General features: G+C 31.2%; 3 protein-coding genes across 4 annotated transcripts; 2 read left to right on the plus strand and 1 right to left on the minus strand.

The window, feature by feature from the left end:
• The first annotated feature begins 2128 nt into the window (after positions 1 to 2128).
• LOC139502061 (uncharacterized) lies at positions 2129 to 21685 on the plus strand. Its single transcript, XM_071291384.1, has 10 exons — positions 2129 to 2268; positions 5127 to 5318; positions 7146 to 7791; positions 8836 to 8886; positions 9804 to 10060; positions 11375 to 11551; positions 15406 to 15625; positions 18056 to 18166; positions 19152 to 19261; positions 20846 to 21685. The coding sequence occupies exons 2-10, from the start codon at positions 5184 to 5186 to the stop codon at positions 20978 to 20980; spliced, it is 1842 nt and encodes a 613-aa protein (XP_071147485.1). The 5' UTR covers positions 2129 to 2268; positions 5127 to 5183; the 3' UTR covers positions 20981 to 21685.
• A 23426-nt stretch (positions 21686 to 45111) lies between these two features.
• On the minus strand, positions 45112 to 74318 carry LOC139501551 (guanine nucleotide-binding protein subunit beta). Of its 2 annotated transcripts, none has more exons than XM_071290666.1 (9): positions 74126 to 74318; positions 71008 to 71095; positions 63424 to 63569; positions 57109 to 57172; positions 55679 to 55908; positions 54713 to 54842; positions 52041 to 52112; positions 48794 to 49010; positions 45112 to 48196 (listed from the first exon to the last, which is right to left on the minus strand). In XM_071290666.1, the coding sequence occupies exons 2-9, from the start codon at positions 71065 to 71067 to the stop codon at positions 48090 to 48092; spliced, it is 1026 nt and encodes a 341-aa protein (XP_071146767.1). In that variant the 5' UTR covers positions 71068 to 71095; positions 74126 to 74318; the 3' UTR covers positions 45112 to 48089. The 2 variants fall into 2 exon arrangements, with proteins under 2 accessions (XP_071146767.1, XP_071146768.1); XM_071290667.1 differs by having other exon boundaries at positions 74169 to 74315.
• Positions 74319 to 83124: 8806 nt separating this feature from the next.
• On the plus strand, positions 83125 to 94507 carry LOC139502020 (2-phosphoxylose phosphatase 1-like). The gene is made up of 4 exons (XM_071291338.1): positions 83125 to 83468; positions 84046 to 84231; positions 88996 to 91811; positions 92081 to 94507. Exons 1-3 carry the CDS (start codon positions 83273 to 83275, stop codon positions 90147 to 90149), a joined length of 1536 nt encoding a protein of 511 aa, XP_071147439.1. The 5' UTR covers positions 83125 to 83272; the 3' UTR covers positions 90150 to 91811; positions 92081 to 94507.
• The last annotated feature ends 49672 nt before the right edge of the window (positions 94508 to 144179 follow it).

The raw sequence follows: 144179 nt of genomic DNA on the forward strand, positions 1-144179 counted from the left end.
TGTACACAGCCGTGTATAACCATAACTGCTGGTGATCCGATGGATAAATCTGTTGTAGAGTTGTCACTAGCTCAGACGTACTTATAAATATAATTATCCCGGCGAGGGAAGAACAAAAATTTGCGAAAGCAAATTTACAGATCTAACATTGTTGGGTTGATGTTTAGACAAGTTGTATATATATATATATATATATATATATATAAATAAGTACGTCTGACTCAGTGACAACTCTACAACAGATTTATCCATCGGATCACCAGCAATGATGGTGATATATAAACGAGTCTAAATTGAAAACTACGTTTAAACCTATGATTGCGTTGGATAAAAACCGCAATTTTTATACGTGTGCATGTAAAACAAATTTTGTTGTAGAAGGGTCTAAATACAGCACAGACAACATTTTCCAAAAGACCAAAAAAAGAGAAAAAGAATATTTAAACAAAACGCATTTGACTAACAGGTCGAACAACTGATGTTCTTTAACCCTGCTGACTGCCATTGGCGATTGCCAAATAAAATTGATCACAAGATGTAACAAAATGGATCTTAATATAAATTTAATACTAAACAGAAAACAATTAACTTGTGGCCACGATGTTATGACACAAACATAAGGTGTTAATATTTTTTGTACACCAGGGTTAATAATCATCAGTTGTTCGACCTACGAATATATATTTTTATAGTTTTTTTTTAAGTGCGGGTTTGGGTTCGAACCCCAGTCGGGTCAATTTAGAGACTTTTAAATTAGTATTTGCTGCTTATCCGCTAAGCAAACGGCCGTAACGAGTAAGACCAAATACTGGTCGGCTCGGAAACAGAATAATGTGTCTGGTTGTGATATGTCTTCCTGCGGACATTATTTATTATAAGGAGTAGGTAAGAGAGGCACTAGTGAAAAGACATATAAAAAGAATATAAAATACGATTTTTGTTTTTGTTTAATCATTAATGAAAGTGAAACAGTGAAATAATATATCGCTTTTAGCAGCCAGTATGGTTCAATTTTGTCAAAACAAGCTAATAAACATTGATGATAAATTATTCACTTGCACGTGAATAATTCGACCTCATTGAAACCGCGTATTCGTGGGAACTTCGATTCAACCCCTTATAGCTATAGATGGATACCGCATACATTTTGCATGTTCAATAATTTGAAGGAAAATAATTTCAACATTGAAAGTGAAACAGGTAAATCATTTGATTGACTGATTCGATCCACAAAAAAAATCATTCTTATACAGGTAAAAACTATGATTAGCATATATTTTTAATCTAAAATATGAAATTGAACGGCCTAGAAAAAACCAAATGCACGAGTCTGATATCTATTTATTTCTACATTTACGTTTATATCGTTTATATATATGACAATCGGAAGTCTTCGGAGGTCAACTCGATGTTAATTAGGTGGCATCTAGAATAAAATACAAACGAAACAAAGCCACATATTTTGATGCATCATATCATTATTCTATTCACAGTCGCTTGAATTTTAGTGATATATGTATGAAATTTTTTTTTTATAAATACTGTTATAGTCGCTTGAATTTTAGTGATATATGTATGGGGAAAAATTACTGTTATATGTATTATATATATATAGCAGTATTTTAAAAAAAAAAATTCATACTTATATCACTAAAATTCAAGCGACTCATATAACAGTATTTTTTTATATTTTACATATATCACTAAAAGTCAAGCGACTGTGTTCTATTCAACAAAAGTAGCCGGTATGCACAAGTTTGTGTTCAAACTTATCATCAATTCAGAAACACGAACCCCATCAAAACAGAAACTTCATATGTATTACAGGATTAAGCCTTTTTCTATATAAGGGTTATTGATCTGATGTGTAAACTCGGTCGGTCTTAATTAACATTTCAGTATTTTTCTTATTTCAAAACAAGACATTTTTGATCATTTTTTTAATTTGAAATTTTGAAAAATTGAACCTTAAGTAAAAGATACCGAAAATATCACAGTAAAATTTTCTATAGTTTTTAAATACTTACAAAATTAAAGTAGTTTTGTCATCTAATGGTCTATCAAAAAGTGAAGACTAAAAAATGTATTTGTCTCTCCGGATATAAATAACCGAACTTGTTTTCAGCTTATATTTACGTAGAGTAACTTCCCTTTAATTTGGAAACCGAAGTTGTGTGAACATGTACAGAAATTTTAAATTCCTTGGCGTTGCAACAAGATAATCACAATATAGATTTATTCCAAAAGACAACTTTTTCCGAGCTTAATGTAAGAATGTATTTTTTTCTGTTACAAGGTTCTTTCACTTTCATATCTCTCGAGAAAAATTTAAAACTGAAGAGCCTTTTGATGGCGCCATATACATGTACAATGTACAGGGTTTAAGCTAGGATTTTGAGGGCTTTAGTCACTTTTGCGCGCTATTAAAATCAACCTTATTTGGTTTATAAGCAATAGACCAATGATGTATATTACTAGCTTCATCTTTTGACTTAAGTCAGATTTTAAGGGATTGAGGCACCAGCATGATTGGCAGTTATTGTATGATTTGACTGTATTGGCCATTATTATGAAAGGTTCTGACATGGAATCCAGAAATTTAGTTCACAATTTCTCTTCAGTTTATTCCAGGGGTCATTCCTGATCAACAAAAGTTGGATTCTATTTTTTTAACAAGGAATCCCAGCAGAGATTAATTTGCAATGATCATTTACTGCATAATCATTATCCTTATAAAACGTCTAAGTCGATATTTGGACATCATTTCTATCAAGTTGGAAATTTATTATATCCTTTTTGGAACGATTATAATGACTGAAAGGTGGTTGTAAACAAATCAACAATAGATCACGTTTGCTACTTTCGGTTTTAAAATGAAACGAAAACGGGAAGTGACACGTGGATAATAAATTCAAAACGAGTCCGGATTCATCAGGAAATTATCATTTTTCGATTTAAATTCCTTTAGTAAGAGGTATATATTTGTCTCTCTCGTTTAATTGATTCTAAATGATTTTGTATTTTACGTTTTTAATGTCTATAAATAGTCAACCCTGGATACTTTCACGCATGCGTAGAACACAATACACCTGTTTAAAACATTTCTCGTGAACTTTTTGAATAAACACATGAAAGTTCTTTATTTTAAATGGAAATTGTCGAAAGTTTTTGATGAAAATTTAAATCAAATATGACGAAAATGCCTTCGAATGACGAATCTACAACAAACTAACTTCAGATTGTGATCATGTGATCGTTTGGGAAATATTGAAATTCAAATGTGAAATTGTCCGGGTTGTTACATTTTTGATTAAATGACGAAATTATACTCCTGGTTGTTGAAATGCCGACTGACTGATTTTTCTGGGGAAATAATTATGATGGTCATTCAATTATGGGGTTAATTAATCAATTACGGATAAGTGACCCATCTGATGGCGATAAGCGGATTAGTTGTAATCACAACTTGTAACACCTGTTGAAAATGTTAATTACCTGGAGGTCATAAACTTGTCAAAAACATGAAGACAGGTAGATTTATAGTTTTTATTGCGAAATTTTTTGTACACTTTCAAAATTAAAGTGACGAAACTGATTTGAAATACTTTCGTCAATGAGAAAACCCTTTCGTAAAATACGAAAATGACGAGCGCTGGCAAAATCACTGCAATGTATGATATCATTTATTATTAGTCCAAATAATTATGACGTCCAGGGTTCTCACTATGGTTAGTCTACGAGACCTAGATTCATGATAATCAGTCTTGGTTCATCATTTCCAAAACTTGTGAGTCCCTAGACTCACCTTCAAAATTCCTTAGTGAAAACCCTGATATCTGGATTTGTCATAGGAAGGAGTCACAGAAAAATAATAAATTATCCTTTCCAGACGTCATAATTATTTGGACTAAATGAAAACAAAGGGTCACTGTTCACCCAGAGGACAGAAAAATTATATGTATTTCAAAAGTTAGTGTTAAAGTTGGGTATCTTAAAGTTGTCACTAGGTAATTCAAAGAAGAATCAACGTTCTTATAACATGTATAAGGCTGTATAGCTGTGTCATATGTTTTCATATATTGAATATATTTACATATATTTCTCTTATTTCTACTCTACTCGTTTTATCCTTTACCTGACCTGTTGATTATTTTTATTTAATCAATGTGTGTGGTTTTTTTTAATCTCAGTTCTTCATTGGTCAAAACTCAATTATGGCGTCAAACTTTCTTGCTTTCTTCTGAATATCCTATTGTGACAGCATGAAAAAAGGCGACCATGCCGTCCTATAGAAAGAACACATCTTTTTGCAGATCATTTTAAAAGAAGAAATAAGTTTGCCCGCAGATTGTTTTAAAAACATTAGATTTGAAAAATTAACTGTCTCAAGTGGATAAATATCGTATATCACTCATTGTAGTTGAATAATCGATACTTGTCATGTCCATGATTATATTTTATAAATTAATATCAATATTTAAACTGTTTTTGAGTTAAATTAAATATATATGATAAAAAAAATCTGTAAAAAGTACATTTTTATAGATCTACATTTGTACTGACACTGTCACATTAGAGGTTTGAAAAGTTGACCTAAATGTCTTTTATGTTTTAATTTTACAAATATGTTTATTTATACTGTTGTTATTTATGTATTATTGTCATTTTGTTTATTTTCTTTGGTTACATCTTCTGACAGCAGACTCGGACTTCTCTTGAACTGAATTTAAATGTGCGTATTGTTATGTGTTTACTTTTCTACATTGGCTAGAGGTATAGGGGGAGGGTTAAGATCTCACAAACATGATTAACCCCGCCGCATTTTTGCGCCTGTCCCAAGTCAGGAGCCTCTGGCCTTTGTTAGTCTTGTATTATTTTAATTTTAGTTTCTTGTGTACAATTTGGAAATTAGTATGGCGTTCATTATCACTGAACTAGTATATATTTGTTTAGGGGCCAGTTGAAGGACGCCTCCGGGTGCGGGAATTTCTCGCTACATTGAAGACCTGTTGGTGACCTTCTGCTGTTGTGTTTTTTTCTATGGTCGGGTTGTTGTCTCCTTGGCACATTCCCCATTTCCATTCTCAATTTTATTATTTATACTTTACATTTATTTTAACATACAGATTCCAAGTCTTCCATCTTACTACACAATGTTTTGATTTTGCTGGAAATTGAACAGTATGGAGTCTAAACACAAAGAATTATTGATCAGGAATAGGGTAGAATTAGTAGAGAATCTCAATGTGTCTGACGGTCTATTTACACAGTTGATAGCAAGGAAAATATTTAACCAGCGTATGGTTAGAACTATACAGGTAACAACATTTATTTATTTATAACAGGGGGAATTCAGGGGACACCTTACACTCCCTTAAAACAAAAACAATGAAAAATTTCAAAAGATTTGTCTTCCCTATGCTCTGCATTTTTGTTAGATTTAAATCCCTATAAACATGAGGGAAATTTACCCGGAATATATAAACAATTATAGTACTTACATGTAACCATGTTAACGCTTAATACATGTATATGAAATTTGTCGAAAGAAATAATAGAAATGTTTTATTAGACTTTTTGAGAGCTTTTTGATAGTCTAACATTGTACTTTAATTTATCTCTACAATCATGACAATACACGTATAATAAAAAGAGACTAACATAGAATATAAAATAAGATCATATGCTGTAACGTTATGAATGCCAATGAGTTAACTATCCACCAGATTTTGAAAGAATCTGTAGGCAACTTTAGGTCATGTACATGTAACAACCTTCAACAATGATCCAATCTTTAACATATAGTAAGGTATAAAAGACCCCAATACCACCGCAAAATGTAAAACTCAAATGTTATATAATTAAAACCAACAGCTCCATTATGTAAAAAACAATAAACCCAAATACAAATATAGACTTGGACCCAGCGCTTCCAAAACGGTGGTATATTCTGAACAAGTCCGATAAATTATATACTAGTAAATGACTTGTTGTGCCAAAGCTGAAAAGGTTATTTTAATATAGTTTAAAAAAAAACGGACATTTTAATATATTTCAGAAAAAAATTGAAGTTATTACGATCTTTTTGGCCTGACCTTTTGCCTGAGACAGCCACACATTTTTGGTCATATAAGTGACATGATTAATAATTACTATAAAAAAAAATTTAAAACCTGCTTTTCTACCCTCTTATTACAAAATGTACAATCAAGATTAATTAATTCTCTGACAGGAGATTTTACCAGTTGAGGCGACCGGTAAACTATTTTGTACTCTGATGTTGCACAATGCAAATGGTACACTGTCAATTTAACAGTTACCTTCAGAACATCGAATTAATCTTTTAAATTAAGATAAATACCGTTTTTGTGTCAATCATAGTTCATATATGGTCTACATGTTTCGCCTGCAAGGCAGGGTTCATCAGGATTTTTTTTTTTTTTTTAATTAAGATACAAAAGAACATGTTATATACAGTTTTTTAGTAAAGGAAAATTCTCCAAATTAATTTTTGAACCACTAGTTACGGGTAATTTAATTTTCTCTAGACTTAAATAATACAAATATCATGAATATTACTTGTTTACATGTAATTTCAAGTAAAACCAGGGTGTTGATTTGAAGTAGTATGGCAGGATGTTTACTCAAAACCATTTATTTCATGCTTTTCAAATGTTAATAAGTTGTTACATGTACTTACATGATTGTATAACATTATATATTTACAGCAGCCCAACATTAAATTAATTTTATGAACAGTTTTTCAAGAGTACACAATGTAGAAAAGCTTAAGATATTGTATTGTACCTGTAATTTTAACAGCTTTAAAATTTATTGAGTGAAATTGAAATTGAAAATGAAAATGGGAAATCTGTAAAGGAGACAACAACCAAACCAAAGAGCAGAAAACACCCCATGGCCACAAAAGGGTCTTCAACACAGCAACAAAATCCCACACACTGAAGCCTGCCCCGGCTGGCCCGCCAAACAAAAATGTGTTTTTGTGAAATTGAAAATGGAAGTTATTGAGGCACACCTCACAAATTATGTTGTGAGGAAACTCAGTTTAAGAGTTAACGTTATTGGTGATTGATAAACTTATATATAATAATCTTTTGTTATTGTTTTCTTATTTTCTGTTTCAGCATAACAGAAGTCCAGACCAGCAAGCAGAAGAGTTATTGAACCTTCTTCCAACAAGAGGACCAAAAGCATTTGATGCTTTTTGTGACTCCTTAAAAGAAGATCTACAAGAGCATGTGGTAGATTTATATTTAACACCGAAAGAAGCGGAAAAATCGGAAACAGTAACTACAAACTCATGTAGTAGTAGACTTGTAAATGGTGAACCTGCTCATGCTGAGACTACATCTTTTATGAGAATTCATTCTCATGTGACAGTCCCATCTACAACGACTTCTCTTTCTTATGAGAATGCAAATTTAGCAATATCTGGTGCAAATTATACGTCTGCTGTGCAGCCACGCCCACATTCATCACCGCCAAGATTAATCAACCCTCCAGACAATCATCATCAGTTTTTTGTACAATATTCGTCAAACAGTCGAGACCCAAATCAAAATTTTTCAAAAGAAGAGTTAAAAGGCGAAGCTCGTTATAAGTTTCAGCATTACATATCAGATCCATATTATAATGGTTTAAATAATGATAAACCTAGAGACATTTCTCATGAATCATTCCAAAAAATCAACAGTCTTCCTCATAATTGGGATTCATCACCTAGAAAGTTTGCTGGAAACACGCATATATTAATCAGGAACGATAGCGTTGGTAATTATTATTTCTTAATAAAGCAATGTTGGTTTAAAAAGTGCTTTCGGGCAATGCATGAATTTAACCACTGCATACAAAGCTCAGCAAAGTTTATGCTTTAGAAGAGTGACAATATCCATGTTTAACTTGGCAGTACAATGTAGCAACAAACAGAATACTAAGGTAACCTGTAAAATTCATATATTCAAGGTTCCAAAATTGTGATCGTCTAAATCAAGTTCTTTGATGTTGTACATTTATAAGTTTTCCTATAATTTTATTTTAGAAAGAGATGTGGTATTATTGCCAATGAGACAACTGTTTCCGAGAGTAAAAGGACAGTTCTTTCTAAAAAAAAAACCCAACAGAATTGTAAAAGCTGATCCTAAGCAACGAGCACAGAGTCACATTATAGTACTGCCTCCATGAGGAAATAGGCTGAGCAACAGATTTAACGCCAAAAACTATGCACATGGCTTATATTTCTGAAATAAACTTCATCCGTTACATTGTATAATCAAGTCAAAAAGTTTGGGAATTAAAAAAAAGTGATCTTTTAAAAGGTCAAGTTCCATAAAGGAGTTGCTATCTTACATGTTTTAGTACATTTGCATAATTTATCAATTTAAATTTTAAATCTAATGTAATAAAACATTATTTTCAAAATCAAGATGAAGTCATGGAAGTGTTCCTCTTCCTATAATGTATAAAATAAACATGACGTATTAGGACAGTCTATGAACTTTAAAAACATTAACAACATATTAAAATTCGTTTTAGGTCCATTTAAAAGTCAAAGATTATACTGAAGACAAGTCCATTTATTCTCTGTCTAGATGCTGTGACAACCTAAAACTGATTTATCTCACATGTACAATGTACATGGCCTTGTGCTATTTAAAAAATCAAAGAAAGAAATGATAATTGTATAAACCTTGCCCCATTATGATAGGGTCACTCGTTTGACAAGGAGTGCTGGCCTAACAATATGCTGATCCTTTTATAAAGAATATAATTGAAATGTTTGTTCAGATAAAAGGAATTTTTTTTATTTTCTTTTAGATGCAATGACGAAGAATGGCAAAGAATATCCAGATAATATGGAACAATCAGGTAAGGACAAAGTAGGATTTAGGATTTTTCTGAAATCACCTTTTTAATATTCCTCTGACATTAAATGTATTAATGATCTCTTGGAAGTCAGTATAGAAATTTTAGTTAAATGTATTGGTTCAAATAAGAATAAATTTTGCATTTTTTTTTTTATATAAGTCCAAAATTAAATACAATCGTTTCATATTTCTTCGATGTCTGGATTAGTCACCACATGCAAGATGGTGCAATGAGGTGAAAATTCTTAAGATCTTATCAAGATCAAAATAAGAAGATAATTTAAGATTGCTGATGAGACAGTTGAACTATCCACTGTCCAGATATCATAGGACATCAGTCTGTGCCAAACTGTTTTAGGATTGTCTGACTGAAAAAGAAATTTGATCTTTTCTACTATATATTCAATCAAAAAATCTTAAAAGTTCTGTCTGTCCGAATGATTTTTTTGTCTGACATTTAGTAGGTCAGACAGAGTTTGGAATATATGTATAAAACTAGTACATGGAAGTAAGAAACTAATTTGAACATGAAGAAAATTCTACACTATAATCAGCTATAAAAGATCACTAACCACCTGTTCTATTATGAACAAAGGGAGATAAGTCAATTCTATAAAGTTGTCTTAATATGCATACTAATTTCATGAAGCAAAAATTAAGTTTTACCTCCGTAATGCTTACAAGCACTAGTTTTTTGTTGTTGAAAACTTGGAAAAAGATTGTAGGATTAAATTTGGAGTTTTATATGGGACATTGCTCAGGAAATAATGTGTGCCAATTTAATTTTCATGTTAAATCTAATTGCCAAAGAGCAAAATAAATGTTAAAATTACCATAGAAGATTACTAGCTATCTTATTAGCATGTATACAGAATTCAATACAGATCAAAGCACTGTATGTTAAAATCTCTCATTCAGCGAAAAGGCCAAGACTAGCAGAAGATGAGATCATCACTATTCCAGTCTTCGAGGACCCAAAGCCAAAAAGGACACCCCCAATAGTATTAGTCAGTACCCAGTCTAAAGAAATAATAGACCCAGAACTTGAGACTGGGAAAAGATTGATGGTCCCAGGAGGTGAACATGATGACCCCTCATTAGACCTTACAGATGGTCCAGTAATGGTCCGAGTAGAGTCCAGTACCAGACAATTTTATATTGAACATTATAAGAAGGTAATTTGGTAAAATTATCAGACAAATAATTGATGTGTAATTTTTGAACAAGCATAACTTTTGTTCAAATCAAAGGCAGATCTATTCTGGGAAAAATTTGGTTGATTATATATGGAATCACTGAAGTATGACAGGAACAGGCCACCTCTTATGTAGTCAGTGGGCACCCACTTATGAAAATTTCTGGATCTGCCACTGAAAATTGGCATCAAACAACATGTATACAGCTTATGAGTATGATCTTATTTTGATTTCTACCTAGCTTATAGGTTTGTAATATTTGACTTGATTATTAAAAATCAAATATCACGTAAAACCTAATAAAGACAACTAAAGATTTACTCTCAACAATTCACAAGCAAAATTTTATTTGATATTTTGATACCCAAAGTCTATGCACGTTGTGAATGGCACAAACAGCAGAAAAGAGGGACGAAAGATACCAAAGGGACAGTCAAACTCATAAATCCAAAACAAACTGACAACACCATGGCCAAAAATGAAAAAGACAAACAGAAAAACAATAGTACACACGACACAACATAGAAAACTAAAGAATAAACAACATGAACCCCACCAAAAACTAGGGGTGATCTCAGGTGCTCCGGAAGGGTAAACAGATCCTGCTCCACATGTGGCACCCGTCGTGTTGCTTATGTGATTACAAATCCGGTAAATAGTCTAATTCTAGTCAGAAACCTGACATCTAGCAACAACACTAAAAAAATAATATTACCAAGGTTACTTTATTTTTTATAATATAACAATTATAAAAAAGAAGATGTGGTATGATTGTCAATGAGGTAACTCTTCACAAGAGAGCAAATGACACAGAAATTAACAGCTATAGGTCAACATACAGCTTTCAACAATGAGCAAAACCAATAATGCATAGTCAGCTATAAAGACGACCCCAAAATAACAAATGTAAAACAGTTCAACAAGAGAACTATCAGCCTAATTTATGTACAAAAAAATGAACGAAAAACAAATAGGTTACACAGCATTAATTTAGGTTCCTATGCTTTTCTATAAAATGTCATGTGGCCTTTAGTTTCATGAATGATTTTGTTGTATACTTTATTCTTATATACATGTATTATGAGATTAGTTACAAATTTCCACTAATAAAGCAGCTATAATAGCTATTGGTATCTTAGGGTTGTGTCTGTCAATTTTGAAAAAAAACTTGGAGGAATATACGTTCATCGGCTAATTGAATATATCGGACAATCGGATATTTTTAGCTGACATTTTGGGTATCCGATTGGCCGGAGTCTACTGTACTTACTGATGTATAATTTTTTTTTGCAGTCCTATTCTATGATCAGAATACCAAGAGGGAAAGCCCTAATAGTAAATGTCAATGAAGTAGAAGGGAAACCACCAAGAAGAGGCACGAACATAGACAGAGATAATTTATACCATCTGTTTTCACAGTTACACTTTGATGTTACGATTTATAACGATTCCGATGGATTAACCGCTAAGGTATGTGGTTTCTTAATCTTCATCTGGTTGGAAACTACTGTAAATGTACAGGCAAGTTTATGAATAAACTGCCCCGTTTAACCTTTTGGTTATTTGGGGAAAACTGATCATGGGAAATTGGAACATGAATTTATTTGCTTTGTGACTTCCAATTTTCTGGGAAAATGCACAAATTGGATGATTTTGTATTAATGTTGATGTTTATTTTCTCAATTTTTTGTGTGGTACAACCTGTTTGCTGGAATCAATTTAAAAAACAGTGGTATGTATTTAGATTTCCAAATATGCCTTTAAAAGAATAAGGACCAATACAATGGGGAATACAAAACCACATTTTAATGAAAAAGACACAGCTATTGGACATGGACAGTCTGAAATTACAATGTCTCCATAGAAATTCATGATAAAATTGAAATCAAAGATTTAAAACATTTCAGGAAATTTGGCAAATACAACCCAAATTAGTTATCTTAAGGTGGTACCTAACACTACAGGGAGATAACTCTGTAAAATCAGCTAAATGTTTTAATTACGTTGTGTTGTTAAGGGAATATTTAGCTTCTCAATGATCAAAATAAGTGTTTGTCAAACTGCATTATAACCAGTGTATTTTTTCTGATAAAACGTGTGGTTCAAAATTTTTGAATTTTTATACGACCGCAAAATTTGAAAAATTTTTCGTCGTATATTGCTATCACGTTGGCGTCGGCGTCGTCGTCGTCGTCGTCGTCGTCGTCGTCGTCGTCGTCGTCGTCTTGCGTCCGAATACTTTTAGTTTTCGCACTCTAACTTTAGTAAAAGTGAATGGAAATCTATGAAATTTTAACACAAGGTTTATGACCACAAAAGGAAGGTTGGTATTGATTTTGGGAGTTTTGGTTCTAACATTTAAGGAATTAGGGGCCAAAAAGGGCCCAAATAAGCATGTTCTTGGTTTTCGCACTATAACTTTAGTTTAAGTTAATAGAAATCTATGAAATTTTGACACAAGGTTTATGACCACAAAAGAACGGTTGGGATTGATTTTGGGAGTTTTGGTTTCAACAGTTTAGGAATTAGGGGCCAAAAAAGGGCCCAAATAAGCATTATTCTTGGTTTTCGCACAATAACTTTAGTTTAAGTAAATAGAAATCAATGAAATTTAAACACAATGTTAATGACTACAAAAGGAAGGTTGGTATTGATTTTGGGAGTTTAGGTCCCAACAGTTTAGGAATTAGGGGCCAAAAAGGGACCCAAATAAGCATTTTTCTTGGTTTTCGCACCATAACCTTAGTATAAGTAAATAGAAATCTATGAAATTTAAACACAAGGTTTATGACCATAAAAGGAAGGTTGGTATTGATTTTGGGAGTTTTGGTCCCAACAGAATAAGGGGCCCAAAGGGTCCAAAATTAAACTTTGTTTGATTTCATCAAAATTGAATAATTGGGGTTCTTTGATATGCCGAATCTAACTGTCATGACTGTGTATGTAGATTCTTAACTTTTGGTCTGTTTTCCAATTGGTCTACATTAAGGTCCAAAGGGTCCAAAATTAAACTTAGTTTGATTTTGACAAAAAATCAATCAGTTAGGTTCTTTGATATGCTGAATCTAAAAATGTACTTAGATTCTTGATTATTGGCCCAGTTTTCAAGTTGGTCCAAATCGGGGTCCAAAATTAAACTTTGTTTGATTTCATCAAAAATTGAATAAATGGGGTTCTTTGATATACCAAATCTAACTGTGTATGTAGATTCTTCATTTTTGGTCCTGTTTTCAAATTGGTCTACACTAAAGTCCTAAGGGTCCAAAATTAAACTTAGTCTGATTTTAACAAAAATTGAAATCTTGGGGTTCTTTGATATGCTGAATCCAAAAATGTACTTAGATTTTTTATTATGGGCCCAGTTTTCAAGTTGGTCCAAATCAGGATCTAAAATTATTATATTAAGTATTGTGCAATAGCAAGTCTTTTCAATTGCACAGTATTGCGCAATGGCAAGAAATATCTAATTGCACAATATTGTGAAATAGCAATTTTTTTTTTAATTAGAGTTATCTTTCTTTGTCCAGAATAGTAAGCAAGAAATATCTAATTGCAAAATATTGTGCAATATCAAGATTTTTTTTTAATTGGAGTTATCTTTCTTTGTCCAGAATCAACTTAAATCTTTGTTATATACAATATACAATGTATATTCACTTTTTACTACCAACTGATAAATTAAAATAATCTTTACCATTCAGTGATAACAAGCAGTTTTTTTACATCTTATTTCCTTATCTTATCTAAAATGTTTTTAGATAATGTATGTTGGACATTTGCCAGACATGACTATGATGTCATTTTCTATTTTTATTTGCCCATTACTTTATGTAAATAACTTCATTGGAAATTTGCCAATATAAAATGTTGCTGATGAAGTTTTTTTTATTGTTTTATACAATAAACAATGTATATTCACTTTTACTACCAACCAATCTTTACCATTCAGTGATAACAAGCACTTTATTTTACATTTTAATATTTTATGATGTATTTAAAAGAGTAGTTATTGTTGCAAACTCCATTAGAAATTTGAATTGATATCAGTTTTGGAAAAAAGGAAACGGGGATCTGAAAAAAGGGGGGGGGGTTAAATTTTTCTCATTTCAGATTTCATAAATAAAAAGAAAATTTCTTCAAACATTTTTTTGAGAGGATTAATATTCAACAGCATAGTGAATTGCTAAAAGGCAAAAACAAACTTTTAAGTTCTTTAGACCACTTTCATTCTGTGTCAGAAACCTATGCTGTGTCAACTATTTAATTTTAGATTTAAAAAGTTTGAAGAAGAAATCTTTAATTGTAAAATTTGTAAAATCTTGACATTTGTTTTGTGTAAAAAAAAACCATGTAATGTCAAAAATTTGATCACAATCCAAATTCAGAGCTGTATCACGCTAGAATGTTTTGTCCATACTTGCCCCAACTGTTCAGGGTTCGACCTCTGCGGTCGTATAAAGCTGCGCCCTGCGGAGCACCTGGTTTATATTTTTGTAAAAGGGTCAAAGTAAATACTTTGTCAAAATTTTAAGAAAATTAAACAAGCCAAATTAATTTTAGTTAAAGTGTTGGGTACCACCTTAAAAACAGGGTCATATAACTTGTTGTAGTTACGAAATAAATAAGTGTTTGTTTTCCATCCCGACCATAGTCACTGATTGCTGATAGATACATGTACTATTGATTCATTCAATATCCTGGTTACCAATTTTCGTGGTTTCAGAAAAACTAGCATTTTTGTGGATATTCAATTTCGTTATTTTGGCTAAGGGCTATTCCAGAAAAAAATGTATGGGGGATTGGAAGGCAGTTTTTGTCAGCACCCGCCATCCAGACAATTGTAATTGAGAATTATAGTGCATTATAGTGTGAAAAGTTGCTCTGATACCCATCACCCATGTATTATTAATACAATGTGCCTTCCAACCCCTCCCCCCCCCTACATTTTTTTCTGGAATAGCCCTAAGACTACATGCTTTTCTAGAAAGTTTGTAATTTGTTAACATTTAAATTTGTGGTTTTCCTGTACCCACGAAATCCAGGAAAATTGATATCCAATGAATATTAAAGTATATAAGTTCCAGTTATATCCCCTAATTGCTGATACATACATATGGCGTTCATTATCACTGAATTAGTATATATTTGTTAAGGGGCCACCTGAAGGACGCCTCCGGGTGCGGGACTTCTCGCTACATTGAAGACCTGTTGGTGACCTTCTGCTGTTGTTTTTTTCTATGGTCGGGTTGTTGTCTCTTTGGCGCATTCCCCATTTCCATTCTCAATTTTATGTTTGTTAATTCTTTCGATTTTTATTCTGACAGGAAATAGCCATCAAATTACAAGAGTTTAGTGAGTTGCCTGACCACCAGAATGCTGATGCTTGTGTAGTTTGTATACTCAGTCATGGAGAAGAAGGATATATATTTGGAACAGATGGGAGAAAGATATTTCTGGACAGCATCATGTCTCTATTTGATAATAGCCATTGTAAAAATCTAAGAGGAAAGCCAAAAATATTTATTATTCAGGCTTGCAGGGGAGGTAAGCCAATAAAAAAAAATTGAAATGAAATTAAAAAAAAAATGATAAAAGAACTGTAAGTGTTGGAAATATGTCTTACAGACAGAAAAAAATGAAAGTAATCTAGAGATTAACAAATAGTTTTTAACAAACACAAATATCTTTACAATATTTCAAACATCTAAATTGCACTGAGCGTAGAAAGTTGTAAATAAATAAAACAGATACTATTATCTGTCATCAAAATTTGACTTAAATTTTTTGAATTTAACATTTATGACATTTTTGATTTTTAAACCACTAAAGCTCTGTCAGACCTTTGTAGAAACGTAAGGAAATTAATGACCAAAGCTTTCAGATTCATCATTCAACAACTTTATTTTTATGCCCCATTTATGGGCATTATGTTTTCTGGTCTGTCTGTCCATCCGTCCTTCGATCCGTTCGTCCGTCTGTCCCGCTTTAGGTTAAAGTTTTTGGTTGAGGTAGTTTTTGATGAAGTTGAAGTCCAATCAACTTGAAACTTTGGACACATGTTCCCTATGATATGATCTTTCTAATTTTAATGCCAAATTAGAGATTTATGCCATTTTCACGGTCCACTGAACATAGAAAATGATAGTGTGGATGGGGCATCTGTGTACTAGAGACACATTCTTGTTACCTTGTACTTTTAGTGGTGTGGGGTATCATTAGTGGGAATGATCTCACACATAGGCGGATCCAGGGGGGGGGGGGGGCCCAGGCCCCCCCTTTCGTCGGAAAGATTTGGTTGATTATATAGGGAATTATTTAAGCATGACTGGAGCGGGCCCCCCCTTAGGTCAGTCAGCGGGCCCCCCTTAGGAAAAGTTCTGGATCCGCCACTGTCACATACTCACTTGTTTTACAAGATTGCATAAATCACCAAAAGGATTGACTTTGTTATAAAAATACGGTCACTTGAACTTTGCTTATAAAATATAATTTATCATCTAGACATGTGCTTTATAATATAAAGGCATAAGATATTTGAAAAATTAACAAAAATTTGCCATTTAGATTTTTCCTTAATTAAACATTTGTCACTTATTAAGAAATTATCTCCTTGAGTTTTCCCTTTTGAAAAATGTCTCCTGGATGTTTCCCTATAAAATATTTATCACCTTGACATATTATAATAGAAAAATGCCACTTAGACATTTACTTATTTAAACATTTGTCACTTAAACCTTTCCTTATTTAAATAAAGGTCACTTCACTTTTCCTTATTAAAAAAAATTGTCACATAGACTTTTCCTTATTTAAAAAAAATGTCACCTAGAGTTTTCCTTTACTAAAAAATGTCACCTAGAGTTTTCCTTTATTAAAAAATGTCACCTAGACTTTTCCTTACTAAAAAATGTCGTCTTAACTTTTCCTTACTGAAAAAACGTCAGCTTAACTTTTCCTTACTAAAAATAACGTCCGCTTAACTTTTCCTTCTTAAAAATGTCATAGACTATTCACTGTCAAAAATGCCACCTCAACTTTTCCTTATTGAATAAATGCCACCTTAACTTCCTTCTTAAAAAAATACCACATTTACTTTTCCTTCTTAAAAATATGCTACCTTAACTTTTCCTATCAAATAATTGCCACCTGGACTTTTCCTTACTAAATAACTGCCACCTGGACTTTTTCTTATCAAATAATTGCCACCTCAACTTTTCCTTCTTATTAAAAATTGTCACCTTAACTTTTCATTATTAAAAAAAATTGATAACTATTTCAAATAGGCACAGATTGTCATGAAATGCATAGGCTCAAGAAATATAAATGAAAACCAATAAAAAAAAAAATATCTGATGATATCATAATTACGTCATAATATGTACTGTCTTCCCAAAAAACATTGAAAAATACAGAATTTATGCAGTTTTCCATTGTGGAAACATCGTTAGCAGCCATGAAACAACAAAATGATATATGAGAAGCTTTATTGTTATTTTTGATATAATCTCACCAAATATAGAGTTGTTTCTTGCATGAGCACATACTTTTCCAATATGAAATATAAATAAAATTTGATAAACAAGGACAAATGAAGAAATTATACAAATTATGCAAATTAAGTCATGGTCTGTTGCCATGGTGACTTGTTTAATGTGATTTTTTTTTCTTTTTTTTCTGAATACCTTTTACCTTATATATGAAAAAGAAGATGTGGTGTGAGTGCCAATGAGACAACTCTCCAGCCTAGTTTGGAGTAATTTAAGAATATGTATATTACCTTTCAATTGTGTAGTAATATATGGGCCAAATAAGCAGCTTATTGACCTTATCATAGAAGATTGATATTTATCATGTTTATTAGAACATTAAATTATCTAATGTAACTTAAATTTTAACTTTTATCAGACTATTTTCAGTGTATATGATTGATTTTTGAAAGTATACATATATATGTATTATTTTTATTTTTATTTTCAGGAGCATTAGACAGTGGTGTGATGTATGGCGATGAACATGATGGAGCCCCATGTAAGCCTTATCAACTTCCAACTATGTCAGATATGCTTATATGTTTTCCTACGCAAACAGGTAATGTCTTTACTAAAACATGAATGGTTTTACACTAGTAATTTTGGAGCCCTTTATAGCTTATTGTTTGGTGTGAGCCAAGGCTCCATGTTGAAGGTCGTACATTGACCGATAATGGTTTATAAATTGTTATTTGGATGGAGAGTTGTCTCATAGGCACTCACACCACATCTTCCTATAGCTATGTATATATATATGTGCTTTAAAAATAAACACTTGTATAAGAGGGTCTAAAATACTAGACATGCTAGAGGCACATTCAAATTCGAAAGTGGATAATAAACTGACAATGCCATGGCTTAAAAAGAAAAAAGACAAACAGACAAACAATAGTACACAAAACACAACATAGGAAACTATTAAGACTAAGCAACACGAACCCCACCAAAAACCGATTGTATTGTATTATGCTTAAAATCAGGTAATAATGATTGTAGGGTATTATGCTTAAACTCTTGTAAAAATGATTGCAGGATATTATACTTTAATTCTTGTACAAATTATTGTAGGGTATTATACTTAAACTGTTGTACAAATTATTGTAGGGTATTATGCTAAAACTCTTGCATAAATGATTGCAGGGTATTATGCTTAAAGTCCTGTATAAATGAATCTAGGGTATTATGCTTTAACACTTGTATAAATGAATCTAGGGTATTATGCTTTAACACTTGAATAAATGAATCTAGGGTATTATGCTTTAACACTTGTATAAATGAATCTAGGGTATTATGCTTAAACTCTTGTATAGATGAATCTAGGGTATTATGCTTAAACCCTTGTATAAATGAATCTAGGGTATTATGCTTAAACCCTTGTATAAATGAATCTAGGGTATTATGCTTAAACCCTTGTATAAATGAATCTACGGTATTATGCTTAAACTCCTGTATAAATGAATTATAAATGATTTTGGGTATTATGCTTAAACTCTTGTACAAATAATTGTAGGGTACTTTTTAAACTGTTGTATACTTGATTGTAGGGTATTATGCCTGGAGGAACAGAGAAAGGGGTAGCTGGTATATTGAAGCTCTTGTCCAAGTTTTTATGAAGTTTGCCAGAACAGAAGATGTCTGTACAATGTTAAATAGAGTATGTATGGTTAGAGATTGAATGAGAATAATTTATTTCCAATTAAAGGGCCCTATAAAGAGCTTTCATCACATTACATACAAATACATTAGATTAGACATAAATTTAGAGACATATAGGAAAACGACACCGTTTAACACTATTAAAAATACTATAAAGGCCAGGACAGAACCAGATAATACAATTAACATCTTTAAAATATACTATTTAAAATCATATACTATTCAACATATGTTTATTTGTGGCTAACTTGCATTTATTTTCTTCCCTTGATATTTTTATGCTCTATTTATAAGCATAATGTTTTTTGGTCTGTGCGTCCTTTTGACACTTCGATCGTCCATCCGTTCGTCCATTCCTCTGTCCCCCTTCAGGTTAAATTTTTTGGTTAAATTATTTGGTCTAGGTATTTTTTGATGAAGTTGAAGTCCAATCAAATTGAAACTTAGTACACATGTTCCCTATGATATGATCATTATAATTTCAATGCCACATTACATTTTTGACATAGTTTAAACGTTGCATTTGATAATCATGAGTAATTTTAATGTTTTGTCATTTAGTCTGCATCTCTCTGGTCTGTACACTTTGACAGCCATTCTCAAAAGTATTTCTATAGGAGCTAATGTGGCATATATCGCTTGATTAGAACATGGAGGTATTATACTTCCATAATCTGTAGATGTGTTGATAGAAGAGGAAATTAGTTCCTATTAACTTACATTAAGGGGTATTTTGACATCTGAGAAGTGAAGTTATTTAAAAAAACATAGAATGAATAAAGAAATTATAATTAAAAAAATCACTTAATAATTATTAAAAGGTATGCTTGTCACAACTTTGAAAATATTTTTTAGTACAAACAATGTATATAATGTCTATATCTTGGCAATATTTTGCTAATTTGATAAAATACATGTAATAGTGGCATTGCCCCTGGACTTTTTAATCTGATTAATTGCTGTTTGTTTTTACAGCTGTTAATTTTTATCTCTTTAATCCTTTTGTGTATACTAATTTAACAAAATGATTGTGTGCAGTGAATTTAAATTCAAAATGAACTCTCATAAAGATTTTTTTGTTTTTGTTTAACTGATGGTGATTTTTTTATTACTATTCAATTTATTTAGTTAAAGATCTTTCTTAAATTAAAAACATATGTATTTTTTCAAATCATAAGACTATTCAGAAAAAAATTCTGTTGGTCAAATGAGTTATATAAAAACTTTAGAATAAATTACAGAAAGTATGTGATATCAATATTTGAAAAATTAATATAATTTTACAATTTATATTATTAAACATAAATCCTTATCATTAACACCATAAAAGTAGATGATGTAATTGAAATGTAATTCAAAAGTAATTGAGCATTACATGCTTTTTTCAAGTAATTAAAAAAATGCTCAATTACACATTACATTCAATTACATGGAAAATTGTAATGCATTACACTTAATTACCATTACATTTTCAATTACCCCATCCCTGATCAGGGTACAATGGACACATTCTTGTTTTTTATTAATAAAACTGCATTATTATTTATGTATGTTTCAGTATGTAATTACATGTTTTTTACAGGTGAATTCTGTTGTATCAAGGAAAATATCAAGATGTCCACAGATAGAAATGGACCAAATGTCTCAAATGTCAGAGTATAAAAGTACACTTAGGATGCCACATTTCTTCTTCTTCCCTGGTATTGGTAGTGGATAGAAAGAAAAGATTAGGTATTTATTTGTATTCATCATTCTGGAAAGTGCTATGGTGTAACAAGCATGATGAAAGAACAGATATGTCTACATCACAGCTATTTATAAAAAGGAAGGAAGAAAGAATTGTTTAATGGTATCCTTAGAACATGTAAACAGAGTTCTCGAAAATTGGTGGTCTGAAGGTTTTCATGGGACCACCACTATTTTGGTATTATGCAATTGAAATAATAGTGGGGACTAGCAGATTTCTGCAAGAACTACCAGGAAAAGAAGGATTTCCAAAACTCTGCTTAGATTGTTTGAATTTTTTATTTTCGATAAAACAACATAAATTGCCTGTAATGTTGCCAGTGGGATTTCGTAGAAAATAGATTTTTTTGCAAATCATGGAAATCATAGTATTCAGTTATAAATACAATGAAACCTGTCTTATCAGAACTCCTGTATCATGACATGCAACAAGAATATATCACTTTTGTAAACTGAAATCCTTTCTGATGCAAATAATGTTTATTATGGTCAACAAGAAATCCAAAGACATATTTTTTAATCATTTAACTTGTGTACACTTAATACCTGATACTCTAAATTTAGAAATTATTGCATGGTTTTTATTATTGCGAAAAATTGCAACAGAGTTGTAAAAGCAATATTTTAAACTCGCATTAAAAAAATTTATATGAATTAAACAGGATTTTTCTCAAAATGGTAAAAATTAAAATTGCATTTAAGTGTTAAATGACAAAATCGCAAAAATAAATGAACACAATAATTTCCACAGTTACAGTAGATGGGAATAAATACAATCTAACTAAAATTAAATCTCTCACTTGCTCATTTTTAATGCTTGGTCGCTGCGTGGGCCAAGCATTAAAAATGAGGGAGTGAGAGATTTAATTTTAATTAGATTGGAATAAATAAGACTGTTGAATGCATACATCAATAGAATATTGGTTATTTGTTAAACTTATGAATCTGATCAAAGCGTCATTTTCTGTCTGTAAGGGTGCGTTTGACTGAAATGGGTGTTTTTTTTTGTACATTGTATCAATTGTTACTTGTAGATATTTTTATGGGTTTTTGAGGTTAATATTTTGAAGAAAATAGGTTGTTATTAGCTTGTTAATGTTTTATATTTTGTATTTGTTACAAAATTAATATACTTTATGATATGAATCATAAGTTTTTCTAGATGAAAATGATAGACTTATTTTATAATTTAATTCTGATACTGACAGAAGAGGGAATTTTTGTCATATAGTTGAACAATATTTATTAGAGTTTATAATTTTTTTCTAATAAAATATGTTTTCATTTTTATATTTACTGCTGAAATAACAGAATAAGGATAATGCTTTGAAATTTCTTCAATGTTCAAAATAAAAAGTTGAGTTTAAGAACAAGAATAAGTGTAGTATGTTGATCTTGCCAAAAATTATGAAATTAGCTATTGGCTAAAGTCTTCCAAAATTTTCTTAAGGGGTATTTTAGATAAAAAAAAATATCTTGGGATTCCAACTCCCATCAAATTTTGGAGTATCCCTAACAGAGCTGTACATCTGTGCTGTAATTTATTAAAATTAGTTGAAAACTGATCAAAACATTTTACTTAATGAATTTAACACTCCACACCCAGTAATAGTTCAGATTAATCTAATAGTGCATAACGATATTAAGGTGGTACCCAACACTTTCACTAAAATTAATTTTGCTCGTTCAATTTTCCTAAAATTTTGACAAAGTATTTACTTTGACCCTTTAACAAAAATATAAACATTTCAAAAATTTTGAACCAACCGTTTTGTCAGAAAAATTACACTGGTTATATAGCAGTTTGACAAACACCAATTTTGATCATTGAGAAGCTTAATATTCCTTTTACAACACAGCGTAATTAAAACGTTTAGCCGACTTTACAGAGCTATCTCCCTGTAGTATTAAGTACCACCTTAAAGGTCTGTCAAATTATTTTTTAATTCAGAATAAAGTATTTGTGTTCGTTTTTCCATTTTTATGTCCAATTTATTAAGAAACTTAAAAACAAAATGACATAATTTGGTCAGCATATTGACAGTAATAAATTTTTATAAAGTCTAGCAATTTTCAGATCTGTCAAAACACCTGCTTCTAGATAGTATTTATAGACAGAGCCTTAAATTTATTAACATGTTGATTCTTGAAATTTTTGTCACACATTTTTCCCGTACTATTTATCAAAATGACTATATTTGGTCACCAGCTCAATATTAACAAGTTCTAAGGTGTGCATGGTGTGTGCCCTTTTATGAATTGTCTGTCATACACCTACTCCCTTATTTGAATTATCCAATACTTTGAAATACAAGTGGGGATATGCTTATGATGTGTGAATTTTTAATTTACATTTTCAAGAGAGGAAGGGCCAATTTTACCAGCAGAAACTTAAATATTAGGTCCGAGACCACAATTATTTCGTATTGCATTTCTTTTAGAACATAAATGAAAATAAAAAAAAATTCACCTGCGCTTTCTCAAAGAAACTTTTACAGTGTGTTGTACTACTTTTGGGTTATATCAAAATTATAGAAAACTTCATCAGCTCTAACTCAAAATATGGACAATTTTATGTTTAGGGCATCTTGAAATCTTTTGACAGCTTCGGAAGTGCTAATTTTAAATCTTTCTCAGCTGGACCAAATTATTACTTTCCTTTAAAATTCTGGACCCAAATTTTTTACAGAGGAATTAACCCCCCCCCCCCTACTTGCAATTTGATGCATTAAACATGAAGAAATAAATTTGGAAGGGGTATAAAAATTAATGGCAAGTAACCCATTGTCAACACTAGGGACTATATTTGTGAACAACGAAAATCAAGGGACGACAATTGTGGTCTCGGACCATTAGACTGCATTATATGTATTTGCATTGAAAGAATTTTTTTGGTTTTTTTTGGCTTAGCTTATTAAAAGTATTGATTTAACTAAGAAAGATTGGTTCAAAATTTTTCTCCTTTCCTACTGAAAGGTTTTAATATTCTTATGTCTATGAGTGAAATACATGCATAAATAGTGAAGTTATTTGTTTATAAACTAGTATTAATGTGTTTAATTACAACGACAAGATTTTGAAGCTCAAATATCAAGTATTATTTATATAACATACATGTAAATTTATAGTATTTTAAATTATAAAGTATTCACTATTGTATTTTGGCTGAAACAACAAATCATCTTGACTAAGGGCTATTTCAACATGCATGCACAGTGTTAAATATAATTTTGTAATGTTGTATGGTATATTTTTCAACAAGCTTTAATCATATCGTGCTTCTGCTAGGCAAATAAAATTGTATGCTTCTGAAGCGACTGTATATTTAACTGCCAAAACACAGAATTTTGTTCAGCTTTATTGTTAATGTTAAAATTGTTAATTATTATATAGATCTGTTTATTGCCAAAATCTATGTATGTAATTATGTACTTAGAAAGAGAAATGAAATCATATACAAATTCTCTTTATTTATTTATTTAATTTCTGTTTATAGAAGTACAGTTTTTGATTCCTGTCTTACAGACTCATTAGGGGCCTCGGTGACCAAGTGGTCTAAGTAATTACTACTGTAATCACTAGCTAGTCAACACTGAGGTTGTGAGTTCGAACCCTCTCGAGCAGGTGCACGTGAAGTAAAAAATGTCCTGAAAAAATAAAGTGATTTTGACATCAATTTAAGAGAAATTCTAAATATTTCTGCACTTTAACCTCAAAGTGTGATTTTTTTTTAAATTTTGGTGTGAATTGTTCAGTCATTGAACATGTTGAAATTATCCATGTTTATTCTAAAAAAAAAAATAGTAATATATATATATATATATAGAAACTCATATTTGTGAAATAATAGATTTAAGGTATTTGTTTTTGTCTTTATAGTTTATTTTTTGTCTATGTACTTTACTGATGTTTAGTTTAATACAGAAGTACATTCCATTGTTTTGTAACTATTATATTTTCTGTTTTTATTCAGAAATTAAATAAGACTATACTTTATTATTGATCAATTCTTTGTATACTATTTGTTTTCGTTTTTATAAATGATTGTAAAATGATAATTATGCGAATGACAGGACTGTAATTTTAATTCAAGAAGTTGATGTAGTGTTCAACTGTGCACATTGTTTAACATTGCCTGAATGCAAAAGGGGAGGTACATTTTGGGGCTCTATATTAAACATTTTTTTAATGCAAAAAGGGGAGGTACATTTTGGGGCTCATTTGGTCATGTAAATTGGCAGAGAATGAAAAATGCATACTCCCATTATATTTCATTGTCTCTTGTGTAAGGTGTCTTTAGTTTTATGATATGTATATACTTTTATTGCCGTCCTTTTATTTGAAATTGTGTTCATTATTTTAGATATTTATTGTTTATTATTTGAAATACTATATTATCGTCATTCCATCATTCTCAGATGAATATGACCTAACATGCCTAAGGGGCAACATTTGTATGACATCCTTGTAAACTACATACATCTGTTATGGTAAAAAAGGCTTCATGATTTATATTTACTCAAATGTATTTTGGTCTGAAATTTTCATCTGACATTTATCATTGAACTAATTTTTTTGCCATTACACATGTACATATATATATTCTACCAAAATACAGTGAATTCATTTGATAATTATTGTGATTTCTGCGCCTGCTTCATATGAATTATAAGATCTGAATTTAAAATTATGAAGTCTAATAAAAGCAAATAAAATTGAGAATGGAAATAAGAAAGCAGTCAGAATTCTGTCACATTTTTCTTACTGATCAAATTATTACAAAAATTCTTTTAGTTTTTTACCAAAATACAGTGAATTCACTTAATAATTTTTACGATTTCAGGGACTGCAACATAGGCAGTGGCGGATCCAGAACTTTTCCTGAGGGCCCGCTGACTGACCTAAGGGGGGGCCCACTCCAGTCATTCTTCAATGATTCCCTATATAATCAACCAAAGTTTTCCCACAAAGGGGGGGCCCAGGGCCCCCCCTGGATCCACCTATGATAGGAATAAAAAGATTAGAATTCCCACTTGTGAGGTCTAAAAAAAGCAGTCGGAATTTTTTTCATATTTTTCATATTGATAGTGATAAAGATATTCCAAAAATTCCAGAATTTACAATGTACTGTCCTAAGTTTACTAAGAAAAAATTTAAGTCATGGTAAATTTTTAAACTTTCATCCTGGTCTTCTAGCAGCCTCTGTTTCAAAACCTAAAGAATTATGGGTAATTGCATTGTTCCTACACCCAAATGAAAGTAAAGTGGCAAAGTGATGTTAGTAGTTCCACTGAGGTTGTTTGTATGAATCTAGGACATGTCAGGGGAGATTGACTCCAGGGGCGGATCCAGCCATTTTAAAAGGGGGGGTTCCCAACCCAGAGTGAAGGGGGGTTCCAACTATATGCTCCAATTCAAATTCATTGATCGTCCAAAAAAAGGGAGGTTCCAATCCCCGGAACCCCCCCTGGATCCGCCAATGGACTTCACAATCTTAATTGACAAGGAATGCCAGTTTTCCTAATGAACTGAAGGTCAGTAAACCTCTCCAGGCACTCTGGCTTCCTCCACCAAAAAAAAACTGGCTGCCACGAAATAGCCCAAAAGTGGCATTAAAACACCTACAATTAATTGTATTGCATCAAAAGAAATCATATATTCATTCATTCATCAAAATTTGTAAAGATTATTGATCATTTTTCAACACATAGTAATAACAATTGACTTATGTATTGTAATCCCTTTCATCAAAAGATGTTATGTGATTGTTATAGTTATCAAAGGTACCAGGATTTGATACGCCAGACACACGTTTATCACACTGCTCATTTATAAATTTTTCATTTATGAATTTCATATAAATTTAGATTTCACACCCAGATTGTTTTCTGCGAAATTGTGAAAGGTTATGCTAAATGTCACATAAATATTTACTCTCTATTTATATTAATTGTGATTTATAAGGGTTGGGATGAGCTTAGTTTTCTTGTTTGAATTGTTTTACATTGTCATTTTGGGGCCTTTTATAGCTGACTATGCTGTATGGGCTTTGCTCATTGTTGAAGGCCGTACAGTGACTTATCCTTGTTAATTTCGGTGTCATTTTGGTCTCATTGGCAATCATACCACATCTTTTTTTTCATATTTACATATTAGAAACTAATGTGCAAAATATAGAGAATGAAAGGACTAATATAAAATAAGAATAGAGAAAATTAGGCAAAAAATTGTAAGGATAGAGAAAAATTGCCAAACAAATTAAAGAATAGAGAGAAATTGTCAAACAAAAATAAAAGATAACAATATTAATGGCCCCTAAAAATATGTTATATGGAAAGTAAATCTGTCCACTAATCCACCACACCTTCAGAAGGGCAATTTTGATATTAGATGTTTGTATGTAAATTGTTTTTTTTTAAAAAGAGGTTACAACAGGATAATGCCATTTTGAACATAAATGTGTTAATTTTGAAAAGTTTTGCCTAACCATGAATTTTAGTCCAGTGTATTAAAATTATTGGTAAGGTCAATTGCTCTCGGTCTCACAATAAACCAGACTGTCTCAAATGCACTCAAGAAGTATTCAAAAAAACATACCTTTTGAATTTGATTTGAAAGAAAGTTAAGATTAAACTTAAATGATTGAAACTGCTAACTCTTCTGGTAAAAATTTCAAACACTACCTAGATAGAATCTGACCTTTGAACATGTTGCTTGGTTACCTATTATTGACATGAATTCAACTCTCTCATTTTATTCCCATTGACTGGGATGATTTAAGAAAATGTATGGATGGTGGGAACATAGAATTTTTATGAAATTTGATTTTTTGGTTTTGACAAATTCTGTAGAAGCCGACAGGAATGTTTGTCTTTTGTTGACTATTTGAAATTTGAAGTAAGTCTATACATGCGCCAACAAAATCATAGAAATAAGCACCCTGCAAATAATCATAAATCCACAGTATTTAAGGTGGTACCTAACACCTTAACTAAAAGTAATTTGGCTCGTTTAATTTTCATAAAATTTTGACAAAGTATTTACTTTGACCCTTTGACAAAAATATGAAAATTTCAAAAAAATTCAACCAACCGTTTTATCAGAAAAAATATACTGGTTATATAGCAGTTTGACAAACACTTATTTTGATCATCGAGAAGCTTAATATTCCCTAAATAACACAATGTAATTAAAACTTTTAGCTGGTTTTACAGAGTTATCTCCCTGTAGTGTTAGGTACCAGCTTAAATAAGGGTTTTACTCAATAATTCACTGTATTTGGTAGATTTTAAATTGTTTTGTGGTATTTTAGCACATATAAATTGTAAATTCAGAAATTTTGCAATTTTTAAAATAAATTGAGAATTTATGTCAGAGAGTATAAATTATGAATGCATTATCTGTACTTATGTATGGTTTCTGTAAACCTCAATAATAAGTCTCACATTTTTGTCTCAGTTGAAAATCTCAATGAGAAATGCATGCCAATTCTTTTTAAACTACATGTATATCAGGATGACCTTGTTATTATATTAAAATGGCATTGTAATTGTAATTGTAATAACATCAATGACATTGTAATTGTAATAACATCAATGACATTGTAATTGTAATTATACCAATGGCATTATTGTAATTACATCAATGACATTGTAATTGTAATTATATCAATGACATTATTGTAATTATATTAATAACATATCAATTAAACCAATGACATTGTAATCATACCAATAACATTGTAATTATATCAATGACATTTTGAAATATCAAAATCATAACATTATAAAATTATAAAATGGTGCAAGTGTTCACCACACTGTGTTCAGAAATATCAAATTTAGATTATTTCATTTAATATACAATTAGCTCTTTAGTAATCTCATTTGTAAATAAACAGATCAATATATTTTTTTTTAACTTTTTATTTAGAAAATAGGGTTAGTGCTGTTAACATAGACCAGGTTTGGTTTTGATGTGAGATATTTTTTAGTACCTATATCATTGTAGTTGATGTTCATAATCATAACACTGATTTAATATTAGCAAGGAGATTTTTAAAGTCATTTTTTTTTTTTAAGTTCCAGTATTGGATCCAGAAGGGGTTCCGGGGGTTTTAAACCCCCCTTTTTTTTGGGACAATCGGGGACATATATTTGAGACCTCCCCTTTTTAAAAATGGCTGGATCTGCCACTGATTCAACAAGGCTGGATTTTTTTTCTGTCTGTGTGAAGCTAAATCATAAGTTTGAAGAATTAGACACAAACCTGACCAAAAACATTTTTTTGTGAAATCCTGAATGCCAAAACATTTAATTGATCACATTGCACATCTCTCAATACTGTCTTTTTCAAATGCAACAATATATTGTGGTTATGGACATTGATCATAGTTTAGATATGTAATTATAGTACAGTATTGGGGAGTTTTGTAGGATTTAGTTTTTCACTTTTAGTAAGCAATTTTTGTTCAATTGCACATTAAATTTGCTCATCATCTCTACTCTAGCATAAACTGCTACATTATTTAAGGAATGACTGTAATATTTTTTCTGTCTATGAAGAAATAACATAAAACATTTGGTGCACACTGAATAACGCGCGTAGCAGGTTATTTAACAGTGTGCACCACATTTTTTATGTTATTTCGAATAGACAGAAAAAATATTACAGTCATTTCTTATAATTCAATTCTAAATTCCATTTTAAACCGTAGATAACCATGAAAAAAATGTTGATGACGTCACTGTCACATGACAAAATTATGTCTATGGGCTGATTACAAAATAATGTCAGCCAATCAGAAGACGTGTTACATCCAAAATTGAATTATTCATGTATGTTATTCCAAAGGTGTAATTGATTATTGTTTCATATATCAAAAACAACGTAAGGCCTGAAAACTGATTCAGAAATTAATTGGTAATTGGAGGAACAATCTGAATTTCCTATTTTTTTTATTTTATTCAGAACTTTTTAGTTTGGTATGTCTTTTTTGTTTATCTGAATGATTTTGATTTGTTAGATGAAGGCTTTAGGAATGCTAGGTGTTGTAAGTTCCTAAAACCTTATGTCCATAACACATCACAAGTATTCATGAGAAAGTGCCATATAGCATGATTATAGTCCAATGGAAATCATGTACATACACAAGAGAATGTAGGATTCAAACACTAAAAACAATATTTTTCCTATTTATTTAAAATCACGTTCAAAGAAAACTTTTCTCTACTTTAATATTTTTTTTATAATAGATGGACAAAGCAAAATCAATATAAATGAGGAAGATTTGGTTTTATTGTTGTATTTTAAGGGGGGAAGGAGGGGGCAATTTGTATAAATGAACACAAAAAGGAAGGAAGAAATGTACATTTGTAATACTTTTATACTGTTGCTTTGTATGACATTCTCAAGAGATACATATTTTAGATATCATAATAAATATTTTTTATTATATTTTGTTGTTTGTATGCAGTGAGAATAGGTATTGTTGGGATACCAGTTATTGTTGGGATACCAGTTATTGTTGGGGTTTCAGTTATTGGGGTACCAGTTATTGTTGAGGTTTCAGTTAATGGGATACCAGTTATTGTTTGTTTCAGTTATTTGGAGACCAGTTATTGTTGGGATACAAGTCATTGTTGGGATACAAGTCATTGTTGGGATACCAGTTGTTGGGATACTAGTTATTGTTTGAATACCAGTTATTGTTGGGGTTTCAGTTATTGGGATACCAGTTATTGATTGGGTACCAGTTATTGTTGGGGTTTCATTTTTTCGGATACCAGTTATTATTAGGATACCAGCTATTGATGGGATAGCAGCTATTGTTGGGGTTTCCGTTTATGTCTTACCTTCAAACAAAGTCTCAGAATGCGACTTTATGATTTCTATCTGGCAGTGACAGCGTTAACTATTTGTGTAAACCTTTAAATTTCAATACTTTTACCACTTGAATGCTTCATACCTTGTATGCTTATGTTAAGAGATTTCTGTTGTCATATGTCTATTGTCCTTGACCTCATTTTCATGGTTTCTGCAACTGCTTGAAAAAATGTGAAGTTTTTTTGTCATGTAAACTGCACTTCATGGATCAGTGATCAAGGTTGAGTGTTGTGGTCAAGTCCATGTCCTGGATACTTAAGCAAAAGGTCAACTTTATTTGGTGTATGGAATGATTGTAGGGTATACATCTCTGTCTTGCATGGTTCATCTGAGGTTGACCTCATTTTCATAGCTCATTAGTCAATCTTAAATTTTAGTGGTTGTGTCTATTTCTCAGATATTATAAACAATAGATCAACTATCCATAAAGTTGGTGCATGGATTGCGTGTTCATGTCCTTCTAGAGGGTTAATCTGACATTCACATAATTTTCCTAGAGGTCAATGTTAGGCTCCATATTTTGGTAGGTTTTCAAACACTACAAGCGTTAGTTCGACCATGTTTGGATCTAGAATATTTGTAAGGTCAACATGTTCATTCAGGGGTCATCTGACAGTAACCTGGTGTTTCATGGCTTCTATCGCAGTAAGCTTGGCATAGGGATAGTGATATGACAGCAGCATTAGCTAACTTCTTTAAAGCTGTATATTTTAGATGGTGGAAGACCTGGATGCTTCATGCTTTGTATAAATATGCCTTATGATATAAAGTTTCGGTCTGTCATATGTCCATTGCTCTTGACCACATTTTCATGGTTCAGTGACTACTTGAAAAAAAGTAAAGATTTTTTGTAATGTTTATTTCTTTCTTTTATGAGTAATAGGATAACTAAATTTAATATGTGAGTACATTGCAAGGTCCTCATGCCCATCAGACAGTTTCATCTGACCTCAATCTCATTTCATGGATCTGTGAGCAAGGTTAAGTTTTGGTGGTCAAATCTATATATCAGATACTATAAGCAATAGGTCTGCTATATTTGGTGTATGGAATCATTGTAAGGTGAACATGTCTAACCTACAGGTGCCATCTGACCTTGACCTCATTTTCATGGTTCATTGGTCAAAGTTAAGTTATTGTCTTTTTATTAATACTATATGCTTTAGGTCAACTATATTTGGTGTACGGAAATATTTTATGAAGTACATGTAAGTCTCACAAGTTTTATTTGACCTTGACCTCATTTTCACAGTTCATTGCTCAGTGTGAAGTTTTAGTCTTCTGGGGTCTGTTTTTAGCTCACCTGGCCCAGAGGGCCAAGTGAGCTTTTCTCATCACTTGGGGCCTGTCGTCGTTAACTTTTACAAATATCTTCTTCTCTGAAACTACTGGGCCAAATTTAACCAAACTTGGCCACAATCATCATTGTGGTATCTAGTTTAAAAAAGATGGCTGCCATGGCTAAACATAGAACATAGGGGTAAAATGTTGATTTTGGCTTATAACTCTGAAACAAAAGCATTTAGAGCAAATCTGACATGGGGTAAAATTATTTATCAAGTCAAGATCTATCTGCCATGAAATTTTCAGATGAATCGGACAACCAGTTGTTGGGTTGCTGCCCCTTAGTTGGTAATTTTAAGGAAATTTTGCCGTTATTGGTTATTATTTTGAACATTAATATAGATAGAGAATAACTGTAATCGGCAATAATGTTCAGCAAAGTGAGATCTACAAATAAGTCAAAATGACCAAAATGGTCAGTTGACCCCTTAAGGAGTTGTTGCCCTTTATAGTCATTTTTTACCAATTTTTCGTAAATTTTTGTAATCTTCTAAAAACAATCTTCTCCTCTGAAACTACTGGGACAAATTAAACAAACTTAGCCACAATCATTATTAGGGTATTCACGGTTCATTGCTCAGTGTGAAGTTTTAGTTTTTTGGGGTCTGTTTTTAGCTCATCTGGCCCATAGGGGCAAGTGAGCTTTTCTCATCACTTGGCGTCCGTCGTCCGTCGTCGTTAACTTTTACAAATATCTTCTCCTCTGAAACTACTGGGCCAAATTTAACCAAACTTGGCCAAAATCATCATTGTGGTATCTAGTTTAAAAAATGTGTCCGATGACCAGGCCAACCAACCAAGATGGCCGTAATGGCTAAAAATAGAACATAGGGGTAAAATGTAGATTTTGGCTTATAACTCTGAAACCAAATCATTTAGAGCAAATCTGACATTAGGTTATATTATTTATCAAGTCAAGATCTATCTGCCCTGAAATTTTTAGGTGAATCAGACAATCAGTTGTTGGGTTGCTGCCCCTTAATTGGTAATTTTAAGCAAATGTTGCCGTTATTGGTTATTATCTTGAATATTATTATAGATAGAGATAAACTGTAATCAGCAATACTGTTCAGCAAAGTAAGATCTACAAATAAGTCAACATGACCAAAATATTCAGTTGACCCCTAAGAAGTTATTGCCCTTTATAGTCAATTTTTAACAATTTTCACTAATTTGGTTAATTTTTGTAAATTTTTACAAAATATTTTCCTCTGTAACGAAAGGGCCAAGTTTATTATAGATAGAGAGAATTGTAACCAAGAATGTTCAGTAAAGTAAGATGTACAAACACATCACCATCACCAAAACACAATTTTGTCACGAATCTATTTGTGTAATTTGTTTAATATGCAAATATACCAAGGTGAGCGACACAGGCTCTTACGAGCCCCTAGTTTCTTAACCTATAAGCAATAGGTCCACAGTATTTGATATTATATATAAGTATTGAAGGTTTGTAAGGTGAATATTTCTGTCTGGAAGGTATCATCAGACCTTGACCTCATTTTCATGATTCATTGGTCAATGTTAAGTTTGCATGGTTAAGTTTGATTCTTAGATACTATAAGCAATAGGTCAACTATATTTAATGCATGGATTGATTGTAAGGTGTACATGTCTGTCTGGCATGATTCATCCGACCTTAACCATCTTTGCATGGTTCATTGGTCAATGTTTAGTTTTCCTTGTTACGTCTTAGAAACTATAAGCAATAGGTCAACTATATTTGGTGTATTGAATGATTATAAGATGAATATATATTTCCCGTTTGGTTTATCTTACTTTGACCTCATTTTCTTTTATCATATTAACTTTATGTGATACTTTTACAGCGGATTCCATTGCGTGTGTAGCGAAAGGTAATATCTTTGGTTAGCTTGCTTGTTAACTGAACCGTAAAGTCATTATTAAGTAGGGTATACTACCCTCCTTTCGGAGTAGCATAGTGCAACAGACATATCGATTGGTTTTCTGTCTGACTAGTCTATTCTTAAAGTAGGGTAGTAATCTTACCTAACAACGACTTCACGGTTCAGCTAACACACAAGCTAATCAAAGATATTACCTTTGTCTACACACTCAATGAAATCGGCTGTAATAAAGCTTTATATTTAGAACTACCAACATTATGTCAACATCATTTGATGCATAGATTAAAATTAAGGTGTACATGTCTTCTGGCAGGGAGTTATTTCGATCTTCAACTTATTTAAATGGTCAACTTTAATTTAAGATTGTATAGTGTTAACTACTAGTATAATGGGCGATTGAAAAGATCGTATTAGAGCTATCATTTGATATTTATTCTATGATGAAAAATTGTGTCCTGAATATTTTTTAGCTCTACTCTCTGTTCTGCCTAGTTATTTTTCACTTAATTATGTCATACCTTTTTTTTTATTAGTTAGGGCCCCGCCAGATGGCGGATGCCCTACAGTGATCAGTCTGTCTGTCCGTCTGTAACAAATTGTGTCCACTCTATATCTAGAGAACCGTTATGATTCCAAAGTTTATACTTGACATGTATATTATCAACATCAGATGGTGTGTCATAATGTATGTTTAATTTACAAGGTCAAAGGTCAAGGTCAAAAACTTTGATTTTAGTTGAAAACCCAATGTCCTATGGTAAAGATTTTTTTTGCCATACATTATTAACAGCGGGGAACACATATTTTATGACTCCCATCTCAATGATATTTAGTTTATCCTGACTTTTTTACCTAAATTGTAACCCTGCCTTCTTTTTTTTTTTTTTTTGCAAATTGCTCATCCTTTCTTTTTTTACGCAAAAACTCCTATCCTGCATTTTTTAAATTGTGTCCTAGCCTCCCAATCAAAATCAAATGGTAGCTCCCTAAGGTGTACGCACAATCTATTTTTTCTATTGTTTCTACAACGCCTCACACAATAAAATTGACCCAGAATAACTACTCCATAATAAAATGAACTTTCAACTACTGAAATTTAACGGGTAATAAAATTGAAAAATATTCTAAGTAGTTTTTTTCTTATATTTGTCCACAGTCACTTGTTTCTATTCACAAGAAGGTCGACGTTCCATAAAGCTTCTATATATATGGATAGTTGACCTTCCCATGGATAGAAACAAGTGCCTGTGTATTTGTCTCAGTAATGCATTCAATTTATATGCCAAAGCATATTAACTTGCGTATATCTGTCTTTAAGTCCCGATTTTGTATGATTTTGTCTCCAGGTTCATCTCTCGGTAACAATTTATTGATAAATTGTAGATTTGAACATCACGCTAATGCCATTATGACGTACATGATATGGTATAGTATGCACAATTTGTCACAATAAGATCTGAAATACATAAATACAGTCACGATGTCTTTTTGAAGCAAGATTGAATTGCGAATGAACTGACTCTGAGGAGTTCGATAAGGGCATTAGATCAAGGATTTGTATAGTACTACCAAATCTACAAAGTCTCTAGTACTATATAAATCCTTGATCAGCTATACACTGTTGTTTTTAACTTTTCTTTTTTTTTCTATTTGGCTGTTTCTTAACTATCAGGGTAAGATGGTCTGGATGTGAGGTCATAATTTCTATAATCTTTCATTTTTTTCAGGCCATTTCTCTCTTCCGTTTATTTGTGCTGTCCATTATATTTGGGAAACTAATTATTCTATTGTTTTTTGGAGGACACTGTTACTCTGTAAAACCACTTAGACCTTCGTAAGGAAAAAAAGGGGGATCCAATAACACCAAAAACAGCAGATTGTTTTGGCTAAAACAGATAACAAGGAATTCAAAAGGGATAAAAAAAAAAAAAAAGAAGAGGATAACACTGAGCAAATGAAATAATGAAATCAGCCGTGGCCATGCAGGACAATATCCAGTATATCTAATTATAATCTTTTGTAAAGATTCCGTTTAATGAACATGTTTTTGGAGTTATATAGAATTGATTTACTCAGTTTATGACAAAATATTTACCCTTCCGGGGCAAGTGAAATATTTACCCTTCCGGGGCACGTAAGATCATGCACCCCATAGTTTTTATAAGGGTTCGTGTTGCACAGTCTATAGTTTTCTATGTTGTATCTTATCAACATATGTACTATTTTTTGTCTGTTTGTCTTTTTATTATTTAGCCGACAATTAAGAGTACATATGTTGATAAGATACAACATAGAAAACTAAAGACTGAGCAACACGAACCCTTATAAAAACTATAGGGTGATCTCACGTGCCCCGGATGGATAAGCAGACCCTGCTCCACATGTGGCACCCGTCGTGTTGCTCATGTAATTACAAACCCGGTCAATTATCTCATTCGGAGAGGATCACATTCATGAAAAGTGAATGTGATTGTAGTTACAACATGAGGAACATATATTCGAGAATCTTTGAAACTGATATTACATATTACGGTCAACCAACTCGTGATGGCGTCCGTAAAATTTACGGAATCATTAAAAACAGGGATAAAAAAAAAAAGATAACAGCAAATGAAATAATGAAATCAGCCGTGGCCATACAGGACACTATCCAGTATATTTAATTATAATCTTTTGTAATAAATTCTATTCTTATGAACATATTATCAGAGTTATCTAAAATTGATTTGCTTAATTTATGACAAAACATTTTTGTTTTTGAATGCTTTTTCAGCCGCCTGTATTTTTGAACCTTTAAAGATACTTTAATACACGTACTTGTACTGACCAGATTATGTGATATAAAAGGTGTTTGTATAAATACAATTTATGGGAGAGAATGAGATGATCGACAAGATCATATTTAGTGTAGTGATACGTAGTAAGTACGGAACGGATGTGAGCTCTGCGCCGGAGATTGGGACTTTTAAAGCTGACTATATATATATATATATGCGGTACGGTGTTTTTCTCATTGTTGAAGGTTGTATGGTGACCTATAGTTGGTATATAATTTCTGTGTCTTTTGGTCTATTGTGATGAGTTGTCTCATTCATACCACATCTTCTTTTTTATAAGCCAGTTATCATTCAATTTGGTTTAGGCTGTTTGGCATGAGTGGTTTGTTCTGAATCCTGATCGTGTCACTGCGCTAAATCCTATGCCTAGTGCATAAGAGTTCACGGTGTAATGTTCTCTGTCTTTCAAATAATTCAAGCATCAAACGACCCTTTGGTGAGGTTAAGGATGCCGGTTTCAAGACATATGTTCTTTTTCTATCAAATGTGCCTTCTTCCTGTGGCAACCAAATTGTCCCCGCCCTTCACAACTACTTCAGCCCAAACAATCCTCTATGCAGAGCTTAGCTACTGATTTTTTCTAGATCTAAATATGCGTGAAATATTCGCCACTGAATGCAGTTTTCTCGTACCCTAAATGTTCGTGAAATATTCACCACTGAACGATTTTGTTTTCTCCCCCTAAATGTGCGTGAAATATTCGCCACTAAATGGTTTTTGTCGAGCCTGCAACTTTTGTTGCAGAAAGCTCGACATAGGGATAGTGATCCGGCGGCGGCAACGGCGGCGGCGGTGTTAGCTCACTTCTTAAAAGCTTTATATTTCAGAAGGTGGAAGACCTGGATGCTTCATACTTTGTATATAGATGCTTCATGTTACGAAGTTTCCGTCAGTCACATGTCCAATGTCCTTGACCTCATTTTCATGGTTCAGTGACCACTTGAAAAAAAAGTTCAAATTTTTTGTAATGTTGAATTCTCTCTTATTATAAGTAATAGGATAACTATATTTGGTAAGTGCGTACCTTGCAAGGTCCTCATGTCTGTCAGACAGTTTTCACTTGACCTCGACCTCATTTCATGGATCAGTGATCAAGGTTAAGTTTTGGTGGTCAAGTCCATATCTCAGATACTATAAGCAATAGGGCTAGTATATTCGGTGTATGAAAGGACTGTAAGGTGTACATGTCCAACTGGCAGGTGTCATCTGACCTTGACCTCATTTTCATGGTTCAGTGGTTATAGTTAAATTTTTGTGTTTTGGTCTGTTTTTCTCATACTATATGCAATAGGACTACTATATTTGTTGTATGGAATGATGGTAAGGTGTACATGTCTAGCGGGCAGATGTCATTTGACATTGACCTCATTTTCATGGTTCAGTGGTCAAAGTTAAGTTTTTGAGTTTTGGTCTTTTTATCTAATACTGTATGCCATAGGTCAACTATATTTGGTGTATGGAAATATTTTATGATCTTTATGTCAGTCGCGCAGGTTTTATTTGACGGTGACCTCATTTTCACGGTTCATTGCACTGTTAAGTTTTTGTGTTTTGGTCTATTTTTCTTTAACTATAAGTAATGGGTCAACTATATATGTTGTATAGAAGCATTGTTAGCTGTACATGTCTGCCTGGCATGGTTCATCTGACCTTGACCTCATTTTCAAGGTTCATTGGTCTTTGTTTAGTTATCTTGGTTAATGTTAAGTTTATGAGACAGTTGTAATAAAACTAAGCTTTATACTTAGGACTATCAGCATAATATCAATGATTAGTATAGAAGGCGAGACATTTCAGCGTATGCACTCTTGTTTTTCTTGCCATCATTATGCGTGAAATATTCGCCACGAATCGATGATTTTTGTTACGCCCTAAAAATGCGTGAAATATTCGCCACTGAATGAAGTTTTCTGGCACCCTAAATGTGCGTGAAATATTCACCACTTAATGATTTTTTTTTCTTGTCCTAACTTATGTTGAAATACTTGTCACTGAATACATTTACTCGTTCTAAATGTGCGTGAAATATTCGTCACTTAATACATTTACTCGCCCTAAATGTGCGTGAAATATTCGCCACTGAATATCAAGCAAGCAATATCTGATTGATTATGTATATGCTTAGATCTGGATCTTAACACAAAACTTAGCTTGTTAACAATAAAGATCACCTAATGTCAGTGTCAATAAATCTCAGGTACGTATATATAAAGCTTAAAAGCCGGAAGTCGGAATGCATGTTTAAAACACTGCACTAGTTGAAAACTTGAAAGGAAAACATCTATCATGTTTCGTACAATACATTTTTCTAATCAAAGCTGCGATGTTGAAGAGACGACATGTTGTATCAGGAGATCGTGTATCCTTCAATAACGAATAGTATGTTTGATATTTATTGATGAGTCAGTGACCTATTTTTTTTTCCTCTCTTCATTTCATGTCTTTTCTAGTGCAAATCAAAATGCCGTGTGTATTTCTGTTTTTACTTGCATTTCAATATATTACACGAGGCAGATGTCGATAGTTTGTAAAAGAATATTAAAATGATGGAAAATGAAATACCAATATTAATTAAATATAAGAAATGGTTCGTCGTTCTGACGTCAGCATTGCCATGACAACCAATTTGTTGTCAGCACTTATTGTGATTTCGCGCCGATAATTGTAGAATGTAAATACTCCTTTCTACATGTTACTTCTTATGAATCATTATTTTTTCTCTAAGATTTAAATGTCTTCAGAAAATTATCCAATATCTAACTATAAATAGCAAAAAACATACATCTATGTAAAATCTTAATCGATTTATCTGGTTACGTTCATAGCATTATTGTGTTAAGAGTGCTTTTTATCGATATTAGATTATTTAAGTTCGAGTATCTATATATTAGCTACTCATGTTTCGCCCTTGGGATTAAAGCATTTTTCATACATATGGACAGTAGAATATTGATTGAGGATTAATCGGTGTTTTATGTACAGTGCATGGCAATTAAAACATGCTAACCAAGACGAGACTAGCTCAAGTTAAATCGCTGCTGTTATCATGTAACAGGCCACAAGAAGTAAAATTGAGAATGGATATCATTATGGGGATTCGGAATATGTCAAAGAGACAACACCCCGATAGCAGCAGGCATGTTCTTTTAACTGTGTGATTATTCTGACTCCGAATCAATCAGGTTTCCCTGTTTCCCCTAAATAAAACGCAGTATAAAGCGGAAATGAAGTAAATATTAATTTTCAAATCTGTACAGGAATCGAAACCACGATCTCATACACTCGAGACGAGCACGGTATCATGCACGAAAACACCGCGAGGCCGGGTCTGTATAGCATTGAAAGTATTCAGAAACACAAAACTGATAGATTTATCTTAGGCGGATCCAGCACCCCCCCCCCCCCCCTCCTTTTTGAGAAAAATGTGTTTGCTTATAGGGAATTACTGAAGCACGACTGGAGCGGGGCATCCCTTAGGCAAGTTAGCTCCCCCCTTTAATACAAGTTTTGGAGCCGCCACTGTTTATTTACCTCGCTATCCAGTATTACACACTGAATTTCTAGCATATATCTCATACTGAGAGAACTTTTGCAGGAAATCAGTAAGACACCAAACATTGTGAGGGGATGGGGTGTGTATGTTTTTGATAAATTGTTTGATTATAAGTTTCTATAAAATAATTTCACGGTTTAGAATTAGGAAGTGAATAAGCAATTTGTTTCCACTGCCGGACAATGAAGTTGGGTGGAGGTGTGTGGGAAGGGGTTGTTAATCACAAAATTGAGTGATTGCAAAAGTAGTTTGTCATAACAAAAATACCCTTGAAAAAAGATAAATGAAATGATCGGAACCTAAGCAAAAAAGTAAAAATACCGTAAGTCAGATTCACCACATGTGTGACATCCTTTTCAACACTATAATAGTTTATATTAGATATTTTTTCTTTTAGATAAATGCCATTTAAAACAATGTGTCTGGTTAACTCTATCCAGGTTCCAATACAAAGAACATTTAAATGTCAAATGGTGGTAAATATTTATTTATCAGGACTAGCGATTTGGTAAACAATATTTATATTATTACTAATTGTCAAGAGTATTATCTTTGTTTTCTTTTATCCTACGTCAAGGAAATATTTTAAATTCGATGGATATTTTCCCTGGATGTCGACTAATTCGTGTTTAATGCACCTTAGAAATACAATGAGCTTTGTAGGCTATTTTTGGTTATGATATTGATCAAAATATGGAGGTATAGTACTTCTAGTTAATCATTTCATTGAAATTAATGAACTTTTCAGAAATTCATAGTTCCGCCATAAAAATTGCTGCATTTGTAGTGATTGAAAATATTATTTTCACATAACATAAACTTTTTAAAGCTTTTATCTTAAAGTGCTTTTCCATAAAGAAATTATATAATTAAACAAAATAAGACGGTGTGAATGTAAATGAGACAAATCTGCACAAGAGACCAAAATGACACTGAAATTGACAACTATAGGTCACTGTACGACCTTCAACAATGAGCAAAACCCATAACTACTACCTCTGAAAAAGACTGTTCTGTTTTACTTTTCTTTGTAATACAAGTATATAATTTGTTCCTCACCTTCTACTAATATAATGACCACGATTCGAATGCTTACTAGTGTAATGAAAACTGCATTTCAGTCAATAATCGCTGACAGATAATAATTAACCTTAAACATGAAATTAGTTATAAGTAAAACTTTTTCATTTTAGTTCTATATATCATATCTCTGACATCATTAAAATTTGAATATTCGATGTATTTTAGAGAAATCACGTAATTATTCCCGAATTGAATAAAAATAAAAATAGCTTGGCAGAAGTCTATAAATAGACATGCAGGAATCTTCGGCTCCCAGACAACAACACAATGACACAAATAACCAAAATATATTTATAGGGTAATTAATTAGTTTCCAATAATAGAAAAGCGTGTACACACAATATGCCGAGCTCTTAAAACTGTCACCAGCCAACATAGTTGTAGAAACTCTAAGATCAAACATTTGTCATCAATATTAAACTAATGAAACCATCAGTGGCGGATCCAGACATTTTCATAAGTGGGGGCCCACTGACTGTCCTAAGAGGGGGCCCGCTCCAGTCACGCTTCAGTGATTCCCTATATAAGCAACCAAATTTTTTCCCAAAAAGGGGGGGGGGGGCCCTGCCCCCCTAAATCCGCCTCTGACCATATGGATCTGGGTACCTTTGCAATGCACACTTTTGGTAAAACTCTCTTTGGAATTGAAACTTTACTTTACTCTTCTTTGGAATGGAAAATTTGCTAAACTCTCCTAGAAAAATGGACACTTTTTATTTACTCTCCTTTTGACTCGACAATTTGCTTTACTCTCCTTTGAAATGGACAATTTGCTCAACTCTCCTTGGAAATGTACACTTCTGGTTTGGAATTGACACTTATGATTTTCATTTTGGAAATGGATCATTTTTTAACTCTCCTATGAAATGTAAGTTTTTACTCCGTTAGTGATACACTTTTTCATTCTTAAAATTTAGGATATCATTTCTGGATGCCACCTTAACAATCTTTTGCTTTTTTTTTTTTTTACTTATAAGCAGTTTGTATTTCTTTCGTATGGTTCTAATGGTAAGAAAAAGGAGATGTGGGTATATCTCATTTATCTCATTATCAACAGGACAGCAAACCAGGAATACAATTTAGGTAGATCAAAGCTCAAAACAAAATGACACTGTCATAAAGAAACAGATTACAGCAGAATTCATTGAGTGTGTAGTAAAGGTAATATATTTGGTTAGCTTGTTAGCTAGCTGAACCATGAAGTCATTATATGGTTAGGTACCATAAACTATCTTCCTGTAGGTGTAGATTAGTCAGACAGATAACCAATCTAACTGTTTGAAGAACTAGACTACTCTGAAAAGAGGGTTGTATACCTTCACGGTTCATCTAAAAAGCAAGCTAACCAAAGCTTCGACCTTTTCTTACACACACAATGCATTCTGCTGTAATTCGATGTTCTACTCAATCTTGCTTCAAACATTTCAGCGTAATAATGCATCCCTGGCATTTCATGAAATCTGTTGGTTAGAGTGTTCCGGGTGAAGGTAGATCATGAATAGCGCCTCGGCCACCCCAAATTTAAACAGAGTTTTAAATTACTAGGGTATGTTAATTGCTGTGCAAACCAAATCTGGCATGAAGTTTGTGGTATATAGGAAAGTTAAGTAACGGTACAAAGGTTTAAGACTCAGAAGTGAACTTCTTTGTTTCCAAGAAACTATAATTTAATATTCATTGAAGATTTTCGAATAGTATACTGGTACACATGGATGTTAAAAAAAATCAACAGCAAATTTGATATGCATTTCAAAATGTGTAGTCATGTTTTAAAGTTTTATGATGATCTTTAAAATCAGACTTAGAGAAGTTGACTGGGGCAATTTAAGTGCAGAATTCTGTAACAGTAATTCCTGCAGCAATCAAAATTAAAATAATAGTTTTCAAAGTTATGCACTGTGCTTAAACTAATCAAAATTATAATTTTATGGACATTAAATTCATTAATCTTACAAGGAGTCAGTTAGTATTGGCATTTTTGTCGTTCTGATGTTGCAGTTCATTAACATGTCTAAAATAAACTCATCACATAGGTAAGACACCAGGCTTAAAATTGTGAACGCAAGACGTGTGGTCCCTTTACAAGACTCATCAGTGACGCTGGAAAATCATTGAAGTTGGCAGGTATGCTTATATATATAATTGCATCTGAATCAAAACAGATTTAAAACACAGCAAAACTACAAAGCAAGAAACCGTGTCCACGGGACACTATCAATGTCCAACGTTGTCTGATTGAGGTCTGAACTGTATTCATCATTTTATATAGATATAAGAAGATGTTGTATGAGTGTCAGTGAGACAATTCCATCCAAGTTGTAAAAGTAAACCATTATCAGGTCAACATATGATAATATTAAAGTTCCATTTTTTTGCCTTGAAAACTAGCGCTTTAAAAATGCTGCTCAGTATATCGGTCTTGTAAAAAACAGGGTATATATTCATATTTCTTTAAGATATTTTCAGTAAAAGAACTAATTAAGTGATACATATATACTCTGCTTTCTACTAGACCAGACATAGTGAGTTGGGACTTCTATAATGTGAGTTCTAAAGGTAACATTCTGAAGGAAGACATGTCACCCTACCTAGATGTAGTATTCAGACTGTGAGGAGACCATTCTTTGCTCTTTCTCTTAAATGCACCTTGCATAAGCAGGGAACCAGCAAATACCAATTGTGAAGTGTTGAGTCCACCACATCTCTTACTCCAGCAGGCCGGCATACTACTATGGGATCACCAAGGCAGTTGTCTGACAGGAAGGGACAACAGTATATACGACAGCAGAAAGAAAGGAAACAATAGGATATAAAAATAACATCTTTCCAATGTTGGGATCTCCATTTCTAGGCAATTCACTCCCTTGAAAATAGAAATCTGTACAGATACTGTCTAAAACCTTGGTGATTTCAATCCAAAATTATTTTGTTTTCTAAAAAATCTGACAAGTATAAATATAGAAGTGATTGTATTTTAAGACTGAACAAATACCATCAAAGCTCTGACTTTTAACTGGAAAACATGAACAACAAGAATGTGTCCATAGTACACGGATGCCCCACTCCCACTATCATTTTACATGTTCACTGGACCGTAAAATTGGGGTCAATACTTTAATTTGGCATTACAATTAGAAAGATCATATCATAGTTAACATGTGTACTAAGTTTCAAGTTGATTGGACTTCAACTTCATCAAAAACTACCTTGACCAAAAACTTTAACCTGAGCTTCACACTATCTTCTTCTTTGTTCAGTGGACCATGAAATTGGGGTCAATACTTTAATTTGACATTAAAATTAGAAAGATCATATCATAGGGAACATGTGTACTAAGTTTCAAATTGATTGGACTTCAACTTCATCAAAAACTACCTCGACCAAAAACTTTAACCTGAAGTGGGACGAACAAACGGACGAACGGAGGCACAGACCAGAAAACATAATGCCCCTCTACTATCGTAGGTGGGGCATAAAAATATGTTTATGTTGAATCCTTCATTAGCTCACTATGCAATAAAACACTATATTAATGACAAAAAGCTTTATTTGACAAATGAAAAGTACAAATACACATTCTAGACAGATTCAACAATAATAATGTGTGTTAAGACTAGTAATTGCAGGGGTTGCCATGGTAATATATGTGGCATTCTAATGCCACTTATTACAGACATGGTATCTATTTGAACTTGTAGTATCAAGAGAGACAGAGATTTGTTAAAAAGTCCATTTCAATTCTTAAGATACTGTTACATAAGGTAGTTCTTAAAAGAATCTTGTTTCTGTTTAACCTTTTTGGGGGGGTCCTCACTAAGATATTTCCAGACAAGTCCATGGGCATGATTTGTCAGTTTTTTTGCCACTGTGAAATCAATAATCCTATTATAAATTATTGCACGCTAACTTTTGGTTGCTTCCTGTGGGAAATATCATACTGCTATGCAATAAAATGGTTTATCATTGAATCTTGATGCAACTTTGAACTCATCTGTTTAGAAAATGGTGAGAGAAATCTCCTTTTTGCATGTCCAGAACTCTTTGACTCATCTTAGTGAAAACCCTATAGCTACTGAGTTGTTTAATAGAGATTTCTGAGGAAAATAATTTTAGTCAATGCAGGATTGTTGGACTAAAGATACACAAATTACTATGTATTTACTTTTAGCTTTAACTACTCAAATCTCTCAATGAATTTAACTGTTTATGAAAAAAAACCTCAAAGAGTCACTTTTTCGATCTGCAGAAAATTTCATAAGAAAAAATAAAAAATTCCTCTAAATAACTGACGGAAACTGTTTATGTGTTATGGCTATACATACAACACTACCATTCAACTTAAATATAAGCAAAATCAGAATCAAAATCAAAATTAATTTGCAAAAGACAAAAATTTTATAAATGCATGGGATTGAAAAATAATTATCACACGTAGTTTGAAACAACTACATGTACAGGTATTTTAATAATCATCTAAAATTTCTGTTAAATTTGAGGAAAACTCACAATTTGAAATTGATTTTTCTTAAATTGCGTACAACCCCTTTGGTTAACCATTTACATGTATTATCGACACCCGATTCTTTCTGCTTTTATTTAAATTATAAGATGCAATGTACGAATACCAAATTGGGCTAGTTTTATGAGATGAAAAATTATGGTCCATTAGTACATCGTTAATTATGATAAATATCATGTGGCTTTTCTTACAAAAAAAAATCTTACAATTAAAATTGATCATAAGTTGAACTGAAATGTTCTTTCCTTTACGAGCCTTTGTTCTTGTTTGAATTTTTTTCGTAAAAAATAACCGCACAGGTTTTGAGCTCATGTATGATCGTGTTAACGTATCGTTTTAGAACTACATTTATGCATGTGCTCATACAAACTAAGGGGGTGGGAGAAAATTAATCTGCCTTAAAAACATGATTTAAAGTTATAATAAGAATACATATATATATTTTATCTACATACATTCAGAATATAATTAACTGGGACAGACTGCTCAAAAATATTTGAACTGAACATCCTAATCGTTCGTACACCTCTCACACAGATAAATATGCAGGATATATGCTGCTATTAAAACACACATATAACCCAGAATCCAACCTCCCGATAAAGGTCAAATGTTAAAGTTCAAGTCAAAAATTATTTTCGAATTTTTCAACTTTTGGTGCTTTTAAAAAATTTTCCAGACAAGAAAAGATTTATAAAAACAAATGTGTGTTTTTAAATTATTTTCAGAAAAGAAAAGATTTATAAAAACAAATGTATTCGAAACAACTCCTTTACTTTACATAAATATTAAACATGACAAGAACATTAAATAGAACAGTATGTATGTAATGGCTAGAACATGAACCTTGAGACTTTATAGAACGTAAGAAAATAAACATACAAAAGATATTAAATTCTGTATGAAACTAACAGAAAATTCAAAACATACAATACAATCCCATGTAAAATTAAGTTATATATATATATATATACCATTGCACTATTTCATTGGCAAAATCTTTGCACTCCTAGCATGCAACACTGTTTGCACATTAATTTAAAAATGAATGAAAAATATCAGAAATACATTTAAAAATACATTTTTTCTTTCTGAACAAAAGTGGTACTTTATTAACATTTATTTCCCTTCAATGACCATTTAAATTTAAAAATTTGTGAAAATAATATATTTAACCATTTTCAATTTTCGGTCCGATTCTTTCTGAAAACTTTTCAATTTTATATACAAGTAGAAATTTGTTACTGATCTTTCACTCTGAGTGATTTGACCTTTAATTTTAATTTTATTTAAGAGATTCAACCTGAAAAAAATACAAAACTACAACTATACTATGTAAGGATAGTATACCTGTTTCCAGTTTTGAACTGGTACCATTTTAATCTGTGTAATCCTATGATTTTATACAATTAGATGATCATTACACAGTGCAAGAAAATACAAAAATCAATATTTATAAGCACTTTAAAAAAGAAAACTAGAGTTAGGATTACATGGAGTTACACAATATAACGGTACACAGCCAACTTTCGAGTTTTAAATTTGTTCTAAGTGCACGATTTTTTTTCAAAATAAGAAACACACATAACCAAGCACATCTGGTCACATCCACACTTCGAAAATATCCCAAAGATCTTCCGTTATATGTTAAAAATGCAATGAAACATTTAATGTTTGACATCTTCTATTCCAATTACACTAGATATTCACAGGTGAAATTATTCTCCTTTATATCCAATGTAAAATATGTTGTTCCATTTTTTCCTTTTCAAAAGGTTTGTATCCTAACTATAAAGCAAACATATGATAAACATCAAACAGAATTCCATCCACAGTTTTACACTCCTCCCCCCTAAACATATACAAGTGGTTTGATCAAGATCTGTTTCTAGTTCTAAAATCACAACAGATCCCGTGGATTTTTTGTCATTTTTAAAAATTATAGTCAGGATTATAAAATGGAGGGGGGCTACAATGTGTGCCCCTCCTCAATTCCAGATCTTCAAGAAACTGTCCCATGATCCTGTGGCAACAGCCATTCCATCTTCCGTTACCCCTAGACAACTGACACGATTGTCATGACCTGCTAATACACCTGAAATAACCACAAGTCACAAAATGAGCAATACAAAAGAATGGAATAACCTGTAGGTTAGAGAGAGCAGCAAACATTACACCGTTTTCAAAGCAAAGAAAAATAGTATATAAAGTAACCAGCTTTAGAACAATAGACAATTTTAATCATCTTAAAATTACATCAGGTAAAATTTTTTAATTTTTGTGGGGTCGTATAAAAATAAATCAGATAAGAATTAATAAATAGATATTTGAAAATGTATTTTTCTCTATAATTCTTTCATTAATTTATGTCAAATGTATGTATGTTATAACAAGGATTAAAGGTCAAAATAGCAATTCAATTCAATTTCAACAATTTTTGAATTTAATGTTACATATTCAATGCTGGTGTTTTCTGTACATGCTGTACATTCAAATCAGGTACATATTATCTAAGCATAAGAAACAAGGACCAAACAGATCTCTGTTGTACATACTTATTGAAGAAAACCTGACAAAGAAATGTGACATTTTTCGTTTTTCTATGCAGGGAAGCAGTAAAACTTTCAAAATCTGTCTAAATAGAAGATGACCACCACTTTAATAGCCAATGTCAAATATAACCTGAACTTACCAGCTCTCTCTTGTTTGAGAACATCCCATACATTGCAGTTAAAATCATCATATCCACCCAGCAACAGACGGCCAGACTTGGAGAAGGCAACTGATGTTATACCACATATAATGTTGTCGTGGGAGTACATTCCTATCTCTTGGTCAGCACGGATATCAAACAAGCGACATGTTGCATCGTCTGATCCAGTAGCAAAGGCATATCCGTTTGGAAAATACTGTAAAAAAAAAGAGATTTACAATTCATTAAAAGGACATCATGAATTCACAAAAATGATAGACAGTAATATTAACTCCTCCACAAGAAATCACAAGTCATGGGATTTTTATTTTAAAGCATCTTGAGGGCACAAGCTAACCATTTTTATTGAGTTTATGTAGACTTTGCATTACCACAGTATACTGTAAACCAACTTATTTTCGCGGATACTTTATTTTGCGTTCATCTCCAGCTAGTCTACTTCACGGCGATTTAATTTCGTGATTTTTCTAATTAATTTGATGTAGTTTAATAAGGAAAGATCCAAGTTATACATATTCTCGACTATATATAAACAATAAGAAGACAATGGTATGAGGGTCTGGATGGGAAAAAGGGGGGGGGGGGGAGGGTTCTGTTATTCTGTAAACATTTAATTTTCACCCCTTTTTTCTCTAATCTTCAAAATATTAACCCCTTTTTTTCTCTAATCTTCATTTTTTTTATTATTCTTTAATCATTTAACCCCATCCAAACCCCCATGGTATGATTGCCAATTAGACAACTCAAAGAATAAATTGTCCAACTACGGTATAGGTCACCATACGGTCACAAATTAACCTAATTATGTATATATTAAACAAAGCATCACTTAACATAATTGGTTTTGACCTGAAAGAAGCTTTTGGTGCCAATAAAAATGCTAAACATTGGATATTGTGACGGATTCAAAACTCTTGCATCAAACAATCAATATGACTCATGATTATCACACTATTTTAACATGAACATCGACAACATTTAATCTGGTGTTTTATAGATGTTTCCGTATTACATATTTTACAATATGACGTCCTTATTACGCTTTGTAAACAAAGCCATGTTCTAATTAGCACAAAATATGTTTAACACATGCACACACATTCTGTTTACATTCATTAACTCCCTAAAGCTCAGTGTAAAATAGCGACCAATAAAATGCCTACCAATGTTAAAATGAGAATAGAGCATGACACGAAGGAATTATTTCTTAATCAGATCTTGTAATTTCAACATGCCACCTAAATTCAGTTATTCCCCTGGTGGGTAAATGCCAGTTAGAACCACCATGCATTTAAATAGGTCCAAATTCTTTAAAACTTAGTTACCCCCTTCCTGAAAAATTCATTACCAACATTCTTTTACAAGCTTCTAGGGAAAATACTTCTCTTCATCCAATTAAAATGTTTCTTTAAAACTTGGTTACCCCTTCCTTCAAATTTCATGACCAACATTCTTAAAAAATCTTCTAGGGAAAATACAACTCTTCATTTAATTATAATACCTTATCTTTATCTATAGGCAATGTTATCAGTCAGGGATACATAGTATAAATGTTTAGAGACAGGTTCATTTATTATTCACTATCTAATTTGATATCTTCACATATTAGATTTTAAAATTTCGACATGCCACATAAATTCAGAGATTTCCCAATAGAGTTAATACGAAGTGGAACAATCATGCATTTATAAAGGTCCTAATTCTTTAAAACCTAGTTACCCAATTCCTTCTAAATTCATTACCAAAAACAGAAAAATAACAAAAATACTAAACTCTGAATTCAAAACAGAAATTCCCTAATCAAATGGCAAAATCAAAAGCTCAAACACATCACACAAAGGGACAACAACTGTTACATTCCTGACTTGGTACAGTCTTATACAATCTACTAGGGAAAATACTGATCTTCATCTAATTAGCATACCTTATCTTTATCTATAGGCATGTTATCAGTCAGGGATACGTAGTATAAATGTTTAGAGACAGGTTCATTTATTATTCACTATCTAATTTAATATCGTCATAGTATCTATTGAATCCTTTGAGATTTAAATGTTAAACATGCACTGTAATATTGACTTGTGTTATGTACAAATCAATATAACCAATTTGAATACATGCTGCAGAATCAATACATAATACTGTTTGCTAGCAGTAATTCTAGAATCGGTAAATGTTAAAGTTCACAGAAGTATTATCAAAGCTATTCTCTGGTTACTCTTTCGTTTGTTTACAGATTTGAGTTTTTGGAATTTGATATTGATCCATAATTAGGTCTCAAGTGTTGGCTTTCTATCAATTCGTGGAATCTTCCCACGTCAATCATTTAGCAATAATTAATTATTACGTGTAGTCATGGTTTTCCTCAACTTTCTTACTGATGTTTAACGAACGACCTTCACCCAATTGAACTATCAAAGTATAAAGAAGTAGGTCTTCACCAGCCATGTATGGCTTGCTTTCAATTAAATGTTTTTTTCCCAAACGGTTACTCACCTTTAATAGAATGAATAAATGGAGCATATCAGAATAAATCTAAAGATGCAATTATCAGGTCATAAAATATTCTAGTGATTGGTGCTAAATAGATATTAGATGTGGTATGAATGCCAATTAACATTACTTTCAACTCTCTTGAGCTACATGGCAGACAGTTTTTAATATTGTAGAAAGCAGTATTGCCTTTAGAAAACCTCAAGACTTTCAGTAGTCGAATTTGAAATATTAATTAATATATATGTAATAAATACTCATATCATTCTATGATAGAGTTGTCAGGGGTGTTTTCCCACCAAATCACCCATCAATTATTGACTGTTTCAACACACAAGAGTGAATTTTAACCAAAGTATCTTGTTTGTTTTTTTTCACTTTAAAAAGTATCCAGATTTTGCTGTTGTTTTTTTTTCTATGGTCGGGTTGTTGTCTCTTTGACACAGTCCCCATTTCCATTCTCAATTTTATGCTATTGAAGATATATGTTCAGTCTTCAAGATAAATGTTCAAATCAAGACTGAAGCTCAATTTTATTAAATTTTAGATGTATTCTGTTGGGTTGTAGAGAAGAATTTAAGAAGCCTGGGCTTGTTGGCCTTGGCTTGTGGACTGAAGACTGCTTCCACTTATTGGCCAAAACGTCTTGAAAAATTGGTTTATTGATACAATCATATTAAAGAAAATGTCCAGATATGCACTTGTCCAAGCAATTTTGTTTGTGAATACTTACTGTTATTGCATTGATATCCGATTCATGGCCAGAAAATGTCTGTCTACACATACCATCTCTTATATCCCATAACTGAAAAAAAATAAAACATATTAATAACTCCCATAAATTACACATCATTTGAAAGAAATAAAATTTTACCAAAAAAGTTACACAAAATTATATCTGATAGTCCTAGATTTTCATAATTCTATATTTATAATTTGTTAGAATTATGACAAGTATTTCAAGGTTTTTAAAAAAACAAATATCATAAATTTAACAAAAAAATCCAAGGACCACCCTATTACCAGCCTAAAAACTTTGGATAATTTTAATTGAAATCTGGAGAGATAAAAGCACTGACAGGACGAGAGACTACTATGAACCATCTGATTTTGATTTTTGGTGTTTAAACGCCACTTTTAAGAACTGGATTTAAGCTACTTCATTGTGTCCAGTTTTATTTGGTGGAGGAAGACAAAGTGCCCAGAGAAAACCACCTTCTATAGGAAAACTGAAAATTCTAGTCAATTAAGAATGGAGTCGAGTGCACCTGCTCAAGAGGGTTCGAACACATAACCTCAGTGTTGACTGGCTAGGGATTTATACAATAGTTACTACTATGACCACCCTGCAAATTTCACATTATATCCTTGTATTAAGACAAGGAAGTGAAAAGAAGCATTTTTTTTTCTTAAAAATTAAAGCATCATATCTGTAACTCAATCAATAAGGAAATTATCTCAGATAGCAAATAAACATTCAGGCATTAAAGCATCAAATTACCATGCTGTTAAATGGACCCCAGGGAAAACAACAGATGAAGTATCTGATGTAGGAGTACCAATGAATAATAAAGCATATTTTCCTTTCTAATTGGGATAAATATTAATATATTCCTTCGAGGAAAAAACAGAAATCCAACAAAATCATCTTATTTGCTATGATTTTCAGAGACCATTCGAATGAAAAACAAAAATCCAACAAAAAAATGAACAGTATCATCTTATTTTCTATGTTATTAATAAATAAGCTTTATTTAGAGTCAGCAATGTATACAACAGAGACAACATAAGCTCAAATAAGCTTTTAATCATCATGTTTTTAGAGAACATTTGAGAAGGAAAAAAAATCGCAACAAAATCATCTTATTTTCAATGTTTTTCAGAGACACTGATTATGTCACTTCATGCTACATATTATTGTTAAAAATCCAGGTATTCTTCCCAGAAATTGCATGTAGGCAAAATTCTCTATTGATCAACAACAATAACTCCACCTTTAAGCAGCTTTAATTACAGGTGAAAGCACATGATATATAGCCTAAGCACCTGACATTATTGATTATTGGAAACTTAATGAGAATTTACGAGGACAGTAATTGTCTTTGGATGATGAAGTTGTACATTAACGATATATCACTTAATCTTTGACGTTCAATACCACGTTTAATTATGCAGCATTTTATATTTGACTGATATACATAAGAGAGTTATAATGAATCTGACATTTCACTGCCGACCATGCTTATTTGATTGGCAGGGAAAAGTACAGTCAAATAACAAATCAATATCATAAGTCAATATTGCACATGTGAAACAAACCAAGCCTCCGGCTGCAGGATTTTCTCACTGAATTGAAGATCAATTGGTGGCCATTGGCTGTTTTCTGCTCTTTGGTAGGGTTATTGTCTCTTTGACTAATTCCCCATTTCCATTCTCAATTTTATCAAGAATGAAAATCAACAGTTAGCAGAACATTTTCTTGCATAATATTAAGGTATGATCAGATTTGCAGAGGAACGACTATCAACCACAGTAGTACCAAAGTAGTGATGGGCACCATAGAGCATTCAACAATGAGCAAAAATCAACTGTCATTTCTTAACAGATTTTCATTAATCTACCTTTTATCAACAATTATTTGAGTCAGAGATATCCAATTTTGATCCCTTTTTTCTAGTCACCACAAAAATGACTTGGAAAGTAACTCATCTTTGATGACATAGATTACTGTTAATTTTAGAGTTTTTTTTTAAATGCTTGTGGAGTAAAACTTTGGTTGGCCTGCTTGCTTTGTATGTATAAAGTTTATTCAAGCTTTGCAACAGGATTGACATCTTAAAGCAATATATATTGGCATTGTTATTTGTTAAACCTGTATATATATATTAATCAGATTAATTATCCCAATTACAATTGTACAATAAACAAAGCAAGCAAGCTATTAAACCAAAGTGTTGCTCTACATGCATTTGGAAATTATCTCTACTGTAACACTTAAACTGGTTCAGAAATAATTGTTAGCATAGTCCAATGTGTTCTGACTGACCTATATTGGATATAATTTAAAATGTCATGGCAAACTGATAATTGGATGTATGCATTGTTGGAAAAAAAATTCTGTCACCAATTAAGCATTAATGGAAAGGTTTTAGAAAGGGTATGAATGAACAAGTCAAGGTTTCGATATCACATACATGAATCTGTTGCCAGTTGCTCATTATATTCCAACATAATTTCATTAGTGTTTGTTAAAGCATATTTTTTTTTATAGGAAACTAATTGATCAACAGACCTTGACCTATCTTCAAAGTTCAAAAGATGGGTAGTGATACTAAAAGCCAGTTTCAGTTATTCCATCTTCAGACTACAAGAACCTCTTTCTAATCACAATGATTATAAACTTACTTTAGCTGAAGCATCACATGCTCCAGATACAAAAGTTTTAAAGTCTGGGGAGAGTGACAAACTCATAACATCACCAGTGTGTCCTGTGAAAGCTGTTGTCTGTTGGCCTGTTTCAATATCCCATAATGCACTGTAAAACAAGTTGTAAACATGTGATTCATATCAATGCTGTTTGTAATGTGTTGATGGGTTACTGTTTGAAATACGTCTTATTCAATTCAACAACCTTACCCACCTTTATACATGTAGCTTAAGAATTAAAGACAGTAAAAATCATGATTTTGAGACGCATTTATCGGTGTGAAAGAACTTTCTTATCGTATCTATCTTTGTTTCACGACAAAACAAAATTGTATGTTAAATTATATAGGAAATACCTACTTCTAAATAAGGATATATATAGACATTGTTTCTATTGTTTCTATTTTTAACTTTCTGTTTCTAGTTTTTTTTAAACATACTTGGATTTTTATTTTTAAGTATGTATAGAAATTGAATTCTCTGCACGAAAGTTACCACAGATCATAAACTTAAAAGGATCCCTTACACTTTTTTTTTAAGGACCATGAACACTAAATGTCTGTGTGATGTTGGGTAGCTGATCCACTGACATATGAGCCGCTTTGGATAGAAATCGACCTTATGCAAATGCATATATACATGTACATATAAGACTTTGATTGGTTTTGGAAATGCAAATACAAAATTTAGGTTGTATCACTATGAGTTTTGGTATTTTTGTAGATTTTCTTTGAACAGCTAACTTTTAAAACAGTTACAGTCTTTCCAGAGAGATTTTCAACATGAAATAGGTTAACAGATGTATCTATATATATATATTTAATAATCATTTTCATAAGATCGATTTCTATCCGCCACGGCCCATATTGCAAATAGGGATATAAGATTTTTGTGACTCAGAATTTGGAACATGTTTTGACAATTCAAATATAACATAAACCATACCATGACATGTCTCCTGAACTGGTCACTATTTGGTTATCATCTATAAACCTACAACAGGACAGGTAACCAGTGTGACCTGGTAGTTCTCGACTGACACGGACATTTCCCTCTCGGGTTTTTAAACTATAAATAGAACAGATATTATCCAATCCACCACAAGCTACATAGCTACCAGATGGAGCGTAGGCACAAGTCATCACCCAACTAGATCTCAATGGTATAGCATGTACCTGGAAAAAAAATACAAAATATTCTTGTCAATAAAACTTTCAGAATTTATATATATATACTTGATTGTTCTAATAATTCCTCAATGGCATACAAGTACTGTCAGGGGTGGTCCAGGATTCACAGTTAGGTGAGGTTATAATGGTCTGGTATGGGGTTAGAATACCGCTGAGCGTGGCCAGGGGAATATATCTATTGTAGCTTTTATGATGAACAAAAGAGGGGCTTCTTCCTCCATTTCTCCACCGAATTTGTCACTGGTTGTTTTGGAATATAGAATAACAGGTTAATTTCAAAGGTGTCTTAATATTGCCATGATTGCTATGGTCATATTAAATCATCCTTGTATTAAAATATTTAATTTCAAAGTCTTTTCTACAGTAGAAAATATCATTAAAGTATTTTCCATCAATCTCATTTTCATTTGTTTTTGTTTATTAACATTTTCATTTTCATCATTTCTGATTTTAAATGAAAAAACACATTTCCCAGTTACCAAGGAAACTCTATAAAATGTATTTTTGAAAGGAAAATAATTTTACTTAAGTATTACCATTGATAAGAAAATCAATACTTAACAAGGAAAAAAGGCTTTCATATTATTGTCCATCAAGGAAGTAAATCTTCTGAGCAACTTAGACATGAGGATAAACAACTAAGGTATTTCCTCAAATGATAATCTTTTTAAACTTTTTACAATAAAGTACTGATAAGAAGACATATATATGTATATCTTATCACATCAAAAGTCTGTAAAAATGTCTGATGTAATAATGAACTACATACTTTTATTTTTCATGTGACTATCAATTATTTTTTTTTTTACAGATATCCATGGGTCCAAATTTCAATAAATCTTCAACTATCTCTTATCTTACATTAAATTGATTTCCCTTCAGTGGCAAGGTGTATACCATTTGATGAAGTAAAGCAGATTTTTCACTTAAAAAAAATCTTCACAAGAATGCATCAACTGTGATGCTAAGCAGTTAACCCCAATATAGCAATTCAAAGTATAAAAAAAGGAAATATACGACAGAGATCCAAAAGCAAACACACCATACATAACTGTTGACCAAATAAGTCATTACATAATATCTCAGAAAAGTGTGATCAAAATATGTGTCGGACGAAGGTAAAGGACAGAAGAAGGTTGTGATTGGACTATAGGAATATAATTTGACCAATGACTAATAGTTTACCTTGTTTGTTGTATATCCATCCCATACAATTAATTTACCATCTTGTGAGGCTGACACTAAATTTCTGTAAAACAGAAAATAAAGTTAAATATAAGCATTCAAAATACCTTCAATATATATTGAAAGCAGAATTCAGCCTGAGTAACATGTATGTACTTAGATTTGTCTAGTATCAAATTTGACATGATTTAGCCAGCAAACAGTGCAAACATGGAGATTAGTATTTAATATAATATTGAATTTGATTAAAAAAACAAGCGAGTTAAAGTTTCTATTATTTTAATTGAAATTAACTTCTATGGTCTTCATCGGGTTGTTGTTGCTTTGACACATTCCCCATTTTCTTTCTCAATTTTATTTTAAAATTAAATATATAAAGCCCTGAAAGACTTTTTTTTTTTTTTGGATGTAAATTGGATCCAAGTTGGTAGTCCAAATAGTTTTTGTCCTGAAGAAGTCCACAGCTTGCACTACAATACATTACAATCATGGGTGGTGACGTTTGACAAAAAAACTCTTGTGCGGTTTCTTTTAATTCAAACATATATGAATATTTAACTAAGATAAGCAACTTAATCAATAAATTGAAACTGTGCATTGTAATTAAAATGTATATTTGTAACTAAAGGGGTCTAACTAAATGTCTTTTATAATTCTATACAGTGAACCAACATCTGAACATGACATTTCTAATGCATTTAGTGGATCATCAAACATTAAATAAGGGCAACTATAATCACTTTTAAAAGATATTTACATTGCCAAAAATTAGAATCTTTTGAACTGCACTTGAGAACAAGTGCTAGTCTGCTAGATGTGAAAGATAATACTTTTAATTTGGTTGCATAAAAAGTTGTTCCTTTGAAAATAACATACATGTGACAAAATTTCAAATTCAATGTTTTCACTTTTAAAAAAGCCACCACTATGCCCTTGCAGCCAAGTGGCAGGAGCCATAGGCGTCTTAACTGTCTTTCAGGAAATTTTTGTTTATACATGTAATTGAAATTAATTATAATACATTGTAATCTAAACCTCCATGTAAGCACTGTAAACTATACACCAGTATGAACTGAAAATGATCATGATATTTGCTAATGTCATTGCACATGTGAAAAATGAAGAAATTCTGTCTGTTGCTCAAACGGGAAAGAAACCCTCTGGACTTTTAGCAGAAAGCTGAAACCCCACATCTTGGGAACAGTTTCCGTGAAAAGAAAGATGCATTAACGTGTTCATGTATAAATCTATCATATGAAATTCGTTGTTTTTTTTTCGATTAAAAAAAATAATCATAGAATTGACATTTTCTTGCAATTCAATAGATATATGTGCCTGGCAGCTTTAACATTTAATGAACAGCATGTTGGAAAAGCAATTTAGTCAAAAAGCAAGCAAGTTTTTTGAGAAACAAGCTTTGAATTTTAAACAAAAAATACAGCTGTTGCATTTAAATGCATGAAAATATTATAAAAGCTGCTGCTATTTTTTATCACAGTTTATGATTATAGTCTCTTGCTTGAAACAAAAATGTTCAGCAACAGAAGAACAGTTAAAATCTAACCAAAATAACCAAGTTTGTCATCATGAACAATAAATAATAAAAACGTTGGGTTTGTCCAACAAAAACATTATTTTCCAGCTAGTCACATAACATCAAATACATTTTGAAATAAACTTTATGATGTAATCAAAAACTGAAATCAATTTTATTCAAAAACTGAAAAATATATTTGTCAGTGCTTTAAAATGGTCATGCTTCCATATTCTTTTCCTTTCACCAAGAGAAAAGCTGTTTCCATCATTTCCGAATCAAGCCATTCCCAAGTTAGGTTTTCTTTTAAAAGAAGAAGCAATTTCCTTGGCCATGACACCTTGTAAAATGCATTACTATTTCTTAAAAGAGTTCAAATTAAAGATCACCAATTAGTTAACATGCAAGAGGTGCAAAATCTCAATTAAGTGTGTGAAGTTAACATTTACAACTCTTTAAACATACAAATAATGTTGTATCAAATTAATACCCATACATAATGTATTTTTAGGTCAAAATCAACTAAAAGTAAATTGCATCTAAAATTCACATTTAAAGAAAAGCAATCAAATAAAGACAAGTCATGCAAATTTTTGATAGAAAGTGTTAATTCCAAAAGACAATTGTTTTCTGCCTTGCTTGCCATTAGCCATGTAAGAATACTTAAAAAAAATACAAAAGTGCATAGGCAAATTTACTGTTTTATGTACATTTCTTTAAATGATATGTCAGACTAAGAATCCTACTTTGTTTACATGAAATACACACAAAAATGATAGTAAAACAGTAAATAAGAGAGTGAATGGGTACATTATGGGTACAGAAACTAAGGGAGTATGTTATTTTGCCTTAAAAATAGAATGGTTCATAAAAACTAGTGTGCAGAAATTATGGGGGGAAAAATCATAACAATAAATATATTTATTGCATAGCAATATAATATTTCCCACAGAAAGTAACCAAAAGTTAGCATGCAATAAATTCCAATACTGCTCTAGTGCAATTAATCTTCAAAATCATGACGTCATCATCAACAATATCTTAGTTTAAACCAATTTTTACTTTCAAATATTATATTGCTATACAATAAAAGGGTTATTGCATGAATATTGGGGAATATTGTCCCTCCTACAATATATATTGGACTCACAAGCTTGTGCAATATAAAATTCTACTTGGGACAATATTCCCCAATATTCATGCAATAACCCTATTATATATATGTGTATAATATGATAATTTATTTATTGAGACTATTATATGAACAACATTTGAAGAGCAATGCACTCTACAAGGTTTCAGACATATATGATGTCAACAAAACATTACTTTTTAAATTTTTCAATGTTTAAAACCAAAATTATGATATACAATGTACTAGTAATGTCTGAGAAAAATATATGAATCTCACGTGATCATTTTCATAAAAAGTCCTTATTTTTTTAAAAATCTTAAAATATATTAGCAACAGAAAGAAGTTTTTCAAAATATTCACATACATTTAACATGAGAAATGTACAATCAAAAATAAATAATGTGAAGTGGACTATTATTCAGAATAAATTTCAAGATTTCAGAGACCAAACCCCCTTTTATAAGTTTTATTATACTTTTTCTTTGACCCCATACAATTCCCTCTTTGCAGAATGAAAAAGATGTCCAATTAACATCAGCAAATTTGCCTGTGTAGATTAAGAAAATGATGATCATGAAATAATGTGCATGTATATATTTATATAAACATGGTAAAAAGTGACGACACATAAATCATATGATATAATTACAACAATGCTGAAGATAAAACTACAAGAGAGAAAGAGAAGAGTATAACATGCAAGACGTGTTAATATGCAATTTTACAGCTCTTCTATAAAAGCATGCAAAGCAAACCTTTGATCAACTTGCTTGCTATGTTTGCTTGGATGTTTGCAAACAATAGGTAGGTGGAGTTTCAGTCAGTTTTATATTATATACTGGGATTTTATTAGACAATAAAAATTGACATGAACGAAGTTAATGTTTATTGTCCAATTAAATTTCAGTATATAGTAAACAGACTACAGTTACCTACATGTTGTTTACAAACATAGCAAGCAAGTTGAGTAAAGGTTTGCTTTGCATGCTTTTATAGAAGAGCTGTAAATAAATCTTTCTTTTTTTCATTCTGTAATTTCACTACCAAATCATGCAGATCTACCATGAAACAAAAAGCAAATCCAGGAAAAGGAATGGCAAAACTTGACAATCACTTTTAATCTGGAATCACTACTAATTTTTTTCTCATAAATTTTTTGATTTTAGTTTTAAAATACAACAATGAAAAAACATATACAAAGAAATATACTTACAACCCGTTACTGAATGCAAGAGAGAGAGAATAAATAAATGAAATGGATGATAACACCTGTACAATGTCTAATACTATTAGTTGCAACCATGTTTTTTTATCCATGTCACTTCTACATTCTACATGGAATACCTGTGAGCATCATAACCATACTTACGTATTCCCATTTTGTCAGATATATATGACAAAGTCACTATTTTCAATGTGAAATGGCCAATATATGATTTGCACCAAAAATGCAAGGTAGAGGTACACAGTTGCAATATGCAAGAAAATACAATCATAATAACTCTGAAATCGGTTGATGATTATCTTCCCTTTATGAGGAATGGAGGTTCATTTGTTTTGTCACAGAAACTCCAGAGAGTATTTGGACATAATAAACAAAATGTGATGTAAACAACCCTATTAGGTACTTAAAGATTCCTTGAAATTTAACATGAAATTCAGTCAATGATTTGTAAGATTAAACAGGATACCTGATAAAACGAACAACAGAGTCGGACAAATAAACTATTTATACCATACTGTCAATCTGGGAATTAATGTAGCATGTTGTCATTCAATTTTGTGATCTTTGAAAATTTTGGTATTTGAAAATGATAATAATATCCTATACTTAATCATGATTTCTTATGCTATTTTATACCCTGCTTAATTCACTCAACACATGCAAGCGTGATTATTTTTTTTAAAAAGAACCACTTTATGTGTGCACTTTATACTAATAAGGATGAAATAACTCATCTGTACTCTGACGTCATTCTATTTTTATCAAGATATCACAGATAGTTTATTGCACGTCAGGTCTATTAATCAATCAATCTCTATCATAAAAGAACTTTATTGCAAAATATAAGCAGGATGCCAAATGCATATTTTTACAAATTTTCCATTATTTTTCTGTCAGAATGCATTTGACCAATTCTGACCTAGTATAGTCATATTGTCAATAAGAAACATACAGATGCTACATTGTCACTTGCTTCCAAAGGATTAAAATTCATGAATACATGTAGTATGATGACTTCGTATTTGAATATATGTTCATAGGACACAATGTCCAGCTCATACTTTCATTTTTCAACAGAATCTAGGTCAAAACCATAATTTGCCGTTGTACACAAAAAAAGTTCATATCTTAATGATTGATTGATTGTGGGTTGCTTTTCATCCAGTGGAAAATATTTCATGCATATTTCATCTGAAAATGTGTACTAAGTTTCAGGTTGGTGTGAACATAAATTCACACAAATGTAATATGGCCCCTTCAAAAGAAAAGAATTCACCATATTTTCAGGCTCTCAGAGTCAGATTTTTCAGACTTTTATTAAATTAAAGGTCACAAATGTAAAATGTATGTAAAATCTAATTTTTTATAGCTACATTGTATCAATAAAAATATTACGTTGTGACAGCTGTTTAAAGTTGTCTGTGCCTGACAATGACTTCGGTACACTATTTTCTATGGCTACATTGTCTATAAACTGGTCGGATCAATAATATAATCTGACGAATGCATAAACTATTGCAAATTTAGAAATCAGACTTGTGAAGACCTGGCACAATGCTGATAATAGCATTGATATTGATTTCTCTCTTCATAGCTTACTACATCCATATAATTTTGTTTTTGAGCAAGCATTGCCTGAATATAAATACTGCATGTCTTTGTAGAAACAAATGTCTGGCAAAGCCATCCCATTTTTTACTTATCAGCTGAAGGAAATACACATGTATTTCTGTTGGCTCATTCATCATTATTGTTGTTCTCTTAAACAAATTGTATTTCAAAAAATGTTTCGAAGGCCATAGCCATATTACACCACCATTTACTCATATTTCTGAACTTGTCTAATTAAGGAGAACTCAGAAACTCTACCCAATATAATACAGAGCTGTGACAATATTTCAATGCGGTCTTATTAGCAGCTATAATTCAAAGCAATTGATTTCTCACATCTGTCATCCGACAGCTTACATGTAAATAACAATACTCGTTTTAAGTGCAATCTAAAGTGATTCCGACATTTTCTCCTAATGTGTAAATGTGGTGTGAAACTCTACGACAGAACTCTAAGATTTGTCTGTGAAAGTATGATAGTAAGAAATATGAAACATGAAAAAAATAAATATTTTGAATATACCTTGTTATTAAGATCAACTTTTTCAATGAAATCTTAAGCCGTACACTTAGCATTAATATGATCAAAGAATGATTTGCTCCTTTTGATTAGAACAGCTTCATAGTTTATTTCTATTGTAATAAATACCTGACTTAACTCTGTTAGCTTAGGCAAAAGCAGTTATACACATACATGTATATATCTAATTTGGCCATACACTTAAAAGTAGCTTTGATCAAGAATGTTAAAAAAATCATGATCAATGATTATGATGATAAGTTTTCTAAGAAATTTTCACTCATACACACCTAGAGTCTGAAGCCCAATGCATGGCATATATTTTTGCAAGGTGACCTCGCAGTGTGCGTCTTGTGCGCATCTGTATTCTTCCGACTGGGTCGACATTGGCGGTAGCATGTGCAAGTGTGGTATCTGCTGCTGCTTTTCTGGCTTCCTGGAAAGTAAAAAAGGTCCATTAGATGTTTAGACTCTTATAAATAATGGATGCCTGTCTTGTCCAGCCCACTATTTTAACTTTTTCTCTCCTCTCCTCCCCCCCCCCCCCCCCCCCCCCCCCCAACAAAAAATCCTCTCGTTACTCAAACACTAAAACTTGAGATAACTGAGTTTAATTTAATTTAATTTAATATTTTATCTGGACAGAATTATTGGTACAATGTATTTGTACATGTATCAAAGACATGCATATATTGACAAATTCTCTGACCAATAACCTGGTAAGTAGGCTGTACCTTATCCTGTGATGAATATGTACCCTTTTATCCCTAGAAATTTTAAATTGTTATGAAAAAGGAATGGTAACTTGGTTCATAAGATACTGCATGGAATTTTATTCCGAAACATAAAAGGAGTAAAAAATTTGTCTTTTAAACAAATAAAATTTCATGGTCACTGAATTTGTCACATTGTGGCCGAGTTGTTAAAAGAAATAATTTGAACGTTTGAAATAAATCAGACACATTTCAGAAATTTCTGTCATGCAAGTTAACATAAATACATATTGTACGATTATAAATCCTTTCAAAGCACTGCCTTCAGAAAAAATATCATGTATTTTATCTTATTGAATATGTGTTTAAGGAATTGCCTTTTTAACATTTTTGATTTAATCAAGAATTTATGAACTATCATCATACATGTCATAGTTTTCTCTCCGCCTAAAAAAGAAGATTCAATCTTTGTCACCATCTTTGTGACAGCATCTAAACGCCTATGATTAGACGGAGATCTGATAGAGAAACAGTGAAGTTGTTAGTTGTCTTCTGCCGATTGCAATTGTCATAATGTCACTGCATTGATCGAGACTCTATATAATTATAAAATACCATGGAGATATTGATCTAAGTCCTATTTACACTTCGACTCAAGTGATCCATATCGCGTATGTGCCAATAATCTATTCTTCGGAACACATGTTTGACCAATAAATACAATTGCAATAATAATTGAGCGTGAAGATTGCAAACTGCAAAACACCATTTAAACTCAAAACAGAAATTTTCATTAGATAAGTGATTCTATATCATGTATATATACTCGTACACATAAATCAATGGAGGTGTACATGCGATAACGTACTTCAATGGATTCAAGGCTCAAATGGCTCTGGGCGTTACATATTTCTAAAGCCTCAACATGTACAATAACTAAATTCTGCAGTTCGAAAAAAAAAAAAAATGTTTATGAAATAACTGCATAAAAGCAGGAGCATGACTTCAAGTTGAAACTGGTTTGGAACTTCAGATGACATGGCCAGATATGCACATTTAGGAAGACAGCAAACAAACAATGCAATAAAAGGACAAAGAAAATCTCCAAAATAAATCAAATAGATAAAACAATTTGACATCATATCTGTCCTGTATGAGGGTTTAGAGCTTGAGGGGTGTCATTATCAGACATTTCTTTCTTTAATTACAATGACCATTTTTTTCTACTTTTCATTTATTTTCTGACCTTTCCCTATTCTTTATATTCAAGCAACCCATTATTTTCTTTTCTCTATGTCTTGGCCCATTCTTTGTTTTTATTTTTTTTTATGGGGGGGTGCATTTTTTCTTATCTTAATTACTTAATATTAATTTTATTTTTTCTCTTTTTTTAATTTTTTTTAGCCCATTAATATTTCTCTTCGGTGAACCACTTGCTTACTGATTTGATCAAATGTTTTTCATTTGTGCCATGTATTATAACTGACAAATGAATCACATCCGATCAATTTATACATGTAGCAATGAAATTTCCTTTGATATATATACACCTACCATTTAACCTTGTTATGAAAGATTTATTTAATGGCCTATTTTAAAACTTGTTAAAATCCTTGTTAAGTAGGTATTAAAGATACAATGCTATTCTATGACATATCCTAATACATTGTTCTAAGGTTTTCTCCGCGACATATTTTGTGTTATTACTAAGAGCCGAAGATCTAGAGCTTGAAATAGAAGTTTAACGATTTCATCTTATCATTGTTTAAAACACGTGAAACTAAATAAAAACTTGAACACGGCCTTGAAACCATTTGACCTCACGATTGAACACTGATGTGAATCATTCAACCAAGGAGAGAACTTACACAATGTACATGAAATTTTAGCCACACAAGTACTTTGAACATCGTAAGAACATGTACGAGTCTCAAATTTTACAAGACAAGGACTACAAGTACATTGCACATATCAAAATACACAATTTTAAACTTTAAAGTCATACAATATTTTTGGTTTCAACTTTACTGTGAGAATCCAGAAATATACCTCAAAATCAAATAAGACTATCTGAGTATTTTGTAAATCATAGTTGAAAATAAATTTTTTGAACTTTATGAATTATGTGTTCACTGTGTTGTGAATTAATTTATGAACTTTAAGAATTGATTTCCATATCAAAGTTAAATATAAAATGTTCACAACTCATAAAAGTTCATTTTGAAACAAAATGGGAAAATAGGAATGAAAGGGTTTTCAAATGCTTGTTAAATCATCATCTAGAATCAGAAATGGAGTCAAATTTGGATTTTTCATTAAAAACTTTTTATTGATACACACCATCTCTTGAAATCGTATTTTCTTACATATGTCATGTTTGTTGTAAATCACTTTCTGTACAAATGATAATTCACAAGGGAAATAGATAAGAACTTTGATCTTATAGAAAGCCAAGTTAATTATAATCATGATCAAAAGATAGCAATTTACAACTGATGAGTTTTGCACAGCAAACAATTATTATTTCCATACATATGCACAAAAAACTATGGACTATATACTCATCTTAAAACACCTCAGTAAGTGTAATCAAATCAGGCAAAATACAACATTTCATTAGGGTTTCCCTACCTACATGTACATGTACCTTATTGTTTTAACATGTTTACTGGCCATTTAGGTTGGGAATTTCTACAAATTTACAGTAATTACCAAAAATTCAAAGTAAAAAACTTAGCATATAAATTATAGCTTTGTAGGTTTTCTCAAATCACAATTTTCCAAATAAATTGAAATTTAAAAATTTTCCTGAATTATCAGCATTTCACTCCGATAATTCAGTAAGTTTTCTAAGAAACCAAAGATTATCTATAGATCATTCAATCATCCAATTTTCATGATCGACCAGCTTTGACCACAACAGCTTTAGATTCTGGATTAAATCCAAAGAGGATGCATATGGAAGTTAAGAACTAGAAATGAAATTATATAATCTTGTTCATTATAATATATTGATTAGCACATTCTGTGTTTAAAGGATCTATAAATAGAAAACTACAGAGAATGCAATCTGTGGAATAGATTAAGATGTTACTATATCTGTTGGTAGTCTATTTATATGACTAACCACTACAGAAGATCATTAATAACTGATACACAGCATTACTCATCACCGTTCAGAATGTGTACACACAGTCTAGGGGTAGATTCTAAGTGTATACACTGATATGCGTTAATAAGATGTATCTTTGGGGCCCTTTAAAGCTGAGCCAAAGCTCCCTGTTGTAAGACCGTACTTTCACCATTAATGGTTAACTTTTACAAATTGTAACTTGGATGGAGAGTTGTCTCATTGGCACTCAGACTGCATATGCATACAATATAAATAAAATAGCAATTTAGCAGAGACAAACTCAAGTTGGGTGTGGCCTGGCCCCCCTTTTTAGTGTTTTTTGTTGTTGTTTATATATGAAATCACTGAAGCATGAGTGGGTCCCCTCTTTTGAAAATTTCTGGATACACCACAGTTTAGTGTTAACTGATTGTGAATTATAGTAATATCATGAATGAACTTAAACTGCCTATAATTGCTTACATCCACTTCATTTAAACTTTGGTGGATAGTTGTCTCAATAAATAAGCAATCATACCACATCTCCTTATTTTTAAATACTTACTATGTTAAATAGATTTTCCAGTTCTTACTGATTTAGTAAATTGCATACATTATGAACATGTACTTCAAGCAAAGCATGGAATGAACAATTTGAGCCAGCTGGACATTTTATATCAATTCTGTATTTAAAAATTTACACTTTCTAACAATATTGGCAATTAAGGTAATTATTGGGAAATAAGGGACATAATTGAGATTGTCACGAAAACAACGATTACTTCACCTCCCACATCCCATTTTCCATATATTGTGGGTTCTGTGAACTTCTGTGAACTTGTGCATGGATAGATCTGTTAATTGACCGTGCATCTTTTGAATTGAGGAACAACAACAGCTTTAGTTTGCGCTGTATGTTTCATTTTTTTTTTGGCAATATGACTGACAAGATGTACATTTACTTTTTTAAAGCAGATTTTCTAATACTTGTTGTCATCAGACTATTCTTATATAAACATGATGAAGCTCAAAATAGAGAAAATATAAAAGAAATCTGTGTGTAGTTTTATAAAAGATAATTGAGTTTCAGTAGTTCTTTATAAGTTATTTCTTCAAGTTAATTCCTTGAGACTCACATAAGACTAACTAACAACAGGGCCCTACCAGGGTTTCCAAAACGGTCATATATTCCGGTCATTTGTATAATGTCCGGTAAAAGTCCGGCTGGGCAAAGCATGAAACGGTCATATACTTTTTATTTTTCAAGGCTTTTCGGTCATTTTTACATAATTCACGATCTTTTTGATCCAACCTTTTGCCTTTAACATCAACACATTTCCGGTCATAAATGTGACATGATGATTAATTACTATCAAAACAACACCTACTTCAATACTTTCTAATTTTAATCAAGGCTAATTAGTAGTTGGACAGCTGAAATCTACCTGTTTAGGTGACAGGTGAACTATGTTCAGTACCGGACATGGTATAAATTGATCGGTTTAATCACAATTATTTTCTTACATTTCAGCGGTTTGTATCTAATTGATTTTGTTCAAAAGATTAAAATTATTAGAAATTAGTTTATCAACTTGATTTGATGAAAATTTTTAAGGTTTTAAATAAAAAATCGTCAGAACTATGTCGTATGAACTAGAACACGTGTGCGCATGTGCACAGGTGGGAAATTTAAAAATGCATCCTACTTTTCTTCAAAAATGCTAAAATTATCAATGATACCTGTATCTAACGTTTAATTCAAGTATTTTGTTGAAGAAATAACGTGGAAAGAGCTTCTTCTCTCAGTCGTGCTTTGTGAAAATACACGGATTTTACGTATCCGTTTATGGTCCATGTTTTACCATTGTCAAGTCAACATCCGGTTGAAAACGAAAGTAAAGTTTTTGACAATGTCATTTTGCACAAATAAAAAGTCTATGGCAGATATGAGCACGCTGATGAGCACACTGATGTGCACACTTTGAATGATGCACTGCCAATTTAACAGTAACATCCTTACATCAAATTCATATCATATCAAAGTAAAGTTTAAAATCGTTTTTTTTTTTTAAAGTAATGTCAATCATTGGAATGGCCATCTGATTACCATAATTGCCTTTTGTGACTAAGTCTTAAGGGATTAAAATCGGGATCAGATATGAAATGTCCGGCTGGCTCAATTTTTTTTTGGAAGCCTTGGGCCCTACGTGTTGAAAGTTGAAATTTCCTATGACTTAATTTAAGTCCCTATCCTTCAAAAAAAACTTGTGCCCTTCATCTTGTCAGTCGTTCCTAAAATCTCAAGGGCCGGGTCTGGATAAACACTTGATTCAGTAATAGAAAATTGAGCTTCATTCAACACTAATGTCATACAATTACAGATAACTGAAACTGTAGAAACGTGCAATACATGTATGACTACATGTATCTACGAACACATGCACTTAAAAATGTAGCTTTCATCAGATAACAATTTTCAATGGAATTTTTAAATGTACATATAGCTATAAATAGAATACACTGTACAATACATAAACATACTTATCCAAGCATATAATTCAGATGTTTTGTTTGATTCCATGAAAACCAATTCATAAAATATTTTGAGGAAATTTCAGTGTTAGATACATAATTTGTTTATCATGTTTATACAATATTTCATCAAAACGTTTTGAGAGAAACATGGTTTTTTTTAAAAAGGAAGATTAAAAATTTGAAAATTATATATATAAGATTTTCTTTCCAAACATGTAAATTTAGTGTCTGCATGTCAGTTTTACAATTAAAATTGATAAATTTTGGTGGAAGTTAATCTGATGTATATTTATGAACTCAAAATATTCCATGCAGTACTAGTGACATGTAACCAGCCCTGAGACTCCAAAATTCCTTCTAAGGCCACACTTAAAAATATTATTTTTTTTTGGTTAGCCCAAACCCTACCTAAAGGTAGGTAGGTATGCCTTTTCCTTCTTTTTTTTCAACAAAGAGAAATTGAACTGTCAGATGTTATATCTGATTAATAAAAAGACCTTTTTTAAATCAAGGCAATAAAAGATTTTGAGTAGGCAGCTATTTTCTGGGTAAGTAGGGTTAGGGCAAACATACATGTACATATTCTTTTTTATGGCCTAAATGTTCAAGAAACATTTGCTGCTGAACATAAAGAGAGACATAAACAGTCACATGAGTTTTCTCTGATATTATTGGAAAATTTGAAATAGCATTTAAATTTCATTTTAAAAGGTACTAATGAAATAATCAGTGGGAAGATGTGACCATTTATTCTTTTCTTACCTTCAAAATAATCCTTATAAAGGGCAATGAAAGGGCCAAGATTGACAACAAAATAATAAGTTTATAAATGATGTAATCAGTAAGACAAACTGATAAGAATAGAAAGAATGTAAATACATGTTAATGAAAGAATTTGTACAACTGGAATGAATAACAAACACAGAATGTATACTCAACCTTAATCAAAATAATTATCTCTGGGTGATGCCAGGAAATAAGCACTAGCCAACATTTGTTAGGGAATGGACGAGTATGAAGGCATTCAAAAATCTAAGGACTATACATTGCAACTCTGCACAAAATAATTAAGAACTGTATACAATTCGAACTTGATCTGCAATATATATAATTGTCACTATAAAACTAATGTCAACTACCAAATCAATATCTTCAAGCATGGCGAAAAAAAGTGAGGAAAACTTTATTTCAGTTCTTTTTTTAGTTCAAGGACCATAACTCTGCACAAAATCATCAGACTGGACCAAAATTCAAACTTGATCTGTAAGTTGTCATGTTAAATCTATTAGACTATACATCAATTATCAGATCAATATCTTTAAGCACAAAGAAAAATAGTTTTGAAAACTGATTTGCTGGTCTGACAGATGGACAGACAGACAGAATGCAAACCTAAAGCCCCCTTTGACTTTGTGGGTAGGGGACTAAAACATTTAGGGTGTTTGTGAAAACACAGGTATATATGTTTTACTAGAAAACACAAGACGATTTCCAAATTAATAAGAGATACTTACTCGAATTTGATTCTTGAGCTGTTCGGCTTCTTGTCGTAGTTGTTCTAATTCACTACTCATGGTGAATTATTTATTTAAAAAAAACTCTCTGAAAAAGAAAATATTCATATTATAAATTAACAGAGAAACATGTACTGTTGTATGAAGAAATTAAGTCAGTTTGTACATTTGTACAATGTAGGTGTATCGGTTCTGTAATTAAATGTTACAAAGGCAATAATCCATTTTGTAATGTTTCGATCCTCAAGGATAACTTGTACTGTGGGGTCATTTATTTTCATTGATTGAGGAAAACTTACAATTTTGTAGAGTTTTGATTTCGTTGTTTAACCAATCTCTGCATATGAAGCCTATAGAAAAATTGAAATTTATTAAACACGGGTTATCCAACGAATAAACTCATAGATCAGACACAAATATTTTTAAAACACAATAAGACTTTTTTAAACTTTAGTTCATTTATGGTAGAGTTTACTGTGACGTCCATTTTCAATCAACTAGTGCACATTTTTTTAGGGGTCAGTTGAATACCGACTCCAGGTGCATGATTTTCTCAATGTGTTGAAGAGCCATATGAGGCCTTTGGCTGTTTTCTGCTTTTGATTAGATTGATGTCTCTTAGACACATTCCTTATTCCATTTCTCAGTTAAAAGTTTTATTCAACAAGTCAACATAAGTTGCCTTTCTTTTTCGCTATATATGTATAGCTAGCCACAATACAATAAGACTGAAACAAATCAATAACAGTCAAATATAGTCCTAACATTTACTGACCTATACAACAAAATGTCAAAACACCTGTTATTTCAAAGACCTGGTACATTAGCACCAGATATAAGATTGCACAAATATTTTTCACAAAAACCATTGTTATCAAAAGGTAAAAAATATATATATACATAAACCTAAAATAACTGTGAAACCTTTCAAAAACCAAAAACAACATCAAAAACATTTTTTGTTTAGTCTGCGTTTGATATGGATTGTTTTGTTTATCATGAAGTTTAATAATTTTATATCCACATTAATTATAATACATGTATAGGTCATTTCTGGAATCATGTCTTTCACCGGAAAAAAGATCGTCAATTTCGCACGCCTTTATGACGTCATTTACCAGATCATGCAGATAGAAGGCGTGCCTGTATTCCTGCTCTATTGAAAGTTTCCAGCACTTTCATAAACGTCATTATGTAGGGTAGTATAGAAATAATTAATGTTCCGCAAGAACATACATTTTGTAATCGTGATTGTCGTATGACTGAGGGAAGGTGACCATCCTTTTAGATTTTAATTCCCAAATATTTAGTGCAGTATAAGATAAAACTTGTTCACCCGTTTGCTCAACATGTGTAGGAATTTTCTATGCATACATTTTTGTCACGTGGTGATGGAAGTCACATGACAGATTCGTCTGAAAACTGTATCCCGGAACTGGCCTATTGTACATGCAGGGAAAGTTTTAGAAGGAAATCTTGCTGTGAGTTTCATTGTAAATATGTTTGATGACCTTCACCTGCTTACATGCACATCCATGTCTGTCATGGATAGTCATCTTATTGCAATTGACAATCATGCAGTAGAACCTTATGAATTTTTTTTCAATGAAGATTGATAACACTAAATTTCAAGTCTAACAAATGTTCATTTTCAAGATCATGAAAAATGCAAGAATGTACTGTACAGCTGATGTACTTTCATTTTACATAAAATTAAACATGACATCTATCAGAACTTCCATCATCCATGGCATTTGTAATGAATAGATTTATATTGATGCGGATCGATAAAATTAAAATTAACACTATGTTCCAATGGCGAATGCACTGGTAAAAAGATTCAACAAATAGAACCTATATCATGTAAATGCCTACTAAGAAATAGGATACTAAATTGATGAATCTCATGTATAAACTTAAGAAATAGGATACTAAATTGATGAATCTCATGTATAAACTAACTATGTTAATGATTATTGCCTTTTTATTATTATTGTTAATTAGAATATTAAATATAAATTTGTGCTTTAACTTTTCAATATCAGGGTCATTTTCAAAAGGGGTGGTTCCAAACCCAGGACCAAGGGGGGTTCCAACTATGTGTCCCCATTCAAATGCATTGATCATCAAAAAAAGGGGCACCAACCGCCCAGAACCCTCTCCCTGGCTCAGCCACTGAATGTTAACCTTTTCTGTGACTCTGTCTCTTCTGAAGACTAATACAATAACAAGATTCATTCTTTTTACCTTTCATTTGTTAATATGATGAAATCAGGTACTGAACAACATCAACAAACACAGGTACATTATTAGAACAATGTAATAACAATCATGACAATTTGACGAACATTCCAATCCTGAAAACTCAAATCTAATATAAGGTTATCATCGTTTAGACTGACCCTTTCCTGATAACATTTTTTTCAACAAGGAAGAAATGTGTCTACCTTGTCTATATGTGTATTTACTTTATATATATATATATATTGTGTATTTAGAAACATGAAAGGTACTACTATTGTGTGACAATCCTACTTACAGCACTCAGCAAACATTTACATGGCTCACAGACATTAATTTGGTTATAAATCTGTTAGTTATTGGGAAAACATCAACCTCCAAACAATGATCATTTAATATGTTTATTTTATGCAAAACGCCATATTACAAAATGGCCGAAAAATCTATAAATTTTGTAGTAGAGCAATACCATAAATTGCCATGTTATATTGTCTACAAACAAAGCCTCCTTACAAATGCATAATAAACTTTGAAATAGTATGTTGCCACAAAGTGTATTTTAATGTTCACAATGTAATTGTTTTGTACAAAAATAACAGGTGCTCGCGAGACGGGGAAACAACCCATCATCATTTGTGTTACATTCAGCATCAGACATCCATCCATTTTCGGCAAATTCACTTTTAACAATCAGTAAATATACAGCAAAATATATTCTCGCTAAATGAAGAATATTGTGATGTAAATAACCGCTGGCGGCGAGGGGTAAATCTTTTGTTTATCTGTCAAAATGGGCAAAATTTGGGTCATTACCGATGCAATCCGTGGTTTGAATGAAATGTACAATAACACAATATTTGACACGTTTTATACTTACATAAAAAGTTAAAAAGGGTGAAAATCCTTTTAAAATAACATACAGAATAATTATATCACAATATTTCACCCGGCATTAGTGTATTTTGGCTATTTCCTCCAATTGTAGGGGTGCGGTCCACCTTGAATCTGTAATAAGAAACCCCGTAGTCTGCGAATGTTCAGTTTGACGCATGCGTATTAGTAAAATTGACGGCACGCTCATTAGCATAAAATCAATATTAACATTTTACCGGGATATTTAAAATCTGAAATCGATAGATAATTAAACAGATCAATACACATGAGATGTAAATACACAATTAAATTTCAAGCTCTTTTCAGAATGACCTCATCAAACAAAAATTTCAAGAGAAAAAACGATATTATATTATAATAGTAGCTATATTAATAGAAATAAGCAAAAGGTTCCAGAACTCGAGTAGTGAAAAAATAGATTTTATATGTATATGTAAAAAAATAAAAATAATAATGGTTGATATAATATTCAAATACATAGTAAAACATCCCAGGTAATAATTCAAATTTAATGAATATTTAATTTTAAAAGCTTAAAAACGTCAGCCTTCTATTGATAGGTATCCCGTTGATTAACAAAATGCGTAATTTATATGTGTAACTCCAATAACAAGTTGTATTTGCTTATGGAAATAAAGTGGCAATATCCGCAATTTTAATCTAACTGCATGGTTCTGGACGGTAGATACACCGGACTAGTTTTTGTTTTATTCACAGGGTTCAATATCAGAAACCTGATTGATTGATTGATTGATTGATTTTAGATTAACATAAACTACTAAATTGCTACAGAGAAAAATAACAGTTCATTTATTGTGTTTCGCATGTGTGAAAATAACTGTATTAAATCTTTCGCTTATATATATATATATATATATATATAAATCTATAGCGTATTTTTTCCAGTTCGACAATATTTTCAGATGAGAATATACAATGTATCACTAAATTTTATAATGTGAGAATTCTGTTTTTACAATAATGTTGTAAATATGTTCTCTTCCTATGTTGAAAAATTGAATGACATGATTTAGCGAAATTCATCGCCAATATCTATAATATAGAGAGCTGCAAAGGTGACAACTTGGACCTTTCCGATTTCGATATTTAAGTGTGCCACTTTCCCTAGCTGTCTAGAGGGGGTTAGTTGTGTATAATATATTCTTTTAGTTGGCTGCAGCTTTTCTTTAATCCTTATCCCACAGCACTCCAGTATTCTCTTTTTATATTTGTCTTGTCCTGTTTTTCTCAAATTCCTACCGTTTCTGGCCCGTTATAACCAATACAGACCCTCATATTCCATCCTAAAAACATCTAAAACATCCAAATAACTCTACCTCTTTAAGTAATAAACATTTACGCCGATTTTATAAATTTTCGATCTTTCATTTGCACCTTCTGTCTATATTTGCTCATATGGACCAAGCAATGCATAACGCATCACCCTAACATATATATGCCTTTATGGATGTCATGATTCATAACATTTATACAACTGGCCAACGAAATGGGTCTATAATGATAAATTAAAAATAACATTCACCTGTATAAATTAATCTGTACAAAATCGGCGCAAATTAAAAAATATCGGCGAAAATGATAGAAAAAATCGGCACAAATGTCTGAAATACAGATCGGCGCAAAAACAAAACGCCGCTTGGACCCACTTACTTAATGCTGGCTTGGGTAAAATTCAAACAAATCAAATCTTGGTACTGTTGTAGCAAAAATATTTAGAGTGTATATAATTGAACCGTACAAGTGGAAAACGGAGACAGTTTCTCGTTTTTATATAGATTAGATTAGACCGTTGGTTTTCCTGTTTCAATGGTTTTACTAACACGAGTCATTTGGGGAGGGGGGCATTATATCTTGCTGATCGGTGAGAGCCAAAGCTTCATGTTGAAGGCCGTTCTTTGATCTATATGATGGTTAACTTTTTACAGATTGTGACTTGGATGCAGAGTTGTCTCATTGGCACTCATACTTTATCTTCTTATATCTATATACAGTAATTCATACACTAAGTATGTATCTTAAATACAGAAATCCGATTGCCTTATTATACTTTGTATACCAAAGATTAATATATTGCATGCATAATGATCATAAAATTGAGAATTGAAATGGGGAATAAAAATTATATGTCAAACAGACAACAGCCGAAGTCAACCAATGGGTCTTCAACACATCGAGAAAATCCCGCACCTAGTGGCGGAACTCAGCTGGCCGCTAAATAAAAAAATGTGTACAAGTCCAGTGACAATGGACTTCATACTAAATTCCAAAACATATAAATCAACTAAAATATAAAAAAAAAAACATGCAAGACTAACACAGTCCAGAGACTTTGGACTGGTGCAAAAATGAGGCGGGGATAAACATGTTTTGTGAGAGATCAATCCTCCCTCTATACCTCTATAGCCAATGAAGAATAAAGAAACATACACAGCAAAACACACAGTAAAACCCAGTTCAAAAGAAGTCCGAGTCCGATGTCAGAATTAAAAAGTAACAAAAGAAACTAAGCAAAATGACAATGACACATAAAGTTTACAAAGGACAACTATAGTATTTACTGATATTGCAGCTCCAGACCATCGTCACTATGTCCATCCCCCAAATATCAATACAGAAATCCGATAGCTGATTGTTTTTGGTATACATAATTGCATGAATTATGAGCATGTCTAATCCCTCTCGCATGTGGTCCGTCAATATTTAGGCTTCTTGGTTTGTCTGGTTAACGCTTCTTAGTTTTGAGGCTAAATATATATATATATAAAAAAAGAAGTTTAAGCTGTTGTGAGATTGCCAATGAGACAACTCTTCATAACAGACATTGGCAGATCAGGAAGGGGGGGGGGGATCCGGGGGGTTGGAACCCCCTTTTTTGGAACGATCAATGCATTTGAATAGGGACATATAGTTGGACCCCCCCTTTTTGTCCTTGGTTGGGAACCCCCCTTTTTTAAATGGCTGGATCCGTCCCTGACAGACCAAATGGCACAGAAATGATAACAACTATATGGGTCACCGTATGGTCTTCGAATGACAAATGTAAAACAGTTCAAAACAACAAAAAACATAAGAAAACCCATTTGAGGTAGGATTATCACTCATTTCGTAGATTGAAATAAGGAGATGTAGTATGATTGCCAATGATATAACTGTTCGCCAAATTTTGTGTAAAAAAATATGTATTTGACCATGAATGATGAAAGTATTATACTCGTTTACTTTCATGATTTGACAAAGAAGTGCTAAGTATTATATAAAGGCTATGGATTAACAAATTGATTTTTATGGATTTCCATTAACTATTTATTGAATGATTTTATAGGAAAGTTGGCTGGCTTGATTGCTAGATGGTTATATAACATCACTAAAATCGAAGCGTTGTAAATGATAGTATTAATTAATAATAGAACCGAAAACGGTGGTTTTGGACCTTCAGGATTCTGTGCTAATTTCATGTATCAGAACGGCAATACACAATAATTGAAAAGATGTCTTTTTGCCAACACCCCTAATGTGTACTACGTAAATTAACAAAACGATTTTAAAAGTACATCTAGTCCAATTTCTCAAAAAGATATTGCATGTTACATATTGTTGTGTTGGTCATTTGAAGAAAACATGTCCTGGTATTGCGCTCATGTCATGATTTTTTTATTGGAGTAAAAGACGCAAACGTTCAAGAAATTATGGGCTAAACACGTGTATACTTGACAGAAAAGACACTCGGCGTGCATGCAAATGATTTTTTTAAAATTGCAATTTTTATAATATTTATTTAAAAATTATCATACATGTTTTATCATACATGTATGTTGAAGGCCGTACATTGACCTATAATGGTTTACTTTTATAAATTGTTATTTGGATGGAGAGTTGTCTCATTGGCCCTCACACCACATTATTCTATATCTATATCTACTGTCTCAGGTTAGGGTAAATATTTGCGCCTGTTAAAACTTTTAGACCTGCGGCATTTAAATGCACATGTCTTAAGTGAAGAGCCTGTTGATCAGTATAGTTGTCGTTTTTGGTGTGGTTCATAAGTGTTTCTCGTTTCTCATTTTCAGTAATTAATTTTCAGTTAATTTTCTAATTATTTTACAGTAGTCATTTCGAGCGAGGCCCTTTATAGTTTACTGTGTGAGCTAAGGTTCTGTGTTGAAGGCCGTACGTTAACTTAATTGTTTCTTTTTTTTATATACATTGTGACTTGGATGGACATGATGGAGAGTTGTCGCATTTACACTCATACCACATCTTCTAATTTATATATATGGTATAGGTATACTTGTATACATTGTGGTTATTAAAAACATATATACTCGGCTTGAAGTTCAAAATGCCAAAGGTTGCTTAAAGAATAATTCATCTTCTGAGAAAAAACAAAATACAATAAATTGGGCGAGGCTATTCAGGACTCTTGATCTCCATTTACTTTGTCAAATAAGCTAATAATTACGGCTCTTATTTAGTGTGATACTCTAGATCTTCAATGTACTGATTAATGCTATAGAAGATATAGTGTTTACAGCAGCTAGCTCAGGTCTAAATTCCTTCAATGTATTCTGGATTCGTTTTTCAACAAATGATTTAAAAGAGGCGATTTACAGCTGATTTCCTAATGCTTGCAAAGTAAAACTTTGTTTGGCTTGCTTGCTTTGTTTGTATAATTGTTAATACAAGCTTTGTAAATAAGATTGACATCTTTAAACAATATATATAGGCATTGTTTAACATGAATATATTATATTTGAATTTAATTGGGTGTTATCCTATGGATCGTACAATATAAAAACCAAGCAAGCAAGCTAACCAAAGTTTTGTTCTACATGCATAAGGAAATTAGCTGTAAATAGTTGGTCCTTATAGTCTTTGTAGTCTATTATATTTTTGTGTTTGATATTACAAAATAGTTGAGAGTATGTATTATTCATGATTGGTCAAGTATGAACGGGTACAGATGATTATCTAAATTAAATAGCACAGTTTTACAACTTCTTGCTTGATAATGCACCAATTTAATTCAAGTGCACAGTTTTACCATTATTTGCATAATTCGTCAAACTTTTAATTCATGGGCACAGTCTTATAATTATTTTCAAAGTTCTGCCATGACAGGATTGCTATGATTAGCTTATTTGGAAACATTTCAAATAAACCAATAGTTAAGAAAAAATATCATCAATTTAGGAGTCTTAATATTTTCTATTTTCAAACCTTAACCATCACATCGACCAACTTAAATGCCAGACGAAATATTTTCACTAAAACTATTACCCATTAGACTACAAAGCAACACAATTAAAAAATTAAACATAAAAATTAAAAAATCAAGTCTCCAAAGTATGTTGCTATTGATGAGTTTTCAAATGAGAGAAATGGTACACTTATGCTTCCAAGGGCTTCTACCCTCCCGTGAACCCCATCACTAAAAGGGTACCTGCTAGAGCATATTGCGGCCACCAGTCCTCTCGCCGAGATTCGGACATAAACTTACAAATTGCCAAGTTACGCTACTGGTTCAATAAATATTGATCATCCTTTACCACTGTGCCACTGGTTTAACAGATACTGAACACACTGACTGTTCAATATTTTACATGCATGTACAAATTTACATTAAAAAACTTGAAAGAGCAAATATGTATAAAAGATATACATGCACGATGGCTTAGATGGTGTTTACAGAGAATAATTGACAAATACCACGGAAAAGTAGTCAAAAATAATAAAAAAAAAAAAGAAAAAAAAAAGTCAAGAAAATACAGAAGAGAGAATAACAGAAAAAACGGCATAAAAAATGAACAAATGAGCCAACCCATGCAGACCCAATAATTTCACTTTTCTCCGTTTTTATTTTATACGTAAAGCTACTTTCCGATTTTCTTAAGTACCCCTCGGTATGTGAAATCAATTCTGAAAAGAACATATACTATGAGGGTAGAAACGGATTGGTTCACACTTACTGAAACATATAATACAGTGTTTGTTATACTCTTTTAAAGTTTTGAAAATATAGAATAATGCAAGAAGCAAATAAAGATTACATTAGAAAAATCGACAGCAATTTTTTAGAATAGCTAATAATGGGGTGCTTGATATGAATAATTAATGAACTTAATATATAATTGAACCACATTATATACGGTACCTTTGGATGCACTTGCTGCGCACAAAAAGGATAAAAAACCTGATCACAAGTACAGTATAAGTAAACTTCTTAAAATTGTTACTTACAAATAGTATACCATCCAACTATTTTACGGCTTATAAGTTTTTAAAAATAAATCCTCACTTTAAAATTGTAAGATATCAGTTATAATTTAAAAAGAGTAATGACAAGATCTCCATCTAGAAATTAAACTGTAAAGAAAATTTTTGTATATATTATACCTTAAATTTTGTCCAAACCCCAACCACTTTACATAAGTCTTACAGGAAATTTTCATTATTATTCCTGATATATGTATAGCACACTCAGCTATGATTATAAGTAATTTTTAACTTTTGACCATTTTAATTCTTGTAAATACATGTATATGCAGTTGTTGTTTTTTTTAACACTTTCCTACACCCTAGCACATATAAATTATTATATATTTTTTAAAAACTTTATGATGACAATCCTATGAATTAATTATGATATCTATTATTTAGTGATCATTATAACCAAATTCAGTCATCTGTATATAATATAATTAATTGTTTCCCTATGTTTTAAGGTGTAAATAGTTGCTCAAACTATACCCTTTGGGTAGTGCTCCACATTTAATGGAGGAATATACAAGAAACTGAACTGAACCTTATATGTCTTATATACTTCAAAATTCGGATAAAAATAATTGATAGGTAATATATTTTGAAAGGAAAACAAACGTGGAAAGACAGTGTTAATTATTGATTTTGCGGAAAGAAAAGTTTTAATACACCCGGTAATTTAACTGTGGTGACAAAATTTAAACAACAAAAAATAGCGGACGGAAAATATAAAATCTAGAAAATAAAAATATCTCTATTGCATGTTTTTCATCTCACTTATTTTTCACGTGCACCATCCTATCAAAATCTTCAAACAACGTAGCGATTAGTGAACACAACAGTGGTCCAGTTTAGATAATGTGTTGATTGTTTCCACATTAAATAAAGACAGTGGCTATTTTGCCGGCTCCGGCAAAATAGCCTCTTAGGGGCTATTTCATGAACCGGCTCCGGCAAAATAGCGATGTTTAGGTGTCAGACTACCAATTATTATTAAGAAACTCATGCCATTATCGGGCATATGAATTTAAACGACAAAAAAGATGATTTCAGCTTCCCAATTGTGAACTTTCCATTTTTAATTATGTAGCAACATTCCAGCAGCATCTGCATACAGAGTATAAGATAATTAAGATTAAGATATATTTTATTTCCAATAGTGGACCCATTACTGAGGCATAATCAGTACATGGACTTTTTTTTATCACATCATTGCATTAGACAATAAACAAAAATGAAAATAGAAATACGTTTGACAAAAAACATGAAATACAAATTGAGTTAATAATACATGTAGTCACATATCAAAACCTGTATGTTTAGTGATTATTGACCATGCACCTCAAGCAGCATCACATCCATTATAGAAAAAAAACTGCGAGTTAAGTCCTTCCCCGTGGCTGATGCATAAGAGCAAAAGGTATTGTTGTTCATATGCTAGAGTCACCAAGGGCAGGTGCTTAAGGAACACTCAAACCACAGAAATCTGATTTTTTTTTAAACATTTTACAACACAAGCATAAACTAATACTTAAAAAAGAATTACTATATTATAGTCCTCCTTGTGGCTGAAGCACATAAATAAGATTATATATAATATGTAGTTATCCAAATGCAGGAGCCACCAAGTGCAGGTGCTTAAAGGACATAGTAATATACTGTGTAAAATTTCTGTGTAAAAATATTTGGATTTGGATGCAACCTGTCCCAATGCTTTAAGAGAAAAAAGAGAATATATCTCCCAATTGATACGATATTCCCAAGATAGTATTTCATATCATGCTTTCCTTGATAGAGGATTGCTGATCACAAGGAAGCTATTAAACCAAGAGTTCCAAGTGGTCAGTGAAGAATAAATCATTCCTTGTGTTAGTAAATTTTACTGTGTGACCGGCGGACTCCAGCACGAGTTGGTTGAACCGTTTCACAGATGATATCAAATATGTTCCATATGTATTGACTATTATCCACTTCTCTTTTCATGTGGACTGGGAACAGTACATCTAACCACAGGCGCTTGGGTCTATGATACAGATTTTTTTTTTTAAGACTTAGTATGGATAGTAAAATTGGGTATTTTCTCTGGGTCGTTTAAATCACTCGAAACTTGGTAAGACATGCACAGAAGTGATAGATATGTATTATAAATATAGAAAATTGAATATTTTAATAAAAAAAAAAAAAAAAAAAAAAAATCTGTATTCATAGACCCAAGCGCCTGTGCATCTAACGTCAAAATATATGTTCCTGATGTGGAGCAGGATCTGCTAAACTCTTCCGGAGCACCTGGGATCATCCCCGTGAGTCACGGTTTGGTGGGATTCGTGTTGCATAGTCCTCATTTTTCTATGTTGTGTCTTATGTACTATTATGTGTCTGTTTGTCTTTTTCTTTTTTAGCCATGGCGTTGTCAGTTTATTTTCTATCTATGACATGAGTTTGACTGTCCCTCTGGTATCTTTCGCTCGGCCTCTTTCAAAAACAAATAATCATTTAAAAAATAAAAAATGAATACAGCAAATAAGAACTCATTTATATGGAATGAACTTTAGTATTCACTCATTTATATGTTAAAATTCAAAATATATATATTGATTCGATCGGATGAATAGTTTCAGTTGAAATAACATAGTGTGCTCTATTGATCATCCGGAAATAAAATCTGTTACATCCCGGATTTGTTTCCACTAATTAAAACTTCCCACGTGTAGTTCGAAGGTCAAAAAGTTGTACAAGCAAAACAAACGACATGCTCTTCTCTTCTTCTGTCACGTAGATTGAAACACCATGTAATTTAACAAAATGACAGGTGAAAAGATAACAATTTTCGCAAAAACTGATCTCAGGCGATATGAAAATGCGATCAATAGGACGGCTGCAAAACTCGATGCCGATGGAACTCAAAATCCAAGTGAAAAGAAATTACCAAGCTAAGGAACTTGTCTTATATACAGAAGATTGTCAATATCCGCTTTTGAAGAAGAGAAAGGGAAATTATATATTGTTAGCATTATTCTTTGGTGCTTCAGCAATTTTGTTTTGTTGTTGTAAGTATCATATTATAAAATAATTAAAATTATTAGCAAAATTGGAAAAAGGGGGGAGTTATGAGCCATGAGGTCTTACCATGTTTGCAAGGCTACGGTAGGTCATGAGGTGTCACAGAAAAAAACAATATGCAAGTAATGAGGTCTTGCCATGTTTGCAAGGCTACGTTAGGTGTCACAGAAAGAAAAAAAAATGCAAGACGTCATAATTATTTAAACTAGGGGGGTGAGTCCTTTTGTTAGAAAAAATTGGTTAATTTTATCACTGAAGCATGACTGCCCACCCACTCTTTCATCCCTTTAACGTCTTTCGTCAAATCTAATTTTGTAACTGTCAAATGGAGTAAAATAATTGTTGTTAATGTTATTTGAACAAATATTTTGTTGTCATTCCTCATGTCCAAGTAACAGACGATGAGCAAAGCCCAAACCTTTTATCATTTGGTTGTGAAGTCATATCTGTATCAACTGCCAGAAATGTAAGAAGTACAAATACTTTTGATGAAAATTGAAATGTATAAGCATGATAAGTGTTCACTTCAAGTCTTGTATTAAATTATTTTTTCTTTATTTGTAGTCGTCATAATTTGGATTGGACATTTGGAGGAATTGCAGGTGTTTCACTCTAATGGCCAGCGAACAATTAAATCGTTAGAACACAAGTATGAGGAGGATCAGTTGACCGAGGTGAACAGGTCATTTTTAAATGACCTCCAGTACGACTTGTGTCATTCACCAGATGAACCAATACTAGGACTTGAAGGTTAGTTAACTAGGAAAAACCATTTAGAATAAGGAAGTTGTGCTGCTGACTTTTCAAAATATCCACGAGGGATTTTAAGCATGAGGACATTTAAAGGGTTTTACATCTCCAGTGATATTATTGTCTTTTTTCAAAACTACCTCTACCGTTTTTTATAGGGAAAAATGCATATTTTTTATTGAAATTGGGAAATATTATTCTAAACACATCTCCATTTTTTTGATGATCTTTGCTGTCTTTTTTGCACTGTTTTTTCATGTATATTTTGGTTGTGAGACATTTTCGAACCGGAAGGTACTTTTCAGAGAGGGGAAAGAAACAGAAGCAATGATGGTACTTAATGCATTGAAAACCACATGTGTTACAAACACCATGATGATTCTGATATAAAAACATGATCACAAAAGTGCTTTTTAATATCACAATAATAACATGAATATGATATTTACAAACATTACTACCAATGCCATCACTGTTTGGGGAAAATGTAGACCTTTTTGGGTGGAATTTTAAGCCATTTTTAGTAATTGGGAATTTTCTCTTTCGAATTTCGGCTGTTAATATTTGAGGCAAACAATATCACTGATCTCTTATACATGTTTTTAATGTGATATTCTATGGTTTTTTATTTTATATAGATTAGAGTCATATTTTATATAGATTAAAGTCAGACCGTTGGTTTTGCCGTTTGAATGGTTTTACAGTTATTTAGTAATTTTGGGGCCCTTTATAGCTTGTTGTTCAGTGTGAGCCAAGGCTCCGTGTTGAAGGCCATACCTTGACCTATAATGGTTTACTTTTATAAATTGTTATTTGGATGGAGAGTTGTGTCATTGGCACTCATACCACATCTTCCTATATCTATATATATACATTAATCTGCTTAAATATATTTTTTACTCCTCTGAAAATTTATTGTGGAATATTTGGTTTATGTATTTCCGAGATTACCACACTTCTAATTACTGAAGTCCCAAGAAGAATGGAATATTGGCAGGGCTGTGACCATATACCCTGTGGATTCATTAATAATTGTTGGATACTAATTTTCGTGGATTTCGTGGAAACCATGAATTTAAATGTTCAACAAATTACAAATTTTCTAATTGTATGTATGCAGATTTCAGTAAAACCATGAATATGCAAGTTTTCTCCAAACCACGAAAATTGATACCCACGAAAGTAAATGAATCCACAGTATGAACATTGTTTGCTTCCTTTTGACATGCATTTGACATACAATATTTAAAAAAGTCTTTCATAAGATAGATCTAGGTATGTAGTGGAATATTTTTGGAAAGATTAGAACTTGTTCTAAATCTTTACTTAGGCACCGGCCTCCCTAACAACAGGACAGGTTAGCTACTGTTACTAAATGTATTCACACTGAAATATAGTTCCCTATGGTTCTGATGTATGCGCACATAATACACATATAAACTGAAAAAAATTGGGTATATTATTGGAGCAGTTCATTCAAGAATATATCTCATTAAGGTGTGTTGATGTGCAGGCTTTTTAAAAAACATTTTGATTAGGTAACTCGGTATTGATTCAACTAGTATGATTGACAACTGTCATCACTAAACAAATCAGAGACAAGGTGGACCTTTAATTACAATGCACCACCTCCTAAACTGCCAATCAAATTGACCACATTACCTATCAACCTCAGTCTTACATAAATATACAGACCACTCAATATAATTCTTAATACACAAGTATTTGACCTCATAATTGAATACACAAATGTGTATATTAGATGTTTGATATTTATAAGGATGATAGATTATTTATTGCCAATTACTTTTGATCTACATTACATAAAGTGATTCTGTAAATTATATCTGAAAGATAAATGATTAATGGATTAACAAGATCTTAAAAAAATGAAATATGAATATAAATATGAATAAATAAAAGGTATTCAAGTAAGGCCTATAATTTACTTGATAAATTTCCAATAATCATCTGTAATTAATCAACAATTAAATTAGTATACTTTTTTTTATCAGGAATTGGCTTGAAACAGTTTAAAAATTTTAAAACTTTTAATTATAACAAACCATTGTTTATTAGTTTATTTCCCATCAATCATTATGTCTATTTTAGTCATTTGAGTTTTTATTAGAAGTGAATATATATTTTTGCAATCAAGAAAAAAAACACATTTCAATAAGATAAGTTTTTTAATTGGTTTACGTTGAAAAGTACATTTTCAATGCCCTGTGTTGAAAAATACTTTAAAAATTGATCAAAAGGCACTCTAAAACTATTAATCTTCAATGCCATATAACCTGTTTCAACTTACAAAATGCCCCAAAACAACATTTTTCAATTTTTTTGTTGACACTTTAAAGTTGTCCAGATTTATGTCTTACAAGGATAGTTGGTAACATTTACTAGAAGAATTTTAGCATTTTTTTGTTTTTTTGAAACATGTTCAGAACCGGCAACATAATTTTGATAAGATATAAACTGAAGTTTAAATAAAATTGTGCAAATTAAGAGACCCATATTATTTAATTTGAGGTCATTTTATCCTCATACTGGAAAAGCAAGTTTCCTTCTAAAGACCTGCTGTAAATGCAATTTTCAGCAATAGTGCTTTATTAATGTTCATTTTTCCCCACCATACCTTATTACTCTTCTAATCTTTCCATGAGTGATTTCCATCACTTTTTTTACATGGGATGCCATATAACCAGTATAATGAAATACATTTGTGGCAATTTTAATAATGACCACTAACATCACATCTTTAGCTAATGGGTAACCCCCAAACCCCTTAAAACATAAACAATAAACTATTAATATGATTAAAGTCATGATTCAGATTGTAGTTTGACTATTTAAGGTAGTGTTGTGACCCTAAATTGACCCCTCAGACGACATATTCTGGCTATTAGGCCTGATCATCTAAGCATATGGTTGAGACTGACAGCCATAAATAAGTAGGCAACAGAAAATCTGAAACATGTAAGATGAAAAGCAATTTTAAAACAGATCCTTTTATAAAGATGTGCAGGGGCGGATCCAGCCAGTTAAAAAAGGGGGGTTCCTAACCCAGGACAAAGGGGGGGTTCCAACTACATGTCCCCATTTAAATGCATTGATCGTCAAAAAAGGGGGGGGGGGTTCCTACCTCCCAAAAACCCCCTGGATCCGCCAGGGTTTTCATTATCTTTCATGTTGACTGGTACTTTCCACGTTTCTAGGAGGTACTTTTCAATTTATTCCATGAATATCTTATATAAAAATTCCTACATTCAGGCGGTACTTGTCAATAGCATAGGAGGGTATAAGTACCTGGTACCGCCTCCTAATGAATGGCCTGATCCGCCACTGTTGTGTAACTGACATTAAAGAAATAGAATTATTGAGAAGGTCATTTAAAAAAAATATGTGTCATGTGTGTTATGGGCATGGAAGTTGATATCATAATTTTTTGTTTATTTAATGCAGACTGACAACATTTAAAATGACAGATTGTTTATCTGACCTGTACATGTATGTACAACTTTCCATTTTAGAACTAGATAAATGTTTGGAAATAACTCATTGCATGGTTACACTAAAATGCATAGTCATGGTTTTGTTTTTAAATGGTGAGGTAACATTTTTTGTTTACATTCGTGTTAAAACCTTAAGCAGAAAAAAAGTGATATGTTTATATTAGGAAATGGGATAGATGCAGGATGACATCTATAGATAAAATTCTTTATCAATATTGGGAAACACATGTATTTGTCCTGAAACATAACCTTGAAAACGGTAGTTGCAGAATGGAAAGGCCACAACTTTTTTTCTCCTTTTTTTCACTTTTTTTTTTTATTGCAGATGAATTTAAAAAGAGTTGTTTTGGTTTTTTATTAACAATTATCAATGATGCTTTTTAAAATTGTCTGATAATCTCTTAAAAGTGTTTCAACTTTGCTCAATTCTCATTCCTTCAGTTTCACATACTGTTAATTCAGAAATTAATGGGAGGTTTTTATTATTGTGAAAAATGCGACAGAGTTGTAAATGCAATAATTTAAACTTGCATTTTGAAATATTTTGTTTGAATTAAACAGGATTTTTCTCAAAATCGTAAAAATAAAAAACGCATTTAAGTAAAAAATGACATAATCACAATAATTTCTGAATTTGCAGTAGATAATTCCACAATTATAGTCATTATAGAATGTGTAACAAACATTTATTAAAGGTTAACAACAACATTCTCTATAGAACAAAACTGATTTGTCACAAAAAACAAAAATTAAAATAAAAAAAAATTCCTGCCTGCAGGGCCTTGATAGTTTTCACATGTTAAGGTAAAGCGACATTCATTTTCAATGGCCAAACCTCTGGCTCAGAATACATTCATTAAAATGAATCTCCTGCTTTTACTTGTTCTGTGAGCAACCTAACTGTTTTAAAACATTCTCAACTTGTTTATCAAAAAATAGGTGTATTTTCTTTCCAAATGCCCAACAGGTAACTTTAATACATAAAACTGCAGTCTAGTTTAAATACATCATTTAACCTTCCAGAAGTAATAATTAAAAAAACAGAAAGGAAAAAAACAATTATAGTATAGTATGTTGGATAGAACAAAGGCTTTTGACACAGTTCCAGCGGTTGGGTACTAAGCACATTTAAATTATTGGGACATTCCATGTTTTTCCTCCTAGGGATTCTTTTAGGGGAAGCTGACCTTTGTAAATATTGCTTATTCAAATTTGGTTAAAATAATACAAATTTATCGCTTATTTTCAGGTTTCGAACCAACAGGATTTAAATTACAACAAACTCACATACTAATCATTCCAGGGGAGATTACTCCAAATATTTCAGGGAAGATAACTCTAAATGCAACCAGGTCCACCTCTCTTAATTGTGAACAGGCTGACTGCAGATTTGGAGCATTCAATAGATTGAATCCCAAATTAAAGATTTTTCAGGAAAAGATAAAAAATGATGACAGATTTCTAAAAGAATTTAAATCTAATGTTGCTGATGACTTGGACTGTCTTAATGAGTTATCTCCCATTGGAATCCAAAGATTGGTTAGTCTAGGAGAATTTGTGAAAGATGTCTACCTGAAAGATCTAAAACTAGAGAGTAGTTTGATTCAACCCAAACATATAAAGCTAACCCGAAATGAGGAAAGTATAACAGCTAAATCATCTCTAGCTTTTCTTTTCGGCTTGCTGTCTGAAGGTCATTTGAGAAAATTCAATACCTCAGCAGTGTCGAGAAATTTGTGTTCAGAAAAGCATGGAATGTCTCATGTTGATTGCAATTGTCCAGGTTTATACAGAACAGAACAAAATTTCAGAGAGCAGCTCTTTCATGGTTTAAAGAAGGGAGATAATTCAAATATACCCATGACTGTTTTACGTCAAATATTGTCAAATTCTTGTCTTCATCCAATTTTTTCCTGCTTTGTTCAGAATGGATTAGAAAGTAAAGGTATTGTAAAAGAATTGTTTAAGAATGAAAATGCATTTTATGAAAAAATATCCAATGACGTTGGTTTTGTTGATTTTGTTAATGTTTATTTATATCCATTTATGAACAATCTAATCCAAACTTTCCGTCATGCAAATTATGTATTTGAGAAATTGTTTTTACATTTTGTTGATGAAAGTTTTATGTTTTACATGTTAAATGTACTGAAAATTCCCAAACTCACCTGGCCAAGGCCTGGATCAAGAATTGTTTTTGAATTATACAAGAAATCGGGTCAGGTATTTCAGCCATATTATGTTCGCATTTTGTTCAACGGTGCTAATGTTTCCAAATTTGTCCCCCTTTGTGACATAAATAGTGAGAGCGGTCTTTGTCGTTTGAAGAATTTTGCAGAATTGTTACATTTTAAAACATCAACCCAAAAAAATCTACATAGTGCATATCAGAGCTACTGTTAATTTTGCAAGAGTTTGTGTAAAACGTTTTTAATTTTAACATGTTTAATCCAATCCATTATCAGTCAGCCCAAAAAACAATCGTCACAAAATGTTACAAAAAGTTAAGATTTCATTTGTTACATGTTTAGAAGTAGCAGATGGTAAATACATCATAGAAATGAATAAATTTTTAACAGTGTACATTGTATATGTATAAAATTTGTTAATTGTTTAGCAAAACTGTTTTTGTCAATATTATTTTACAATTTTGGGGGAGGGGGATGAAAAGGGGATGTGGACAATAGACATTGCTGAATATGGTAATTTTTTGTTTCAAAATTTAAGCAGCTTGAAAAATTAATGTTAACCAGGTGCTGATATTTTTATCCTCAGCAAGTGACAGTCAACAATCTGTACTTGTTTTATTTTTTAATTTTAAATTAGTTTTATTTTAATGATTTTGTCACAAAATGTTACCATTTATTGTTAATGTATGTAAATTGTATTAATTTTTGGAAGTCACAAATTTTAGTTTGTACTTCTTGGTGCTTGTGTGTATTTGTATGTAAAACTATATTATTTTATTGAACATTAAAGTGGTACCCAACACTTTCACTAAAATTAATTTGGCTCGTTTAATTTTCATAAAATTTTGACAAAGTATTTACTCTGACCATTTTACAAAAATATAAAATTTTTTATAAATTTGAACCAAGCGTTTTATCAGAAAAATTACACTGGTTATATAGCAGTTTGACAAACACTAATTTTGATCATTGAGAAGCTAAATATTCCCTTAACAACACAATGTCATTAAAACGTTTAGGTGATTTTACAGAGTTATCTCCCTGTAGTGTTAGGTACCACCTTAATGTGAATTTATAAAAAAACATTGTATACCAAATTGGGGATTTCATCAGTAAACAAATCCTGAACTAATAGACAGTTTTTGTTTAATTACAATGTTCATGGATAGCAGAAAAAAGTAAATTACAAATAAGGTTCCTTTGAAGTTGCAATTTTTTTTATTCAACTACAAAAACTGAGATCCAACAAAATTATTTTATCAAACAGTAATTTTTTTTGTTTCGACCTGATCTCGATCTTAACCCTTGGCTATCGTTAGAAAAGGCATTATACTAGTGAATTCAAAATCCACATTTATTTTTATGTGCAGAAATCCTTTGTCTTTTTAAATGGGGCAGCCATCTTGTTGCTGTAGCAACAGAGCATTGTCTATTTCAAAATCAAAGAAACAATTTTGTCAAAATTTTATGAAGATTTAAACAAACCTAATTAGTGTTTAGTACAACCCTAACAAATTATGTTTTATTCATATGCTCAATTATTTTATTTAATATTAAGATTAGCTATTATGCATATCACAGTCATAGAATATCAGCTCAATGTGATTTTTTTTGCAGTGAAGATACTCAAAAAGCATTTACACTTCAAGCAGCTCACATTTTATGAGAAAGATCTGATAATTGATTTTTTTTAATTGTACCTTTGTGTCAATGTGTGTTCTTTATGGTAAAAAAATAGTCAAGAATTTTACTTTGTTGAACAGGTCAAAGTTAGATTTTGACAAAAAATTGCGAGTTTGAATTTGATAATCATAAAAACAGTCTCAATCATTTAAATATTTTCTCCTTTGATTTCATTAGGATTGTTTTTATTACAGCAGATTTCAGTCAGTATGTAGCTAATGGTAATATCTTTGGTTAGCTTGCTTGTTAGCTGAACCGTGAAGTCATTGTTAGGTAAGGTATACTACCCTCCTTTTAAAGTAGCTTAGTCCTACAGAGAGATAGATTGGTTATCTGTTGGGCTAGTCTATTATTAAAGGAGGGTAGTTTACCTCACCTAACAATGACTTCACGGTTCAGCTAATAAGCAAGCTAACCAAAGATATTACCTTTAGCTACATACTGACTGAAATCTGCTGTAAGTTTGTTTATTTGTTATTGCTTGATTTAATTTTTTAGCAAGCAGAAAATGTTGCTTTTAAGCTTTAGATTTCTGAAGAAATGACTAGACACGTTCTGTACTTGTTCAGAATTAACACTTTGTTATTAAGTTTGGTAATGTAATGCATTTTTGAGAGTTGCTTACCAATTTCTGGTATTTGCTCCAGATGAAATAGTTATACCCATGCAAAGAGAGAATGACTTTGTCTGTCCATGTGCCCTATAAGCACAACTGCTTCTAAAAGGCGTTAATTTCTGTGTCATTTGGTCCCTTGTGGAGAGTTGTCATATTGGCAATCATACCACATCTTCTTTTTTATATTTATGGATATAGATGAAACTTTACACAGTTGTGGTATCCTTTTGTGAGTTCACACATAGTATTTGAATTTGTTTTAAATTAAAGAAAACGTTTTACGATATATGTTTTAGCAAGCTTGTACTCATAATTTGTCACAATTTACAGCTATACAACAAATGATAGTTTTAGTAGCTAGAATTGCTATCTTTTAAGCCACTAACTAATAATTTCTCAGGTCTCTGATTTTTCCCACAAATATTGTATCGAGCAAATACTTTTTTTTTTTTATATGTGTACAGACTTTGATTTTGATAGCCCAATATCCAAATATAGTAAAAATTCGTCAATAGAAATGAAAATCTGCACTTAATTTTCCAAATTGATGGAAAGAATTGTTCAAGTGTATTTTGTTGGTTTTTTGGTGTCAAATGTGATTACTATGAGTTAGAATTGTCAAAGGTAGACAATTTTACTAACTGATGAAAAGAATTGTTCAAATGTATTTTCATGGGCTTTTGTTGCCAAATATAATTATTATGACTTACAATTGTCAAAGGTAGACTTTCTTTCAACAAAAAGGGACTAAAATCTCAGTAACTTTGTTTGATCTGTATACATATATAAACTGTTATTGTTTTATCATGTTGCCAATCAAGTTTTATTTATTATTTAATTTTTTGACATATTTTAACAGGTCACAAACAGTGATTTGTACTTGTTATGTGCCTGTGTGTACTAGTCTTATCTATATACATTTGATTACTTGTCTGTTATTGTGTGATATGTATGAATGCTTAGTTAAATTTATAAGTTAGTTGATATGAGTGATTTTTTTTCGAGATTTAGATATGCTATGCTCTTTCGTGTTCAGAAAAGGTTAAAATTTTACATAGAGCAAAAAATAGAATAAAATAGTGAATTTATCACTGTTTTTGATGATGATAAGAACTAAATTTGTATATATTTTTATGATACAAGGTATTTTTTGATTGCAATACTTTTATAAAACACGAAAATGAAAAATATTACCCAAAGAGAGATAACTCTAGTGAATTAAAAGATTTACCAAAAATTAGGTAAAACTTTTGAAAACTATTTTAAGGATGTACTTGGTTCAGGTTTAGGAGTTTTTGTCAGATGTTCGGACTTCTTGTTTTTGTCCTGCTATATTTACCCATTATGCATTTTTCAATTCATTTTTGACTTCTATAGCTCATAAAAGGTCCTTTACCAAATTTTAAGAAGATTCTAGATTTCTTTTCTTATGATTTGAGACGCAAATAATACAAAAACAAATATGAGTTAAAAGTCAGGGTCAGCCTTTTCCCCCATCAGAATTTATAATTATTAATTATGGGCATATAATTATTTTATTCCTCAATTTATGCTCTTGTAGTATCAATTTTGAATTCTATTTTTTTTTTAATTTCATAGAAGTACATCCTAAATTCATATTTTCTTAACTACAAATTGATTCTGTTTTCCATTTTACATGGTGAATATAAATCCTTAATAATATTTATACATTTAGAAAGATAAGCATAAAATTTATTCACCAAATTCTGTGTCATGATTTATTTCTGTGAGTAGGACTTTCAATATGCGGAGGGTACTGTGTCCCATAGACACAATCTCCATTTATTTCTGTTTAAATTAATACATTTGTAAGCTTAGAAAATGAACTAATATGTATATATGCAAATCCATGCTTACGAAATATTAACTATTCCAATGTGCAGTGTGACTGAGTGTGTTTGTCTGCATAGAAGCAGAAAATGTGTTCAAATCCATGTTCAAAAGAAACTTTTTTTATAAATGTTATACAATATGATTTTTACAAGCATATCTCAGGCAGTGATTTGAATTTGCTTGTTGCAGATCAATACAAACCAAACTTGTCAGTATTTCCCCCCATTATATACTGATGCTGTTATTTTGCAGTGAAAAAGCTACATTCAGATTCAGATGAACAAATGTGTTTTTTTTAATGTTTATACACTATATTATCTACAAGCATTTCTTAGACAGTGATCTGAACTTGCTTGAAGATGATCCAAATCTGTATTCAGATGCTTTTATTTGTTGAATAAAATATATTAGTTTTAAAATGTGATCATTTATTTGAAAGACCAAATATGTGTTCTGCATACTTCAGCTGGAATATTGGTCAATATTTATTGCATGTCAATCCCTGGCATGTCAGGGGAATCTTTTTAGGACTGAAAATAAGTGTAGTTTTTGTCAATATTTAAATCATTAAAAATATGCCATTTGCAGTTGCAGTATAAAAACAATACTGGATCAAAGTCTGGAAATATTTCTTTTTTGGCATGGAACTATTGAAGGGCTAGGTAAACTACTCCCTTTTTCCTAGTTTCTAAAAACTTAAGTAAATAGGCCAAAGAATAAAATAAGTGGTATATAAAAAAGAATTAAACATTTATATTAGATTAGGAATACAGAAGAATTATGTGGTAAATAGGCCAAAGAATATAAAACTTCAGTATATAGGCCAAGGAATAAAATAAGTGGTATATAAAAAAAGAATTAAACATTTATATTAGCTAAGGAATACAGAAGAAATATGTGGTAAATAGGCCAAAGAATATAACGTTGTATTAAGGCCAAGAAATAAAGAAATATGGATTATATGATTTGATATATAATTAGACCAAGGTATGAAAAATGTGATATACAGGCCAACGAAGGAAAGCTTTATGATATATAGGTCAAGGAATGAAAGCTTCATGATATATAGGTCAAGGAATGAAAGATGTGATATATAAATCAATGAATCCAAGGTGTGATAGATAGGTCAAGGAATAAAAGCTGAGTTAAATAGGCCAAGGAATAAAAGTTGAGTTAAATAGGCCAAGGAATAACAGTTGAGTTAAATAGGCCAAGAAATTAAAGATGGGGTGTAAAAATGAGACTGCAACCAAACAACACAATAATGAAAATGGCAAAACATGACTTGTGGATGACATCTGATGTTAAACAACAGGCAAGAAAATGTGTGAATGAATTGAATAGAAACTGCATGGGAGATCTTTAAACGCCACCAAATTTCTAAAATAAAAAAAAAACAAAATTAAGATGTAACTCAATACAACTGATCCTTCAGACCACAGACAATTTCCCTCTGAAGACAATATCTTTATACTTCAATTTTAAAGAATATAGGAATTTCTTTTAAGAGAAAAGAGCCTGTGCTATGGATACACATTCTTGGAGAGATCTCATTGTCTCCTCTTTGTATCTTTACCATTGAATAAAAAAAGGATTAAAAAAGGCCAACCTTGCAGAACCTTCATAATGTACTATTTGATTTTTCTAACCTTCCTAAATATGCATGACGTTTTTTCTTTTACAAATTGTGACTTGGATGGAGAGTTGTCTCATTGGCACTCATACCATATCTTCTTATATCTATGGAACATTTGCTACTGGATGTTAAACAATAAACAATCAATCTGAATAAATCACATATCAGGAACATGGAAGCCACAAGACTAGACGATAAGCAACCTACTAGTAAAAATGCATACATGTACCATAGGCGGATCCAGGGGGGCCTGGGGGGCCGCGCCCTCCCTTTCGTGGAAAAATTTGGTTGATTATATAGGGAATCATTGAAGCATGACTTAAGAGGGCCCCCTCTTAAGTCAGTCAGCGGGCCCCCCCTAAGGAAAAGTTCTGGATCCGCCACTGTGTACCAACATATATTTAAGCTATGCTGCTTTGTCAGATTCTTATTACATATAACTGATGGTTAGGAACATTGAAAATCACGCTATTTTAGATTTTGGTCGCCTCAATCCGCCTCAAAATATGTCTACTAAAATTTAAAAAAATCGTAAGAATATGATACAACATTTTTCTGATGGATACTTCTCTTTGATCAGCATAGAAAAACATGCAACATTTTCTTTTAACACGTACATCATTCGGAAGAGGGGAAATACATGGTAAAATTAATTCAGTTTAATAATGATAAAAAACTCATAGATACCAGGATTGAAATTTTTAAATACAATTCGTCTACAAATCAATCGTCAGTGACGCTCAAAGCTTAAAAAAAAGTTTAAAAGGCAAAATAAAATACGAAGTTGCAGAGCGTTGAGGACCAACAATTCATAATAGTGTTGCCAAATACAGCTAAGGTAATCTATCCTTGAGGTAGAACAACCTTAGAATTTAAAGTTTTGTTATAATCAGTTGATTTATAATTATGACCATATAAATGACAATTCACTAATGGGCTGGTGATACCCTCGGGGGAATAAAAACACCGGCAGTGGCATCGAACCAGTGGTTGTAAATAAACTCATCATAGATACAAGGATAGGGATCAAGAAAATAAGTAATGCTGTTTGAAGCGTAATTCTAGACAAAATAAAAAAAAATGATTTCAAACATTTTTACGTCTTATGAACACCTGATTGATGTTATTTTAATATTAGGTAAAAAATTCTTTTTGATTTTTGAACACAAGGAGGCAAAAAGTGACTTTATCTTCTATGTCAGTCGAATTTGAAAAATCGTTTTATTTTCATCCTCGCTTCAGAAGTTTAAATAGACCATTCAGATACAGATCCAAAATTTTGAAAATTGTGGGATCTTCCCTCTCGACATCTAGTCTATGAACTGATGATATATGTAGCTTCATAATGGATCCATGGGTTCGCCATTGATTCAGCCTATTGGATACTATACGTCTTATATTTTTGTATTGAGAACATGCCTTGGTATAACGTACAATTTGATATGCAAATGAAATCTTTCCTAAGACATGATGAACATAAAGTTGAAAATGGAAATGGGGAAATGTGTCAAAGAGACAACAACCCGACCATAGAAGAGACAACAGCAGAAGGTCACCAATAGGTCTTCAATGCATCATGTATATTCTGACTCGCAAAATGCAGGAAGTAATTGTGCGTAAAATTCAAAATGATAGGACTGATCTGACAACGAATAAAAATCAACAACGGTCCTCTTAACACCAGAAAACTGTAAGTAGCTAGTACACAATTTTTGAAGGTTAAAGAAATTATAGCAAAAATGTCTCATCTATTTAATTGCATTATACATAAACAAATATTGATGACTCTTCAAACTTTTTCATTCTGTTACTTTACTTGAGTTATCATTGGTAAGTTCATAATTATAAATTTACTGTTAACAAAATTTAGAATTTTTAAAATACTAAGGCTGTTCTTCCACAGTAATGGATTACTTTAGCTGTATTTGGCAAAACTTTTAGGAATTTTTGGTCCTCTTCGTACTTTATTTGGCCATTAAACATATTTTGATTCGAGTGTCACTGATGAGTCTTATGTACTACTAGATGAAACGCGCGTCTGCCGTAATTATAAAATTTTAATCCTGTTATCTATGATGAGTTAATTTACATAGAATTTCAATTTTGAATATATAAAGTCACCAACTTTTTATTTTTCCTATTGGATACCTGTAATACACAAAAAACCTGTCAAACGAATACCAACATAGATTTGAGTTAATCCGCTATGTCCGACACATATTACATGTAACCGAAAATTACGAACATTGAAAAACACGCAGTTTTTAAACTTGGTCGCCTCTATCTTCTTAACTATTATATTAGCTATATCGTTAGTATAATAATTCAATCTTCAATCCGCCTCAAAATATTATAAACTTATAAGACTCACAGAATGGAAAGTTTACAGAAAGAAAGCGTTTGTGTTAAATCGCGTTTTTGTTGGTAAAAAGAATAGGAGAACAATCACGAATTTAAGCACATATTACATTCACATGAAAAATGTGAAATACCTGGAAAAAATATTTTAGTTAAAATAATGATAATATATCAAGATGATGCTATTTTGGCAGTTGCTTGTTTCCTACTAAATTTAGAAGTTTGAAGCGAAAGGCTATAAGACAAAATTCAAAAACATAAAAAACTTATGTCAACCATTCTTACGTCTTATGAACACCTGGTTGATGTTATTTAGTATAGTAGGTAAAATACTACTTTTTCATTTTAGAATCTTTTCCTTTTTGATGCCGAAAGTAGAAGTGGGAAAATAATTCTTCTTTTTATCCTCGCTGCAGTAAGTTTAAAAAAAGCATACAGATGCTGATTAAAGATTCCGAAATCGTGGGGCCTCCTCACTAGACAAATAGTCTGTGTAAAGATGATATGTTTATCTCCATAATAAAGACATGGGTCCGCCAATATATCAGTCTTAATCCTCTTACAGAAGTGAAATTACTGTAATGAGAACATGCCTTGGTATATCCAGAGACATATATACACAGAGATTGGCAACTCCGTGAAATTCCGTTAAAAATCGCGGCCCGGGATGAGATTCTCGTCGATAATTCAGTATTACAACATGTAAACAAGTCAGGGATGAATAACCTCGATAGATAATGAAGAAAAGCAATGGGAAAATTAATTCAGATTAATTATAATTTCTTTTCTAAAAACAAAACTATTTGAAATCGTTATGTTTATTTTATGTATTTATTGAGAAAAAGATTTTTTTCTGCATTTCATATAATTTAAAAATTCAAATCTGATAATGATCCTTTGTTATTACAATATTTTTTTCCGTACCACATTTCTTTGCTATAGTTTGCTCCTTAATTACATATTGAAATATGTGTGTCCGATTTTCCGGTAATTTGTTCCATAGAGTTGTGACTGTTGATTCACAGGCGTGTATATATGTCTCTGGTATATCTGAGAAACTTATATGTAAACAAAATCTTCCCTAAGACAGGATGAACATGTATATTCTAGCTCACAAAATGCAGAAAATAATTGTGTGAAAAATTAAAAATTATAAGACTGACCTGATAACAAACAAAAATATTAATCGTCCCCTAAACGTCAGAAACTGCAAAAAGTTAGTACAAATATTTGCAAAGGTTAAAGAAGGAAAAGCAAAATGATGCCATTCCATGTTGACATACATTATCATTGATATAGTCATACTAATAAATTAACTGTTAACAAAAAATACTAGCTCGTGCTTTTGTACCTCAGTAATATATTATACCTTAATAAGCTGTATTTGGCAAAACTTTTTGGAATTTTTGGTCCTTAATGCTCTTCAACTTCATATGGTTTTTGGCATTTTAACATTTTTTTTATTCGAGCGTTATTGATCAGTTGATGAATCTTTTGTAAACGAAACGCTAGTCTGGCGCAAATATAAAATTCTGGTATTTATGATCTGTTTATACTTTATTTAATTGCATTATACATAAAAAACATTATAGAGTGACTATTCAAACCTTATCATTCTCTCCATAATACCTAGATTTAGAATATCATTAATGACTTATTTTTCTTATTGACTGCCTGTAACACATTAGAAAAAATCCCGTACCAACATAGATTTGAGTTATGTCGCTTTGTGCGACATATATTACATAAATGAAAGTAATAAACATTTAAAATCGCTCAATTTTAGAATTTTCGTCCCCTTAATCCGCTTCAAAATATTCTTACAGACTTAAATGACTCTAAGATATGATACACCATTTATCCTGAAGGATGCATCCCTTTGAGCAGCAAAGAAAAACTTTCAAATAAACTCATCAGATTTACTAGGATTAAATTGTTTATTTACGCCAGACGCGCGTTTCGTATACAAAGGACTCACCAGTGACGCTTAAGGTAGATCATAAGTAAATATTTTTTGAGACAGAATTTTCTTATACTTAGCCAGAATGAAGATTTTAATATGCTCTTTTCAAATATATTATAAAAAGGAGGTGTCACCGTGCTATTTTTCAAGCTATGAGTCGTTGAAAATTGCCTAAATTTGGTTAGATTGTTCATGGGAAAACACATTTGTGTGCATAAAAAAAAATCTATGAGATAGAATTTTGAAAAAAATTGTGAAAAGATAGGTTTTGTAATATGTTTTAAGAAAATAAAAAGAAAAAATGGTGTCACCGAACTTGTTTTCTTGCTACAAGTAAAAAAAAAAAATTCCCTATCTGTCCAGTATAAATTTTTTACTAAAAGAGTTATCTTCCCTTAAATGGCTCTTTTGAAAAAATGATTCTAAAAGCAAGAAAAATTATATTTGTTTAAATATTTTGGATTATACAATACATTGCCAAGTTTTCTTTATATTATTAAACAGTCTAACCATTAAATTGCAAATCTGTCTTCAAATTTGCAGATTTAGGCAAATAACTAGACCGATTTTTTACTGTGATTGTTCAATCCAAGATGGCGGTATACCATGAATCTACCTTCAATCTAAAAAAAGTTAAAATGTCCAAATAAAGTTGATCAAGAGCATTGATGACCAAAATTCCATTTGTGTTTAGCCAAAGTAATCTATTCATGATGTAGAAAAGCCTTAGTATTTCTAAAATTTAAAAAGGTTTTAGAAACATTTAATTTATAAATATGACCATATACATGATAATTCATGTCAGCACAGAATGGCTGACTATTGGGCTGGTGATACCCTCAAGGAATTAAAACTCCACCAGCAGTCAACATTGTCTCTAAACACACGCATATTATGAAAAACGTATGTGTTTGAATATAAGACTAGAAATATATATCTGTTCACGCTAAAAAATGAAGAAGGTACTAATCAATTTTTATTATTAAAGGTTTTAACGTTGCGTCGTTTGTTTTCTCTTATTTTTGAGTGTAAATTCACATTGCGATAAGACGTGTCACGGTACTTGTCTATCTCAAATTCATGTATTTGGTTTTGATGTTATATTTGTTATTCTCGTGGGATTTTGTCTGATGCTTGGTCCATTTCTGTGTGTGTTACATTGTAGTGTTGTGTCGTTGTTCTCCTCTTATAGTTAATGCGTTTCCCTCAGTATTACTGTTTGCAAAAGTATAAATTACTCTAAATTATAGGGATTTTCTGGTAACTTAACAGAAAACCCTTGCCGTTTTTGGCACAACCTTTTTGATCTTTTGGTCCTCGATGCTGTTCAACTTTGTACTCGTTTCGGCTTTCAAACTTTTGTATCTGTGCGTCACACATAGGTCTTGTGTGGACAAAATACACTTCTGGCGTATTAAAATTTTGAACTTGTTGCCTTTTGTTGGCTGTTGTTCGTGTGATTCTTTGTCAATTGTGTTCTCCAATTTATTTATATTGTAGTCCTGTGTTGTCATTTTGATGTTATATTTCACATGGCCATAAAAGTGCGAGGTTTGGCATGCCACAAAACCAGGTTCAACCCACCATTTTTTCCTTTAAAAATGCCCTGTACCAAGTCAGGAATATGGTCATTGTTATATTATAGTTCGTTTCTGTGTGTATTACATTATAACGTTGTGTCGTTTGTGTTCTCTTATTTTTGAGTGTAAATTCACATTGCGATAAGACGTGTCACGGTACTTGTCTATCCCAAATTCATGTATTTGGTTTTGATGTTATATATATATGTTATATTTGTTATTCTCGTGGGATTTTGTCTATGTGTGTTACATTTTAGTGTTATGTCGTTGTTCTCCTCTTATATTTAATACGTTTCCCTCGGTTTTAGTTTGTTATCCCGATTTTGTTTTTTGTCCATGGATTTATGAGTTTTGAACAGCGGTATACTACTGTTGCCTTTATTTAGTTTGTTACCCCGATTTTGTTTTTTGTCCATGGATTTATGAGTTTGAACAGCGGTATACTACTGTTGCCTTTATTTAACGATGACCGAGATGGAATCAGAAAGATATATGCACATATTATTGTACATTGTATATCCACAAAGGTTTACAATTATGTTTCGAAAGATACTTATATTTAGGACATTACTACCATTTTGACAGAAAAGTCCAACCATTTTAAAATTTCTTTCTTTAAAATTAAAAATCATTTCAAAATGTAACATATTTTTTTTTCATGACGAGCATTACGGGTAAAGTTTTGAGGTTATGTATGTTGTACTACATGTATAATTTAAAAAAAAGTAAACAAAAAATAACAAAATAAATGAAAAGTAAATACAAAAATAAAAAATAAAAGAAAGTTTAAAAATAGCTAACGGAGGTCCTACGTTATAGGACGAATGTTAAAATAAAAAAGACTTGGGATAGAAAAGTTTGATCACATTTTTATAAGGTCATTTATTGATAGGGCTTTTGGTTATTTTTACTGAATCTCTATGCACTTGATAGAAAAAGAAACAATTTTACAATTTGATTCGACAAAGTGAGGAGGACAGTACATTTCACTTGCTACTTTAACACTATTAACTCTGAAGTTGACATGGTCAAATGAATAAAGATATCTGGATGTTTAAGTTATTTTTTAATGTTTCCTGGAAAATATACAGTTTGGTAAAATAAATGGAAATAGCGAGCTAAATGTGAACTTGGTACAATAACATGCCAAACACTGCACATATTATTAAATGTACTTTAATGTAGGGCATCTGCATAGGTTTATGTTCGAAAAAGACAATTAAAGGTAAAGTTTAATTTAAATTAGAATTGGAATACGTGAATTTCTTCAACAATAACAGATACACTAGTGCAGTCAAACCATCTGTAGTTTGCATACAAAGTACTCCTACATTCTAATTGCACAATTAAAAGTGCATAGCTTTGAATCAAGGTTAGGTCATCTGCCTTCCAAAAAATGCATGGGTTAAGGTTCGAAGAAGAAAATTAAAAGTAATGTTTATCTAATTAAAATTTATCAGCGTGAATTTCTCAAACAATAATAGAGCTACTAGTGCAGCCAAAATTACCGGATTCTGAATTTTTGAAATACTAAGGTTTTTCTACTTCAGGATATCCACGTAATAATTGCACAATTAAAAGTGCTTTACTTTGGATCAAGGTTATGTCATCTGCCTTCTCAAAACAAATGCATGGGTTAATGAACGAGGAAGAAAATTAAAAGTTATTAATGTTATTTGATTAAAATTGAATTGCATGTATTTCTTCAATTAATAATAGAGCTACCTTTGCAGCCAAAACAACTGTAGTTTGCATACAAAGTACTTCCACAATTAAAAGTGCATAACGTTGGACCAAGAGTAGGTCATCTGCCTTCCCAAAACAAATGTATAGGTTAATGTTCGAAGGCGAAAATTAAAATTAAAAATATTTTAATTAAAATTGAACTGCATGAATTGCTTAAACTATAATAGAGCTACTAGTGCAGCTGTAATGACTGTAGTTTGCATAAAAAGTACTTCCACGTACTTATTACACAATTAACAGTGATTAACCTTGATTCAAGGTTAGGTATTCTGCCTATCCAAAACAAATGCATGTGTTAATGTTCGACGAAAATCCGATTAAGTTTGTAAAGAACAGTTCTTAATGTACATACGGTTATAAAGTACCACAGCTAATGATACTGTGAATATTTATAAAGAAAGCAAATGAAACAACGATAGGGTCAATATATTGTTTTATGTGTCTATTCATTGAAAATTTGTCAGAAAACATTGGTTTCAACTTTTTAACATTCTATATTTAATTAATACCATTATCGCTATTACCTGCTACACTTAACCTGAGAATTTGCAACACTGGAACCATTCACGTCAACCAACAATTTTCTGTCCTTTGTGACATCAAACATTTTCTATTTTGATGTCATAGTTTGAGGGGAACCTTTGTGATACCCATTAATGGCAGACATATATTGATAAGGTGTATTGTTATCCACAAATCATATTTCTGTACATTTCAAGTATAATGTAGTAACTTGAGATCTGTAGAAAAACTTTATTTAGGAGATGACTGTATTGTATTGTAAGCTCCGACGGCATCAATTGGGGATTTGATGGTCGCAAATTAAGTTTACTGGCGACGCGTTAGCGGAGACAGTAAACGGGTATTTGCGACCATCAAATCCCCAATTGATGCCGTCGGAGCTTAAAATACAATATTGTTATCTCCATTCTAATGAAACTGACAGAAAATAACGTTAAAACATGTATTTAAAATCTGTCATTTGCCGTCTGCGCTTGCGCGTACGTCCCATAGCATCAATTGTCAATTGATGCCATGTAAGAAAGTGACGTTATCCAATCAAAATGAACGTTACAAACGTTGTTGCATTAGAATTTGTAATCTGTTGCAACTTAACTGGTAAGAAATATTCATTAAACAGGAAACAACCATCATATAAGGTAATAAAGTCAAATAATTTATTCCCAAAAAAGAAGAAATAAATTTGATCACTATCATTGTTGAAGAAGGACTGCCGGTTATGGCATAATATGTGATAAATGATTTACAAATTGTATTATATCTTGGTTGTCTATGTCTGTGTCGTTTAAGTGTTCTAATTTGTGTTCTATGTCTTTTTGGCACTTTGTATATACGTAAGATGTGGTATGAGTGACAACGAGACAATTCTCAATCGAAGTCATAACCAGGATAGGAACAACCCCTGAATGTAATAACTATTTCTTTGACGCCGTGAAATTGGGGCCAAAACTAAAATTTGGCATTAAAATAAGAAAGATCATATCATAGGGTGTACTATGTTTCAAGTTGATTGGATTTCAACTTCAACAAAAACTACCTTGACCAAAAACTTTAACCTGATTAGGAACAGACAGACGAATAAGGAAACGAACAAACAAACGGACGAACAAATGAATTAAAAGCCCACACATGTTCTCACAGCATAAGACTAAGAAAATTATTTCAATATGTGGTGATTTATAGAAATTTCACAATTTAGTTCAGATGTTTAAGATGGACCAGCGTTTGGGATCCACCCTTTTATACTAGTTATTCTGTTTGTTACATCAAATAAATTATATAATACCAAAAACAACCAACTATTGTACAAATAACCGGTACATAAATAATTTGTTTTCTTTATTTCTACTTGTATTTTGTGTGAAAGTTCATTTTGGAAAGAAACAAGTAAACCTTATAAACCTGTAAATTGCATGATAAAAACAATTTTATATAAATTGTCTGAAACAAAAAAATGTATTTGTACTCGCTACGAAACGAGAAAAATAGGCGAGCTTCGCTTTTCGTCCTTTTTCAAAAGTTTGTACATATATTGGATAAAAGGAGATGTGGTATGAGTGCCAATGAAACAACGCTCCATCCAAGTCACAATTTGTAAAGGTAAACAATTATAGGTCAAAGAACAGTCTTCAACACAGAGCCTTAGCTCACAGCGAACATCAAGTTATAAAGATCCCCAAAAATTATAAGGGTAAAACTATTCAAACGGCAAAAACAACGGTATAATCTATATAAAAAACGAGAAACGAGAAACACTTATAAACCACATCAACAAACAACAACTACAGATCATTCTGACTGAGGACAGGTGAATACAATTGCAGCGGGTTTAAACAGTGCCAACCTTCACCCTTATCTGAAACAATAGTGTTACATAACAACAAAAAAAGACACACTATAGAATATTCTTTGAAATGGCTTTCTCAATCAAAAGACATATTAACACAAGTGAACATACGTATACACAGAACGAATACATTTGATCTATGATACAATGTAGATTCAAAACAATAAGGTTAGGGATGAATAATTAAGGAGGCATTAATATTCCGCTGTTAAATGTTAAACAATTTCAGAAAACAAACAATAAGCTTAAACAAAAATCCGCCATTTACAATAATGTACATATGTAAATGAAAACAATTGTATTGTTAGGTTAACAGTTTTAATTTGAGAAAGGAAATATTTTTTTTTACAAAATAAATAGTTTTGATGTTCATGATATGAAGAAGTGAAAATTTATAGCCATTTTAAATACTTATCAAAGCTGGTATGTAGACCAAATATAACCCTGAATAAGTAATCATTAAATTACAAAAAAGTATTTCAAATAGTATCAAAAGGTCCAATTAACTTGAAAGTATGATTTGAGAGTACTTGCAGATACTGACAACTAGTGAAAAGCCAAAAAACAATTAATAATGAAAATTGATTCATTATAACTAATACACATACCAGGGATTATATATATATAAATCAGAAAGATAAAAAGAATTAAAATTATTTTGGTAAACAGCTAATAATGAAGAACTCGACTTGATCATGTGATCTTAGTAAAATTTATCAGAATTTCAGACATGCATGCACGTGATTCAATGAAGACAATTCTCTAAGTTTGAAATAATATGAAATCTAGTCAAATCAACTATAGTTTGCATAAAAAGTATTTCTACGTTTAAAACTGCGCAAATTTGGATTTAGGGATCAATTCATTAAAAAATATTGATAAGAATATTGGAATTCTGTCCAAAATCATGTAGCATCTTGTGGCTTATAAAACCTGTAAATAAAGTCCAGAGTTAAATAAAGGATAAATGAATAATCTTTATTTCAAGGTGATATTTCCATTGGTTAAAATTTATCTTCCTGGGTTGAACCAATCAACAAAACAACGAAAATGTCTAAGATTTCATTTTCTGTTTAATTAAGTGGCCAATGGGTCAAAGCTTATTTTGTTCACAAAATTTACTATATTTCAAACTTAGATTGCCATATGGTTGATTAATAATAAAAGCATGGTTAATTATAGCAGTACTTTATATGCAAACAACATGTATTTTGACGGTTGCATTTATTGTTTAGTGGGAGAAATTAGCAAAGTTCAACTTTAATTGAATTTGAACTACATGTACTTATATTCACAATAAATTTACCATTCCGAAAAAATAAAAAAAAAAATTCTAATTTATGTTTATAAATCACTCTTTCAATCTTAATTAATTGTAATTATAGGTGGTTTACAATCAATTAAAGTTGAACTTTGCTAATTCATTTCAAAATTTTAGATTGCCATATGGTTGATTAATAATAAAAGCATGGTTAATTATATCAGTACTTTATATGCAAACAACATGTATTTTGACGGTTGCATTTATTGTTTAGTGGGAGAAATTAGCAAAGTTCAACTTTAATTGAATTTGAACTACATGTACTTATATTTACAATTAATTTACCATTCCGAAAAAAAAAAAAAAAATTCTAATTAATGTTTATAAATCACTCTTTCATTCTAAATTAATTGTAATTATAGGTAGTTTACAATCAATTAAAGTTGAACTTTGCTAATTTATTTCAACATTTTAGATTGCCATATGGTTGATTCATAATAAAAGCATGGCTAATTATTGCAGTACGTTATATGCAAACAACATGTATTTTGACGGTTGCAGTTATTGTTTAGTAGGAGAAATTAGCAAAGTTCAACTTTAATTGAATTTAAACTACCTATATTTACAATTAATTTACCATTCCGAAAAAATAAAAAAAAAATAGTCTAATTTATGTCTTTAAGTCACTGTTTCAATTTTAATCAATTGTAATCAGTTTCGTCCTTCTCTGATAGCAGGTATGGCTCCCTCATCATGCATATGCATTTCTTATCCATCCTAGTTTCTCTCCTGTTCCTCCAAATAGTGCTGTATTGTTGGCAAACAGAACAGTAATATCATCTTTCTGTGACGATCAGCCATTTAAAGTCATGTTCATATCAATCAGCTTGGAACAACACAAGCCTTGTGAATTAAAGACAAATATCGGAAAGTAGAAAGTAAAGATCCGTGAAACGTAAGAAAAGCTTTTGAAATTAACCAAACTTACCAACACGAGATGATCGGGTGTACGTAGTAAAGTAAAATGACAAATGATGTACACTCTGAAAAAGATAAACTTAAGGCCACTGCATACCTAAATGTATGAGAAAGACAATTACCATTACGTTTAACTGTACATTTAGTTGATAATTAAGGTCACTAATAACTAATTTAGCACTACTTAATCCTGAACTGTGCGGAGTCCATCTTCCATCAAAATCCTTCTGGCTTTTGTCGTTTGATTACATAGTCCTTTTAAGCCCTTATTTTTCAGTTAGAAATACATTAAAAATTGGTCTAGGTTGGGAGATCTGGTTGTGCATTAATATTGAAGTTTGATATATTTGTCTCAAAATATGCACAGTTAACACTGCATTAAAGGGGCCTCGGTGGCTAAGTGTTCTAAGTAATTACTACTGTAATCACTAGCCAGTCAACACTGAGGTTGTGAGTTCGGACCCCGCTCGTGCGGGTGCACTCTCCGCCAATCTTATTTGACTATGATTGTCAGTTTTCCTATCGAAGGTCGGTGGTTTACTCTGGGCACTCCGACTTCTCCACCAATAAAAACTGCCCACCACGAAATAGCCTAAATGTGGTGCTTAATATTGGCTTTAAAGCACCAAAAATTAAATCAAACCAATCACTGCATTACACACACGTTACAACAGCATGGTAATTTAGAAGACATGAATAATCTCTGTTGCTATTGAAAAGGAAATGCATATCAGAATTGAAATAATATCTAAATCTAAATTGTAAACACAGTAGTCTGAAAAAATGTTATGCACTTCTTTTGCGTGTACATGTTGTACTATTTACCGGGTTTGTAATAACATGAGCAACACGCCGGGTACCACATGTAGAGCAGAATCTGCTTAACCTTCCGGAGCACCTGAGATCACCCAGTTTTTGGTGGGGTTCGTTTTGCTTAGTCTATGTCATGTGTACTATTAATTGTCTGTTTGTTTATTTCAATATTTAGCCATGGCGTTGTCAGTTTATTTTCAATCAATGAGTTTGACTGTCCCTCTAGTATGTTTCGCCCCTCTTTTGGTTATTGTAATATAAAAAACTCAAGATTTTTCTTCACCTGTCTCAATAGGTAAACTAAATGCACTCTTGATTCACACAGTACGTTGCAAGGTCGTTTTTCCTATTTATAACAAGGACACAATTGTAATTAAAAAAAAACTCTTTCGTAACATATTAATGATAAAAAACATAAAAAAATTCAGACAAATAAAAACGAACTGGGCAAGCCATGTCTACTCATAACAATCCGTGATTCTAGATGTCACACGCTCAATGATATGACAAGTGTCAGAAACAGTAATATTTCATGGTATAACCTTTTGTTTATTTGGATCTAAAACGCTTATTAATTTAATCAAATAGCTGATATATAAGGATGTACTTAGGTGAGGTTAGGCAAAAAGTAAGAAATTAAGAAATTAAAATTGATACTATAAGCTGGTAGAGCATCAATTAAGGATAAAGATAAGCTAAAAATATTGATAGGTCATGGACCGTCTTTTCGAGATATTCAAGATTTAAAATATGGCGGGAAAAGGCTGACTCGGACTTTTACCTTATATTTGCATTGGTACTATTTGGGTCTCAAAACAAAAGAAAGAAAATGAAGAATCTTCTAAAATTTTGGAAATGATTTTTAATGAGCTATTTAGTCTTATATGAAAGATAAATGGGTGTTATGGGGCAAAATATTTTACATTGTATTGTATGGAAAAACACCAAGGAGTCCGAACATTTGACACAAATTCTAAAACCTCACCGAAGTACATCCATAATTCAAAAAACAATAAATGTCAATTCAATACCCAATCATAAATATGACCTCGACTCAAGATTGACACTAATCTACTTACATCAAATAGAATGAAATTCATAACAGTGTAGCTATGGCCATTCATTGACTGGGGAAAATTAGGTGAACGTTCGTCTGTAATGCCCACTGCTCACGACGTACTTATCATAGAAGTTTAAACTGTGAGGTCACCAAAGGTTGTAAACGCCTAAATAAAATAATTAAAAATACTAATCAAGAATAACCTTTGTAATTTGAAAATAAATAAAAATGGCCTTCAACACGGATCGAGTCTTGGCTCACACCGAACAGCAAGCTATAAAGGTTGAATACTTAAAATTCTTTACTTGATTTTTTGTAATGGTTTGACCATCAATTTTCCTAATATGATACCGCACGTTCTTTCAGATTATTCTTATTTACTTAATTGGCTTTAAAAGTTACAATGCATGATGTCGTCTGTTTATGTAGTTCACATGTGTTTTTCGTTTCTCGTTGGTTTTCCCGTTTGAATGGTTTTACACTAGTAGTTTTTGGGCCCTCTATAACTTGCTGTTCGGTGTGAGCCAAGGCTCCGTGTTGCAGGTCGTACCTTGACCTATAATAGTTTACTTTTATGAAGTATTACTTGGGAGGAGAGTTGTCTCATTGGCACTCATACCACATCTTCCTATATCTATCTATATCAATACATTTTTTTCCAACAAAAGAATACATCACAAGAATATAAGTTTTGTAAGAAACGTGAGAAATTGTGTTGGACTTGAAGATAAGGCAAAGTGACAAATATCTAATAGAAAGAATCGTTTTATGGTATTAAACAAAGAAATCAAATGATTTTTTAATTATCCAGAACTCTTCACAAACAAAACCCACATGTATACGCATTGAATAAATAGTAGGCCATTCTTAAATGATCACACCGTAGAAGTAGTTGTGCTCTTAATCAATGAGATATTTTGTGAATTAACCCCATCAACTTAATAGTTTTTTTTTTACAATGGATAAACCTATTTTTTTTTATTATTATTAAATAATATCATCATTTCTGAACATTATTATTCTTATAAATGACAAGGTTGTATGTGATGATTATAATAAATATTTAAAACAAATTCCTTTCAAGCTTTGTAAAAAGAAAGTTTCATTTTATGTATCGGAATGTGTAACAAGTGAAAATTTCAATCCCCACTGGAAGGCCTCTGACAGACTGGGTGAGCATAAAATCATAGCCGTTGACAAACAAGTTACAACCTACAAACGTTTTACTGTCGACCACACTGTTATGCAATTAATTCTATTTAAGAGGAAACTACCGTTGAACATATTTAGGGTTATTTTGATTTCTGATAATAATAATAATAATAATAATAATAATAATAATAATAATAATAATAATAATAATAATAATAATAATAATAATAATAATAAAAATAATAATTATAATGATAATAATAATAATAATAATAATAATAATAATAAATAATAATAATAATGATGATAATAATAATAATAATAAATAATAATAATAATAATAATAATAATAATAATAATAATAATAATAATAATAATAATAATAATAATACTTATTTTTTATTACTACTACTACAACAACTAATGATAATAATAATAATAATAATAATAATAATAATAATAATAATAATAATAATAATAATAATAATAATAATAATAATAATAAATAATAATAATAATAATAATAATAATAATAATAATAATAATAATAATAATAATAATAAATAATAATAATAATAATAATAATAATAATAATAATAATAATAATAATAATAATAATAATAATAATAATAATAAATAATAATAATAATTATAATAATAATAATAATAATAAATAATAATAATAATAATAATAATAATAATAATAATAATAATAATAATAATAATAATAATAATAATAATACTTATTTTTTATTACTACTACTACAACAACTAATGATAATAATAATAATAATAATAATAATAATAATAATAATAATAATAATAATAATAAATAATAATAATAATAATAATAATAATAATAATAATAATAATAATAATAATACTTATTTTTTATTACTACTACTACAACAACTAATGATAATAACAATAATAGGAGATTTAGATTTGACGAAAAAAAAAATAATAATAAAAAAATGAAAATTAGAAAAAAAAATGTAAAAAGCTTATAAACTCATTTCTGTCGCTTTACCTTCACTTCTGAAATAAAACTTTCATAATTTGAAAAAAAAGTCAACCCAACTTTGCATACTTGATAGAAATATTTTGATGTGTTAGAGGCATTATATTTTAACGCATCCAGAGTTCTTTAATACTTCAAGGAAAATTAAAGAAGTATATTGTCCTATCCTTTAAAATGATTTTGTCATAATGAAAATAAGCAACAAAATTAATAGTCTTACTTAAATACATTGATTTTTTATTGTATACTTCATAACTTACAGCTGCCACTGAGCTCAAAACTTTTATTCACGATCGATTTTGATAGATTTTCGAAAAAAACCAAATGCTGACATAAATTTGTGTGAAAAAAACGTTTTGCAATATAATCAAATGACAACAGATTGTGGCTTGTTTTTTTTTTTTTTTTTTTTTTACAAATATTGAATATATTTTCAAAATAGAATAATTTTTAATGTACAATGGTCGCTATATTCGACATAACACGATTTATTATTCATATATCAAAATTATGTTTTTAATTATGAAGTTAAAATTAAAAAATAACATTCTTTTACACTTCAAAATTTCAAGGATTTCCCAACAATAAATTGGAGTCATACATAGAAATGTTTCAATTTTCTGCATGTGTAATGATTAAAATGTACATTTTGAATTATGTAAAAGATTTTTAGACAAGCTTTTTTTTACTATGATTCAAAGTTCAGGATGGTTAAAAAAATATCTGAACGACCCCCTTGTGACAATATTCTTCCACTTGAACCCAAATACTTTCAAGTGGTAATGTTATCTGGTCATCAATGCTCCTCAACTTTGTATTATTTGGCTTTTTGACTATTTTGATGTGAGTGTCACTGATGAGTCTTATGTAATTGAAACGCGAGTCTGGCGTATTAAATTATAAGCCTGGTGCCTTTGATAACTTATTATCCCAGAATCAAGCTTCATCCTGATTTGGATAAACGAATTGTTCAGTAATGATACTGAATATTTAAAATTCAGAAGCTCTTGCATAAGTAACGTATTTTGTCATATCTGAGGATTTACAATTCATAATAAATTAAAATTTATTATAAGAAAACATGAATTGTTTAAAATTGATGTAATTGTATTCTTATTGAGACAGACTATGTCATTCATCAGTTATTATACAATCACAAGGTCAAACACGTTATCAGCATGGTCAAATGCATGGAATAATTTAATAAATGCGAGTGACATTGTCGGTTAATAAGAAGTGTCTGAGAAGAATATCTTTGTCATGACTTTTTACAAGTATTATTAGGTACTGCTCAGTTTATACCGGCTGATGATCTTTGCGATCTTTTATGGTCGATATGTGGTTTAGCATATTTAGAAATCTAATTTTTAATGGCAAATTAGCGTTTGTCTTCATATTGATTGATTGCATGATCAGCGTTTAATGCAACATTCACCACTATTGTGCTATTTGTGGCGGTTAGCTTTTATTGGTAGATGACGCCAGTATCCAGTGTGAACCACCGACCTTTGTCAATTACGGTAGAGTACACCTGCAACATACATGATTCTAACTCACAACCTAAGTATTAACAGGCCAATTATATATTAGTTTGACTACTAAGAATAGTTGAGGACCGACGCCTATTTTTTGACAGAAGATTAAGATAAAAAAAAATATGATTACATCATGAAATAATAGAAAGATTTTGGGACACTTTGATGGTAAATGTTTTTATGTTACGGCTTCTAATGCTTCCAAATTTATATTTAGACTTGCATATTAAATTATTTTAATCAGAGCTGTATTTATAGTCCCGTTTTTATGTAGAATACGCAGGTTGTGTTTTGAGTGGAGGCAATGTTGTATATACTTGAACGTTTTACTGTAATCATTTTATTGCTAGGAACTTAAATTTCGCCTTCAAAGTAACACCTCTGGTATACTATACCTCTTAAAAAACTGCTGTTATAAGAACATGTTCTGGTACAGTGTACCAACTGACATAAAAAAAATTGTAAAACACGCAACTTAAAATAAGACTGTAGCAATATGATAAGCCATTTATCAGGATGGATGCTTCCAGCATAGAAAAACTTTCAACACTTTCTCTTATACACGCATGTCATTATAAATGGAAGGTACAATTCTTGTATAGAATGCCTTTAAAAAAATTTAAATCGCGTTTTTGTTGGTAAAATCAAGCAACCATGAATAAAACGAAAAGGTGAAATACCTAGTAAAATTAATTCAGTTTAAAAATGACAAGATATAAAAATTATACTATTTTCGCATTTTTTTTATTCCTTTTTTTTCTAATGCTTTCATGTAAGACAAAATTCAAAAATAAAAGAAAAAATTATGTCAAACATCATCACGCACGTATGACGTATTAAATTATAAGTCTGGTACATTTGATAAAAAATTTATACCACTGTGTCGATGCCACTCCTGGTGAATGTTTCGTCTCCAAGTGTATCACCAGGCCAGTAGCCAGCACTTCGGTGTTGACATGAATATCAATTATATGGTCATATTTATAATTTCCCTGTTTACAAAAGTATGATTTTTTCGAAATACTAAGGATTTCCTTATCTCAGGCATAGATTACCGTAGCCGTAATTGGCACAACATTTTTGGAATTTTGGATCCTCAATGCTCTTTAACTTTGTTCTTGTTTTGCATTAAAACTATTTTGATCTGAGCGTTACTGATGAGTCTAGTGTAGACGAAACGCGTATTTAATTATAAGCCTTGTACATTTGATAACAATTTACGTTTTATGAACACCCGAATGATGTTATTAAGTAAGTTGTTAACAAGTTAACAATACTTGTTGATTTTTGAGTTCAAGAGGCAAAAAAGGTAACCATATTCCCTATCTTCTCCTTTATGATGGTAGAAGTAGTGAAATAGTTCTTTTTATCCTCGCTTCAGTAAGTTTTTAAAAACGCATACAGATGCAGATCCATTATTTGAAAATAGTAGGGCCTCCTCACTAGACAACTAGTCTATGAACTGATGATATATGTAGCCCCATAATGGGTTCATGGGTCCGCCATTATATCAGCCTTTGGTATACTATACCTCTTATAAAAAGTGTAATTGCTGTAATGTGAACATGCCTTGGTATAACGTACAATCTGATAGGCAAACGAAATCTTTCCTAAGACATGATGAACATGTTTAATCTCACTCGCAAAATGCAGAAACTAATTGTGCGTAACATTCAAAATGATAAGACTGACCTGAGAAAAAATAAAAATCAACAACTGTCCTTTTAACACCAGAAACTGTAAGTAGCTAGTACACACAATTTTAAAGAAATAATAGCAAAAAAGTGTCATCTTTTTAATTGCATTATACATAAAAAATAATATTGATCACTATTCAAACGTTATCATTCTGTTCCTTTACATAGGATTTGAATATTATAAAGTCATCAAATTTTTATTTTTCCTATTCAATGGATACCTGTAAGGGAGCTACCATTTGATTTTTATGGGGGTGGGGCTAAGATGAAATTTGAAAAAATAGGCAGGACAGGAGTTTTGAGTAAAACAAAAGGCAGGATGAGCAACTGGGTAAAAACAAAAGCAGGATGACAATTTGTGTAAAAAAAAGTTCGGATAAACTAGTAAAAAAAAGGCACGATTGAATAGGGTAAAAAATAAAAAGGCAGGACAGAGATTACAACTAAAAAAAAGCAGGACAAATTTTTCATCCTAGCCCCCCCCCCCATAAAAATCAAATGGTAGCTCCCTTATAAAGTCACCAAATTTTTTCCTATTCAATGGATACATGTAATTCAGAAAACAACTGATAAAACGAATAATAATAAATAATAATAATAATAATAATAATAATAATAATAATAATAATAATAATAATAATAATAATAATAATAATAATAAATAATAATAATAATTATAATAATAATAATAATAATAAATAATAATAATAATAATAATAATAATAATAATAATAATAATAATAATAATAATAATAATAATACTTATTTTTTATTACTACTACTACAACAACTAATGATAATAATAATAATAATAATAATAATAATAATAATAATAATAATAATAATAATAAATAATAATAATAATAATAATAATAATAATAATAATAATAATAATAATAATACTTATTTTTTATTACTACTACTACAACAACTAATGATAATAACAATAATAGGAGATTTAGATTTGACGAAAAAAAAAATAATAATAAAAAAATGAAAATTAGAAAAAAAAATGTAAAAAGCTTATAAACTCATTTCTGTCGCTTTACCTTCACTTCTGAAATAAAACTTTCATAATTTGAAAAAAAAGTCAACCCAACTTTGCATACTTGATAGAAATATTTTGATGTGTTAGAGGCATTATATTTTAACGCATCCAGAGTTCTTTAATACTTCAAGGAAAATTAAAGAAGTATATTGTCCTATCCTTTAAAATGATTTTGTCATAATGAAAATAAGCAACAAAATTAATAGTCTTACTTAAATACATTGATTTTTTATTGTATACTTCATAACTTACAGCTGCCACTGAGCTCAAAACTTTTATTCACGATCGATTTTGATAGATTTTCGAAAAAAACCAAATGCTGACATAAATTTGTGTGAAAAAAACGTTTTGCAATATAATCAAATGACAACAGATTGTGGCTTGTTTTTTTTTTTTTTTTTTTTTTACAAATATTGAATATATTTTCAAAATAGAATAATTTTTAATGTACAATGGTCGCTATATTCGACATAACACGATTTATTATTCATATATCAAAATTATGTTTTTAATTATGAAGTTAAAATTAAAAAATAACATTCTTTTACACTTCAAAATTTCAAGGATTTCCCAACAATAAATTGGAGTCATACATAGAAATGTTTCAATTTTCTGCATGTGTAATGATTAAAATGTACATTTTGAATTATGTAAAAGATTTTTAGACAAGCTTTTTTTTACTATGATTCAAAGTTCAGGATGGTTAAAAAAATATCTGAACGACCCCCTTGTGACAATATTCTTCCACTTGAACCCAAATACTTTCAAGTGGTAATGTTATCTGGTCATCAATGCTCCTCAACTTTGTATTATTTGGCTTTTTGACTATTTTGATGTGAGTGTCACTGATGAGTCTTATGTAATTGAAACGCGAGTCTGGCGTATTAAATTATAAGCCTGGTGCCTTTGATAACTTATTATCCCAGAATCAAGCTTCATCCTGATTTGGATAAACGAATTGTTCAGTAATGATACTGAATATTTAAAATTCAGAAGCTCTTGCATAAGTAACGTATTTTGTCATATCTGAGGATTTACAATTCATAATAAATTAAAATTTATTATAAGAAAACATGAATTGTTTAAAATTGATGTAATTGTATTCTTATTGAGACAGACTATGTCATTCATCAGTTATTATACAATCACAAGGTCAAACACGTTATCAGCATGGTCAAATGCATGGAATAATTTAATAAATGCGAGTGACATTGTCGGTTAATAAGAAGTGTCTGAGAAGAATATCTTTGTCATGACTTTTTACAAGTATTATTAGGTACTGCTCAGTTTATACCGGCTGATGATCTTTGCGATCTTTTATGGTCGATATGTGGTTTAGCATATTTAGAAATCTAATTTTTAATGGCAAATTAGCGTTTGTCTTCATATTGATTGATTGCATGATCAGCGTTTAATGCAACATTCACCACTATTGTGCTATTTGTGGCGGTTAGCTTTTATTGGTAGATGACGCCAGTATCCAGTGTGAACCACCGACCTTTGTCAATTACGGTAGAGTACACCTGCAACATACATGATTCTAACTCACAACCTAAGTATTAACAGGCCAATTATATATTAGTTTGACTACTAAGAATAGTTGAGGACCGACGCCTATTTTTTGACAGAAGATTAAGATAAAAAAAAATATGATTACATCATGAAATAATAGAAAGATTTTGGGACACTTTGATGGTAAATGTTTTTATGTTACGGCTTCTAATGCTTCCAAATTTATATTTAGACTTGCATATTAAATTATTTTAATCAGAGCTGTATTTATAGTCCCGTTTTTATGTAGAATACGCAGGTTGTGTTTTGAGTGGAGGCAATGTTGTATATACTTGAACGTTTTACTGTAATCATTTTATTGCTAGGAACTTAAATTTCGCCTTCAAAGTAACACCTCTGGTATACTATACCTCTTAAAAAACTGCTGTTATAAGAACATGTTCTGGTACAGTGTACCAACTGACATAAAAAAAATTGTAAAACACGCAACTTAAAATAAGACTGTAGCAATATGATAAGCCATTTATCAGGATGGATGCTTCCAGCATAGAAAAACTTTCAACACTTTCTCTTATACACGCATGTCATTATAAATGGAAGGTACAATTCTTGTATAGAATGCCTTTAAAAAAATTTAAATCGCGTTTTTGTTGGTAAAATCAAGCAACCATGAATAAAACGAAAAGGTGAAATACCTAGTAAAATTAATTCAGTTTAAAAATGACAAGATATAAAAATTATACTATTTTCGCATTTTTTTTATTCCTTTTTTTTCTAATGCTTTCATGTAAGACAAAATTCAAAAATAAAAGAAAAAATTATGTCAAACATCATCACGCACGTATGACGTATTAAATTATAAGTCTGGTACATTTGATAAAAAATTTATACCACTGTGTCGATGCCACTCCTGGTGAATGTTTCGTCTCCAAGTGTATCACCAGGCCAGTAGCCAGCACTTCGGTGTTGACATGAATATCAATTATATGGTCATATTTATAATTTCCCTGTTTACAAAAGTATGATTTTTTCGAAATACTAAGGATTTCCTTATCTCAGGCATAGATTACCGTAGCCGTAATTGGCACAACATTTTTGGAATTTTGGATCCTCAATGCTCTTTAACTTTGTTCTTGTTTTGCATTAAAACTATTTTGATCTGAGCGTTACTGATGAGTCTAGTGTAGACGAAACGCGTATTTAATTATAAGCCTTGTACATTTGATAACAATTTACGTTTTATGAACACCCGAATGATGTTATTAAGTAAGTTGTTAACAAGTTAACAATACTTGTTGATTTTTGAGTTCAAGAGGCAAAAAAGGTAACCATATTCCCTATCTTCTCCTTTATGATGGTAGAAGTAGTGAAATAGTTCTTTTTATCCTCGCTTCAGTAAGTTTTTAAAAACGCATACAGATGCAGATCCATTATTTGAAAATAGTAGGGCCTCCTCACTAGACAACTAGTCTATGAACTGATGATATATGTAGCCCCATAATGGGTTCATGGGTCCGCCATTATATCAGCCTTTGGTATACTATACCTCTTATAAAAAGTGTAATTGCTGTAATGTGAACATGCCTTGGTATAACGTACAATCTGATAGGCAAACGAAATCTTTCCTAAGACATGATGAACATGTTTAATCTCACTCGCAAAATGCAGAAACTAATTGTGCGTAACATTCAAAATGATAAGACTGACCTGAGAAAAAATAAAAATCAACAACTGTCCTTTTAACACCAGAAACTGTAAGTAGCTAGTACACACAATTTTAAAGAAATAATAGCAAAAAAGTGTCATCTTTTTAATTGCATTATACATAAAAAATAATATTGATCACTATTCAAACGTTATCATTCTGTTCCTTTACATAGGATTTGAATATTATAAAGTCATCAAATTTTTATTTTTCCTATTCAATGGATACCTGTAAGGGAGCTACCATTTGATTTTTATGGGGGTGGGGCTAAGATGAAATTTGAAAAAATAGGCAGGACAGGAGTTTTGAGTAAAACAAAAGGCAGGATGAGCAACTGGGTAAAAACAAAAGCAGGATGACAATTTGTGTAAAAAAAAGTTCGGATAAACTAGTAAAAAAAAGGCACGATTGAATAGGGTAAAAAATAAAAAGGCAGGACAGAGATTACAACTAAAAAAAAGCAGGACAAATTTTTCATCCTAGCCCCCCCCCCCCCATAAAAATCAAATGGTAGCTCCCTTATAAAGTCACCAAATTTTTTCCTATTCAATGGATACATGTAATTCAGAAAACAACTGATAAAACGAATAATAATAAATAATAATAATAATAATAATAATAATAATAATAATAATAATAATAATAATAATAATAATAATAATAATAAATAATAATAATAATTATAATAATAATAATAATAATAAATAATAATAATAATAATAATAATAATAATAATAATAATAATAATAATAATAATAATAATAATACTTATTTTTTATTACTACTACTACAACAACTAATGATAATAATAATAATAATAATAATAATAATAATAATAATAATAATAATAATAATAAATAATAATAATAATAATAATAATAATAATAATAATAATAATAATAATAATAATACTTATTTTTTATTACTACTACTACAACAACTAATGATAATAACAATAATAGGAGATTTAGATTTGACGAAAAAAAAAATAATAATAAAAAAATGAAAATTAGAAAAAAAAATGTAAAAAGCTTATAAACTCATTTCTGTCGCTTTACCTTCACTTCTGAAATAAAACTTTCATAATTTGAAAAAAAAGTCAACCCAACTTTGCATACTTGATAGAAATATTTTGATGTGTTAGAGGCATTATATTTTAACGCATCCAGAGTTCTTTAATACTTCAAGGAAAATTAAAGAAGTATATTGTCCTATCCTTTAAAATGATTTTGTCATAATGAAAATAAGCAACAAAATTAATAGTCTTACTTAAATACATTGATTTTTTATTGTATACTTCATAACTTACAGCTGCCACTGAGCTCAAAACTTTTATTCACGATCGATTTTGATAGATTTTCGAAAAAAACCAAATGCTGACATAAATTTGTGTGAAAAAAACGTTTTGCAATATAATCAAATGACAACAGATTGTGGCTTGTTTTTTTTTTTTTTTTTTTTTTACAAATATTGAATATATTTTCAAAATAGAATAATTTTTAATGTACAATGGTCGCTATATTCGACATAACACGATTTATTATTCATATATCAAAATTATGTTTTTAATTATGAAGTTAAAATTAAAAAATAACATTCTTTTACACTTCAAAATTTCAAGGATTTCCCAACAATAAATTGGAGTCATACATAGAAATGTTTCAATTTTCTGCATGTGTAATGATTAAAATGTACATTTTGAATTATGTAAAAGATTTTTAGACAAGCTTTTTTTTACTATGATTCAAAGTTCAGGATGGTTAAAAAAATATCTGAACGACCCCCTTGTGACAATATTCTTCCACTTGAACCCAAATACTTTCAAGTGGTAATGTTATCTGGTCATCAATGCTCCTCAACTTTGTATTATTTGGCTTTTTGACTATTTTGATGTGAGTGTCACTGATGAGTCTTATGTAATTGAAACGCGAGTCTGGCGTATTAAATTATAAGCCTGGTGCCTTTGATAACTTATTATCCCAGAATCAAGCTTCATCCTGATTTGGATAAACGAATTGTTCAGTAATGATACTGAATATTTAAAATTCAGAAGCTCTTGCATAAGTAACGTATTTTGTCATATCTGAGGATTTACAATTCATAATAAATTAAAATTTATTATAAGAAAACATGAATTGTTTAAAATTGATGTAATTGTATTCTTATTGAGACAGACTATGTCATTCATCAGTTATTATACAATCACAAGGTCAAACACGTTATCAGCATGGTCAAATGCATGGAATAATTTAATAAATGCGAGTGACATTGTCGGTTAATAAGAAGTGTCTGAGAAGAATATCTTTGTCATGACTTTTTACAAGTATTATTAGGTACTGCTCAGTTTATACCGGCTGATGATCTTTGCGATCTTTTATGGTCGATATGTGGTTTAGCATATTTAGAAATCTAATTTTTAATGGCAAATTAGCGTTTGTCTTCATATTGATTGATTGCATGATCAGCGTTTAATGCAACATTCACCACTATTGTGCTATTTGTGGCGGTTAGCTTTTATTGGTAGATGACGCCAGTATCCAGTGTGAACCACCGACCTTTGTCAATTACGGTAGAGTACACCTGCAACATACATGATTCTAACTCACAACCTAAGTATTAACAGGCCAATTATATATTAGTTTGACTACTAAGAATAGTTGAGGACCGACGCCTATTTTTTGACAGAAGATTAAGATAAAAAAAAATATGATTACATCATGAAATAATAGAAAGATTTTGGGACACTTTGATGGTAAATGTTTTTATGTTACGGCTTCTAATGCTTCCAAATTTATATTTAGACTTGCATATTAAATTATTTTAATCAGAGCTGTATTTATAGTCCCGTTTTTATGTAGAATACGCAGGTTGTGTTTTGAGTGGAGGCAATGTTGTATATACTTGAACGTTTTACTGTAATCATTTTATTGCTAGGAACTTAAATTTCGCCTTCAAAGTAACACCTCTGGTATACTATACCTCTTAAAAAACTGCTGTTATAAGAACATGTTCTGGTACAGTGTACCAACTGACATAAAAAAAATTGTAAAACACGCAACTTAAAATAAGACTGTAGCAATATGATAAGCCATTTATCAGGATGGATGCTTCCAGCATAGAAAAACTTTCAACACTTTCTCTTATACACGCATGTCATTATAAATGGAAGGTACAATTCTTGTATAGAATGCCTTTAAAAAAATTTAAATCGCGTTTTTGTTGGTAAAATCAAGCAACCATGAATAAAACGAAAAGGTGAAATACCTAGTAAAATTAATTCAGTTTAAAAATGACAAGATATAAAAATTATACTATTTTCGCATTTTTTTTATTCCTTTTTTTTCTAATGCTTTCATGTAAGACAAAATTCAAAAATAAAAGAAAAAATTATGTCAAACATCATCACGCACGTATGACGTATTAAATTATAAGTCTGGTACATTTGATAAAAAATTTATACCACTGTGTCGATGCCACTCCTGGTGAATGTTTCGTCTCCAAGTGTATCACCAGGCCAGTAGCCAGCACTTCGGTGTTGACATGAATATCAATTATATGGTCATATTTATAATTTCCCTGTTTACAAAAGTATGATTTTTTCGAAATACTAAGGATTTCCTTATCTCAGGCATAGATTACCGTAGCCGTAATTGGCACAACATTTTTGGAATTTTGGATCCTCAATGCTCTTTAACTTTGTTCTTGTTTTGCATTAAAACTATTTTGATCTGAGCGTTACTGATGAGTCTAGTGTAGACGAAACGCGTATTTAATTATAAGCCTTGTACATTTGATAACAATTTACGTTTTATGAACACCCGAATGATGTTATTAAGTAAGTTGTTAACAAGTTAACAATACTTGTTGATTTTTGAGTTCAAGAGGCAAAAAAGGTAACCATATTCCCTATCTTCTCCTTTATGATGGTAGAAGTAGTGAAATAGTTCTTTTTATCCTCGCTTCAGTAAGTTTTTAAAAACGCATACAGATGCAGATCCATTATTTGAAAATAGTAGGGCCTCCTCACTAGACAACTAGTCTATGAACTGATGATATATGTAGCCCCATAATGGGTTCATGGGTCCGCCATTATATCAGCCTTTGGTATACTATACCTCTTATAAAAAGTGTAATTGCTGTAATGTGAACATGCCTTGGTATAACGTACAATCTGATAGGCAAACGAAATCTTTCCTAAGACATGATGAACATGTTTAATCTCACTCGCAAAATGCAGAAACTAATTGTGCGTAACATTCAAAATGATAAGACTGACCTGAGAAAAAATAAAAATCAACAACTGTCCTTTTAACACCAGAAACTGTAAGTAGCTAGTACACACAATTTTAAAGAAATAATAGCAAAAAAGTGTCATCTTTTTAATTGCATTATACATAAAAAATAATATTGATCACTATTCAAACGTTATCATTCTGTTCCTTTACATAGGATTTGAATATTATAAAGTCATCAAATTTTTATTTTTCCTATTCAATGGATACCTGTAAGGGAGCTACCATTTGATTTTTATGGGGGTGGGGCTAAGATGAAATTTGAAAAAATAGGCAGGACAGGAGTTTTGAGTAAAACAAAAGGCAGGATGAGCAACTGGGTAAAAACAAAAGCAGGATGACAATTTGTGTAAAAAAAAGTTCGGATAAACTAGTAAAAAAAAGGCACGATTGAATAGGGTAAAAAATAAAAAGGCAGGACAGAGATTACAACTAAAAAAAAGCAGGACAAATTTTTCATCCTAGCCCCCCCCCCCCCCATAAAAATCAAATGGTAGCTCCCTTATAAAGTCACCAAATTTTTTCCTATTCAATGGATACATGTTATTCAGAAAACAACTGATAAAACGAATACCTACATAAATTGGAGTTATGCAGCTTTGTCCGACATATTACATGTAAGCGAAAGTTACGAACATTGAAAAACACGCAATTTTAAAACTTGGTCGCCTCTATCTGGGACTATTATATAAACTATATCGTTAGTATAATAGTCCAAGCCATAAACCGCCTCAAAATATTTATAAACTTGTAAGACTCACTGAATGGAAAGTTTACAAAAAGCGAAGGTTTGTAGTTAATCACGTTTTTGTTGGTAAAAAGAATAGAACAACCATGCATATAAGCACATTACATTCAAATAAAAAAGATGAAATACCATGTAAAATTATTTCTGTTAAAGGTGTAGACCTTATTTCAGGGAGATAACTTTTAAATCAGTAATGCGTTTGTTTAAGTCAAGTTTCATCAATATATTTTAAGCATTTACCTGAAACAGATTGGAAATAATCTATGTAACCTAGAAACTTAGAATATACTTATGAAAATGGTTGACATAAACATACTGACAATTTTAAGAGTTATTTCCCTAAACTAAGGTCTACCTCCTTAAATAATGATAATATAGCAAGATGACGCTATTTTGGCAGTTGTTTGTTTCTTAATCAATTTAGAAGTTTGAAGCGAAAGGCTTTTATATAAGACCAAATTCAAAAACATAAAAAGCTTCCGTCTTATGAACACCTGCTTGATGTTATTTAGTAGGTAAAATACTTCTATTTGATTTTCGAATTGAAAGGATGAAAAAGGTGACCTTATTCCGTATCTTTTCCTTTATTGTGGCGAAAGTAAAAGATGCGAAATAGCTCTTCGTTTTATCCTGGCTGCAGTAAGTTTTAAAAAAAAGCATTACGATGCAGATTAGAGATTCCGAAATCGTGGGGCCTCCTCACTAGACTACTATTCTGTGTCCGGAAGATATTTTTAGCTCCATAATGACTACATGAGTCCGCCACAAAATCAGTCTTCGAAATATTAAACCTCTTGCAAAAGTGAAATTACTGTAATGAGAACATGCCTTGGTATATTTGAAACTAAATAAAGGCAACAGTAGTATACCGCTGTTCAAACTCATAAATCCATGGACAAAAAACAAAATCGGGTTAACAAACTAAAACTGAGGGAAAAGCATAAATATAAGAGGAGAACAACGACACAACACTACAATGTAACTAACACACACAGAAACGGACCAAGGCATTATAAAACGAAGAGCTATTTCGCATCTTTTACTTTCGCCACAATAAAAGGAAAAGATACGGAATAAGGTCACCTTTTTCATCCTTTCAATTCGAAAATCAAAAAGAATAATATTTAAACGAAATCTTCCCCATCACAGGATGAATATGTATATTCCATCTCACAAAATGCAGAAAACAATTTTGTACAATTGAAAATGATAAGACTGACCTTGATAATAGATACAAATTAGTTATCATCCTCTAAACATCGGAAACTGAAAATAGTAAGTACTACAGTCACAAAATTATCTAAAAGGTTAAAGAAGGAATAGCAAAATGATGCCTTTAATTTATTGTATTTTACATACAAAATATAGAGTGACCATTCAAACCTTATCATTCTGTCCCTTTACCTACATTTTGAAAATCATAAATACACCAGATTCTTATTCATCTTATTGGCTGCCCGTAACACAGAACAACATCCATATTAGAAAAAAAACACACCGACATAGATTTGAGTTATGCCGCTTTGTGCAACATATATTACAAATAAATGAAAGTAACAAACATATAAAATCGTTCAATTTTAGAATTTCGTCCCCTTCAGCCGCTTCAAAATATTCTTAGACTTAAATGACTCTAAGATATGATACACCATTTATCCTGATGCATGCACCCCTTTGAACAGCATAGAAAATCTTTCTACATTGTCTCTTATCATAAATAAACTCATCATAGATACCGGGATTGAAATTTTATATTTACGCCATACGAGCGTTTCGTCTCTCCAAGACTCATTAGTGACGCTTGAAAAAAAAATGGTTAAAAGGCCAAATAAAGTACGAAGTTGAAGAGCATTTAGGACCAAAAATTCCTAAACGTTTTGGCAAATACAGCTAAAGTAATCTATACCTGAGGTAGAAAAGCCTTAGAAATTCTAAAATTCAATGTTTTGTTAACAGTTAATTTTATAATTATGAACATATCAATAACAACTCAAGTCAACACATAAGTGCTGACTACTAGGTTGGTGATATCCTCGGGGAAATAAATCACCACCAGCTAAACACAAGCATAATGACAAACGTATGTGTTTGAATATCAGACTAGAAATTTGTGTCTGTTCACGCTAAAAAAATGGTACTAAAACAATTTTTATTATTAAAGGTTTAACGTTTATCACAATTTTTCTGAGGTTGACTGAGATGGAATCAGAAACCTAAATGAACATATTGTTGTAGATTGTATACCCACAAAAGTTTACAATTATGCATACTTATGTTTCGATATTTTGGACATTACTACCATATTTGACAGAAAAATACAACCATTTAAAAATTTGTTTCTTTAAAATTAAAAATCATTTCAAAATGTAACATATTTTTTTTCATGACGAGCATTACAGGAAAAGTTTTGAGGTTATGTATGTTGTACTACATGTAGAATTTAAACAAAAGTAAAAAAAAAATAAATAAAAAAAAATAAATGAAAAGTAAATACAAAAAATAAAAATAAAAGAAAGTTTAAAAATAGCTAACCGAGGTCCTATGTTATAGTACGAATGTTAAAATAAAAAGACTTGGGATAGAAAAGTTTGATCACATTTTTATAGGGTCACTTATTATAGATAATCTCTTTTTGATGACGAGTTTTTGGTTATTTTTACTGAATATCTATGCACTTGTTAGAAAAAGAAACAATTTTACAATTTAATTCAGCATAGAGAGGAGGACAGTAATTTTTGACTCGCTACTTTAACATTATTTATTATTTCTGAGGGTGACTTAGTCAAATGAATAAAGATCTCTGACTGTTTGAAGTTTTTTTTTTAATATTTCCTGGAAAATGTACAGAAGTTTAAAACAAAAAGAAAATTGCGAGCTAGAAATGAGAGTGTTAACTTGTAACATGAGCAACACGACGGGTGCCACATGTGGAGCAGAATCTGCTTACCCTTCCGGAGCACCTGAGATCACCCTTTGTTTTTGATGGGGTTCGTGTTGCTTAGTCAACATTTTCTTTTTTGTGTCTTGGGTACTATGTTTGTTTGTTTCGTTGTTAGACATGGCGTTGTCTGTTTATTTTCGATCTATGAGTTTGACTGTCCCTTTGGTATCTTTCGCACCTTCTTTACCTTAGCCGTATATCACAGGTATTTGGCACATTGTTTTTGGAGTTTAAGGTCCTTAAGGTAGATAGGGTGTCTTCCTCCATCTTGGATTTTGAAATACTAGAAAACAAGGTCTAGATCTTTGATGAAATGTGCAAATTTTTAAAATAGTAGGTAATTCATGTGTAAGAATTTTCATTTTAATATAGAAAATGCCATGTTTGATCATATTTATGATTGTATTTTACAAAAATAAGAATTCTGTTGTTTGATTAATTTTTTTCCAACTTTGTCAAATAAGGGGAAGCAACTCAAATGCAAGGCAGATAATCCAGATAGTGTTACTTTTACTATAGAATGTGTTAGGAATTTACCCATTTTTACATGTAGCAAGAAAACGAGTCTGGTGACCCCATTTTTTCCTTTTCTTATCTGAAAGCATAATATTGAAGCTATCTTCTCATATTTTATCTCAAAATTCTATGGTGTGGTTTGCGTTTTATGGCGGAAAAATGGGTTTTCCATGCATAATCTATACAAAATCTTTACAATTTTGAACAACCTGTAGCGTGAAAATAAGACCGGTGACCCATTCTTTTTATTAATGTTTTTAAACAAGCAGGATATGAACTACATTTTGGCAAATTATTGAAAGATTCTATGGATTATCATTTAGACACCCCATCTACCTTAATGCTCTTCAACTTTGTACTTGTTTGGCTTGATAACTATTTTGGTCTGAGCTTCACCGATAAGTCGTATGTAAACGAAACGAGCGTCGGGCGTACTAAACTATGAGCCTGGTACCTTTGGTAACTATTATTAAATGTACTTTAATGAAGGACATCTGCATAGGTTAATGTTCAAAGAAGACAATTAAAGGTAACGTTTTATTTATATTAGAATACGTGAATTTTTTCAACAATAAAAGAGGTACTGGTTCATTCAAACCAACCGTAGTTTGCATACAAAGTACTCCCATATACTAATTGCACAATTAAAAGTGCTAAACGTTGGATCAAGGTTAGGTCATCTGCCTGCTCAAAACAAATGCATAGGTTGATGTTATAAGAAGACAATTAAAAGTAAAGTTTATTTAATTAGAATTGAACCGCGTTAATTTATCAAACACCAATAGAGCTACTAGTGCAGCCAAAACAACTTTAGTCTACTAAATCTACTATTGTCATTGATATGGTCATATTTAAAAATTTACTGTTTACAAAGTTGAATTTTTTCAAATACTAAAGCTTTTCTACCTCAAGCATAGATGACCTTAGCTGTATTTGGCAACACTTTTAGAAATGTTTGGTTCTGAATGCTCTTCAACTTCGTGCTTCATTTGGCCTTTTTATAACCTTTTTGGATTCGGTCATAACGTGATTTTTTTTAGACGAAATGCGCGTTTGGCGCAAATTTTTTGTTTTTATTCTGGTATCTATGATGAGTTAATTTTTATACAAAATATTTCCACGTACTAATTGCACAATTAACACTGCTTATTTTTGGATTAAAGTTAGATCATCTGCCTTTCCAAAACAAATGCATAGTTTAATGTTCGAAGAAGACTATTAAATTAAAGTTATTTTACTTTAAAATTCAAAATGAAACTGCATGAATTTCTTCAACTATAATAGAGCTACTAGTGCAGCCAATCAAATGTAGTATGCATACAAAGTATTTCAAGGAAATAATTGCACAATTAAAAGTGCTTTACTCTGGATCAAAGTTAGGTTATCTGCCTGCCCAAAACAAGTGCTTACGTTAATGTTCGAAGGAGACTATTAAATTAAAGTTATTTTACTTAAAAATTCAAAATGAAACTGCATGAATTTCTTCAATTATAATAGAGCTACTAGTGCAGCCAATCAACTGTAGTATGCATACAAAGTATTTCAAGGAAATAATTGCACAATTAAAAGTGCTTTACTCTGGATCAAAGTTAGGTTATCTGCCTGCCCAAAACAAGTGCATACGTTAATGTTCGAAGGAGACTATTGAATTAAATTTATTTCAATTAAAATTGAACTGCATGAATTTATTTAACTACAATAGAGCTACTAGTGCAGCCAAACAACTGTAGTTTGCATACAAAATAGTTCGACGTACTAATTGCACAATCAAAAGTGCTTAACTGTGGAACAAGGTTAGGTTATCAGCTTTTCCAAAAATATACAAAAATCCAATTAAATTTGTAAAGACAAGATCTAACAGTACATAAAGTAAATGTACCACAGCAAAATGATTGCGAAAATATTTATAAAAAAGCAAACAAAACAACGATAGAGTCAATATCTTGTTTATTTATTTAGTTTTATTTACCTACTCATTGAAAATATGTCAGAAAACATTGATTCCAAGTTTTTAAAATTGTACATATATTCAATACATCTTATCGCTATTTATGAATCTGCTACACTTTATCCGAGAATCTGCGACACTGAAACTATTGACGTCAACCTACAATCACCTTTCCTTCGTGGCATCAGACATTTTCTATTTTTATGCCAAAATTTGAGGGGAACCTTTGTGATATCCATTGATGGCGGACAAAAGCGATAAGGTGTATTGTTATCCACAAATTATATTTCTATACATTTCAAGTATAATATAGTAACATAAGATCTGTAGAAAAACTTTATTTTGTAATTTGTTGCAACTTTTGAAATTTATAAGAAATATTCCATAACTGGCTAGAAAGAACCATCACATTAGATAATAAAGTCAAATAATTTATCCCCCCCCCCCCCAAAAAAAAAAACCCCACCAAAAACCCAAACCAAATTAAAGAAGGAAATAATTGTGTCTTTCACGACTATCATTATTGAAGAAGAACTGTTATGGCACAACATGCTACAATTGAATTACAAATGCACACGTGTTTTCACAGCATAATAAAATTGAGAATGGAAATGGGAAATGTGTCAAAGAGACAACAACCCGACCATAGAGCAGACAACAGCCGAAGGCCACCAATGGGTTCTTAAATGCGGCGAGGAACTCCCGCACCCGGAGGAGTCCTTCAGCTGGCCCCTAACAAATATGTATACTAGTTCAGTGAAAACACTAAGAATACTATTTCCATATGATGATTTATAGAAATTATACAATTTAATTCAGATGGTTAAGGAGAATAACACTTGGGAATCACCATTTTACACTAGTTATTCTGTTTGTGACCTTATCAAAAGAATTACAATATATCACAATCAACTATCGTGCAAATGACCGGTTCACAAATAATTTGTTTTCTTATTTGTACTTGAATTTGTGTGAAAGTTCATTTAGGAAAGACACAACTAAACCTTATAATGCCGAGGGTAAATTGCATGATAATTTTTTTGATATTAATTGTCTGAAACAAAAAATGAATTTGTACTCGCTATGGAACTGGAGAAAAGCTTTTTCAAAGTTCGAACATGCTCGTACAAATTCTATATTTGTACATATATTGGATATAAGAAGATGTGGTATGCGTGCCAATGGGACAACTCTCTATCAAAGTCACAAGTTATAAAAGTAAACCATTATAGGTCAAAGTATGGTGTTCAACACGGAGCCTTGTTTCTCCCTTATCTGAAACAATAGTGTAACATCACAACATTCCATTCTCAATTTTATAACACACTATAAAATATCAATTGAAACGGCTTCACTCAATCAAACAACATATTAACACAAGAAAACATACACTGAAAGAATAAACTTGATACTTGATACGATGTGAAAGTTAAACAATTTCAGAAAAATAACAATAACCTTGAACAAAAATCCACAATTTACAATAATGTACACAGAACAAGGTATTAAAAAAACTGGAAATCAACATCAAGTTTAGAAAACTTCCATTTCTTTTTATCGCCTAATTTCATGATGTTAGTTCAATTATTTTTTAATTTGATGTAACTATCTTTTTTTCTTTTTATTTGTTTTTTTTCATATTTAACCTATTTATCATGATTTTTCAAAGACATATTGTGCATTATAACTCACCTTACGAAATAAATTGCAAACACTTGATAGTATAACTAAACCTTTTCATGTTATGTTAACATGAAAACTTATTATTCCCTGCATGCATGGACGAAGGCAACCAATGTCAACTTAGTCCATAAAGGTTTAGTCATACTATCAAGTGTTTGCAATTTATTTTTTAAGATAAGTTACATTGCACAATATGTCTTAAAATCATAATAAATAAGTTGAATATGAAAAAATCAACTAAGAAGAAAAAACTGATAGTAACATGAAATTAAAAAATAATTGAACTAAAATCATGAAATTAAGCAGTAAAAAGTAATACTGGTTTTCTAACTTGATGTTGATTTCCAGTTTTATTTAATACCTTGTTACAGGTAAATAAAAATAATTTTGTTGTTAGGTATACAGTTTAAATTGAGAAAGAAAATAATGTAAAACAAGTTAAATACTTTTGATTTTCATAGTATGAAGGAGTGAAAATTTATAGTCATACCAAACAATTATCAAAGTTTGTATATAGACAAGATAAAACCCTGAATAAGTAAACATTAACACAACTAGTACCAACAGGTCAAATTAACATGAAAGTACGATTTGAGAGTACTCGTAGTTACTGACAACTAGTTAAAAGCCAAAAACAATTAATAATGAAAAACACATCCCAGTGATTGTATATATAGATCTGAAAGATATAAAATTCAAAGAATTTTGGTAAATAATTAATAATGAAAACACGACTTGATCATGTGATCTAAGTACAATTTATCAGAATTTCAGACATGCGCATGATTTAATGGAGACAATTATCTAAGTTTTAAATAATATGAAATCTAGTCAAACCAACTGTAGTTTGCATACAAAGTACTTTTATAATTATAACTGCGTTAATTTGGATCAAGGGAGGTTATCTACCATCCCGAAAAAAAAATAATAAAAAAATCTAATTTATGTCTGTATGTCACTGTTTCATTCTTAATTAATTGTAAATATAGGTAGTTCAAATGTAATTTGAATAATAAGTTGAACTTTGCTAATTCCCCCACGAAACCATAACTGCTATTGTCAAAACACTTGTTGTTTGCATATCAAGTACTGCCTTATTAATCATGCTTTTATCAAGAATCTACCATCTGGCAATCTAAGAATTTGAAACATAGTAAATTTTGTAAACCAAATTAGCAACATAAAACAATCCATATCAAACGAATTCATTAAAAGAGGGACGAAAGATACCAAAGGGACAGTCAAACTCATAAATCTAAAACAAACTGACAACGCCATGGCTAAAAATGAAAAAGACAAACAGAAAAACAATAGTACACACGACACAACATAGAAAACTAAAGAATAAACAACACGAACCCCACCAAAAACTAGGGGTGATCTCAGGTGCTCCGGTAGGGTAAACAGATCCTGCTCCACATGTGGCACCCGTCGTGTTGCTTATGTGATTACAAATCCGGTAAATAGTCTAATTCGGTAGGTCATATTCATGAAAGGGAAGGGGATTGTAGTTACGACGTAAAAATTAATATATATAAAACAATCAAATAAAAAAAGTGTTTCGACTGCTTCATTTCATTAGCTTCATAACAAAATGTTTGTTTTGACACCGCTGATTTCTTTAAACAAAACTACCAAAATATAGCAATCAAATAAAAACTATTTTATTTTTTTATTTTCTAGCACAAATGGTTTGCGACTCGATTTATTTAAAAACTAAACATTTCCTTCCATATAAACCTATCAAATGAAAAAAAATTGGTAGCACCTGCAGTCATTTTACATTAGACTTTAATGTCATCTTTGCATAGTTCCGCATTTAAAAAAATATGAAAGCAGTACTTTAACAAAATTATGTCTGTACGAATCTAAGAATGGAAATATGTATACGTTGTAGTTAGTATATATTTTGTGTGTTGATAGGTTATGTATTTTCTAGTACTAATGATACAAACGTTATACATAAAAACACTCACAAAAAGTAGGAATTTGATACTGTACATATTTATTTTTCGAATTTAACTTATATATATAACATATCTTGATTATTCGTTATATTTTACATATTCATTGAGGATGGGATTAGAGGGATTTGGCTATTTTTTATGGCCGTTTTGGTGATATAGTACATAGTCTGTTTTTAGTTCTTAAACTTTCTTTGCTTTCAGATATAATCCGTTTGACTGTCCCGGATGAGGGTAAATCGAGAAAAAAGTGCATCGGACTCATTAAATTAAGAACGTTTCGATTTTATCTTTTAACAAGGATAACAAACGGCGAGGATCAACACGGCGGTCGTCGATAGTGAAACAAATAATAGTACCCCATGCAGGTCAACTGAGTTTCTCTCCGTAATTTAAAGGACATCTTGTTATCAGTTCTTTAGTTTTTCTGCGCATGTTTCTTGGACTGCTGTTTTAAGGATATTTGTATCTTTACAATGTTTTCTTCATCTCTACTAATTATACTGTAGTCATCCGAGTGGTGATAATACATATACATAAATGGTACTAATTTTATTTCAACAGATACACAGTTTGACGTTTCATGTCTCTTTATTAATGCTGGAAGCCAACAGTTTCGAAAGTCCAAAATATATTTTAAACTTTAAAGAGCTGATATAATCAAGAGGAAATAAAACTACAGCCAAAACCAGTACAAGTAAATAGTGCTTTTCATATAATCTGTCTAATTTTGAATAATAAAAAAAAAGAGTACAACTGACCATGTTCCCATTTCCATCTTACAAAGACAATGATATATTTGATTTCCATTGGTTTTCTTTGTATGTTATCAACTCTAGGCGTCATAAACAGAATTGTTTTGCCTCGAGATGCTACATGATTCTGAACAGACATGCCAATGTTCTTATCAATAGTTTTTAATAAATTCTATGAATGTTACCTGAAACGTTAAAAAAGTTTTTGTAAATTAACAAAAGTTAAAATTCACGAGACGATTGGGTGAACGTGGTACAGTAGAATGACAAATACTATTTACTGTAAAAAAACATTATAAACTTTAGGCTGTTGTATTTCAAAATTTGAAAAGGACAATTATCTAAACATTTAAACGCTACATGACAAATGGCATTTTTTAATTATGAAGTTTGCGATGTCCATCTGACAAAAGTAATTTCTTCTTAAATCAAAACATTTGCCGCCTGCATACAAAGTTCTTCTACGCAGTTAAAAAGGCATAAACTAAGGTCATGACTAGGTCAAGAAGCGAATAGCTGATTCAACCTTACTTAAATATGAACTGTGCAAAGTCCAAATACAAACTTTTATTTCCGTCAAACATTTGTTGTCTGACTACAAGGTACTTCCAGGCGCCCTTATTTATTAAAAAGACCACCCCTTGCTCATGGTTAAGCCATCTGGTTTTGCATTTATATTGAAATCTATTTAATTTTGTCTAAAAATTGGCACAGTTAACAGCGCATACTATATATATAAAAAAAGAACAATGTAATCATTTCTCTAACAATAAAATTAATGAATGATCGAGTGTCAAGTTATATAGGCCTCTTCAAAGAAAATAACGAAATTGCGATACGATGGAATTGAACGTAATTTCAGACCAGTAGTCAGCACTTCGGTGTTGACATGAATATCAATTAGATGGTCACATCATTGGGACAGCGTTTTGGAATTTTTGGTCCTCAATACTATTCAAAAAATTGAAAACAACACGCTTAGTAATTTTATGCGTCCAAAGCGCTTTTCAATTTTATACGTCCGAAGCGCTTTTCATCTTTATACTTGTTTGGCTGTGTAACTATTTTGATCTGAGCGTCACTAATGAGGCTTAGGTAGACGACACGCGCGTCTGGTTTATCATGTTATAAGTCTGGAATCTATTAACACCACTGGGTCGAAGCTCCTGCTGGTGGACGTTTCGTCCCCGAGTGTGTTACCAGCTCAGTATTGTCACTTTGGTGCTGACATGATTATCAATTATATTCACATTTCTATAAACTTCCTATTTACTAAAGTATAAATTTTTTTGAAATATTAAGGATTTTTTATCCCAGGCAGAGAGAACCTTAGCCGTATTTGGCACAAACTTTTGGAATGTTGGGCCCTCAATGCTCTTCAACTTTGTACTTGTTTGACTATAACACTATTTTGATCTGAGCGTCACTGATAAGTCTTATGTAGACGAAACGCTCGTCTGACTTATCAAATTATAAGCCTGGAACCTTTGATAACTATTAAAACTGGCATGACCGTACGAATTTTGAAATCCTTGATAATTATGGCATATTCTCCTTACATAGCTCTGATTTTTTGCCAGAATTTTGACTTGCCCTTTTAATCCCGTTTCGTTTTATTAGCTCTTCATCGTATAAACTTAGTTATTAAGAACGTTTCGATTTTATCTTTTAACAAGGATAATAAACGGCGAGGATCAACACGGCGGTCGTCGATCGTGAAAAAAATAATAGTAACCCATGCAGGTCAACTGAGTTTCTCTCCGTAATTTAAAGAACATCTTATTATCAGTTCTTTAGTTTTTCTGCGCATGTTTCTTGGACTGCTGTTTTAAGGATATTTGTATCTTTACAATGTTTTCTTCATCTCTACTAATTATACTAGTAGTCATCCGAGTGGTGATAATACATATACATAAATGGTACTAATTTTATTTCAACAGATACACAGTTTGACGTTTCATGTCTCTTTATTAATGCTGTAGGCCAACAGTTTCGAAAGTCCAAAATATATTTTAAACTTTAAAGAGCTGATATAATCAAGAGGAAATAAAACTACAGCCAAAACCAGTACAAGTAAACAGTGCTTTTCATATATTCTGTCTAATTTTGAATAATAAATAAAAGAGTACAACTGACCATGTTCCCATTTCCATCTTACACAGACAATGATATATTTGATTTCCATTGGTTTTCTTTGTATGTTATCAACTCTAGGCGTCATAAACAGAATTGTTTTGCCTCGAGATGCTACATGATTCTGAACAGACATGCAATGTTTTTATCAATAGTTTTTAATAAATTTTATGAATGTTACCTGAAACGTTAAAAAAGTTTTTGTAAATTAACAAAAGTTAAAATTCACGAGACGATTGGGTGAACGTAGTACAGTAGAATGACAAATACTATTTACTGTGGAAAAAACATTATAAACTTTAGGCTGTTGTATTTCAAAATTTGAAAAGGACAATTATCTAAACATTTAAAAGCTACATGAAAAATGGCATTTTTTAATTATGAAGTTTGCGATGTCCATCTGACAAAAGTAATTTCTGCTTAAATCAAAAACATTTGCCGTCTGCATACAAAGTTCTTCTACGCAGTTAAAAAGGCATAAACTAAGGTCATGGCTAGGTCAAGAAGCGAATAGCTGATTTAACCCTACTTAAATATGAACTGTGCAAAGTCCAAATACAAACTTTTATTTCCGTCAAACATTTGTTGTCTGACTACAAGGTACTTCCAGGCGCCCTTATTTATTAAAATGACCACCCCTTGCTCATGGTTAAGCCATCTGGTTTTGCATTTATATTGAAATCTATTTAATTTTGTCTTAAAATTGGCACAGTTAACAGCGCATACTATATAAAAAAAAAGAACAATGTAATCATTTCTTTAACAATAAAATTAATGAATGATCGAGTATTAAGTTATATAGGCCTCTTCAAAGAAAATAACGAAATTGCGATACGATGACATTGAACGTAATTTCAGACCAGTAGTCAGCACTTCGGTGTTGACATGAATATCAAATAGATGGTCACATAATTGGGACAGCGTTTTGGAATTTTTGGTCCTCAATACTATTAAAAAAAATTGAAAACAACACGCTTAGTAATTTTATGCGTCCAAAGCACTTTTCAATGTTATACGTCCGAAGCGCTTTTCATCTTTATACTTGTTTGGCTGTGTAACTATTTTGATCTGAGCGTCAATGATGAGGTTTAAGTAGACTACACGCGCGTCTGGCTTATCAAGTTTTATATCTGGAATCTATTAACACCACTGGATCGAAGCTCCTGCTGGTGGACGTTTCGTCCCCGAGTGTGTTACCAGCTCAGTAATCGGCACTTTGGTGCTGACAGGATTATCAATTATATTCACATTTCTATAAATTTCCGATTTACTAAAGTATGAATTTTTTGAAATATTAAGGATTTTTTTATCCCAGGCAGAGAGAACCTTAGCCGTATTTGGCACAACTTTTTGGAATGTTGGGCCCTCAGTGCTCTTCAACTTTGTACTTGTTTGACTATAAAACTATTTTGATCTGAGCGTCACTGATAAGTCTTCTGTAGACGAAACGCTATTAAATTATAAGCCTGAAACCTTTGATAACTATTAATACATGCATGACCGTACGAATTTTAAAATTATTTATAATTATGATATATTCTCCTTCTTGCATAGCTCTCATTTTTTGCCAGAATTTTGACTTGCACTTTTAATCCCTTTTCGTTTTATTAGCTCTTCATCATATACACTTAGTTTTGGATTAGAAATAGTTTGGTTTGTGAATCACTGAAAAGACATTGATAGTCGAAATGTGCATCTTATGTAGTATCAAACACCTTAATCATATAAAATACTAAAACAGTTTGAATTTTCATGCTTACAATGTAATGTGAAATAACAGATTTTGATCGCCCTATCTACTGGTATACGAAAGTTATATTAAAGCTGACCTTCTGAATTGAAGACAAAGCTCATCAAGTAGAAAGTAATGTTTTCTGAAACGTCAGAAAAGCTTCTTAAATTAACCATGGTTTACCAACACAAGACGATCGGGTGTATAAACTTCAGATAATCTTAAGGCCACTGCATACTTAAATGTATGAAAAGGCAATTATCATTAAGTTTAACTATAAAGGAGTAGGTCCAGTAAGACTCCTTTTTGGCCCCAAAATATAGCAGTTTTACAAAATTGTTTAGATATAAACTTTTAGTTATTAATTGGACAGTAGAATGCTTCTGCTACATACATATGGGTTGTTTTTGACAATACAATACACATATATCGAGTACCAGCACCATAAAGTAATGCTTAATTACTGAAATCTTCACAATTCTAGCATTTTAGTTAAATTTTAGACGGTTTTTGTGTAAAACAAAAGTGGCCGCATTCGTGTTCATCCTTAATATTGAAATGTAAGTTGTATTTTATGATAATACATAACATATTTAAAGGTTGAGGATGAACACGGATGCGGCCACTTTCATTTTTGGCAAAAACCATCTGAAAAGTGACATTTTTCAGCATATTTGGTAGATTTGTCATATTTGAGCTTGAATCGGATGATTTTTAATGACTTAATCAGTTCAAATCTTTCACATAGACTAATTGATTCAAATAAAATAGACACTTAAGTGTTTAAAAAGTGGTCAAAATATTTGGTCAGATGAACCTGAAATTTGAGGCAAAATCGGTCCTTAACGGACCTACTCCTTTAGTTGATAGTTAAGGTAACAACTAACTAATTTAACACTACTTAATGCTGAATAAATAAAGGCAACAGTAGTGTACCGCTGTTCAAAACTCATAAATCCATGGACAAAAAACAAAACGCATTAAATATAAGAGGAGAACAACGACACAACACTAAAATGTAACACACAGAGAAACGGACCAAGCATCTGAACTGTGCGAAGTCCGTCTACCAACAAAAGAGTTATGTCGTCTGCATACAAAGTCCTTTCAAGCCCTTATTCGTCAATAAGAAAGACATTAAACAGTGGTCTAGGCAATCTCCGGCGCAGAGCTCACATCCGTTCCGTACTTACTTCGTATCACTACACTAAATATGTAGTGTACTAAGTATACGGAAAGGACACGAGCGCTGTACGGAGATTGTATTCTAGGATGGGCGATCTGGGTGTGCATTAATATTGAAATCTTATTAATTTTGGTTTGATATAGGCACAGTTAACACTGCATTTAGTACACGTTACAACAGCATGATAATTTAGAAGACAAGAACAAGAATGATCTCTGTTATTATTGAAAAGGACATACATATCAGAGGCTCTTTTCACAAAAAGTCGTAAGAGTCGCTGGATGGAAATAATATCTATATCATATCAACAGAGAAATGTAAACGCAGTAGACTTAAAAAAAATGTTATGCATTTCTTTCGTGAGTGCATGTTGTATACTGTATTGTAAAAACTCAATTTCTTTTCATGTATCTCAATAGGTAAATTAAATGCACTCTTGATTCACACAGTACTTTGCAAGGTCGTCTTTTCTTTTTATAACAAGGACACAATTTTAATTAATGAAATTCTTTCCTAGCATATTAATGATAAAAAACATTGATGAATTCAGACACAAAACCCAAACTGGACAAGCCATGTCTAGTCATAACAATCAGTGATTCCAGATGTCACACGCACAATGATATAACATGTGCCGGAAACAGTAATATTCGTATTATGTCATGGTATGACCTTTTGTTTATTTGAAGCTAAATAGCTTATTAATTTAATCACATAGCTGTTAAATAAGTCAAAACGCAATAAATGTCAATTGAATAAGCAATCATGAATATGACCTCGACTCAAGAATATAACTAATCTAATGACATCCAATGTTTCAGAGGAAACTACCGTTGAACATATTGAGGCTTCTTGCGATTTCCTATAATAATAATAATAATAATAATAATAATAATAATAATAATAATAATAATAATAATAATAATAATAATAATAATAATAATAATAATAATAATAATAATAATAATAATAATAATAATAATAATAATAATAATAATAATAATAATAATATAATAATAATAATAATAATAATAATAATAATAATAATAATAATAATAATAATAATTATTATTATAATAATAATAATAATAATTTTGTTACTACTACTTCTACTACTACTACTACTACTACTACTTATAATAATGATAATGATAATAATATTACTGATAATAATATTATTATTATGAATTATTATAGGAAAGATAAAAATGTTTTGATGTATAAGAGTTCTTTAATACTTCAAGGAAAATTTACGAAGTATATTTTCCTATCCTTTAAAATAATTTTTGTCATAATGAAAATAAGCAACAAAATTAATGATTTTACTGAAATACATTGATTTTGTATTGTATTTTTTTAACTGACAGATGCCATTGACCTCAAAGCTTTCATATAAGAACGATTTTAATATATTTTCGAAAACAAATACAAATAAAGCTGACATACATTTGTGTGAAAAAAGTAACCAAAATGTTTTGCAACATATAATAAAATGGCAACACAATGTAGCTTGTTTAGAAAAAAATTAAATGCATTTTCAAAGAGAATAATGTTTGTTGCACAATGGACGCTTAATGCAACATAACATGATATAATTTTCATATAACAAAATTTATTTTCTTAATTATGAAGTTTAAATTACACAATAATATGCTTTTAATACTTCCAAAAATTCAGAGATTTCCAAACAATAAATTGGAGTCATAATTAAGAATGTTTCCATTTTCTGCAAATGGACATTTGCCGGTGTAATGCTTAAAATGTATTTTTTGAATAGTGAAACAAATTTTCTGACAAACTTTTTTTCACTATGTTACAACGTACACGATTCTTTAACAATGATTTGATATAACCTCATGAGGGACAAAGCAGAAGTTGAAACTGATGTTGCTTTGCTTTTCTGCTTACAAAACACGAACAGTTTAAAATGATGTAATTTTATTTTGATTGAGACAGGCTGTCCAATTCATCAGTTGTTATGCAATCACAAGTCAAACACGTTATGCATATTATGAGCATGGTCAAATACATGGCATAATTTAATAAATACGAGTGACCTTGTCGGTAAATAAGAGTGTATAAGAAGAATATCTTTGTCATGACTCTATACACGTATTATCAGGAACTGCGCAGTTTATATCTGCTGATGTACATGTATGATCGCTTGTGGTCGATATATCGTTTGCATACTTAATAAAGCAGATTTCAAAAAAGCACATTCTTAACTTTTCGGACAACCTTTCGAAAATGAAATACATTGTCAAGAATCCAATTTGTAAGCCAAATTAGAGTTAGTCTATATATTGATTGATTGCATGATTAATCAACACATCACCCATTGAATTTGTGGATTAAAATATGTTGGCCTTGTGAATCACTGGAGAGACATTAATTGTCAAAATGTGCATCTGGTGCAGTATAATTGGTAACGTTATACATCGTTATAGTTTTCATTAGAATAACAAGCAACATATACACAATACAATTTAATGATTTTTCATGCTTTAAGGGAATTTGCAGTTTTCATTCGCACTTAAACACGAAACAATAGGGAATAATATCGGAAATTTACGAGTTATGTTACTTGATATGTTAAGAAAGCTTTTGTTCTGAACAAAAAGGTTCACATCGGATGTAGGTATAGCAGTAAACTGACAAATGCTTCACACTGTAAAAAAGATAAAACTTTGAGCCTTTGCATACTTCAGTGTAGAATGAAAACAATTACGGCAACATTTAATGCTACTAGATCTATACATTACTATTATATAGTTCAAGAAGCGAATAGCTGATTTGACCTTTCTTAAATATGAACTGTGCAAAGTCCGAATACAAACTTTTATTTTCGTTAAACATTTCTTGTCTGACTACAGGCGCTCTTATGTATTAAAAAGACCACCCCTTGCTCATGGTTAAGCCATCTGGTTTTGCATTTATATTGAAATCTATTTAATTTTGTCTTAAAATTGGCACAGTTAACAGCGCATACTATATAAAAAAAGAACAATGTAATCATTTCTTTAACAATAAAATTAATGAATGATCGAGTGTCAAGTTATATAGGCCTCTTCAAAGAAAATAACGAAATTGCGATACGATGACATTGAACGTAATTTCAGACCAGTAGTCAGCACTTCGGTGTTGACATGAATATCAATTAGATGGTCACATCATTGGGACAGCGTCTTGGAATTTTTGGTCCTCATACTATTAAAAAAATTGAAAACAACACACTTAGTAATTTTATGCGTCCAACGCGCTTTTCAATTTTATACGTCCGTAGCGCTTTTCATCTTTATACTTGTTTGGCTGTGTAACTATTTTGATCTGAGCGTCAATGATGAGGTTTAGGTAGCTTACGCGCGCGTCTGGCTTATCAAGTTATAAGTCTGCAATCTATTAACACCACTGGATCGAAGCTCCTGCTGGTGGACGTTTCGTACCCGAGTGTGTTACCAGCTCAGTAGTCGGCACTTTGGTAATGACAGGATTATCAATTATATTCACATTTCTATATCCGATTTACTAAAGTATGAATTTTTTGAAATATTAAGGATTTTTTTATCCCAGGCAGAGAGAACCTTAGCCGTATTTGGCACAACTTTTTGGAATGTTGGGCCCTCAATGCTCTTCAAATTTGTACTTGTTTGACTATAAAACTATTTTGATCTGAGCGTCACTGATAAGTCTTATGTAGACGAAACGCTACTAAATTATAAGCCTGAAACCTTTGATAACTATTAATACTTGCATGACCGTACGAATTTTGAAATCATTTATAATTATGGCATATTCTCCTTCTTGCATAGCTCTCATTTTTTGCCAGAATTTTGACTTGCCCTTTTAATCCCTTTTCGTTTTATTAGCTCTTCATCGTATACACTTAGTTTTGGATTAGAAATAGTTTGGTTTGTGAATCACTGAAAAGACATTGATAGTCGAAATATGCATCTTATGTACTATCAAACACCTTAATCATATAAAATACTAAAACAGTTTGAATTTTCATGCTTACAATGTAATGTGAAATAACAGATTTTGATCGCCCTATCTACTGGTATACGAAAGTTATATTAAAGCTGACCTTCTGAATTAAAGACAAAGATCATCAAGTAGAAAGTAATGTTTTCTGAAACGTCAGAAATGCTTCTTACATTAACCATGGTTTACCAACACAAGACGATCGGGTGTATAAACTTAAGATAAACTTAAGGCCACTGCATACTTAAATGTATGAAAAGGCAATTACCATTAAGTTTAACTATAAATTTAGTTGATAGTTAAGGTAACCATTAACTAATTTAACACTACTAAATGCTGAATAAATAAAGGCAACAGTAGTATACCGCTGTTCAAAACTCATAAATCCATGGACAAAAAACAAAATCGGGGTAACAAACTAAAACCGAGGGAAACGCATTAAATATAAGAGGAGAACAACGACACAACACTAAAATGTAACACACACAGAAACGGACCAAGCATCTGAACTGTGCGAAGTCCGTCTACCAACAAAAGGGTTCTGTCGTCTGCATACAAAGTCCTTTCAAGCCCTTATTCGTCAATAAGAAAGACATTAAACATTGGTCTAGGATGGGCGATCTGTGTGTGCATTTTAATATTGAAATCTTATTAATTTTGGTTTGATATAGGCACAGTTAACACTGCATTTAGTACACGTTACAACAGCATGATAATTTAGAAGACAAGAACAAGAATGATCTCTGTTATTATTGAAAAGGACATGCATATCAGAGGCT

The sequence above is a fragment of the Mytilus edulis genome, chromosome 13 (assembly GCF_963676685.1).
Source record: "Mytilus edulis chromosome 13, xbMytEdul2.2, whole genome shotgun sequence".
Lineage (NCBI taxonomy): Eukaryota > Metazoa > Mollusca > Bivalvia > Mytilida > Mytilidae > Mytilus > Mytilus edulis.

Excerpts from the sequence above, each read along its gene's own strand:
- LOC139501551 (XM_071290666.1), bottom strand. The coding sequence starts at position 71,067 with ATGAGTAGTGAATTAGAACAACTACGACAAGAAGCCGAACAGCTCAAG. Across the intron at positions 55,909-57,108 it reads ATGGATATACAACAAACAAG|GTACATGCTATACCATTGAG; the intron begins GTAAACTATTAG and ends TTTTTTTTCCAG. Across the intron at positions 54,843-55,678 it reads AGTTCAGGAGACATGTCATG|TGCATTATGGGATATTGAAA; the intron begins GTATGGTTTATG and ends CTTGTTTTACAG.
- LOC139502020 (XM_071291338.1), top strand. The coding sequence starts at position 83,273 with ATGAAAATGCGATCAATAGGACGGCTGCAAAACTCGATGCCGATGGAA. Across the intron at positions 83,469-84,045 it reads AGCAATTTTGTTTTGTTGTT|TCGTCATAATTTGGATTGGA; the intron begins GTAAGTATCATA and ends CTTTATTTGTAG. Across the intron at positions 84,232-88,995 it reads ACCAATACTAGGACTTGAAG|GTTTCGAACCAACAGGATTT; the intron begins GTTAGTTAACTA and ends GCTTATTTTCAG.
- LOC139502061 (XM_071291384.1), top strand. The coding sequence starts at position 5,184 with ATGGAGTCTAAACACAAAGAATTATTGATCAGGAATAGGGTAGAATTA. Across the intron at positions 15,626-18,055 it reads TATTCAGGCTTGCAGGGGAG|GAGCATTAGACAGTGGTGTG; the intron begins GTAAGCCAATAA and ends TTTTATTTTCAG. Across the intron at positions 19,262-20,845 it reads TCTGTACAATGTTAAATAGA|GTGAATTCTGTTGTATCAAG; the intron begins GTATGTATGGTT and ends TGTTTTTTACAG.